General features: G+C 35.6%; 1 protein-coding gene across 1 annotated transcript; it reads right to left on the reverse strand.

The window, feature by feature from the left end:
• Positions 1 to 17,349: 17,349 nt before the first annotated feature.
• On the reverse strand, positions 17,350 to 68,975 carry LOC108680280 (chaoptin). The gene is made up of 13 exons (XM_018169078.2): positions 68,601 to 68,975; positions 35,357 to 35,451; positions 34,906 to 35,011; positions 34,522 to 34,687; positions 33,553 to 33,723; positions 33,048 to 33,232; positions 30,711 to 32,735; positions 30,250 to 30,428; positions 29,505 to 29,688; positions 24,377 to 24,487; positions 21,440 to 21,531; positions 20,940 to 21,086; positions 17,350 to 20,217 (listed from the first exon to the last, which is right to left on the reverse strand). Exons 2-13 carry the CDS (start codon positions 35,449 to 35,451, stop codon positions 19,932 to 19,934), a joined length of 3,747 nt encoding a protein of 1,248 aa, XP_018024567.1. The 5' UTR covers positions 68,601 to 68,975; the 3' UTR covers positions 17,350 to 19,931.
• Positions 68,976 to 144,179: the final 75,204 nt, after the last annotated feature.

Here is a 144,179-nt window from a genome sequence, read left to right on the forward strand (position 1 = left end):
TAACCGGAAAACTTGCAAAATGTAACAGGAAAAATTTAACTGCGAAATGATGTCACAACGTGTATTTATTTGAGGGTCCAACCTAAGCTTCAGCAAGGAAAACCCTAAGTATTCGTTGAAAGATTTTAAATTATCATCCATGTAAACTTCAAAAAAAAGCTTCAATGACTACATAAGAAACTGTATCTTGCATAGATATCTGGCTCTAACATTAATATATTGATTGAAATTGAGTGAAATAAAGAAAATAAATTACCATTGCATCCAGTTCGGCAAGCCACGATGCAAATTCCACCGCTGACAAGGAAAAACTGTATAAATTAATATTTTTGCCAGGGGTTCAAGTCTTTCAGTTCAAACTCCAAACTACTTACCTCCGTAAACAATGAGGCCAAGGCAGATAATGTCATGCTAATTTATCTGAGCAAATTCGGTTTGGCATCATTTTCCAATATTGGTTTCAAAGCTCCGGCGGCAAAATGTCGGTTGGGCGAGCTTGCCTGGTCACGCAAAGCGATCACAGCCGTCGATTTGAGTTATATAGCAGAGGTACTCCATTACCGAAACATCCGTTTCCAGTGCTAGTCTGAAGCTCTGAAGAATGGCGATCGTAAAGGAACCTGTAATAGGTGTCGTATAGTGGGCAATGTGCCACACCGCTGTTGCTGCCGGGCTTACGTGCACTGTTTCGTAAAGAGCCTTTGCTCGATGCTTGCTGCTTCATATTCCAGTAAGCCGACTTGCTTATGAACAAACACCTCTTGCGATTTTAATATTGTTGGAGCTTAAACATTTGAATCTTCTTTTTATGGCCCATAATATGGCACTTTGATAGGGAATCGCAAATAAGTCATAAGTGGCTTTCATGATAAGGCTTTCATGATAAATATTTTAGTGATGATCGAGGGAGAATATTTAGTAGGTATTGAATTGGATAAACTTCAAAAAACCCACAATAGTAAAGTTTAGTATCAATTGTAATAGTTATGATTCGTTATAAAAAAATTGTGGCATTATTAAAAAAAAATATTTGAGTTTTCACGTCATGAGTTACCTTTGTTCAGATATTGTAGTCTTAATTTTTTGATATATGTACAAGGAAGTTCAATGTAAAATCGATTATGAATTTGTTGTAAAGAAAAGCACTATTTTTCCAAGTTTATTAATTAGTCATCTTGTAAACTTTTATTAATTTTCAAAATTTCTTGATTTGCTTGGTTTCACGGTTGCAATTGCAGTTCGAAAGGGAAAGTTCCGCTTCTGTGCGGCAATTTTACTACTACCTAATTGACTGCTAAATCAGTTTACCAGGATAATTATTTCTATAATAGATAGTCATGACTATGATTTCACTTACCGTTGATAAAGTTTACTCCGCAGAGGTTACAATAGCAGAAGATTTTATTTTTAGTCCTTAATGTCTACGATGGCTACATAAGGCGGAAAATCAGTCACTAATTTATCAAAAAGGGCATTTTACACGATTGGCAAAAAAGGGCACTGCTTCCTAGTTCACCATTGTGGTTTGGAAACATTTTATTTCATACAAATAAGGGACTTTAAAGTAGACTCATTCATAAAAAGTAACATGAGGCGGCGAGAACTTTCAACCCAGTCATGGAGAAGGCACACTACGAACTAAAAGCTAAATATGGATCGGTTGTTGACAGCTGTCTTTGTGACGGTGTCCGCAATAACTGTGCCGATCAGCTCGCAGGACACAATTGAGTTAAAAGACTAACGAAAGCACTTACTACGCTTCGCTTTGAGATAAATATCGTGAAAAAAGGTCGGAGACAAATGTGAGGTAAACTGCTTCACTAGGAATTTCCTAATACCAACCAATGTAAAAAAACTGAAATAACAAATCAAAAGATCGTGAAGTATTTTCAATAGCTCAACACTGAGAACGGTTTTCAATCGTTCAGAGTGTTTTTATTCGTAACGCATACTTATATATTTGTTGATTAGTAAATCAACGATGTAGGCAGACTCTAAGCTGAGTCTGCTTATTTTAAAATTGGAAAGAAGTACCCAAAAGTTTGTCAGATACAGTGGACTACTTTTTCGCATGTGGCGTGCATGGTTCCTTTTGTTAGGACCGAACCAATTTTTCTTGTAAAGCGATGGAAGGCTCCCAAGATGCCTGCAGGAGAGAAGTGCTTGTGGTATCGTGCTGAGCTTCTCTTCAGCATGTCTGCAGCATCGTAGAGTGTTTTTCTTATGGCGCCTAAAAAGGCGGACATAACAAAGACTTGCTGCGGACGTCCTACTAGCTATATTGATCTGTGGCAGACTACAACAGATGACCAAGAGTTCCTGACGAACCTCGCAGTAACGTCCATGCCAACACCTGCCCAGTGACCTCTGACCTCAGCTCGTCGCGTTCACATTTGTCACTCATTATCCCATTATAATTCGCCCCAAGAAAATTCGTCCTATTATAATTCGTCGCTATTTAATTTTTCCCACTACAATTCAAACAAACGCGAACAGGTCTTTTTCATACAATCGAGGGACAGTTCTCTCCCTTTTTCAGATAAGAAGTGAATAGACTTTATTTTTCATGATTTCATTATTAGCATCTATAATCGTAAAGCTTGAGATATAGAACAAAACCCACTGATGCATTTTTTCTGTTGCAAATCTTATCTTTCAAAATTTGTCTTTTTTATTGTTTGTGTGTTGTTGTCTGAACAGTATGATTCCCTTCAGTTTTATGGTGCATTAGAATAGAATTGCTCTGAATATGAGTGCATTCGGTTATTCTTCCATGCTCATTAAACTAAATTGTGAAAAATTTTCGTAGTTTTTATTATTTGGGATTATTCGCCTTTGTACTTGCTCGTCTGGTGAGAGGCGCTGGTCTGCTGATTCGCGGCGTTGCTGCTTGGGGAAGCCGATCATTTCAGCATCCTTATTTTTGATTAAATTCTCATGAAATATAAATCTGGACGTAAATCTAACTTATACTACCCTTATTTATCGTTTTACAGTAGGATTCAAGTTGCTTTATAACTTTCGATTTATGTTTTGTTTATATAAGTGATTTTTCATTTAATAACTGAATAAAATATGCGTGTGAAATATAATGGAGTTATTTTTCTATTTCTGACGATTCTGCAAATAGAAAAATTTATTAATTTCATTCCAGATTTTATGAAAATGTTTCGAAACCATCATGCATAAAATTAGTTGCTTAGTTTCCGAAAATACGAGTATCCCGAAAAATTAGTATCCATGTTTAAATACGCGAGGCCCACTTTTTAGCGCATTTTCTTATTTATGAAAAAATGCACTATTGTGCTCGCCATGTCCGTCTGTCTATCTGTCTGTCCGTCCGTGACCTCAAGATTTCGTCGACGAGAAAATGCGCTATCTGTCACTCACTGCACTGAGTACTGAGTTATATTTTTTATATTTCCCTTTGAGCTCTGCACCGTGGTTCATGAAATTTTCTTGAACAAATAATTAGGTGCATTAGATACAGGAACAAAGCTGTCAGTTTATATTTATGATATTAATCCTACAGATCGCCCCTGAGATGCTAAACAATCATATTATATTAGACTCGTACGGCCTTTTAGGCCTACAGCGGTACAATTGACCATGAATCGGTTATAGCTGAGACGCTTCCTGCACCAGCATGTACGTGACTAGACTCGAACGAAATTTGGGGCGTTGCTAAATAACAAAAAATAAATTTCATCGCTAACCAAGCTATTATGGATTTTAATTTCTCTAAATGGCAAGAATAACTTGCGATACATACTAATACAATTTTATTAGATCAATTTTATAACACTAAACATTGATATATACTGAAAAAAGTATCTCTAACTTGTTAGAATGTCACTTTTATCTTAACATGGAACAGACGCTGATTGATTAAATAGGGGGGTTCTTCAAGCCTAGCAACTTCAAATTGCAATGAAATTCGTATAAGTACATTGAACTCAACACTTTAGAGTTTTTTCTTTATACGTATTCGCGGTTTTCCTCCATTCATAAAGTCACACAAATAAACCAGACAAATAAAATCTTGTCTAGGAGAAGAAAGACTTCAGGGTTAGCGGAGCAAGAAATTTCTTCGGTCATTTATAACAAGGCGATTAAAGTCTTGTTGAGCGCGAGCAGACAGAAAGCCTAATTCTTTTCGGAGCATCCATCACAGCTGCAGACACGGAAATTCCTTCACCTTTCACAGCTTCTGGCAAACGATAACGAGCTCCTAATGTTAGGTGCTCCAAACGCCCAGTCTTCAAATGCCCTCACTAACAAATTATTTAGGCTTTCTTGAGGGCTGAGGGCAAATCTCCCGCCCAGACCCATTTGGGAATTCAACAACACTCGTCGCCTCTTCAGCGGATGAGTGAAAAGTCTGTCGTTCTTGTAAGCAAATATAAAGGCTTCTTGAGCTCGATGGAATTGAGTTTATATTTCGCTTCAAATATTTTGAACTGGCTAGAAATAAATACCAGATTTTATGTGTAGGCATTTTTTAAAAGGCGTAGAAGATCAGTTGAGTTACTGAAGTTTGAATCAGATAAATTTCTAGAGGTGAACTTGATATTTCGTTAAAGGCATTTTATGAACCGGTAATGAATCTTTTCTTAAATATTGAGTTATTCTTTCATTCTGTTAACGATGTAATGTGCCAGTCTGTGATCTGGCAATAACCGTGTAACGTAATTCTGTACCAAAAATAATTGAGAAGCGGTTCATTCCTGCAAATTTTTTTCTGGCAAAGAAGCGTTAATTAGCTATTGCATCTTAAGATCGCATAAAAAAATTGTGCAACAAATGCCGTCAGGTATTGTGGCTATTAAACTTATCAAAGCTGGGATTACGTGACCGTTATTATGTTACATCGTTCCTTGACTGCCAACACTTAAAAAAAGCTGAAGTTAGCCGTTTGATATGGATTATGGGACGACTCTAAAATTGCCGACGGTGAGCACGGGAATATATTCATAAATAGAATATTTTCAAATTTCAATTTCATACTGCCCTTACTGCTCGTTTTCACGACCAAATTGAATGCACGATTTGTAAAGAATGCTCTTAATAAGTTTTTTTCTGCAGAATGAATATTATTTATTATCCAGCAAGAAAAATTTCGAGACTTTTTTCCTTGCAGTGATGTATTACGTGATTTTTTTATGGAAATTAAAGGCGGACAATTTTTTCCAAATATCAACTGAATAATAATTAATATTTTTTTCAGTACTGCCTACAAATTCGTTTCAAACGACACCTTTGCTAAGGAGGATAATAGCTCCTAGATTTCTCATGAACCCAACACATGATTATATAAACATGAACCCAAGTTCATTGTTGATTCAACTCAAGTTTACAAGAACCTCGTTTTTAAATTATGTTCCTAAAGTATATTCTATCATTTTCCATTGCACATCATCATTCGAACCGTTACTATTTTACTCAAAATATTCAACGCAAATGATGGCTCCCGATGTATCATTACCGGCTGTTACTTCGCATCTGGAGCCGTCAGCTAACATTTTGCTTTTTTTACTGGCAACAATATCTTGGGAGGGAACAATCCACTCATTGTGTACAAACTATAAGCTGTTCCATCGCACCGTAGCTATTGAAATGTACAGCTTGTGAAGCAACCTCATCAGCCTGATGTACTGACAACAGAGCCAGTGGCACATAGGAGTCGTGGCATATCTGGTCAGCTCTGTTGATATATATCGTTTATCAACAGTACGTATATCGTCGTTATCAACACGTATATCAACAGTCACTCGTATATCGTCGTAACTGGGTTTCAGAAATATGCCCAGTTTCTCATGCGGAGAGCCAATAGGCCCATTGTTTTTTTTATGAAAAACGGTTGTAATTGATGTTTCGAATTACGATACCTAAGCGTTAGTTATTAACAAAAGTGATGTCATAATTAATTAACAACGATGCGGTTCCCAACATGTTTTCAATCTCCATCGTTCCCATACAAACGATACCAAAACACAACTAGATTTACTCCATCCAAGTTTTTTGGTCAGTTAATTTGTTAACGATGAAGACTGACATGGCTTACAAAAATAACCTAGTCTTCATTCGCTGTGATCATAAGTTAGATAGTATTATAAAGTATGATAAGTCATCATATCATATAACTAACGTGGACAATTTTTTCACGACCTGTCAAGTAACAATGCATACTTTTCACGAATCCCAGAACACTCGTTTCTCACAATAAAAAAAATAGTAATTACGTTCGTTCATGTTGTAGGTATTTTTGTACAGTATAATTACGCAAGGTAACTACCTAATTAAATATACTTAACGTGAGCGATTGATTTCGTGATTTAATTACTTAATTAAACTCACTTATCGTAAACGATCGATTACGTAAGTTAATTACATAATTAAACGTATATAACGTGCACTTTTAATTGCGTAATGTGATTACGTAATTAAACGTACTTACCCTAAATGTTTAATTACAGAAGGCAATTAGAATGTTTAATTCCGTAAGGTAATTAAACATTGCGTTCGTAGATACACGGAGCTCGTAGATAAACTCCTTATTAAATTCAATGAACAATTAAACTTTATGCTATGTCGGTCTACTCTAAATAAATCACAATACAATTGAATGAATCCCACTCATATAAATGTCATGGTCTTCTGCCGGGTTATGGTCTCCTGTAAATCGAGTTAAGACTACTTTTTTAAATGTGATTTCCTTTAGATTCAATTATATGAGCAATGGAATGCACCTGCGATTTAAGTGGGAGCTGCATGATGCTGACTCAGGTAGAACTTTAGGCTCCTGTAAGTAAGAGCACTGAATAATTTTTATTTTAAATTAGATATGCAGAAATACATACAAGATCAACAAATAAAAAATGTATAAATTTAGCCCCGCTTCCACTTCCAAATTTCCTAATCTACTCATCTAAACCTAGTATAAACTTTATAAGATAAATTATAACCACTATTAAGGGTTACCCGAGTTCACCAGAACAAACAAAGATAATATTACATAAATATTTTAATATAATACTGCAAGATGATGTTCCTACTCGAATATTCACATGTATGATGTGTACCCACATCCATACATCTCCTCTGTTAGAGTCTATCATACCAGTATTACGTCATGAATTCTAACTGAACTGTTGTCGGGTCAACTACGTTAACGAGCAACACCGTTTATACATTTATCAATTTATTTTTTTTGAGGTGATCGAAAAAGAATTGGCCTTGAGGCTAACATTATTTTAGCCACCTACGCACTTCAATAATACGGTGCGAAGCTGTCCTCCAAATGTGCCAGCAGCTGCACGGTATAAAATCCCTAAAGTTCTACTATTTGCCCGTCAGTGTCTTGATTTTGTCAGTGTCTACTTGATTATTCCTTTCTTGTCGTAATTTCACCTAATTTTTTTCGTTGCTCAACAGTTCGAATTTGAATCCACATTTGTGTCGCACGTATACATTTTTAGTATCAATTCTAATTGAGCACAAACTACTATGCGTCCACCAAAGCATTGGGCTCAGACTCAACCCTCAGTCTCTCAATATAAGAAATACATTTGCTTAAAAATCAATTTGGAACTACACAGGCCGAAACACAATTGATACAACAACTAATATAATCGCCGTGAGGGTAAGAAACTTTAACCAATTTTTATCCTAAAAGATGTTCGCCTAACCTCCAAATCTGGCGCTGAGACCCCCAGACTTTTGCAAGCTGTGGTCAGGTTCCAATAACTTGCGTGTGCAGGGCCAGCCGCGCCGACCATCTGACTCAGCTCGAATAATTTGCAAATTTTTCACCTGAAATACTCCGTTGCCATTCAACAAAATTTTAATATTATGTTATTTATTGATTGAAAAAATTTTAAACGATTTATTTGGATGAATCGTAGGGTGAGAGTTTAATTGGTAAGAGAATGAACAAAATTATTTCCAACTATTAAGTGCTGATTACTAAATTTTTTCATACGATCAAATTTATCAGATGATATTCTACTGCACTTAACAGTCAGCAGCATCTTAAAATTAGTTCTTCTCTCTAGTCTGAGTAAAATGTACGAAAATGTGTAAACAAATTATAATTTTCCAAAGCATTCAGTATTCTAAATCTGGTCAAATCATGTTCTGTCCGACGGCGAGATTCATGTTCAAATTTGCTGAATCCCAAAAGTTTATTTAGAATCCTGAAAACAATTCATTTATAAAACCATTTGGATATGCAGTAATGTCCGAATGATTTCGCTCAAAATTTATCATGCTGTGAAAGCCGAAATTTTTTCCTAATGAATGAGTGAAGCAGTCAAATCCATGCTTGAATTGAATGAATTCCTTACTAAACCATCACATTTACTTATACGTTAGCGATGACAAATTTTCATTATTCAGCCTCACTCTCTAATATATTGCAAGGGGCAGCAGCAATTCGTATTCATGCAGCAGATTCCTCAGCACAGCTGAAGCTGACAAACGGCCCCAATTCCGGCAATCTCTTCAAGCCAGATTGGGCCATTGCGTCGTCAGCGCCCGTCTGATATCTCTGGCTGGCCTTTCCATCACTTTTTATCAATAATGAGGCCATCTTGAGAATTATGCTCGTTTGGCCACCTATCCCATCCTGGGAACCGCGCTTCGGTAAGGAGCAGACATCATAAGTGTGGAAATTGGAAGGAATGTTTACAAAAAATAGAAAGATGGCGTATTTTGAATGTGAACGAATTCAATTATATAAAAATGCAATAAATTAGTAGCTGGCTTTAGAAGTGAGGAAAATATTAGGAAATTTTGCGATCCATGATTAAATATTGATTTCATTAGAAAATTATCTCATTATCTCGGCAGCTGCTAAGACAAATCTTAAATTTTTGTTCCATCTTTGATTTACAAGCCATTAAGAACGTTATAATTCTGCAAAGTTTTAAAAAGTGAAAGTTATTGAATTTAAAATTATTAGACTGTTGATTATTATGGAGATATTGAATTATAAATATAGCAAATTATGTCCCGCATAAATGACTAGCAAAGACTGAATACTTGGAAGAGGAATATACTACAATTTACTAGTGCTTGGAAGTAGTGGCGTTACGTCATAAATTTTTATTAGTTCAGTACAAACATAGTTCAGTTATTTAATTATTTTTGGTATTTCCGGCTTCATAAACGACAGACATTTTTTTCATTTTCCATAGAGGTTAATTAATTTCCATGAATTTACAGAAATCTTATTCTAACTCATCAAGTTCGTCGGAAATTGAAACTGTATGAATCATTTCAATGAGAAGATTATGCTCCGCTAAGAGTAGATTAGACTATGCATTATAAAAGTACATACCTAATAATTTTACCATTGTTTTATCATAAACGTGAATAAACCGAGTAAATTCATCACTACAAATTTACAAGTCTATATGAGATTGGTAATATTGATATAATTTTAATTTTTACTTCAGAATAATTGTCAGAAATTTGATGTAGCTAAACGACTGTTAATAGATTGGGAATGCACTCCCTGATTTTTGCCAATAATAATCAATAATAAAATATTATTATTTGCCCACGGAGTTTTGCGTGCTTTGTCAAATATTTTACCTTTCCCTTCATTTAAAACGCTTTTCTATTCATTGTCCTTATCAACCCTAACAAGCACTTTAGTAATCTAGGGGTGGTGTACCTTTCAATACGAAAAAAACGGGTCATCACATTACTTAATAAATCATTGCGTTCAATGCTAAGGGCTAGGTATGATGATAATAATATTCCTTTGACAGGCAGTAGCGAATTATATCGGCAGTCGAAAATTCTAAAACTTGACGATATGTTCAGATTACAATTTTTAAAATTCATGAATAAGGCACTTTACCATGATGAAAGTCTTATTAAATCTGCTTTCGCCCCCTCTTGTTCCCCAACATTCCCATAACACCAGGCACGTTCGATTTAACTTACCACCGGTTCGTTTAACAATAGAAAAAAGCGGTACCCTTTTTAATTGTGTCAAATATTTTAACGAATTACCAGATGAGTTCAAACAAAATTGCTCCAAAATGTTTTTAAAAATGAAATACCCTGACTTTATTCTTAACCATTAATAATTTGATTTCGATATTACGCAAGTTTTAAGCATTTTGGTTAGATGTTTGTAGTTGTACTCTGTTTTACTCAGTGTAATATTGATATTGTCTTTTTAATGCTTTTTAGCGCATTTTCTCATTTATAGAAAAAATGCACTATTGTGCTCGCCATGTCGTCCGTCCGTCCGTCTGTCTGTCTGTCTGTCCGTCCGTCTGTCCGTGACCTCAAGTTTTCGTCGATGAGAAAATGCGCTCTCTGTCACTCACTGCAGTGAGTACTGAGTTATATTTTTTTATTATGGCATGCAGTTATCAGTTTTATTAAGGCTTTTATCCATGGGTTTGATTATTTTAGAAATTTATTACTTCTTTGTTTTCATCGTCGTCTTGTTATCATTGGAATTAAGTTTTGTACCTTTTGTGTTTCCGTGAAGCTTTTCTAGCTTATATGCGGCATTCACCTGGAAGCCTTGCTATTTTATTTCATATTTCTTATATATTTCATTGTAACGGATGCTCCTGTGTTAATGAATAAATAAATCAAAATTATTATCTTACTGCAATTAAATTGAGGACCAGCCAATAGTATCCTACTCTGTCCGACACCTCATATGAGCTTTCAAATTTAAATTGCGCCACCTAACTTAATTTTAACTTCGCAATAGCTGAGTTCTACAGAGAACGTTTGTCGGGGCAAGTAAGTCATCGAACTAACTTACTGCTGAATATTGAGCTCACTATTTCGAATATTGCGCCGAATATTGTGAATATTGTGCTGAACATTGCGAATATTGAGAGGACTTGAAAGTGGTACCTAACTTTGGCCGGCGTAGGGTGTCAGACATGCGAGACCAGGCGCGAATGTGACGCCTGGAGAGCGTGCAAATTGCCTGCTGAACTTGCGCATCTGAAAAAATCGTACCGACTAACGAATTCGGCACATTTTTTTCAGAATCATTCAAAAGTTGAAACTATTGTCATATAATATAGTGGGGATATTAGACGATTTCCCTGTTGCATTTCCAGGGTTAGTGCAGTCGACTGAAGCCTTCAAGCCTAAGATTAGTTCATAAATTGGGATGAATTACCGTAATTCGTCTATAATTACACAAACTGGTCGTTAATTACACATTAACGACCAGAATTCTTTGGTCGTTACTCGCACGCGTATAAATCAACAAATTCTGCCATCTAAAACTAATTACACAAGCATGAACAAATAGCCAGCTTGTCTGAGATTACAAAATATTAATTAATCCATTTTTTAAAATAAATTTGTTTACATTTATTGTAATGACCGAAACTAATTGCCGGTAATATTCAATTGACTAAAGAAATTTCAGAAAATTTTTCATATATCAAATTCATATATGTAATAGAAAATAAAATTCAACTTACAGATTTGCGAAAATTGGTTGAAGATTCAAAATGCAGCCCTGAAGAGGAAAATACTACAATTTCCTAAGAATCATGAAGTCATTATAAGTATCTTAATAAAAATCCGTAAAATAGCATGTAGGCGTTTCAATGTTCGACATAGTTGTTACATGATTCGGTAACAACCACTGATTCCATTTAATTTCTTTACAGTATGCAATCATCATTCAATCACCCAAAAAAATAAAATAAAATGCACATGCTTGTTCCTCAATTTCAAACGATAATAACACATTCCGAAATAATATATCCCGTAACACAACTTGATCCATCAAATGTTCGACGCTAGTTAGCGTACAACAAGTCTCATCGGGCTCCTCATCTCCATCAGCCTCATTACGACTCAAGTTCAAATGACCAAACTCAAACAATTATTGGTGTAATAGCGCTCCTGTTACATCGCTTTCGACTTCCACTCAGTCACAGCGATCGCGTTGCCTCGCATTGTTCGTCCTCAGGTGGTATTGTTTCACTGAGAACATTTCGTTTTGAAGCTCATTGTTGTAAGAGCAATACTGCGGTGCTCTTTGTCTGCCTCCGCATCGAGATTGCGACTGTGCCCAGCGGAGCATCATCGTGTTTCCTCCCTTGGAATTCTCATTGCCTCTGAGATGGACAGTTTAAGGAAGAGAATTTCCCACTGAAAATAACAGTTATAGCAGTTTAGCATTGACGACGAACAGGAATATACGCAACCAGTTATTGAAGAACTTTTAGTCCCTTAATTTCAGTAATAAGTGCATCAAACAATTATTCTAAACGGATTCTTATCTGGTTGCCCATTATATTTAACTCATAAAAAATCGAATCCTTAAAACAAAAATGTTATATGTGGTTTTGGCCTGCAAAAAAAAGAGGATTGCATATCCGAAAAAATCAATAACAGATCTAAAAAATAGATGCTAGAATCTATTACATTTTGAACTCACATTTCAATATGTTTAAATTGCTTTCCTCTCATTTTTTCTAGTCACCTGATGAATTTATGAATATATTCAAAGTTTGATCTTGAGAAACACTTTCACCACAGAAACCACAACTCAAAAATTACCTTGTCAAACATGAACCTGAAAAGCAACCGTCTAAGAAAGACCACTACCATAAAGTATAAAAAAACTAGCGTCACTATAAGAAACATTTTTTTATAATCACCATGAAATACGAAATGATACCAGTTTTAAGCAAATCTCATTTTCAGCATCGTGCAATGGAAGAAGTTCTGATCCTGGTTTTCTCCACAAAAAAAAAGTTTTTTCATTTCTTCTGCTGATTTTCCATTAGAATAAAGCCAAAATATAGCATAATAAATAAAATTGGATTATGAATAACTTGGTCAACTATTTGTGAACAAATATTATTATTAAACAATTAAACAATCCCAATGATCAATGTCATATAATAATGACGGATGCTGATTTGATCGTATTTATTTCCTTACTATAACGGGGCTCTTTCAGAATCCTAGAAGTCACACAGAGCATTTCAATTACTGTAAAATTCTCTCGATCTTCATGTTTATTTATACATATTTCCTAAATATTCACTTTTTCTTTCTATACATATTGAAAAAGAAGCAATCTCTCTTAATTTGATCAGGTTTCTTTTCTATATGTACCTGGAATAATCCTAGATTTTGTCTGTTGTCATGCAGTACACTGGAGGAAGGACCTTCTAGTAGGATAATTTTTACCTTTCAATGGTACCTCTGAATTTTGTATGAAATTTCTTTTAAACTCAACCGAATCATTTTAAGGTGAATAAATTGAGAAGATTACGGCGTAAAAGTGAAAAAATTAGGGAATGTGATACGTCTTACTTAGGGAGGACGTTCTCAATTCCAACCCTTCCGCTACTTTTGATCAGAACTGAGCCTCTTGACAGTCCAATCGGAGCGTCCTAAAGCTGTAACCACATTTAAGCTCCGACACTCAGTGATCGGCCGACCTCATATTTCAGAAGACAAACATCACGCTTGCCAAATGGCACGTCTTTTTTGTAGAGATCGCGAGGCTCGAAATCTCGCGCCACTTACTCGCTGCCCCCCTGCACGCGGCTCCGGGATTTATGTTCCACCTGATTTCTCATAAATTTCGTTGAGCAGGAATTCGTAATCGCTTGCGACGTTTTGATTTATGGCTCCTAATGGTCCAATGGAGAAGATGTTGTTGAGAAAATATATTGGTTGCTGGCTAAGAGGCAGGCCATGAACATATGTTACATTGGGTCCGTCTTCAGGGATTTTCGAATGTATCTTTTAAACATGTAAGTAAATGTATTTGGGGAATTTTTTGAACAGCAATAATGAAAACAATTTTTTTAGTTTGCAGGGAAATGTATTCAGGGAACTTTAGCCAACAGTTCGCAGTTTATACTTTTGGAATTTAGACTGACGTTGCACGAAACAAATTTATTGCATCGCTGCAGCGCTCCAAATTTTCTGAGGTAAGCCATCTTTTTGCGCAAATTTTACGATGCCAGTGAGAAAAATGAGGCACATGACTCCGGTTATCCATTTTCTTCTCGCTTTCTGGCATAACTTTGGACATGCGGGTCTCAACTTTTGGACGGTCCAACCAGCGGTTACGTACATGAGGCATCTATGAATTGTATGCTTCCTATGAACATACATAACATAATGCTTCATATCAATAAAATAATAATAAAAGATATCTAAGGACTTCAATAAGTTAAGCATCTCTGATGCGTTTTCTTACAAGTTTATGAACTCAGATGGAACGAGGTCGTAGGATAAGACTGTCTTAGTTTATTACTGGGAAAACATCGTATATATACGACGGCTCGACCAGTGACATACGGATACCAGGCTACCATATTTAACAGGCTGCTGCTTCGAAACCAAATAATAAGCAAAGATAATTTAGCATTTAAAAAAGTTTAACAGTTTGAAGCGCCCAACAAGTTTCTGAGCTCGGGTGAACCGAGGAAGGAGGAGAAGGTTATCTGTCGTGGTTCATTTCTTGGGAGAACATTGCACGACGACGCAATGTCATCGCATGGTCCATTCAAAATGCAGCTTCTGCTGCTTCAAGGACCATGAAACATTCGTGGGAAGAGATTCCTAAGAGGAAAAGCTCGGAGGAGAGACTTGAGAAACAAAGCGTTGGTCATTAGGTCAACTTTTTAGGAGAAGCGCTTCGATCGCTATTCCTGATTTTTTTTCGTTTAGCACAATGTGAAGAAGAGGTTGCCTAAATTGTTCATGTTGACATTTTATTGTAAAATTTGATTTAATTAGGAAAATAGTAAGATGTAATTCAAATTTAGGTTAAATAATTTAATATGGATAAATTCGAATAATTTCATAGAATATACTCATATGTACCGGGGAAAAAGCCTCAAACTCTTCGGGAATAATGCCGGTGATTTTAACTGAACATTTAACCGAATTCAGTATAATTCCCATCGTGAAGCAGTTTCACTTACAATTTGGCTAGTCTGAGGAGCTCCGAAAGCAATAAGCTTACAAAGCTACGCTCACATCATAGTGTATTTTACGAAATTTGTGACAGGAGTATTAATCTCCTGTTTATTGTGAAACAAAGATGCAATTTCTGATCTTAATTATTTCATCTTGCGGCGAGTCTGCTGTGCAGCAGCAGGCGGGTCCGAAATCCATTAGGTTTATGGCACATTTTACCGCCGCTTGCGAATGAGCGTGTATGCTTTAGCATGCGGCGTCTGCGGTTCAGTAATTAGAAGCTTCCTTAATGAGCGAGGTGTCATTCATCACCGCCTGAATGTTAACAAATTAAAGATAATGAGTGTGCTGAACCACAACTTTTAAACAGTTCCCGCAGTCACGTCCGAGCTCACACATATTTCCATGAGCGGCGGTTACGTGCTTGATTAAACTTAGCCAGTCATAATCTGCATAAATAAATAAAGATGTCTGGCTTAGAAAATTCTTTATAATTCTTCGTTTACAAACAGAAAAAAAATCTAAATTGATGCCTCTTTCACTGAAATTTTGTATCACAAATACGTGTAAATTACGCAAGACATTATTTATTGGTTTATAATAACCACTTTCGCGCAAACAAAGTTGAAAATCGTAATCTTTGGACCTCTTTGTCTTGGCTGACTCTATACGAGCGAGTCACTGCAGGCACTGAAGCTTCCGTTACATTAGTTTGATTGCAGGCGATTGATGGTTCATTCACTCTTATCCTTGAGTGACTTCCAAAGCAAACCTGAGATAAAAACTTGAACGGTCAAAGGGAGACATCGGTTTCGAGGTAACTGTAGCTTGGAAATAATGCGAACGATTGCTCTGCAGGAAATCATTGTATACTATCATGAAACTAAGTTATCCTTGTGCTCGAAAAATGAGTTAAAATTCATGAGTTTTATTGTAAGGTTTGCTTAGAAAAACATTTCCAGGAATCAAAACGTGGTGCCGGAACGATATGTATTTTGATGTCTTCCCCATTTCTTCTCAATATAATTATGGTGTTCTGAGTTATTGCGAATACATAAAGTAGCAATAATTTGAAAATTACAGTAATATTGCCTTCGAAGTTTTTCCTTACCAGAAAAAAATACTATCACAATCTCCTCCTGAGAGCTTCGTTGCCACTCCCGAAATTCACGTATATGCTCGAGATTTTCAGCTGTAAGCTATCCTTGACAGTCCGTTCAAAAGAGTTGCTGAGGAGACCCCATCTATAAAAAGCCAGCCGGAAACGCCCCTTGGATTTAAAACTCCACCAGCATCCGGAGACTTGAAGCTAACGCTGTTAACGACACCTCTCGGAGACAGAGTCTGGAACACGGAATTAGAGAAATTCTGACGAGATTTTCTGGAGTAAAAATGAAAATTATTGCAGCAAACTACGGAGCAATTGAGTGGAAAATTGCTCTGGTAATTGACCTCTGAAAAACAGCTCAAATGACTCGTTCCAGTGGCAATTGTCGCGGCAAATGGAGGAAAAGTGAAAGGGATTGCACATTAGAAACTTGTCCTATGCGTGAATGAAGTTTATTCATTCATAAAGCCAACCGCATTTGTTAGCATCATTTTTAACTATCTGTTGATTACAAATTAGCAGCCAAATTATTTTGGACATCGTATTGAGTCCTATTTTGAGCATCGTAATTTTTCAAAACGACATTATCACTGTTTATTGTATATACAGTTTTTTTTAATGATGACCCAATTTAACAAACTCATATTTATTCAAGTATACATTCAAAATGCATATATAACATACTAATGGAAAGGGAAACTTTCATTTTTTTAATTATTTATAAATGTTCAATATGTTTGTCCTCCTTGTGCTGTACGGCAAACATCCAAACGGTAAAATCTTTTTGAATCAGTCACTTCCTGAGAACTCTGTTTACGTCCCGCCTCTACCAGCAACTCTGTTTACGTCCTGCCTCTACCAGCAACTATGTTTACGTCCCGCCTCTACCAGCAACTCTGTTCACGTCCCGCCTCTACCAGCAACTCTGTTTACGTCCTGCCTCTACCAGCAACTCTGGTTGATCTGAAGAACCGTATCAATGCTACGGTGCACTCAGTAACAGAAGATATGCTTTCTCGTGTGTGTTTGTCTAACGTTTAGATGTTTGCCGTGTAACGCAAGGGAGATATATTAAACATATATAATATGAAAAAACTACGAATCGTTTTCTTTCCATTGGTTTGTAAATTATTCATTTGGAATTCATATTTGAATAAATACATATATATATTAAATTAGGTCCATCATTTAGATAGAACAACATTTTTATGCCCGTCATAACAGTTAAAATTACATATTTCTGCTCTTTACCACTTTAAGCTTAGTTTTGAAAAGGAAAGTCTGGGAAAAGCAAGTGTTTATTGAACGCAGAACCTGTAAATTCTCAAGTGGATGGCAAAAATGCATTTTTACTATTCCCATGCTCATGATAGTTCAGCTTTGTGATTTATAATAAATATAACATAAGGTGAACGTATTCTATGAATTACCTTCAGTTTATACTTACATATGATGTGGTTCTTGTAAAAGTTTGCAATTGGTTCCCTTGAGATTAAAATATTTGTTTTCTTTTGCAATTTATTTTATATCATGAGCAACATAGAAAAAAATTTGACAATGAACATAGAGCAAAATCAAGTTCATAGTCATTTTATCAGAAAATATTATTCAACCTCATTTTAAACCGTTAAACATTCTAAGCTTGATCAAATAGTATTTTTGATGTAAGTGATCCAACATGATAAAGAGTGTCTATTTATTTCATGCCACAGAAAATCAATTATAAGATATTAAATTAAATTAAAATCATCCACAATAATCCACATGAATTCATCCACAATAAAGGCATGTGGACGAATTTGTAAGGTCTTACATAATTGTCAATATCATTATTACCAAGGAATCATTGGCAGCGTCGTCTTGTAATTTTGCGACACCAAAAACATTGTCGTATAAATTTTTGGGATTGCGGTTAGTGACCTCGATAAGATAACGCGATCAAGTTATTATATTTTGTACAGGAACTCTTTAATTATACACTAGGATTTCATTCAGGGATTCTTATGAAATAAAAATAATTAACCCCCAATTAATTGTCCGAAGTAACTAAGGAATTCGTTATTAATAACTTTATAACCAAAAACGCAGCACAAATTCAGCCAATCATTATGTTAAGAAACAAAACTCCGGTTGCAAACTAATTTTTTTAGGACATTTATCTTTGGAATGATCCTTTAAATTTTTTTGTGAAGATATCCAAGCTTTAGATAACGTCATATACGTTCAGAAACTTATCAGATTCATTTACCACGTGCACCATCAAGATATGTTTTTCTACCAAATAATTTGGAACCGTTGGGACCTGGCCAGCATCTATGACGGTTTCATCATATTTACGTAGGCAGAAGTTTAACGCAGACCAGTAATTGCCCGCAGCACTACTATCCACTACTTCATATACTAACTGCCACTAGTTACCCTTCTATCGATCTCGTGTGTGTCGCGTCTACTGACCACTGAAGAAGCCAATGACCCTATACTCGAGGCCAGTTGAAAGCTAATCAGTGGCAGTTAGCATCAGGGAGTTGAACGTACTGGTTGCCACAACTGGCCCAGCATACAATCACCTCTTGCTAACATTGCAAGCGAGCAATTTTTCATCATTAACTCTCTGATTCATTTATTGACTCTAAGGCTATTTCAGTATAAAGCCTCCATAAGGCAACCATAAAGTAATATGTCTCGCTCAAAGAGCTTTTTGGTAGTTCATAGACATCGACTTTGCAATCACATGTACATGTAATATTGATCATCCATCACGTTTCTAAAGATGTGAAATATTACCGCTAACAAATCACAGCTGGCCAAGACACTCAATTCCCAGTAAGCAAATAACTGAAAAGATATTTTACCCCAACTACTTATTTAGTTATATTGAACGGTCATTGTATGATGTGAATTGAATATCTTGGCCCGTGAATGAGGGGAGCTCATACATTTCCGAGAAAAGTCTACTAGCTTTTGGGACTCAGTTGTCGTCGTATCGCTGTTTGAAATATTATTAATTAAGCAAAATAGATGCATGCATTATTTGCATTAATTACAAGCCATGGATATATATTCGTCGGGTTCCATAATAACTAGAGAATATTTTTCTTAAATATATTATTTTCATAATATATTTAATAACCCAGAAATATATTTTTCTTCATCTCGTAACGGCAGAGTCGAATCACCGATGGGTTTCAACGCGTCAAAGAAATGTCAACAAGCAGATGAACATGAATTGTGGTCATAAAAGCATTTTAATTTTTATTATTCCAGTAATTCATCTTAATATTTCACACGTTAACTTTATGTATAAATTCAAAGCCCTATTTTTTAATCTTAAGGAAGCTCGTTTTGTCAACATATTGTCCATGAACTTTTTGAAATCTTTAAATACAATATTTCTTAATGAATTCTTTTGCACGGAATGTAACAGAAACAGCCCACCGTCGTCTTCTGCAAAACAATAATTTTTTCAGTGTCACCTTTCAACTCTCCTTTGAAACTCCTAAACAAGGCAAATAAATTATACATTAACCGATTTGATATTTAGTGTTCTGTAGCATTTATATAACAAATTTATAGAGGGTGATAAAACTCTTCACTTAGAAATATTGCATGGATTAATAAAATTCACTAAAACTTCGAAACAATAACGCCATAAAATTTACTGAAGCATAAATATTGACATAAGTCTCCCATTTCGTGGGAAATATAATATATGGGCAATAGGGTTCAGCAAGCAATACCAGAATCTATACATATATATTCTATGAACATAGTACAATATCTTTTTCAAGTTATGCACTATGTTTCATTTATCAAAGTAATTTCAACTCCTTAAAGTATATTAGACAACATATGAGATAATTCAAAAGTGTCACCAACGCCCCCGTACTACAAGCACGACTTCTAATTTCCACAGGAGAAGCCAAGTCCAAACACACGCGAGTGTCGACACTCTGACACCCAAGGAGTTCAGCGTCGCGCCTGACACGCCACACTCCAGGTCCTGCTTGAGCGCCTCCATGAGGGATTTGTGTCTGTCAGCGCAGGGAGTGCGGCGCAGCTGGCGCACGGTCTGCTGACACTCCAGGTATGGCTGCAGGGCGCCTTCACTCACACACACGCTGCTGCGCCACACCTTTAGCCATGTCTCCAGCCACCTGGCCACAAGGAATTTAAATACATCCGTTATTGTGGCACCGCATTTTAAGGTAAGGGTAACACCGCATTTTAAGGTAAGTATTAATTAATTCACTTGGCGCTCCTCCGAATAGGTCGTTAGGCAACGAGTAGATGATATTGACCGCAATGAAATAATTCCTTAGTCTGTTCATTTTTCAAAAACAATACAGCATAATTTTGGAATAGTACTCAGACTGCCAGTAAAAACATGCGAACACTAGTTGATTTACTCGAGTAATTATTTTTTCTTTCATTCAGGATTTAATGACAAATAAAGATTTGTGACATTCTTAATACTGTAGTTCATTCTCTATGCATCTGAAATAAGTCAAATTGAAGATGAAAAGTACTTTTCAAAAATAAAATAAATGATTACTCTGCAAATTAACCGACTCCATGACACATCCTTTTTTGTAGATAAAATTCAGATCGATGCTCGATGAAAAAGCGTTCATTGATGGTGTGTGATGGAATAAATTGAAAAATTATTTGAAAACGGACCGTTAACGAAATCTTTTTGTAACACTTGAGCGGTGAGTAAATCAGTGAAATTCTATCAATAAAATTACGCGCTAAATAGCTGCATATTGTTATTAAACAAAACGCATTTATATTAAGAACTCAAAAATATAAACATATCAGATTAATATTATATTTATATTTATATCATATATTTTAAATAGAAAACACAGTATCTTACCCAATGCCGCAGTCACAGGTCCACTTGTTCTGACTCATGCTGAGGTCGGTGAGGAAAACAGAGCCCCGAACCCCGGGGTAATTAACGGTGGTGTAAGGTTCTCCCAGACCTGTGAGGCTGTTGTTGTGGGCGGCAACTGCCACAAACCTGTGTATTATCAAAGTTTGTGTTACATTTTTAATCAATTCACACAAATATTTTATGCCTGAATAGCAATGCAGTGAGCAAGTTGCCTCAAATATGAAGCATTATATTTGCGTTTTCAGTTGGAAAATTTGCCATGTGGTCATGGGTGTTTATATAATTAACGCAAGTACCTTTATGAGAGATACAAAACTATTTACGCGGTTTCATAACAGAAAATAATTCCTTCTAAATTTTGGGTTTAGGAAAACGAATTTTTCAACAAACGCATGACATGGAAATGCGCAATTAAAGTCTAATATATTGTCCCGGTAGTAATAATAGAAAGATTGACCTGCTCATGCACAATAACACACCTGACCCTGCCGAGGTTGGTGAAGAGTTCATGAGGGACGTACGTCAGTCCTGTTCTCAGGAACGTCAGCCGCAGCTGTCGCGACGTCAACATCTGCAAACGGGACGCAAAAAACGAGTTCAGTTAAAATTCGCAAAGAAAATTCGCACACAGGAATTCGTTTCAGTACGAGAATACGAAGATATTTACTGATGGCGAAAACTTTGTTGAAAATTCTTGAGAAGAAGTTTGAAATTTTTAAAGATTTCTTCTTAATAATTAAATATTCTTAAACTATTTAACACAGGAGTTCCTTTATAAAACCAATCCGAAACAAACCGAGAAAATGTGGTAGACCAGCCATATTGCTTGGTTCAATATTATTTTTAGCGCATTTTCTATTTATGGAAAAAATGCTCTATATTATGCTCGTCATGTCCGTCTGTCTGTCCGCGCTTTCCGTGACTTCACGTTTTCGCCGACAAGAAAATGCGCTCTCTCTCACTCACTGCAGTGAGTACTGAGTTATATTTTTAAGTCAACAGTCAAGATATATCTTGTTACGCATGCATTTGCTAATGGTGAACGTTGCGAGCGTTCATTCATATTGTCACGAAAAAAAAACAATATATAAGGAACAATTATTGCAAGAACAGGATGGTTTTCAGCTCTCGATTACGCCGACACTCTCGATTACCCCCGACAAGTCTCGATTACGCCGACACTCTCGATTACGCCGACACTCTCGATTACGCCGACACTCTCGATTACGAGTTCTCTCCGTGCAGCAAGTGGCTGATTGCTCCATGTAATGGGCAATCCACGTAATTAAACGAGTTCCCGAAACGAAAAGTGTCTCATCAAATTACGTTAATTATTGTCAGGCCTTAACGCAGAGTGAGTTTCTGTTAAGTAAATTAAGACGAGCGGATGGGTTACCCGGTAGCATGCGTCATCACGGGACGTTGCATTTTTATTTATTTATTTTTATCTTTTATCGATTAATGCCAACAACGAGGAAAAATTTCGAAATTCAGATGTGCCTGAATAATTACAAACCTTTCAAAATTCGGTCGGAATATTGCTGATAACAATTAAATATTATTAGAAAAACTTTTAACAAACTCTGTTAGAAAGCCGTAATTGAGTTTATTCAATACTAAATTGGACATTGATTACTGGTTGCTCTAATTTAGGACTGAAGATCTGAACGACTAATATTATTTCGAGTTATAAATTTAAAATCCAACTTCTATATATACTAAGATGAAATTTTATTATCAGGTCATGGTGAAGGCCGGACAGGTGCATTGATATAAAATACCAATTCTTCCCAAAAAACTCGCAAGCCCAATAAACATATTGAATGACGGAAGCATTGCAAAAATCTTTTCATCATAAATTGCTAGGAATAGGTATATCAAGTATCAGTCCTATATATATATGGAATAAACATGTGTATGGCACTGTATAGTCGCTTGCTTTCTGCATTGAACACAAAAGCCATTCGTATAATCTGAAATATTATTACCGGCACCTTCTTCAAATAAGCCTCCCATTATTATTATCCACATGCCATATTAATAAATATCAAATTTTGATATTTATATATCAATATATCAAAGATCACTATTCGCCAAACAAATTTAAGTCTATGCTATCATTCTACCCTGCTTACGCGTATGTATCACGTCTTGGTCACAGATTCCTAACTGTAATAAACTTTGACATTCAGTCAATAGCAACAAACTAATGTACGGACTGCATTTATCGATAAAAAGGAATATGAGACTGCTTTTAAATTGCTATCATTTGAATGGCTCCCATTTCCGTCAAGTGCCAATTCCGTATAATAAACCGACAATATTCTTTAATTTGCATACGCTTTTTTGGTTGGGTGATATTCTCATATCTGAAACGTTTTTATTGAACACAGCATTTTGGATCAAAGTTAGGCCGTGTGAAGTATCGAACTTCACTCCGAAGCTTTCAAGTTTATCAACCGAGAATTTTATATAAGAAACGCGAGCCTTGAAAGGCTATTTCAAGGCTCTTGATAGGCCAAAAATACCGCAAAAAGCTGCTGTAAAAAGACCCTGACGGTGGAATTCGATTCAAAAATATGATAAAAAGATCATATGAAAAACCGAAATACTGCGAAAAATTTTCTTGACGGCAGTAAAATTGTGCAGTAAATTCAGATTACGGGGTTTCAGTCATCATGAATAATTTTTTTTTTTTTCAATTTGAAAAAGTTGAATATTTCCTCACGGTTCGTACCATTGGCTGTGTAGTTAATACTTATAAAAAATTCTCAGATATGGCGATTCCTGTATTGTACGCTACTAGAATTGTTTTTATTTACCATACACTCCCAATAATTAAATTATTTAAATGTACATCAATCTGCTCATAGCAATTTATCGTTATGTATTTAGTAGTTAGTGTACCTCTTTATATAGGCTTGTATCTAAAAATTTGTTTTCGTCAGTGCACCACGTAGGAAAATAGCAAATTTTTGAGCCGTATAATTGAGCTTAAGTCACGACAAAATGAAGTCTAACAAAAAGATTTAAACTTCAAAAAGCGACTATAAAACAACCCACTTTATGTCCCTAAAATCGTTAAGCATTAGGAGGTAATGCTCGAAATTTTTCTTTTCGTAATGAACTCAGCAGTTTTTATGCTTGAAAATTTTTTTGAAGATGACGGTTAAAAAGCTGACGGTTTTAAAAATTCTGTATCACAGGAGACCGTAAATTCGCTATATATGAGCTTACATTACCGTCTGTTTTCACTCTCTAATGAGCTCCACAATTGCTATGAAATTCGCTGAAATATCATACAGTCAACGGCTTCTTTGATTGAAAAGAATAGACACTAGGCTTCACTGTGTGGAAACTTCAAAATTATTATGGTATTTAATATTCAACGTTAATCATTTCTGTTGAATACTCACATCCAGAGCTTTTGGGTCAATCTGCTTCATTTTGTGTCCGATGAGAGTGACGTTGGTGAGTCTGTACGGCAGAGCGCCTCCCCGCAGCTCAGAGCCAAGAGAATTATCCGCCTGTTAATTCAAGAACATATAATTGGTGATGGTTTGGAATACGGACGAGTAGGATAATACGGATTGTGGAGTCAATTTTATACTCTTTTATGATTAGTAATACCAAAGCGCGGGATTGTCCACCTGCAGAGGTGATGGTTTGTAATAAAGATGCGCACACTGGGATACATATTTGCTCACTGGGATATTTATTTTAAAGCTGCAGATGAGCATCTATTCTATGGATTAATTAATTGCATCACATTATTGGATGGAAATTAACTATTATCTGTCCGTGATCAGCCTATATAAAATAAGCATCTCTATAACGTTGTGTTAAATCTAAAGAATTCGTTGGAAACGCGAATGAGCTCAGCTGGTACGACAAAATGATGGACGAATTCGTTTCTTAGCGCAAATGAATTATTAAATTTATAAAAAATGCCCCTTGTAAAATATGATAACCAGCAATCTTGTTATTAAGATTTTTATTTTATCTGCAGATGAGCACACAGTTGGATAGATGCAAACGAGCGTCATTTTTTCTTCATTAAGATACTCATTAAATATTCGAATGTGCTTCGGATATATTGAATGATGCGTCACCATTGCTATTATCAACAAATGGCTGGAAAAATTTGTGGATGAATTACTATCGTGACATGACTAATCACAGGAATTGCGTCAATTTCAAAAGAATCATACATTGCCTGATTACAGTGATTAGCAATCTGCATCTGTAGGTCACATATCACACTTCACCTTTTATCGGTTACAGTAGTTAGACAACCCATTAAATATGAAAATTAACTTGATCTTCTCGATCACATATTATTAGCTGATATTTATCACCTATTATAGGAACTAACTTTAGATGCAGATTAGCAGCCGGTATCTAGGTATCACCCTCCCTATGAATCGCCTATTTTCTATTATGTATTATATATTACTAGTTAACGACTCATCATATATGCACATTAGTAGGAGGCGCATCTTTGTATCACCTAATATGAATCACCTACTGCCTATGATGTATCATTTATTGATGGTTAGGAACTCATTAAATATTCAAATGAGCAGGCGAGTTGCACCGAAGTCTCACCTGTAGCGTGAGGTCCTGAAGAACTCATTAAATATTCATCGACGAAAACTTGAGGTCACGGACGGACGGACAGACGGACATGGCGAGCACAATAGTGCATTTTTTCCATAAATGAGAAAATGCGCTAAAAAGTTACTTATAAGTTCATAACTCCACCAGCCAGTCACTGACGGATTTTCAAACTAAACTTACCAATTACAGACGAGAAATCGGCCGCCATTGGCACTTATGCCGCTTCATGTACATAATCAAGTTTCGATTATACGGTCTAAAGGCAAATTTAAAATTGATTGCACTAGTTAATGCCGTTAGTTTAATTAGTTACAATTTATATTTATTATAGTTAGTTAAAATTTATGGTATTATAATTACTCATACGTTCATAACTCGTTTTGACGAATCAACAAAAACCAAAGCGAACAATTCTTGTTGAAGGAATTATTTTCTTCAATGCCACTCAGCCAGTTTTCAAATGAGATTTTCTCCGATGTCCATTATACGTACAATTAATTGAGTTAATACTAAGGTGAAATACTTCTGCATACAGATAATTCCTACCTAATTTTGTTCTACTGATTTTCAGAATAATATCATGAGCTGATTAGTGCTAGTGGGGTTTTTCTAATCCACTAAATTGAATCAGACTGGGTAATTCTTGTGAACAATTTTCTCAATTAAATTGCTGCAATATGAGTTGTTCTCACTAATGTGAGCTTAATCCTAATGGGCCCCAACTACACTGATGCCAATATTTAAATCGTGACTATTACTGCATATGAAAAACTCGACCAACATAAAATGAACCAATGTTTGTTTTAACCTGCTTGTTGCGCTGTTTTCTCTCAACGCGATGCAAAATGAAATTTCCTGTCGACATAAAAAGACAAGAATTGAAATTGTTGCGCGTTTTGCAACAGATGAAATATGAGTAATTAAACTCATACGGATTCATGTTTATATTAATATATATATGAATACAAATATGAATCCGCAGTGATATAATATGAATTCGTTGATAGCCAGATTTTTTTTTTAATTTGCGTGGGCATGCTCAACGTTTTTTCTATCCAATAATCTAGAATTTAGAGAGCTTATTTTAGAACCACCCTAGCAGCAGAGTTCTACCTTATCTTCTGAAAAAGTACCGGTATCAAAGATATTTTTTTAGATTTTAGCGCACATAAAAGATAAATTGTTGATTTCGTTTCAAGGTCCGCATGTTTTATCTATTCTTTCAATCAGCGAGAATCTATGGAACCATTCCCCTTCGTTTGCCTGTGCTGCGATCATACGGGTCTTTCACAATAGGACACAAAAAATTAAAAAAGCAATACATATCTGGGGAAATTGCATTCGTTAAAATTGTGTGTAGCTATCTTACAAACCCGCGGCCGAGTGATGAAATCCCTTGACTTTCATCAGTTCATGCATAGCTGCAAAATATGTCAAGGCATTTTGGTCATTTTGGTTGCGGATTTTTTCGAAAACTTTATTGTGATTTTTGAAAAAAATTAAATTAGTTCAAATTCGAAAATCAAAATTATAATTAACAGATAAGATTCAGAAAATGAGAGTTAGAGAAGAAATACGTTTATTACGGGACGATTCAGATGGGGGATTTCTTCATATGAGTTTTTTCTTCACCATAACAACAACACGATTTAAAAAAAAAAACAAGTTTGTAAAAGTATCCGGCTTACTGAAATGTTTCGAACAACCATTCAGTCGAAATGTTATGTATATATATATATATATATATATGCGCCAATTCCATAAACTTCATTTAATATGAACTGTAACCGCTGATAGCCAGATATGTTAATATCTGAACTGTAACCTAATAATAATAATAATAATAAGCGGTTACAGTTAATGTCTGTAACTTTTAATATGAACTGTAACCGTTGATATCCAGCCTTACTTTGTTACGAACCATCATAACGATGGTCTTCAGGTGATACTGGCGTTAAGGTGTAATTAATACAAGTGACTAGTAAAGGAAAACCAGTAAAGTTTAATTCCAAGATAAAAAATTGAAACTCTAATTCTCCAATATCCGGCCAAGGGACTTAAATTACTATTCATTGGTCTGCAAAATGAACGTAAAATTACAATTACATATAAAGGCTCATTGTACAAATGTTCAGGTAGCTATATTACGACAAGCTTCGCGCCGTACCAAAATGCACAGCGTCTAGACTATTACAATGACACGCGATGGAAGTGTAAGGGAGTCTTAAACGAACAGAAGCTCCGCGAAATGCGGAAAAGCTGTGTCTACATGACTATCGTCATTCACATCATTTAAATTATTTATATGGTATCTTATTTTCTTTATTCGTATTCTGTTCTTTTATGTACTCATCATACTTTTTGACGTGTCTTAATTATTTTTTGTTGTTTGTTACATCATTCGCATGCTTTCGACGCATCAGAGAATATGTGACATATGTTACGAATACGATTACGTAGCATTTCAAATGACATTTTACCGATGTCAATTATACGTGAAATTAATTGAGTTAATACTGAAGTGAATTACATATGTTACGAATACAATTTAAACAACATAACTTATTGTAGTAGAAGATCACATTAACGATCATTATTGCTCGTATGAAAAGCTCGGCTGCTTCTCATTCTATTGCGCTCGCCCGGCGCTGCGTAAACGCTAATCGGAGGAAATGCCATGATTCTTCCGCATGAAGAATGCCTGTATAAAGATGCGGAAAATATAGAATTCCGTCTCTAACAAACGCAATTAATCGAGGGTGGCCGCGTTGATGATATTCTGTAACGTAACTTGCAGGTCTCTGTGGTTTCAATAGAAATACTTAATGTTCAAGATAGCGTTTTTAGTTGGCATATTGATAAAGTTTCAACTACACTTCATGTGCACGGAATGAATTTAGGATGTTAGACAGGCTTTCTTCAAGATAACAAAGTGATAATATACGGTATAGAGAAATTTATTTTGAATTTTTCACACGATCTCATAATCTTTATTACTCCATCGTTATAAGTGCTTCTGAATCTAGCTTAGTAATTACGCATCAAAAGATTCTCAGATAAAATCGTACAAGAATGAGGCGCGTCTTTCCCTACAATATTCAATCGAAAATTATCCGTGGCTCACACACAGTGTGTTATCTGCAAGCTACTAATGGTCAATTATTATTAATTGATATTAAATTTGAAATTGAATAATTATTTATTGATTGATGTGACATCGATCAATTGGTTGATGATCAATTGATGACTTTCCAGGTGCCAAGAAATTTTCTTTCATTTCCAGTGAATAAAAACTTCTCAAGTTTTTACCGATGATCAAAACTCAGAATTATTTTGGACTATTATATTATAATATGATATTAACATTATTTCATTGTTTTTATATCCGCAGGAAATATTTTTTCAGAAATTTAAACTTATCCATAACGGATTGAATGCTAGGTTCGAATGAAAGGTAAAGCTCATTAAAAGCTCATGACATTTTTTTCTACTCGTGTAATTACGAACAAATAGAAGCATTCCAAAAACAGTAGTTATATTAATTTTCTCTGGGTTGTACAGCAAATTTTTCAGCAAAATGTTGACAATTGACACTAACAACATTTTTTTATGATTCTACATGCATTCGTATAAAAACTAAGTACACAAAGAAGCGAATTAAGGCATTAAATGCCTGCCTCTGATTTTTTTCCAACGTGAAAATAGACGAAGCTGTTTTAACAGAAAAACAAGTTCCTTCAATAGAACAAATTTCATTTCTCAAATAAAATATGAAAAATGATGTCATTTTATATTGGCATTTCTAACGATGTTACATATCGGTATCTCTTTTCACCTGGAATACGTGCAGAGGGAAGTCTCTGATGTCGAGCACCTGTAGCCTGCTGAGGGAGGCGAAGGTGCTGTTGGTTATGCATGACTTGCCTGGAATACGTGCAGAGGGAAGTCTCTGATGTCGAGCACCTGTAGCCTGCTGAGGGAGGCGAAGGTGCTGTTGGTTATGGACCGAACAAAGTTGCCCTGCAGGCGGAGGTCGCGCAGGTAAGGCATCACCTGCCACGCGTTGCTGCCGGGGGCCGTTAATTCATTGTGGCTCACATCCAGCGTCCTGGGAAATCAATAGTTGTTTACATTATCATAAGGATATGAATACTTTGCATTGTTAAATCATTTTTAAATTAAAATATTCGATAGACCCACTTGTGAGGCTAAAAATACTTTCCCCGATGGTACAAGTCACTGCATTTCGATCAATCTTGTGTTCTACTTCAATTCCTTAATAATTGCTTCCATTTCCACATACTTAGGCTTTCCAGACTTTAAAACTGCGTATTTTTCATTCAATTCATTCGTTTTTCTTAGATTACATTAAAATTTCAATTCGAACACAATGTTGATGGTGCTTGAGTGTTGAAGCATCGCGAAACTTGTCGTTTACGCTAATTGAAGCAGAATGAAGAGGTTTTACTTTATTCATCATGTGAATTTTTTTTTTGCATAAATAAATACAGGTTTAATCTTCCCATATTACCAATGAAAATGTATTGTTCGTTGTAAAAGTGAGCTCGGAGTGTCATTGAAAGTTCCCGCAGTTACTTACGAGCTACAAGAATTACTATTGGAAACATAATCTTTCTTGGAAACCAGGTAGGAAAATACGACAACTGACCTGATGCCGGTCAAGTTGGCCATGGTGTTGGTAGGCAGGAAGGACAGAATGTTGTTGGACGCGTTCAGCACCGCGAGTTTTGGATGCTGTAGCTCAGGGAAGCTCTTGATGCTCGTGTTGGCCACGCTCAGATTCTGCAGCGAGTCTTGCAGCCCATCGAAGGTGTATAAGTCGATGTCCTTGAACAAAAAACAATGTTTTATAGATAATGCAACTGAGTTTGAAGGAAACGATAACATGCAAAACTAGAGAATAAAACAACGGGAGAACATAAGATCTCATTTTGTTTCATCGTTGAAATTGTCCATCAGAATCAAACGCAATGCAGCAGATCAATCGTAAATTAAGTAAAGGATTCCCTTACTTGATTATAAATCATTTCAGGGTCTTCGAAAAGGTCAGAAAATTAATTTATTTGAAAAAAAAACGAAAGGAAATGTTTTCTGTAGCTTAAAACTCACGTTTAAGGGGTTATTGGACACGTCCAGCGATGTGAGCCTCCACAAATCATGGAATGATCGGTAGCCAATGAGGTGGATTTTGTTGTGAGATATGTCGAGTGCTATCAAATTTTCCAGTCCACCGATCACAGCGTCAGAGATGTTGGTGAGCGAGTTCCAGGATAGATCCAAAACTCTAAGAGTTTCGGTGATGTGGTGAAGAGTGTTGTCAGGTACTCCGTGGAAATTATTCTTACTTAACTTGAGGATCTCGACAGGGCAAAGTCGGAAGAGATCGTCGGGCATTCGGTGCATAAGGTTGCCCGAAAGATCGACGTAACTTAGATATCGGTGGTTTTTGAAAAGAGTTAGCGGTAAATCCTTGATATTGTTGTAGCTAAGATCGATACTACGCAAAAGATCCGTTTCTCGGAAGGCTTCGGGGTCTACAACCGATATATGATTGTTCGAAAAATCGAGTAATTGAATTTGCAACATTTTTGAAAAAATATTGGCGCTCAGGTTATACATGTTGTTGTGACTAAATCTAAGATGCTGCAGGGATATTCTAACAGATTCAAAGTACTCAGTATCAATGGATGATATATTATTGTAGCTAAAGTCTATTGTTTTGATGCTGGAGATGGATGACCAGCGAGTTCCGTTCATTTTAAGGGCAGAAATTTTGTTATGACTTACGTCTATCTTCAGTGAGGATAAGGTGCCGACTTGTTCAAAAGCATCTAAGTTTAGATTAATCATTTCATTGTAAGATAAGTCAAGATGCCTAACTTTGGGGATATTTTGAAAAGCTTCAAATTCAAGATCCCGAATATTATTACCTACCAGACTTAAGTATTCTAGGTCGGCCAAATTTGCAAACGCAAATCTCTTCACACTTGTTATCATATTGTCGTCCAAATAAATATACTTCAAGTGATCCAAATCATGAAATGTCATGCTCTCTATGACTGGTATGGCATTGAAAGAAAGCTGAATCGTTGTCAATTCCGGTGTGAATTGTCCTCTGAATTGATGACTGGATAATTTGGAAATTTTATTATCTTCCAAATTGAGATGTCTGAGCTTCTTCATGTGGCTCAAACAATCATTTTGCAAAAAGGTCAGCTTATTGTTGCTCAGATCTAGGATCCTCAGGTTGATTAAATAATGGAATGGTTGGGGAGGCAGTCTCGTGAGCGTTAGACCAGAGCTTACTCTCAATTCCTCAAGACCGCCGACGTTAGCGAAAGCTCTGTTATCGAAGGAATTTATTACGTTGTGGGAAAGATCCAACACCTTAAGTCCTGGAACGTGTTCAAAGGCCAATGCTTTTACGGAAGAAATTTCGTTGTTCATGAGATAAAGTTTTTCAACTGCAGGCCCAAAACCGACGAAATCTTCATTCGATAAATAAAATCCTGGAAATGTGCTGAAGGCGAAAGTTCTCACGTTCCTCATGTTTTTCAAGGCATCCATTGGAATGATGCCCATGTATTCCCCTAGCATGTTTAAATACTGGAGCGTGTATGTAAATCCATTGAAACTCTTTTTAGGATCCAAAATCAGTTTATTGTGAGCCAATGAAAGCCATTTTAAAGAATCAATTCTGTCAAAAATATTTTCTGGTATATCGGTGAGATTATTATAGCTAAGGTCCAGAGTTTCTAAGGTTGCTTCGATGCCGCGAAACGATTTCTCGGACAAGTTCCAAATATCGCAATCTTGCAGGTACAATTCCCGTATTTTTGATCCTTTGAATGCGTCTGCTCCAATCTTTTGCAGAGGGTTTCCTCTGAAAGACGAAGTATTGACGCTATCGAAGTTCTGGAAAGAGTGTGGCGGCAGGTACTCGATGGCGTTAAAGTCGAGAATGAGAGTGTCGAGGGAGAGCGAGCCCATGAACATCACATCGTAGGGCTGACTGATCAAATTTCGTTCCAAATTTAGGTACTGCAGCCCTTTCAGGTACGAAAATGCCATGAAAGGGATGCTCGAGAGAAGATTATTTGCCAAATTCAGGTGTCTTAGCGTGGGAGAGGCACCCTGTTGGTCAAAATCAAATGAATTACCTAAGAACATGTTAAACTTTGCAGACTTGATCTAGAAGAGTCAGTTTTTTATAAAAAAGGTATAATTTAAGTATTTTAGACTCATATTAAAATACTTTTCATTACATACTCTGTTATGACTCTTATTAATATTTTTTTCAATACATACTTTGTTATGAAGATATTAGGCAGTATTTTATTGTAGAAAAGAAGATAAATAATTCGTTCACTTCTATTTCTTCACAAATTTGTCGCATATAATGAAACTTGGTATTATTGTTCGGCTAATCTTAAATTTTTGAATCACCTCAAAGGCTCTGTTGCGTATACTGCGAATATTGTTATCTTGAAGGTCCAGCTCAGTGAGGGAGGACAGCGGTCCGAAGGCTTCGTCGGGGATCTCCACAAGAGAGTTACTGGCCATCAACAGGCGAACGAGGTATCTGTTGAAGCCTTCGAAGTCTTCGGCTGCCACGCTCGTGATATGATTTCCTGGCATACGCGGCGGTCGATCAGAATCACAAAAATGACAATGACGGGTGGAATACAAATGTGTGCCTTAGAAAAAAACATATATTGCGCAAATGCAGTCGCAGAGAAAGAAAATTAATGAAAGCTTGCTTCACGTAACAATGTTAATGCCCGTTTCTGATTTCTTGAAGTAACGCGTACAAACTTTCAGCTAGCAATGTTAGATTTCTTATAGTCCAGATTAATTCGAAACTCTTAAATTATTTCCCATTTCCGATGTCCACTGTCATATCGAACCATTTCTCAGAAGCATACATTTGGGCGCTCTGTGAACCACTCACCTGTCAGGTCTAAAAGTTTCAATTTCCGGAGTCCTTGCATTGCTTCTCTCGGCATCTTGGAAAGCTCATTGTACCTCAGATCCAACTCGGACAAAGAACGACCAATGCCCAGAAAAGCTTTCTCCGGGATGCGGAAAAGGTCGTTGTGTCGTATCTCCAAACGCCACAAGCCTTTAGGGAATGGCACAGAAGAATCTCAGTCACAAGGGATAGATTTCTTTTGCTTGGAAATGGGATACGGACTCTTTTGATCGATCGCCACTTAAGCCTAGAATACTGATACAAAAAAATATATAATGTCGAAAAGATTTAATACTATTCTTTGTAAATAAAACTTGTTTGCAGAAATTGTTTTTGTACATAAATAATATTTTTTTTAATGTGCAACGGGCGATGCTAATGAAGTAGGACTTGCATGCGTCAAAGCTCAAAAATTGGTTAGGAATATATGAATGAGCACAGACAATATATTTTAAATCATTCTTTGTTAAAGTTAATAATAAAAAAAATGCATCGCGCTGAAATCAATGCTTGATCAATATGACATGTTCACATGATCCGATAACTGCAGTTCCTATTCGATTTGCAACTACGACCATGAGCTTAGTGTCTCCAATTATGCACTATAAGAGAATACAAAAAACTGGAATTCCAACGCAGTGAATGGCTTTCGAAAATAAGGTAATAACTTTAGATTTACTGTCAGAAGTCTAGACAAAGTCAAATCAATCACAATTGTAATTATTTGTCTCTTGAAATTTATTCTGCTTAAAGAATCTTTCTCATTTTTAAATTTCCTCCATAATACGATTCGCTCCTATTAAGGTTTTCTACGTGAAAATTTTTTCAACTGGCAGAACATTCATCCCAAATTTTGTGAAATCCTGAAGTTTTCACGTATATCCAACAGAAAAAATATTAATCTAAGACTACTTTTCGCTGTGTAAGCTAAAATGAAATTTGATTTACCACTTGATCCATAGAAAGATCTTTCATCGAGCTGCCGCAGTTTGTTGGAGCGCAGCGTGAGCGTATGGACTCTGGAGCTGTTGAGAACCGGCGGGACGCGGCCCAGCTCGACGTTCTCACAAAATACGATCCCGAGGTCATAATGTGAGTTCGAGGAACAGGAACACTGCCATGAACATAAAAGAAACAAGAAAATTCGATTAAATTTAAAGGTTTGAGGATCAGAGAACTTAATGCAAAGGACAAAATGTGTGTTCGAGAACAAAAACACTTTCATGTAGATAGAAAGAGAGAGAAAATTCAATGTAAGTGGAATCGATCGGTATTAGACGAGCATTTAATGTAACAATTAGAAAAGTCAACAAAATAATCACAAATTTTTACCTGGGAGTTGAAGGCGCATGGTGGATGGTTCTCTTGCAACGGGTGCGACTCTACCCTGCTGATGAATTTCGGTCTTGACTGACTGACTTTGCCGCTTGTTGGGTACCTTGAGTGATGAGATGTTGTGTCATTGCTTAACTTTAAAGATTTATTACCAACGGTAAAATTTAATTTAGGTCGGAAAATCTTGAAAAAAATTAAAGTCTAGTTAAAATTCTCTTTTAGGTTCCATTCTTTAGAGAGCCAGTCGCAATCACGTATTAAAGTAATTAATTGCCAGAATTATCTTATTGAAGTGAAGCAGATTAATGAGTTCAACTGAAGTATTTATACTTACTGAACAGTCTTTATATCTAGAAAAATAGAATAATGGAATGTTTAGATATAAGGCAGGAAGATGTCAATTGTATTCACATAAATGAATTTAAAGACGAAATCTGTAGGAACTCACCGAAATGTGTATAGTTCTGCGAGGACACACTTGCTCAGGCAAGGAGAGAAGAAGATGCCCAGCAAGAAGTGGATGGTAGAGGCAGATACCATCATCTATGAGCAAGAAAGGGAAATATAAGCTAGCGTTTCATTGTTAACTATATTTATTTAAATGAGCGCAATTGATTGCCATGGGTCTAATTAGCTAAAATATATTAATTATAGAGTTCTGATAAAGACCTTGTACCAGCTGTGTTCAAGCTACAAGTTTAAGTTTGTAATTGGCTAATGGCTGCACGGAAGGGAATGAGACGCGGCAGGTCACCGGCTTTTCTGTTGTATCTACACTTCATCGTATAAATCCGTTGGGTACATTCAATTTAGAAGAGGTAAAATTGAACGAATAAAACTAGTTATTCTAACATAAGTAAAAGCGGCTGAATGCATGGCGCGGCTGAAATAAGCGTCATCTGACAGGTAAGCCCTAGCTTGCACAAACCATTTAATAGAAATAGTCTTAAGATTTATGCGACTTGAAGTGACGACATATTTATTAGTGACAATCGATGTGCATACCATCCGTTTAGTTGTCTCAGCTAATTCGCAACACGAAACAATTAACGTGCTTTCAAAAAGTTTTAAATTCCTATTTAAATTTTACTCTTCAATATACATAATACAAATATATAAATGTAGACGCAATATGATATGGAATGTCCTTTACAATACGATTTGAAAGTTCTTTGTGCCATGCATACAGAAACTTTACTAAGGAACCTCGCGAAAAATGATATAATCTTGTGAAACTTGCGCGTTGCTTTACAACGCTATTTACTTGAAGCATCCATAGTTGATACATTTTCTTTCAGGTCTGTTTCCTTCCAGGCAAATTTTCGCGGGATGTTTACAGCATTTTAATCAGCACCCAAGCACACTATGCCAAAGCCTGCGTGCTCTACTTTGAATGACAAGGCCTGGTTTGGCCCTCCACATAACAAAATCAATGAACACTTCACGAGCAAACTTCAATCAAATATCACCTCGTTAAAACGAAATAAAGCATACGCTCTCTTAACATTACTTTGTAGGAAAGAATACAATGACACTAATCTTCTTGAATCAACTTCTACTTTGGCGATTAACCGACGGCGACAACCAACGTTCTGTGGCGGCATTCATCAGGACTGCGTCCTTAAATCTGAACAAAGAAGAACTGTGACAAGATTTGCAATTAATCTACAAAGTATTTTGTGCCGCAGCAATATCACATTCATTCATTCGCTCAATACCAATCACACACCTATATAGTGACACAGTAGTTCATTACTTAGTAATCAAACGACACTTGAACATTTAGGACAAGCAGGACACGAGCACCTACGGGAAGAACTGTCCAAGACTGGCCCTCGGCAGCACGGAGCTGTAGACAACGAGCCTGATAGCATAGCATTACATTGCAGCATCGGCGTTTAAGAATAGGTCAAGTTGGCCTATTGCCGATTCTTATAATGAGTTTGACTTGATCTGAGGACTGGCCTTTTGACCAGGCTCATCCAAAATTAATATTGAGGCTAAATGCTGAACATTCGCTATTTACGCTATGGAACTTTTCGGTTATGGAACTTTTCGGTCTTCGATTGATTTACTTTATATTTTTACACGTTTACGCAAACATAACTGGCCTAGGTTGCTTTTAGAAGTATTTTTAAATTTTTAAATAAAGTATAAACAATCAACATTTTTTGTTGCTCAAAATTTATAAGCTTGAAATATCGCCCGAATTAAGTACGAATGAGTTAGCAGTTGATGCACAATCTATTTCATTATAAAATTCATTCATATTATTTCTTGGAAAAGAGTTAAAAGTTATTCTAAGTTAAAAAAGCCTACTGGCAGTAGTTACTCAAATTGTTCCTGTCGGCAAGTTTAATATTGATCTCGTTCTAAACGTGATTCTGAGTTGTACATTTGAAGAGTATAAAAGATGGATCGTCTGTTATCAATATTTTAGATGAAAACATGAGCCGATAGAATAAAAAATCAAATAAATATTGAAGAAAACGTGTAAGCATCAAAACACTGAAAAAATTTTCATTTGCAAATCTGGGTCGTATTGAAGAGGTCGGCCCATGCACCTGAAAGAATATGAGGGAGAAGGGATTAAGCGACCGCAAATTTTAAGTCCACAAGCGATTCAGGGAGCTAAATATAAATCCCACCCAACGCAACTGTTAATTACGCTTTTGGTCATTATATTTTTCGGTACTCTCTCTATTTAAAAAAATTTTACTAAATGTCCTCAGTTATTTCATGTTAGGCATAGCTGTAGTTTAGCTGGATCATCAATATCAATATTATTATTTTTCAATATTTAGGTCGATTTTTAAGCATTTAGCCCATTTTGACGGACCTATGAATTTTTTCTGAGAATAACTTACTTTTTCCGCGCTTCTTAGGCCTTCCGACGGCAGGTGGCGTGTGGAAGGTACAACCGCTCATAATGCTACTTCACATTTGATCACAAAAAATTTTAATAGTGGTGTAATATATACATATATGTGTATATGAATATTGAGACTGCCGACGGAAATAAAGCCATCGTAAAAGCCTCATCATTGGGTAAACTAGCATAAAAAATTAAAGATCCCTCCTAGATTAATAGATCGTGATGCTAAACAAGCATTGTTGCGTGAGTAATGGCACTTCATTAATTCATTAATAATAAAGTACTGCATCTTCACTGTTATATTATACGTGCATTATAACCGTCACTAACCTGTAAAATTGAGGGTCACAAAAAAAACTAAACTTTCACAGCCTAAACTGACATGTAAGTTTATATATAAAAAGACTTCGTAGAATAAAAGAAACAAATAAGTAGTCTTAAAAATCTAGATTCCTTGGGCAAAACAACAGGCATTGGCTTGAATTCTTCGTCCTAAGTAAACAATTGGCGCATGAAATTTTCAAACTGCAGCACTACCATTATTAAATACAATTTTTTCGGGTCGTTATACTTCAATGAAGAGCAATATAGATATTTATGAGGAAAAATGCTATGATAAGCATTATATGGAAATCTGCGAAATAAACAAACTCTCAGTTTGCCACTCAACGGAGTCCGAGGGATGACGGATAGGGTACAGACGGCGTCGAAAAAAACGGAGCTGAACCCCACAACTTCGTGTTGAATTATGGCCTTTTTTCACATGGTCAGTGGGAAATTGACGCACTGGGGAAAAGTTTATTAATATATAATTTCGGTAACTCGATTGACCGCACCCTGCTCCAGTTCCTTTCACCCTTTCCTCAATCCATAGTCCCATTCCGAAAGAAATGAAGGAATGCCATATTTTAACTTTCTGATTGAGATCAAATATAAATTGAGGAAAATTGGCTTTCTTTTCATTCCTCTATTTTTGTGAATAGAATAATTTCCCTGATCATCCATAGTTCGCATGAACAAGAAACATGTATGTGAATGAAGTCAGTATTTAGGCAGATTCACAAATCCTGGAAATAAATATTCAAACTCAATAAGCTTTGGGTCATGCAGCAGGAAGTCAAATCTCCCATTGACGATTTCCTCCATAAATCATCACTTAAATCCTGGAAATAAATATTCAAACTCAATAAGCTTAGGGTCATGCAAACGGTACTTACTCCTCCCATGAACGTTTTTCTCCTTAAATCATCACTTAGAAACTAAAATCTGCTCGAATCAGGCATCTGCTCAAAACGATATTTACATAGCCAAAATAGTTGGAAATAAGAACAAATATTACGGCTGCTCATTGAGTTGATTAGACCGAAGTGAAGTTACCTTATAAGGTTCATCGAATATCAATTACATTACATAAAGTGCTAGGAACATGCCTACAAACCTTCAGACTCAGTTCAATTTCAGTAAATCTAAATTAGCCAACCATGCTTTAGTATGCGAACCTTGGTCTTTCATAACAGCGATCTACATTTTAATCAAATTAAATAATAAAATCATTCACGTTTTAAGCCGTTAAATTTTATTCCTTTCAATTGCTAACTGAATTAGATCTCATTCCCTACGCACTCCTAAGGGATCTCTCACGCTGCCCAGCACCAGCTTAACACCAACGCATTGCAGCCTCCACAGTCGTCCAATGCATTGCTTTGCTTGGTGCATTAATCTCACTAAAGATGGTTTTTAAATGTATAAATGAATTAACTATCTTCGTTTATATGCTTTTATATCTATTTAATCGGTGAGTATTTAATTTATTGGAAGCTGTTGCTACTCCACTCATAAGTCATATTATTCAAATTTTTTATCATCCCCTTGTTTTATCATCCCCTTGTTTTAAATGTTATTATCGTCATTTTATTTTATTTTTCGCGACACCTGCAGGAGAGCGAGCTCCTTCTTTTTGTCTCATTTTATCCAATGTTATTTCTGCCTTTTGTATCACCTCCACTCCATACAGCCTCACTTGGCACATACGTACAATTCTCGTACAATGGATGCCCAATTTTTCAATACGGGCTCTCCTGAATAAATATTATTCTTGCTTATTAGCTCGCAAAAGCGCAAATGGCTGAAGGTTATGAAAAACGAAGAAAAGCTTATGAAATGACGAGTGATCTTTTTCCTGCTGGCAAAAAGTAACATGCCTGATGCGCAATGCATAGCTCGCTAGAGTCTAACGAATACCAATTGTCGAAGTAACTTGTCCAGGAAAAGTTGAAAATTATTCTGTGATTTGGAAGCCAGAAAAGTTCGAAATAAGCGAAAACTGACGAAGTTACGTTAAGAATTTAATCATTTAAGTAAATAATTTTCGAAATTACGTCATACCTACTGCTCCTCTAAACTGCAATATAACGCTACCATGCAGTGCACATATTTCAAATTGAACGCTGCGCGCTCGCGGTATGTCGTATTGATAAAAGAAGCTTCTGTAAAATGCCAACTATCCTGCCTTTATTGTGTCTCTATTTTCTCAATGGAAAAATTTATTGTTAGCTGGGACTACGTATCTCAGTGTCTCAACTTGTGCTCTGTTGAGTAGGTGTTCAGTTCATTGATGCATGCCGAGTATTCATTAAAATTTTGTAAAAAGGTTACGAACTTTTGCGTTGTCATGTGGTAGTCTTCACCAGCACAATCTTTAGCATGAATGAATCAGTCGCGAAAATAATTAAAGCCCAAAGTGCGGAAAATGCTGAACGTAGAAATATAATAATTTAATTAATAAAAAAATGGAATTCAATGACTGCACTTAGTACCCTAACAAAATTTAGAGTCGCCAGAGCTTCTGGTAATCCAAATCAGAAGCTGCCGCATCGGTAAATTTTCACTGGGTAAGTACTATTTCCCAACTTAGCAGAAAGCACTTGTAATACACAATGATCAGCTTACATGAACTCCCTGTTTCATGGTCGTTCGATATTTGTTCATTCACTAATCATGACACAACATTCAAAAACATGAAGAGCATCCGGAGATCGGCAAAATTTTTTCTAAAAGGATTTGCACTTTCTAAGCCACTCAGACATGATTTATCACCATTTCTTGAACCTTTAACCCTACGGCCATCGCGAGGCTCGTGTCGATCCAAGGAAGCAAGTTCGTGTTTTTCTAGACATCGTCTTCATTAGGGGTTTTCGTCCTCAGACAATCCGGCTCGAATTCTATTATGTCGACTTGATTCCCTTTTAAGACAGCGAGTAATTCCATCAGCGAGGCTGGACTGCAATGAAGCACGCCTTTTTTGAAGCAAAAAAAACCGTAGCGCAAGGAAAGACAAGTTTTTGTTTCAACTAACAATCACGCCCACGTGTAATAACATTTAACAGATAAAATAACATAAACTAAGCAGTTACCAGAACTTCGAGTATCGATAGGATTTTAATGATTAAATTAAGCCATTTTAGTCAAATCTTCTTATCAAACCATTTGAGTAGAGTCGTCGAAATCCGATGAAATCACATTAATCGAAAAGCAGAAAAATTCATACCTAAATCTTTCTGGGATTTTAACCGAAGAAGGAAAACTCAGCTGTTCGAGTCCTAGAACGATCTTTGCTAAAGAAAAATTATAAGCAAACGGATACGTAAAAGTAGCATGCTTTATTAACGTTTAATTCGAAAGTGAAGTCATTTATTTTTTATATCAAATATCGAAGTCAGATATTTTCAGATATATATACTAAGTTGAAGAAATCCGATATTTTCGGTAATATTAGTACTTATATTATTAGTCTGCTTATATCGCAAGTCCACAAGGAATTTAAAAGCAAAGGAAACGCCAAGAAAATTCACCATATCGATATTGAAAACGTTTCGGAGTCCAGCTCCATCATCAGTTCGACTAAACTAAAAATGAATAAAATCACTTTAAAAGTCAAAATTCAAAGACAGACATAAAACCTAAACAAGACCTAACATTATATCGAAATAAACAGGACTAGTTTAGAACAAACTAGTCTAACTAACTAACTTTCTTGACGTTTTCTTTGCTTTTAAATTCCTCGTTAATATTAAAATGTTCGTAGGATATTATGTCAATATTGGTACGAATCTTATCATTGTACAAACGAGAGACGGCCATGCAATAGGTAACAATAACCGAAAACGTTTTCTTCTTCGTAACGCACTCAAAATGTGTACATAAATTTATAAATGAAACTTTACGTATACTATTCAATATATAAAATTACCAAATTTATATGGTTCAAAAATGATAAAGTTTTAATGTTGGAAGTGATACAATAAAGCAGGTTCTAAAAATCGATATTAATGTAAAACATATAATAGCTTTGTTTTGGCTGCTCTTCACGCAATGGAAAGTTCTGAATTAATTAAAGATAACCATTTGATAAAAATGACCACCACACCAGCCATGTATTGAGCTCTAGAGTTATACCATAAAATTAATCCGTTCTGGCAAGAAGATCCATGAATAAACTTACTCACATAAGCTCTGATGCCCCACGCAAAAATGAATGAATCATTTTGATACGTATAAATATTTTTCATATATAATCACATTATAAGATTTTTTTAACATCTCAAGTGATCACATCTACTTTGTATTCATTCTTCCTCAGTAAGAAATGCAGAAATCGCGTTTTCTTATTAATTTGATATCGAAATATTTGACTCCTTTTCCGTAGAGTTTTTCTACTCTATTGGTAACCACCTAATTCCAAATAAAAACTAAGTTGACACAGCATTTGAATTTTTTTTTTTTCAATCATCTAAACCAAAGACAATAATTGATTCAATTTTTCTACTGTATGCCTATGACGATTCTAGTATTGAAAACCATGGAAATAAGAGAAAAATAGTTTACGAGGCTAGATAGGATTGCATCAAGGATTTTCTTGCTTTCAAGGCTCATTCTAAATCTGACCATTATGACCAGCACGATTTCAATATTTGTTGATCGATAAAATATCACGATCAGTTCATATTTAGATGTTTCGGGTTGTTTAGTCTCGAATGATTGAATTTGCCTCTTTCCAACTTTCATTTGCGTACCAAAGTTATTCTAAGTAATGAAATAATTTTTATAATAATTTATTTGAAACAAAAATTCATCAAGAATTTAGAAGAAATGAAACGCCAAGTGAATTTACTATATTTTCGTTTAAAATTTTGATCTTATTCAATGAAAAAAACAGATATAAACACATTTTTAATGTCATATTTAATTTTAAAAAGTTTCAACGGAGAAATCGAGAATTTAAAATTAAGTTTTATTTACTGTTAAAGTAATGAATTTGCATTCACGTCACACATTTTGTAAATCAAAGAATTTAAAAATTGGCAATGTTATCCTGAGTAGTACAGAGACCGGATGCCTGGAAGGCCAAAAGAATAGAATCCTAGACGTTCCTCGGTGACCTGCTGTTTTTTTTAGAAATTTAGAGTATGGAACTCTTGAAAGGTCTGGATAGATAATACCGAGATGGACTTATTAAATACGAAAATTATCATCTCAGCTATGAATGTAAATTTAGATGCTACATACTTAAACTCATCATTTAGTACATTGCGACGGTGACCAACACTTAGCTCACATATGTAGATATGTAGATCATTGCATATAAATCGCTGTCGAAAAAAAACCATCAGTGAAAATATTTTCCAGGAAAGCTTGCACTATGCAAGCGGCGATCCTGGCCTGAAATTCTGGTCTCGTCACAATAAGAAAGACACAGAGCGGCATCAAGACGGCCGTCATTAGCCGTTTATTGGAGGTTTTACGGCCAAAAACGCTGATGTTCGGACGATGGCAGCAAAACACAGCATCTTGGCAGCACGTTCGTCTGAAGACCTGTTGAGAGCCGATCTGGCCACCGCCTGATGGACAGTAAACAGAACATGTTGTTCTCCATTGTGTTTTTTACAGAATTTTGCAATCACCTCTTGCAATCTAAAGAGAATATGCGTTTTTTTATCAGAGTCTCGGAAGTAAGGACATTTCAACCGTAGCACAATTTACCTGGTAAATATTTTCAACTGCACACGAGTTTGATTTTATTGTTTCATAATGCGGCCGTCTCGTTGATACAGGACCATTCCTGAATTGATGATCATGAAACTTCTGTTCTTTTTAGCTCTGTTTTTTTTCTGTGACAATTGCATTCGGAAACTCAAACATGAGCCGACTTTAAATATTTATGTTCACAAAATAAAACAGTCTATTTTTTTCTATTATCAAGTTTTAAAAACGTGTTCTTTCTATCTACTTCCTAAGGAAAAAAAATTCCTAAGAGCACTTCCTATGAAAAAAAGAGCAGCGTTTAGGCAACGAATTAACCTCTTTATTAATTATGAAAGGCAAGTTAGCTTGGGAGCACAGTGTTGGGCGCTTAAAGCTGCCGTATCCTCGGTGGCACAAACAGCTGTTGAGTCACCCCTAGCTGCAGGCAGTGCACAAAACTTGACTAATCGGCCTGGGATGACGATCATGAAAATCGCTACCTCGATGTAGTCAACTCTAATATTCGGGTACATTTATTAAAGCTTCATTCGCGCTTTATTATTTTTTTTAGATATGAGATCTTCTTTTTACTCTCATTTAAAAAGTAAGATAATTTATAAAGAAAACGGTAACACAAAAATCTAGTTGCTGGCACTGAAATAAAGTAAAATCTCCTCACAAGCCGCACCACTAAAATGTTCCCTTTTGGCAAGAATAATAAAAATTTTGTTCTCTTGTTAAATTTCTAAAGATGAAAATGTAAATTTGAGTTCGGATTTGAAAGTACGGTGCAATAAACTATTTACTTTCTCTAATAAAGAAGAAGAACCTACTGTTTGCAGTCAATATAGATTTTACTTGGAGATTGAAGTGCATTCCAATACCATCTCTATTCTGTCACAATTTACACATCTTTCCTATATTTGGTCTATATATTAACTCGTAAGTTGATGCAAATACTCTCTCTAAACTTGAAGTAAGTAGCAGAAGCAGGGATGAAAGTATTGCAGCTACAAAATTGCTACATCCTTGCAAATAAAAAAATCTAATTGACAAAATTTAATGTTTTTCATTCATAAAGTATAGTATTTTTCATGTGAAAGTCTTCCTATTAATACAAAGATATGTTTTCATGCAATATTTTCTAAAATGACTCAATCAACTATGTCAACAGAAAACAATTGAACTCCATTTGGCAGGAGTTTGGGAGAAGCGCGATGCACAGACGTCCAATGTCCAGGACGTTCGAAACCAGACCGACGTCCTGAGAGACAGAAAACGTTGTGTAGTGTAAATAAGAGGCCCCAATGGGCCACTAGCCATGAATGCTTTATACGGGGACGCCGCAACGAAAAAAAAACAACGTCCATGGCCGGTAGACGTGACTCGAGTTTCCAACCGCAGTGCCAACTGCGATGCGACGTAAATGATTCTGTTTGTCGAAACGTTATAGAAGTTAACTTCTTGCCGAATTCAGAACGTTTTAGGAGCTGAATGTTCTCTGTATGCATTCCGTTTTATGATCAATTTCTTGACCAAATGCACCCGTTTTTTTAAGCTTGCTTTTAACAGAATCCAACCCGTTGTACAAGCTAATATTCTCTGTTTTTGGATCAGATCACTTTGTGACAACTTACTATATAGAAACTGGACTTATCCAGCTACCCCATTGGAAAATCAGTAAAAGAGATGTATTTAAAATTTTCTAGAGGCTGATAAAGATAACCGCGACGCAAGAAACGTAAAACAAAACCTCATGCGTTGATCAGATTTCGTGTTTGACTTCAATCATTACGTCGCTTGAAATATGCGTATTATCGCTAAGTCCATAGCGCAACGTACCCTGTTGGAAATTAGTTATCTTAGTCGCAAAAAATAGATGCTCTGCAATGAAGATAAAAATAAATGACCTGCGATGACGATAAGAGATAATGCTGATCTTCTTGCAAATCTTTAACTGTACCCGACCATCTTTAACAATATTTTTAATCCAGATCCTTAGGCGGTGGATGTTCTTTGCAATTTCGACGATCAAAGGCGGCATCCTTAGGTACGTTGCTCAAGATTGAAGCTAAATTCTCTCAGTCTACAGAAAAACTGTTGTAAACGCGAGATGAAAATCGGTGACAAATTGAACTTGCATGTATTTCTATGGAACAAAATGTTATCGTCTAGAGGAACATTTGATAGGTTGTCTGAGGCTGTGCAGAGAGTCAGGATAATTTTCGGAATTAAGTTCGAATTCTGATTATTTTGCTAATAATTCATTATTAGTAACGAAGATAGTGCAGTTATTAAACGTTCTGATGACATTGTCTAAGCAAAGGTAAGAAAATGTCAGTGACTGAAGATCCTAAAAATTCGTATTTTCTGGAAAATCTGTAAAAATATACGCAATGCCTGAGTAGAAGCTGACTCAAGCCACCACCGGTATTGGCGTGATATCGCGATCAGAATTCACATTGCGATAATTCGAGTTGTATCGCACTGGGATACGGTAGAAACAAGTCATTACGCTCAAAACTATTTTTATTTGGGCAAACAATAGCTATAATTTATCTTCTTATTGATTTTAATTCACAAAACACTCGTAGATCATAAGCAATGCATGCATATATCAGTATTTTCTCATTTGTTCATTCATCTAATTTATTGTCGTAAGACGGCCAGATTATAACTTGTAAACCAAATAACTTCAAACTAAGCGCCTCGAATTTTAAAATATTTTAATGTATTTTCCCCGGATCGCAACGCTGCATCTCTATTTATAAGTTACGTCATGTACTATCTTTATAAATGACGGAGGTGCCATTTTAAAATCATAAAATTGAAGCAATTAAAAAAGCTCACTGTCTTCACTTAAAGTTCAAAACACCTAATCTATTAATAATCTTTCCTCAATTGCAGAGCCATATTGAATTCCATGCTCAGCTTCATAGATTTCAAAATCATTTTGCACCTAGAATTTCGCGTGACTGAAAGTTTAGCCAAATACATTTTGAATTAAGGAAAATTAAAAAGAGCAAATGGATCATGTTACTATTGTACGGCAATTCTTCATCTATCGCAGGTAATACGTTCGTGAGTATGGTGAAATTGTGGGGAACTGATCAACTGCCAGTATCTATTTAAATATTCTCATTGTAATTCTTTAGTAATTTTATATTGTTTTGAGTGTCTCCACACACTTCCCACACTCATACTGCCGATCGAGTTCACCGGGCTGTTAAATCTTCCGATCGACTGCCTCAGAAACCTGCAAAGATGCGCGAATGATTCTTTTTTTTATATTTATTATTTCTTGAATTGAAGCCCCGGTGGGTGAAGAGCGATGTAGCGAAAGATTACTGTAATGCACAGGATTTGTTGTATAATCAGAAACTCACTTCTTCCATTAATGTTTTTTATTGTTCTTAATAGTAAAAAAAATTTTAATTTAAATAACTATGTTTCTTTAGAAGTATTCGAATGTGAATTTGCAAAATCAATTTATCCGTTCTCTTTCCACAACATAAAATCATAATTGAAATAGTTCAACTTACAAATAAACAAATTAAAAATAAACTGAACTTAAAACTTAATTGAAACAGTTCAACATAGAAATTTTTTACCTAAAAATTATTCATTTAGTGCATTTAATGTAGAAATGAATAAATGAAGAAAATAAAAGCTGATTCATTTCCATAACTCCGGAAAATTCTTATCCCCTATTTGCCCAATTTCACACGTAAAGCTTTCATTTTCTGGGCTCGCACCTTGAGAGCTGGCTGGCGTCCAGGGGGCCGTAACGCCGCACCATGGAGGCAACGGTCCAGTAATGCTGGCAAAAAAAAGGCCAGCCTCGCGTGTATCATTTGCGTCGCGCTGCCTCGGCGGCTGTTTTAGGGCCGCGCATTCAAAAGGTGTCTCACATTTCTTGGCGCTGGCGGCGCCCCGCGTCCGCGCTTGAGGAGCTGTTGGCCGACAAGGAATGGGCTGCTTCATCTTGGATACCAGCGCTCGTGTGTCCCGGACTTTTTGTTTAAACACATCTTTGACCATTTTTTATTTCATGTTAGTTCGTGCACATCTATGCCCGTGTTTTTTTATTTTATTTAATATATTTGTTTATATTTTTATATATTTTGTCTTTATTATATATATATACACGTTTGTGCAACGTGTGCAATAAATTGTTGATTTAGATTATAACATGTAACTCGGCGAACATCTGTAGCTTACATATATGGGCTAACATTTTAAGAAGCGTTCTTCAATGGAGGTGGAGGTCCCGTTTATTCTGATAAGGCGGCGAAAGAAAATGGTGCTCGATTTCCTGAATATTTGAGAAGTGCTGTATCTTCACATAATTCTTCGTTCTAATTAAAATTTAAAATGATTCGTTCTCCGTCCTATGGTAAGTATCTGGACACATTTTTAAAAGAAAATTCATAGACAAAATTGTAAATCGCGAGTAACAGGCGTTAAAATAGATTCACACGCATTACTTTATCTTCAACAATTTCAACGGCTCACGATTTTTCAGAGTCATTATTGTTTATTTTTTTAGCCCAAAAGCCAAGTAAAAGAAATTTTAAAGTTCGTAAACAGATTACTATAATTCGGTGTTACAAGAATTTTGCTTCCATAAGTTCAGTAGATAACCGCAACTGCCGTATCATAATATAATGGGTATGTTGGTCCAAGTTGAAAATTAGTATTTGGGTCAAAAATTAACTCATATAATCCTCGAACTAAAAGCGCAGCACATTGAATGAGCCTTGACTGCGGAGACGTGAATATTTTTGAACAATTAAAAAAATGTGCTGCCTCTTCAAAGAAAATTATCGACACGCTATGATGTTTAAAATGTCAGGTTTTTCTCGTTTCAAAATCTTAGCTACCTCAGCTATCTGCCACTCAATTTTCCCTTATATAATCAAAGTTGAATATCAAAGGCATAAAGTTTTTATACACGAACATTATATGTTGTAAGCGCCATCGTGTATTCTAAAACATCCTTTGCTAAGAGATCGTCGCCTGCCAGACGTGCTCCGTTTGACAGCCTCGCTCTCAAGAACTCCGTTTATTTCAATAAGGCTTTCCTCGCGGGCCTGTGGAAGTTTTGGCTTGAATCTGTCCCGCGTCTCAGAAATAATCTGTCACGGAACAAAGCAGCGTTCGCAGCAGCTCCGCCAATCCTGCAGATATTGCATCATTCCTGCCTCCGACGTGGCCCCACAAGGGAATATTTCCCCATTAAAATGTAGCCTCCAGCTCGCTGCTCCAAAAAAATGCGAGGGAAAAATAGCAAGGGGATATCGAATGCTTAATTGTAGAGCTTCCCTTCAAATTAAGGTTCATTTATAGCCATCATCATTGGTGGTCATATGGAAAACTTTGCAATTTGGAACATTTGTCCTAGTTTGCCGTTGATATTGAACAAATCGCGCATTATGGTGAAGATTGGAAAAAAGATAAACGTAAATAATAGTTCCATGCGAAATTACGCGCAATTTCACAAATTTATATTATCAACAATAAGATAATTAGGTCAAATTAAGCAGCTACTTCAGCAAAATGTTCGTTGAGGAATAACGATTGAGTGACGTAGAGAGAGGGGACTGATTTTAGTACATAAACGTTTGCCATTGAATATAAAGACTTATGCTTCGTAAGAACGATATTGATACACAAAGACTTTTTAAAGAGGGGTTCCCGTCAAAAATCTAATAATTTGGCTTTTCCGTTTTTTGAGCTCATTTTATAGCTGTGGAAAAGGTGCGTCGAACGTAGCAAACCGTATATATTTTGCGGGCTTTAGTTTTTGTGTAAGGCAGTTCTAAATTTATTTTATATAACATTTTTTCCCATTTTTTACAAGGATCGATTCAAGAAAAATTATATTTATAGGATGTTATTCGGTATAAACCGGATAACATTACGTCATGCAGCGCATGATGGAACACGCAATGAGATAAATAGGCTATGGGGAAGCTGGGAATGCTTAATCAAGCAATTTTTTTGCCTTAACTTATTTCTTTGTTCCATTTCACTTATAGGGCTCTCATGAATAATTGAAATTATCATTAATTTGCCTCATTTTAAATCTATCTACTCACTAATTTTTCAAGTTACAACGTCTTGCGACATATCATTCGATTTGTAAAGAGAATTTCTAGGGGCTCTTAAAGTATTTATTCTGTATTTTCTATTTTTTCGGTTATATATTGTAAAAACCAGGAGGGGAAGGTGGAGAAAATTCCTCTAGGAAAAATAACACAAATTTATAAAAAATGTAACTCAGTACTCACTGCAGTGAGTGACAGAGAGCGCATTTTCTCATCGACGAAAACGTGAAGTTACGGACGGACAGACAGACGGACGGACAGACAGACGGACGGACGGACGGACGGACATGGCGAGCCCAATAGTGCATTTTTTTCTGTAAATGAGAAAATGCACTATAAAGGGCTTTAAAGGTCCATAGATATTTTTTTTACATTTCGAATGATATGTCTCTCGATGCCGTAGCTTATACTCCAAAAAAGAGATAATCCCACTTTTTTGCCGTTTTCTATGTATATCACGTTTTCTTACATTTGTTAAAAAAATCATGTGATCAAATTTTCTTATTTTAGTGATTTACATATGTATAGGAAGTTAAAGAAAGGTCGGTCCTTTAGTTTGTGAGATAATTTGTGCAAACCTTCCTCCCTTGATACTAAGGAAGGAAGAAATCATGGAAATTATTACTTGTACTAATTTTCATTTATAATTTAAACGGAAGAAAATTGTCCTTATTTTCATTGGTTCACTCTACGCGCGATTATAGAGATTAAAAATGAGGCAGGCTCTGATATTTCAGCAGGCAGCTTGCAAAGCGATAAACGCTAACGGCTGAAGTGCGGCAGCGTTAGCGTTGTTCTTTTAGTGTTGTCATAAAGCACCTCAGGGGCATCTCGCAGGAGTGCTGTGAAGAACTTCAGCGGTTCGCTCGACTCGGATGACCATATCTCTTTTGGCTACAGCTGTTGTTACTCCCATAAAACTTCCTAGACAGGAAATAATCCTGCTTAGAGTCACCGTAACTGCATTACGGAGGCTGTTACTAGCCTGACATGGCATTTTTCTAACGAAAACGGCAGATGAAATGCCACAACACTGGTTTTATCACTAACAAAAGTAGACGAGAAGTGCAGAGCCAAGTCTCGGACCAGTTGTCTAATGGTCTCATATTGCAAGCCTCGCTATAAATGATAATAGTTTTTGTTATCAACAAAACTAGCTCATTTTTACGATAATAAACCACCAAACTTTGTGAGTACATTATACATAAAATTTTCATCCCGTGACATTGATCTTGCCTCCACAAACTTCCACTATTGCAACTAATATCCAGGCCTGAAGGCTTGAAATTATTCAATTCTAAATTTATCTTCAATTCACTCGCACCATATGACAAAATTTCGTATTTTGTTTCGCTTTTTTTCTTGCATCCGCAGTACTGGCTTGTTGAAAATTATATTAACCTGGTTCATGTATTTTCTTTGCCGTTTTCATAATAAATATAATGATATACTCTATTACTTTTTCCCTCCAGTGAAGAGGCATTGTGATACTGCAGGAAATTTCAGGTATGTTCATTATTATTGTACATCAATTAATGTTCAATTTTACTTGAAATAATTCTCACTCGTTCTTTTCCAATTCTTGTAAATTCCATTATCTCTCTAGATCGGTGGTTCCCGCATTGCAGTGACCCAGATGACATGTCTACAAGTTCGGCTCATGAATGAATTTTAGACGAAAATATTTTAATTTGCTAAAAACATTCTTCATAACACTAAATAAAGTGGCAACGATTTGCAGCAATTGCCACACCACGCCACCCATCTCGCGTGAATTGTAAATTTTTAATTTTAACAAATATTTGCATTCAAAATAACTCAATTTTTTTGCAGCAGATCTAATTTGACATTCAAAACTGAGTCAAATATACTGTTCTGAATAGACGAGATTGAGGTCTGAGATGTAAGAGTTCATTTTCAGGCGACATTTTATAGACGTATTAAAAAGAGACTTCGTGCTCACCGGGCCTTAGAATTCTCATTTAAGAAAGAGGACCTACAGAAGACACCTCACACTTAGCATTCGTGTTAAGCATTCCTGCTGTGTTTGAGTCTAGCCTGAAAAAACAATGGGCAGAGTGCGTGCCGTAGACTTTTCTCTCATTGCAGCGAAGTCTCACCGACGCAATAATTTCCTGTCAGTCTCATTCTTTTCCCTCGGTTCTCTTTTTAGCTCAAACTGAAATCCCGGAGTTGTCCACATGGCAACTGAAAACCCGCCATGCCGTGCTGCCAGTAAGTAAAAACTTGACAAGGAATTAGTCGTTCTTTTTAAACAGCATGCAATGAGCAACATAATATGCTTAATAATATAAATTAATTCGTTTCAACATTAGTCAGTAAACGTAAATATTATATCTCAATTCACTCTAATACAAAGCTGATGAAATATCATTTAGAATTTTCAACAAACTACACTTTCTGGTTTGTAGAGCGGTTTAAAGATGTATGTCAAATATTGTCCTTATTCTTACAGTATACTCTGAGGGTATGGCGATTTTCCTTGTGAAAAAAACTTTTAGAAGACTAAAAATTTTAATCTGCAACTGGCATTTTGGCCATCTAAGAACACAGCATTTCGTTTGCCTTTAGGCTTTTTTGAGAACCTCTATTGTTTCTACCAATCCTACACAAATTATAATCACAAGGCATTTTCAGACGGCTTTTGTGCAGCATAATGTCGGCCGGTGAGAAAACCGTCTTAATTTTCATCAGGGTATGCTTGAAAGCCGAAGTTAATCTGTCAGGACGAGCTGAATTTTTTATCCTTCTTTACGAGACTAAGATGAGATAAGCGACGATTAGCATCCTGCTCAGGTGGTGCGCAAAAAAAGTGTTTTTCACTTTGAGATTACCAGCCGCTAGTCATGCGAATATTTTCTGAAGCATTTCTCCACATATATCATTGCATTATATTTTGGTTGTGCCATGGAATTTTACAAGCCTTTTTTAGCGCATTTTCTCATTTATGGAAAAAATGCACTATTGTGCTCGCCATGCCCGTCTGTCCGTCCGTCTGTCTGTCCGTCCATCTGTCCGTCCGTCTGTCCGTTCGTCTGTCTGTCCGTCCGTGACTTCACGTTTTCGTCGACGAGAAAATGCGCTTTCTGTCACTCACTGCAGTGAGTACTGAGTTACATTTTTTAAAGCTATGGTCGATAATTTCTGAATTTAGTAAACTATTTTATGCAAGATAATTAGAAAAAAAAAGTTCATTTTTAAGCAGAATGTTTATTGAGGAGCTCCCAGTTTCTTAGTTAATCTTGATCTTTCAGCGAACTTACGACTCGTGTTTTATACCGCTTACCTACCTGAACAAGAACATGATTTTTTATATTAATCAATGCGGTACTCGTCAGAGGCTCATTCCTATTGAATCAAGCGTAAATAGATCATAATTTTCACAATACTAGGTCCATCAAAGAATTCATTTTGCGACCTTGAATGCTTTATTGTAAGGTTTTCTGCCGTGGGTATGACAAACAAAGCAAAATCATAAATCAATTTCTTTCTAACAGTTATTAAATATTATTATCACACAATCATTTCATTTGTAACTAACATTTAAACTGATCATAAAACGGAGGTGCCTTTGGCAAATGTTGTCTCAAGACAAATCCCACCCACCAGCGATTAGCGAGAAATTGAAATTCCAAGGGCAGGTCTATATAGGTAATAGACTACACTTATTGTTCTGAAGGAGGTTATTTAGCTTGTAGGCAGGACTAACTGATGAGTGATATTCATGGGGCCAGCAGCCAGCCGTTATAGTGACTCATAGCTATTATGAAGTGTAGTCAATGGTGCTCACTCTTACGGTATCTTCAGCTTTAAGGCAAGACAAGAAACTGCCTCGACTGCCTGGCAAGAGAGGAAGGAAGCCTGTACGCGACAGTGCACTTGTTTGGCAATACTCAGTTTTTTGTGAATTCTGTGCACTTATTATTATATTATATGTAAGGCTGCTTTGATGTTCAAATACCCGTTTTTATTCTTCATTTGATTTTTTTAGCTGATTTCATATTTATTAAGCATTTTGGTAAAATATTTGAACTGATTCCGTTGTGGAGCAGGTCATGTTAATCTATTACTTCACTACCTAGACATTGCCTTCGGAATTTTTAGTCAGAAATCTATTATGTTTGTTATTTTCTAATCTAAATCATGATAAATACTAAGATGAACATGAATTCAACATACCGAGAAAACTTTTATTTAATAAAAATTTTATTATCAGACTATGCCAATTCAACAGCTAGTGTTTTTTGCCATTACCTTAAGAGATTAAGTTGCTAATATAATAAATTGGGCAAAATTTTATCGATGTGAAAAAATGTATTATAATCACCTATATATATTGCTTGCTGGTAAAACAAATGTTAAAAAATTTACCTGACAATGCCGGCTAAGGGATGGCAGGCTGAAAGACAATTCTGAGCCCGAAGTCCGCGCAAAACTCCTAAGCATTCGGGAGAAATTTTTTCGTTTCTCAATCAAAGCTCAGGAAAATAAGAATGAAAACATCAGCGTTGAAGAACGAACTTGACCACGTACGTGCAAAACCAATACATATTCGGAAAAAATTTTGTCGTTTCAAAAATATAAACATAAATGATTATCTTCAATTGGGAACTCTAGCATTCACGTCTGATCTGAAACTTTTGTTTCCCTTCACAGTTTTTCAACTACTAGCGGCAAAGCGTAATGGTTAGTAATTGAATCTTTGAGCTTCATTTAATTGATGCTATTACCTCCTCCATTAGTGGTGATGGAAGTAGTCATTACTCCAAATCAAATGAAAAGACCAACCCTCACTCTTAATAGCTTTAATGAACAATGAAATATTCGATGGCAATATGGAGTTAGACGCAAGTTGAAGGGAAATTCGGTAATGCAGACATTGCTGCACTATCTTATTATCACTGATTAATTGCAAATTCGAATTACAAACCTTTACGGATCGTTTGGCCTTTAAATACACAAGCAACCTTACTGTGAAAGGTGTATGAGTTGATGATTTTCACTGGAGGATGAGTCGGTACAGCTAATTGCAGGAGAAACTTTCGTAATCTTATTTGTGTCTGATTTACGTAGCTGTGGCTTTCAGGCTTCATAATTTCGAAAAAATTTGACGTGCTATCGGTTATTTCGCCTTGAAATACTCATCCCATAAACTCCTAAATAATCAAATGTTAGTGAAAATCACATCTTGCCTGTAAGCTAACCTGGGGTTGCTTCAGTTTACTGGATTAACACTTGATTGAAAAATAGAAGTTAGCAAGGCCTAAATGTTGAACTTTTTCCAACAACTCTGTATTGTTGAACAACTCTGTATCGCTCAATAGATTGTCTACGAAATGTTGCTTGCTATCCCGAATGTTAATGCTTGAGGTTGACATTGAGGTTGGCAGGGCAGGTTACGCCGGCAGGTTAAAGTTTCATATGATCAATGCCTCGCTTTCTATTTTAGTTTTTTTTTCAGTTTCATCCGACTCCTCTTTTGGCGGGGTTTCAGCCATACTGGATAACAGCTGGTACCCTATCGCAAATTGGATATTGTTTTCTTTTGCTGTCATTAGGTTGCGCTTAAACGTTTTTCAAAACTTTTTCTATTTGATGTGACGAAGAAAACATTTGAAAATTGCTATAAAGTACGAACTTTAACTTTATAAGCACAATGAGGCACTATCAATCGTGATGTAGCAGCAAAGATCCTTTCAAATCTGTCACTTCCAGAAGCCCCTGAAAGAGACGGAAAAAGTTTTTCCGATACGTAGGCTTTCTTTTTATCTACCAATTACTCTTTTCCTCGTCGAAAAACGTATTATAACTGATTTATTTGATGGTTTATTCATTGATTTCACCAATTTCTCCACTTCAGAAACAATCACCTGTTGTTTTACAAACGATAATAACTTAATAACCATGCAACCAAAAACGTATATCGAGAATTCTTTATTTATTTGTTCCACCCATTGCTCCACTGTCATGAAGCGGATGCCAAATGTGTCGGAAGGTTTCGCTCCACATATTGAGCCAAAAGTACTACATAGCTACGGCATTGCTACACAACGTACGGTGCATTAGAGGCCACCTCGCGCAGTGCGGCGATCTATCCTTTTGCTTAACGTTCGCAAAGTTTGGCCTTTGCCGCTAAATGATAGCCAACAAAGTTCTTGAAGGATACTTCTGAAAGCTTGCAACAACGCTTATGCAAATGAGGTCATTTCTATCCATTTCACGCCCAGAAGCGAAGACTTCTTGCTTGAAGATCTACGAGAGAATACACTCGCATATGCTGATATTACGAAATGGCCTAATAATTTAGAACAATATCGAACTTTGGTATTTGAAGAATATAAGTTTGGCAAAATTGAAGCAGTCATGTAGTTTATATAGAACATACTGGCAAACAATAAACTATTTTCAGAGAACTTTAGATTCGAGTGTGATGCCGCTTACGAAACTGAGCAGGAACAGAATTTTTTATTTAGAAATCAATGCGGAACCAGCATTAATTTTTTGATAATACAAGGCTTGTCTTGAGCCTTTTTCTGAATACCTACATTTTTGTTAATTTTCACATAAGCAAGGCATCTTTTTGCTAGAATGTGGATCATAGAAATGAATCCCTTTCAACATCTTCTTATTCTCTTTTTTTTAAAGAATTATTTAAATGAAGCGCCCATGCAATCAGTTTTTTCCGTCGAAATTGGGAACAAAAACAATTTTTTGAGTAACTACAGTGTTGAACAGAGAATTTTGAACAGCCTTTTTTTTTACAGAAACGTAATTCGAAATATTAACTTATTATTTGGTAGAATAACAGCGATATAACAATTATTTAATATGTAATACAAATTATTTTTATTGCTTCAAAAAATACTTTTCTTACCTCACTGCACGATGTCTATTTCTCCAATTCTATTTCTCCAATTCTCCAAAGATCAGGATATAATTTTATATAACTCCAAATTATTGTGCATAACTGTACTAATCTAATATTTCCCTCGTGCAGGAAGCATTTCTAACCTTGATTCTTCACAAATGCCTTAATTGCACCCCTCAAAATGGGTCGAAAAATTTCTTCTTTCTTCAGACGTTTCCGACTTCGAGTCATGCATTTCACTTCCGCAAACCGACCGAGTTATTCCTTCTTTCAGAAGAAATTTCTCACTCCAAGTCATGCCCTGCACCCCGCAAAACATATTGAATAATACCTTCTTTCAGAAGAAATTTCTCGCTCCGTCATGCCCTGCATGCACCCTCTCAAACAGATTGAATAATACCTTCTTTCAGAAGAAATTTCTCGCTCCAAGTTATGCCCTGCACCCCGCCAAACAGATCCAGTTTTTTTTTCTCTGTGAACGTATCTCACTCCGAGTCATGGGAGGCCGAACATCCCCCCAAAGAAGCGGCGACGAGCTGCATGTTCCAGCGGACTCGGCCCTGCAGCGCTCCATCACTGTAGCCCTGTTTCCGCTGGCTCATTTGTCCCGCAAATTGCCGTTCTTTTCTGTCAATCTGGCCGTCAGTCGAACGATGCGTTAAGCTGTCGCTGAGCCACCTAAACACATCGTTTACGCACAGCGACCTGGAAAATGTTCGTTATTCGCTTTAAACTCACCGATGAGCTACCAGTAGATGATAAACAGCTCAAAAATAAATACTTTGACAGTGCTTTCCGGGAAAATTTTGAAACTTGAAGGCAAATGAACAAATAGCCATAATAAATATGACTTAAAATTCGCTTTATTATCCATTGATGAGAGTGAATCATCACTTCACTAATTCAGGGACAACAAATGCGAATACGTTACGAATATTCGCCACACATTTCTCCAACGACCTTGACTTCTCTTTTTTTCGAATCGATATTATTCCAAATTCAACTGTAGATGTCAAAGAGACGAAGAGACCATTCCCTGAGGCCGCGAAAGATCGCTCCTAAAAACACTCTCAAGTTTTGACGATCAAAAAGTTGGCGGCTGCGGAAACACGAACAGTCGCTGTTTTTTCCGATCGTCCGAAACGCTGTGAACGTCAGGATGGTTGTGCGAGCGCCGTGCAGGCATCGAAGATCGCATCTGAATGCATGCGAACCGCAGGCTCACGCTGTGTTCACCGCGGTAGCCTGACACTTCATCATACGAGATATATCATCATTCTATCAAGTCATCATTCGAAATTTCCACTTAAGAGTATTTTATAACCATAAAATTTCATCGTTGCATATAGTGCATTTTTCAAACAGTAGCACCGCATGCCGTGCGCTTGGCGAGGCCAATATTTTCGATTTCCATTTTAAGAATTCAGTTCAGGTATACTTGTGTAATGATGAACACAAAAAAGATTAATGTTAATTGAAAGATATCCCTTGTATATTAAAATATCTTAGTAACACATGATGTAAATTTGAAATCCAATGTTTTTTATTTATGAATTTTATTTAGCGAGAATCGAGAGATTCACGCTACAATTAGGGAGCACACATATTCACATACTTAAATAATGACATGTTTATTCTATCAATAATGCCGCTTCAATTGTGTTTTCTAGCATACCAAAGTTCGAAACGTGCAATTTGTACAGGTCAGTAAATGAAAGTGCATTTACCAACCGTTCACTTTGCTAACAGAAGATCGGTGATGATTTGTAAAATGCTCTCAACTAATTAGTAAATTAATTATTTTTTCTCTTTAAATTTAATCTCAAATTTCCATTTTAATCGTGTCAAGTCTGACGCCTCTTGAGTTAATTCGCTCCAACAAAGGAAAATTTTGTCCGAAAAACATCCCGTATCAAGTGGGTTGAAGTCAGCCTGAGTGTCTGAGGTTGCATCGTTTTTATACAGTAAAATTTATTCAATGAATTAGCCTGAGAAAGTTATAAATAAAATGTTGCCTTATTATTGCGCACATAGGGTAAAACTACGATTTTTAAATACGAATTGGAAGAAATTGCGTGATTAATCATTTTAACGAGGAGAATACTGTAGGTCATCGTTTGGAAGAATACTGTGTTGAAGTATTTAAAGTATACCATTCGAAGTATTTCAAAAAGCAACCTAGTGAATTATTCTATCACAAAATAATTGTTCAACACGGTACATTGTGTATTTGATAACGTATTTGACTCTACGCGTACTCAAGCATATGATGTCAAGCCACGTTTAAGAGGTATACTCGTGTTCACAGCCAGCTAGCTCAATAAGCAAGACTAAGTTGATGTTCGATTAGATTATGTAAACACAGAGCACTGTGTAGACCTCAGTTTAGGCGGGTAGAAGTTTCATGCGCTCTGTCAAGACATGCACATCTGAGGATTTGTGAAGCTGCCACCGCAAAGTCAGAAATGTTATACACGATAAAACATTGAAGTCTGTCGACCCATCGCAGTGTTCAGTTCACACGACAGGAAGCCGCCCGCTCTAAATTCTCGGTGTGTTTTCAAGCGAAAGCCACTGCTTTTTGTCATGAAGAACTCCATTCACTCCCAACAATAAATTATGTAGAATAGGCTGGCAAGCTGACATCACTTCTGGAGGAGTTCGCTCGAGCCAAAGTTTCGGAAAGCCTCAGAATAAGAAACTTGAATACGGAGCTAAGGAATAAATTTCAATTTTTTATGTCTTTTTGACACATAAAATTTAAATAAAAAATTTAAGTGCGATTCTAAACGTAGAATTCCATTTAAATTTATTAGTTGATATTATTTATTATTTTTTTATAATTATTTGATACTTCAATGTTCTTTTCATTGCGGCATATCTGAGCGGACATAATTAGAATCCTGAAAAATTTTTTCATTCGCTCGTAATGATTTCCTTTATAAAGTCATTAGGGGAAATCCTCGCGAAATTTCTTTTTGCTGCAAATGAAGCGAACTGCTCATGTCGTTGACCCGATTCCAATAATTGAGGAAGCTGTCAGGTGCCCACTCAATATGAAGCTTTTTTGAATCCCCATATCAACAAAAAAGGAGAGAAAAAGTCATTAATACTGATGGGAAGAAAAAATTTGGACGTCGATAACTCTGCATGGAAAAGAAGTAACATTTTGCCTGATAAATTGGGAGACTCGATTGAATCATTGCCAGCAAATCAAGGGCACCAGGCTTCACAACTTAATTTATGAGATGTAGGAGAAAATTGAAGCCATTTATTACACTGGACTTCATCTAAGTGGCAAAGAAACAAGACACCTGGACTGGAAACGGCTTCCACTGAAATTTTGAAAGATTGTTCCAAAATTTTTTCGCATGGGAGGCATTCATCCCATATCCAGAAGCAGAATTTCGAAAAATAAGCAACAAATTTGTATTGCTCATATATTTTTACATAAGATAAAAATATCTATTATTCTTTCTAGATATTATAACATCATATTATTTAGCTGCTCTCGTCTGTTTCATTACAACCTTCATGTAAAGAAAGAAATTTTCATATTTTACGCGGCCAGTTTTCATGGTCATTTCAGTGCATGATTTTTTTTTGTTGCAGCACACGCAATTTATTCAATGAATTAGGATTATTGGTCAGCAGGAGAAAAGAAAACTCATCTATAATCTCGTGATCTTGCGGATAATTATAAGGAAACTGTGCAGGCGGAATAGTTCATAAAAACAATCTCATAAAAATCAAACAGTTTAGGTTCAGAAACAAATAAATATTCAGTCTGTGCATGCTTTGCATAACGCAATATTAATTTTGTAGAGGATCTCATTGATGCAATTATCATATTTAATTATTTGGTATTATTTGTTTGCAGGTTGAACATTAATGTGTGTGAGCGTCATTAAAATTCTTCGCTATTTTTTATGGTTCCGACATGTCTAGCGCTACCAAATACGTTCAAAAACATAGTGCACAGTCAAAATAAGATTTCATTAGGCACTTTCGCACAGCAATTCTAGATTCCGGTCAATGTTAAGTATTGAGAGATTTGCATATTTTCATGATAATTAAATTCTTCCTTTGGTGAAAATCCTAATTTAATTCCTCATATCAATTTTTACCAAGCTTTAGGCACATTCTTCACTGGGCCTAAACCCTCAACTAAACGATTCCTCAGTCAATAATGTTGGTGATGCAGAACCTCTTATAACTTGTTGACTTGGTTCATTGTATTGCATCAATAAATTATCATTAAAATTTCTCTTAATTGGTCAGCAAGTTGCTCCATAAGAACTAATATTGCAGATATCGTGGATAATTGGAACTTGTAGGAGGAATTTCTTAACTACATCAATTGACATGTTGTTCACTACGAAAATGTCTTTCATCGACTGACTTCAATGGCAATCTTAGCAGTTCTGTTAATAATAATCTTTAAAATTTCAGCAGCATAATCTTGCCGACAGCTGTTCTCCCTTTATAAGCAAAGATCTGCTAAAGTTTGGAGACCAAAAGATCGTCAAGTCTCTGCACCCTCCTTGATTTCTGCTCGACAGCGTTGGAAGGAATCCGGTGGGGCGTTTGTTTGTTATCGTCATATGGCAGGGAATCTCTGAGCTAGCTTTGTGCGTTCTTTATTGTCAACGGTGACGCATGTGCTGCAAGGGCTTGACTGAATTAGAGACAAACATGGGAATTATGAGCTTCCACGTCGTTTGGGAGCAGACCATTTGTTTAGTCCGAATGAAGGGACTTGTGTTTATTCATGCTTCAGCGAGTTCAGGAATTGCATTAATAATGTTCATCTATACATGATTAAGATTATAATATGAATTCTCACCTTTTTAGAATTAGACATCAAATCAAACTGACTTTATATGCGAGAATGTCGTTCTCATATCGCGGAATTTTTTTCTCATGCCAAAATCGAAAGAATTATTCAAAAATTGCAAATATTTCGAATGCTAATTTTGTTAGAATAGAAAATTTGCTAAGTTAATGTGTTTATGTAAAAGATGTTTCTGAGCAAATGCAAGAATTTCGTTCCTACCTCGAAGAATAATTTCGCTTGGTAATTCCAAAAGAATCAGTCGAAAAAAGCTAAAAAGTCACATTTTTATTTTACCAGGATCAAAAATTTACAAAGCTGTGCTGGAAAGTGAACTTATAATTTACAAATTTCAATGTTACTGTTACCGAAAAACTTGGAAAATTTCAATCCGATCCATTTGCACAGGCGTGTTCTTGACTTCCCTTTAGAGTAACTTGAGAGATCCCATTGAAGTCCGCGAGTTTTTGAAGTTTCTTCTTCTCCTGGCGTATCATGTTTCGGCTTACATTTCTGTGGGAACTATTGCATTGTACCCGCTGTTTTGAGCTTTCTTTTATAGACTGGAAACAGAAACCACCACAGGATTTTTCTCTGCTTCTGCCGCGTCGCATGAGCTTCGCTCAGTGTGAGGGCTTTTGAAGCGAATCGATGATGCAGATACTGAGAGTGGCGTCATCTGCATGCATCATATCAGCGGGAGTCACATGGCCGGACACGATAACATTAGGCTTGCTTGTCGCGACGCCGCATTGTTTGGAGAGCCATAACTCGTGCACTGAGTGTCAATTCACGCACGCTGCGTACAAGTTTTCTGGTCATATAGCACTGTAAGTGTCACCAGCAGCAGCGGCTCCCGCGAGAAAATCCAGCTTATTCTTGATCGCCGTTCGAGCATGAGACCAGAGATGCTCCAACATGCTGAGATGTTTCTTGATATTTTCTGCATATTGTGGTTAATAAACGGACATATATGCTTCCGATGCTGGGATGCAAGCTATTGTGAGAGCCTATGAATCCACCATCAATAGAATAGCATTTGTTTTTGCTTCGTTTACGCAAGAATCGAGTGTAAATTGACTGGACGAAGTTTGCTGATGGTCGAAAATCTTTAATGGAGAAAGTTTGGTTATCAGCGAACTTTGAGTCAGAAGATATGTGGCCCATCAACGAGATTCAACTTGATATTTTTTGTATTTAATGTGGAGGGTTTCGATTATGTAGAATTAAAATACGAACTGAGAATTTCTTGCATTTTAATCATCATCAGTTCGCTCGTTAATTACGCACCTTCAGTACATATAATCAAGATTCGTAATTAATTTGAAAACAGGAATGTTTATTCCTATAATAAGCAGATACGAAGTGTACCTCACCCACAGTCATTCAGTCCACAACAATGCATGAATTTTTGCTGTAAAAATGTCGTGCATATTTTTTAGACTTCATCGCCGTTTTTGGGAGGGATACACAATATTAAATTTCCATATCGAAAATATATGATCGTATTGGATTGTTAATTAAAATTGCACACTATGGCGGCAGAATCACTGATTTTCCCCAGTCCTTCGTGAAATTAAGATTTCATGAATAGACACTTGGAACCCTTCCGACATTCACCTCAGCTGGAATTTTTTTTCTCTATAGAGCTTCAAAAAAAATATTTCAACATTTAAATCTTCAATCCCCGAATGCACAAAGCTAAGGGCTCTGAAAAGCTTTTCGTTAGGATTCGAAAATAGAGTCGGTTAATCTAGAACAGAAAATGAAAAATACGGTGCCATTGTGAGCGGAATGTATTAAGGTTGAGAGTGCGGAGATCCATGTTCAACGCTTGCGTGTTCCTCACACTGAAATAAATTTTTAATCACAATACTTTAGCATATTATAGACCAACTTGTATGCCGAAATGATTGAGCTTTATTGACTTTACCAGCATTGCAGAAACAATTTTACTGCCGGTTGGATGATTACTCGGTTAGTGGACAAATTACAGTGACTTTTATAGACCGGCAAAACTAGATTGGAACTTACTTGAACCGTTCCTAATGATCATACTAAGATCAATAATAAATTATTCTGCTAATGGAGGCGTTTTTATAATATGTAAAGGTTGGCAATATTCGGATGGAAATTCATAAGGCAATCATTAGGCAATGACAAAATAAGGTGAATGAAACTACTTCAGTTTTTATTGAAGTCTTCACGATCCAAGCTATTTCAACTGCAAGCCCGCCACGTATCAGTAGCATTGTTATCATCATTCCAGTCCCACGCCAGAATCTGAACGGTCAATGAAAGTTGGTGAATGAGCATGGATGAGATGAATGATGCCATGGGAAACCCATATAAAGGCTGAGTCAAAAACCGCTATACAAATAATCTGAAAACTCATATCCGTGCTTAATATACATCAGAAAAATTGTCTATGAATAAAAATGATAGCAACCCAACCTAGAACCAAAACCATTTGTGCTTGTCGAAATTTTCAATTTAGTGCAGCAAATAAGTAATACGGAGATAAATATAATCGATCGTTACCAAGATAACGTGACACCAATTCTTGATTCCTTACTGAAATAATCAAGTAAAACCAAGAATGGCTACAACCAAAAAGTGATGAAATTGAAAAATAATATTCTACTTCACAACATTTTGAGATATTCATGGCTACAACCAAAAAGTGATGAAATTGAAAAATAATATTCTACGTCACAATTTTGAGATATTCAGAACACCGCTGACACCGGTTCAAGAATCGATGCCATCGCAGGGCATCATGATTAATTCAACTGACTAGTCTGGGGAGTGCGTGACCAGCCTGCCTACCGAGCGATGTTGTGAAATACAAAAATATTCACATCTTCATCTTAAACAAGAATATTATACGCATGAAACTGAATTTCAATAATTTTCTACAGAAATATAATTAATATATTATAGGGTTTTAAAAAATCATGATGCATGAAAACTAAATGTAAATATCTTTCGATTTAAATATAATTAATGTAGTGGAAGTTTAGGATTTTAATTTAGCAATCTCATTTATGGAAAAAAAGGCGCTATTGTGATCGTCATGTCCGTCCGTCTGTCTGTCCGCCTGTCCGTCTGTCCGTCCGTGACCACGTTTTCGTCGACGAGCAAATGCGCTCTCTGTCACTCACTGCAGTGAGTATTGAGTTATCTTTTTCTTAATTTGGGAACATCGTGTGAATTCGCTACTTGTCTCATGGTTTCAGTATAATACCAAATCTCTTGAGAAAAAGAAGCGAGATTACATTTTTTGAAGTAAATATATAAGAAAATGCGCTCAGACAGCTTCCATGCCTAAAGTATGTTTCGTTTCAATAATGAAATAATATAAGCTTGTACCCGACTTTTGTCTTCGTTATCCTTCGCTCGGTTCATCAAATTCTTATGGAATTCCAGCACTGCAGCCTCAGCAGAGCTGGCTTGATTTGCTGCAGTATATGGTATATATATATATGCATATATTTGCTGTAGCATATAGTATAGCGATGTCGGCGATAATAAAGGAGCCTGGTGTGGCCTGCTATATATGCGGACTGCAGCCACATATGTGCCATATATGTGGCCTGCACTCCTATTAGGCACTTATATGCTCTCTGCTCCAGTTAAGAGTTTCGAAAAACATCAATGCAGCTTTGAGATATTTCTCGTCACTAGCTCTCAACTTTAACATACACAAACTAGCGAAAAATTGATATTTATATAAAAAACAGTGGTTTGATACTAATATTTATAATAGGTTTTTTGAGCCTAGAAATTTGCTTAAATTGCCAGAGTGTAATTGAAAAATGAGCCCAAATGACTGTGACTGTAAGAAATGAATATTTTCTCATTTGATAACGTCTCTTAGTGGATGTGCATTATAACGCTTCCTCAAATGTTTCATTCTCAGGAGCAAAACTGAGCCTAAAAGAAATTTCATTTCATTTGTGTGAGGCACAAATCAATTCATCTAACACCACGAAACTATTTGAAATCAATTAATCAATTAATGCCAGTCACAATAGACGGAATTTCAACTTTTTCAGTTTTTACCCGCGTTGCACATCGTTTCTAAGGGAAAAGTGGATTATGAAAATTTCAACACTCCAGGAAAGCGATGCAGAAATTTGACATGTAAGGAAATTTTTAATGTAAAATGATAAGGTCAGTGGCAAATCATAATCATCAAAAAATTATTTGCATGGATTTCCAAATTACTCATTTTGCTTCAAAAATTGCAATAGGTATTAATCTTTGATGATCCAGCCACTAAATGTTTTGGAGTGCATTCGCAATTTAAACAATTGCATTAATTGCAATATTCGAGTTCAATTTGTTTAACTGTACCATGAATTTTGAGCGAATAATCTCATGAATAACTAATATAGTAGTGATCTAAAAAGTAATTGACTATTTTATAAATTTTCATGCCTAAATTTTGAGTTATTTATGCATTGAAAACCATGTAAATATTTTAAGAGAAATTATTTAGTGATATTTTTAGTTGGGTTTGAAGAATCACGCAAGGCTTAAACATGTCTACCAGAGCCAGCGAACAAATTGTAGGAGTCGGAAAGATCACTAAATGAAAGAAAGCTTTCTTTCCGTGAGACTACTGGATATGGAAATCCCAAGAAGAGATAACGAAGGGTAAGAAAAGGTAATTGAAACCATAGCGTATTGGAGCATTCCAAACACGATATAACTTTGTCATAATCAAAAATTCTCGATGACTGTTTCCGATTTCGTTCTTAGTTTATCGATTCTTACCTGAAAAATGTAATACTTTGAATCTGCATAACTATGTAGGAGAGTAACAATAAGAAGCGAAACATAGCACTTTAGAATTTGCAACAGTTATTGTTTCAAGCGCATAGCCTTTGATCGAAGTAATCTCTTCTGCCGTTATACGGACTATTAATTTTTTAAAAAGCTGCATTATTACATCGCGAAATATTACCTTTCTTGCTATTTTTATATTTATAAATATTACCTTTTTTACCCATCGCGAAATATCACCTTTATTGCTGGTTGAACACCAACAAGTAATAATTTGAGATCTAATTATAATTATGATAATATAACGGAATATAAACTTTTCCGAAGCGTTGTAATGTGTGTTTACAGTACATTCTTTTAGAGATGCGTTCAGGTTTTTTTTTGTATTTGCAAATAAATAATAAAATTTTACATGTAGTTCTACATGAAATCCTATTCCCCGAACACATCCTGCGTCAATTCACGATCAAATCGCATCACGTCCTTCATATCCTGATCAGCCGTTTTTCATAAATGAATCACACACCGGTTACAGCCCATCCTACACCGTTGCCACCCATTTAGCCGCACTCAACCGTTTCATCAAATAAATCCTAACCCGTTACCGCCCATTTAGCAGCGCTCAACCGTTCTATCAAATAAATCCTACCTCGTTACCACCCATTTAGCAGCGCTCAACCGTTTTATCAAATAAATCCTACCCTGTTACCATCCATTTAGCAGCGCTCAACCGTTTTATCAAATAAATCCTACCCTGTTACCACCCATTTAGCCGCACTCAACCGTTTCATCAAATAAATCCTACCCCGTTACCACCCATTTAGCAGCGCTTAACCGTTTTCTCAAATAAATCCTACCCCGTTACCACCCATTTAGCAGCGCCCAGCCGTTTTATCAAATAAATCTAACAAAACAGTCAGGTTCTTGTTTGCTCGACACTCATTGGCTGAAAGGAAGCTCAGCCCCGACAGATTGTGTCAATATTTTAATGTGGCTGCACATACAAGCGGTCCAGCATATTGATCAGATGCGAATAAGATAATTATTTAATGTGAAAAAATTATTTTTCTTTCTGTTTATTGTTTTTAATATTCCTATGATTTTTTCTGTGATTTATTATTTAAGATAATTAATGCAATGGTGACTAATAAAAAAATTGTAATATTCAGATGCGAATTATTATTCGTTGAGATTGGTCGCCATTCCCAAATATATTCATGAAATTGAATGGAGAATACTTTATAGTCAGTCTAAAGTGACCATTGCTTGGAATGTTGCTCGAAAACATTTTAATAAATGCATTGGTTTATCTGTATTTTCTTATTTAATAATTTCTTAAACTTTAATATTCCATAGAATGAATATTTAATTATTCCTTTTCGATCTTTACTTAAGTACGGTGACCGCACCGTACGACTGCATCATCATAAAAGTTACCTTCTCTTCAAGGTAGAAAAATACTCATACATAACTGTAAATACTCGATACGAGTACTCGATAATAATATGCAACCTGTCATTTGCTCAATAGTATAGCTTAAACCAATTAAACTTTTTTTCCGATTTTGATTAATTTTGTTTTCGAACTTTTCTCAATACAAATTTTGCTCTAGAATTTTCATATTTCCTAAAATATCCCATTAAACGCATAAATATTTCTGTTTACCTCAGAAGTTGATGAACGCTCGGAATAATTTCTAATACGACTTTTCACTTCATGTTCAGGACTTGTCAGTGCTGCATGAATGCCAGTAAATATTAAAAAATATATAATTCATTGCAAATGTTTTCTTTGTTATGCATTGAAAGAGCAAAGTCTTCATTGCACTAACGCCTGGACAGTAAACGTAAACTTATCTTAACTTTCGTAGACTTGTGATATTTAAGCATTCCTTATTAAAAACAGAGGCAACATTTACTTGCAAAGTTTCAGCTAAAAACGTAAACGTCCAATTACTTGATGCGCTTAAAATTGCATGCAGAATTTAGCTCTCCAATCTAACTCTCTATGTTTGGTTTTCATTTACGAATGTAGTTTATGGTATGAAATAATTTAGTTCTTATACACCAGATTTTTAGCAGCAAATTTTCAGATCTCTTAAGCCAAATCATTTACAAATATTTATTGAATGGTTGGAGACAGAAAAAAGTATTAGAACCAACCGGTACTTACCCTGCATGCGACGATGTGAAAGCTTTGCTGCAAATCAACTGTTCATATGTTTACAAAATCCTCAAATCTAACGCACGTTTTATAACACTAAAGAATCATTCATCGAAAACGCGTACGCAAAAATAGTCTGATCTCTGGGCAATAATTATTACATGAGTTACTACCACAGTCTTCCTTGCAACAATAATTTTATGTCGCAATACTTTTTAATATCAGTAATATCCTGAACGATTGATCTGATTCCAGGGGAAGCTTTAACAAAAGCTGCAGGGCTGAGTCAGCAAAAAGCAGTGAATAAATAGCCCTGACAGCGACACTCTTCGTATCCCGTCTATTGTCTGTAGTGACTGGAGCGAGCAAGACACGCACACACACTCAGACAACTTGAAAGCAACTGATGGGTGCTGGCTCGCTCCCCCCTATATATAGTCGATGGCGAACACCGACACCCTCTTGCCCTCAGGCTTTCATCTCGAGAGGGAAATGCTTGATGACCCGATGTGCGATGCACAAAATAGCAAATTCGTTTTCCATAGTTGTAAATTATTTTAACTCTAGGAAAACGATCTGATGAGCAAACTACCGATTAGTTTAATGGTTTTCAACGGATAGGGATGGTTAAAAAATTAAGATAAATGAACTTATGCAATAATTGCGCTATCACTTGCAATAAGCAACAGGTTTTCCTTTATGTTGGGTTGCTACAAGTTAACGTGTCTCTAAAGTTAGTTAAATACTGGTGTCAATGTCCGTAGACTAAAGTGCAGTCAGTAAACGCTAAGGGGAAGGTGCAAAATACATGCGTTCTTTGTTTCACTGTTTGACAATGAGTTCGGATTCAGAAAACGTTAAAGGTGCTAATTAATTTTTAGTCTTTCACCGCGACACTCTATGGTTGCTTTTAATTTATAAAGTTACCAACTATTCATGTTACCAAACAGCCAAGAATGTAAGAATAAGGAAAATTTTAAGTTAATTCAACTTAATTTTTTATTTAAACCGGTTAATAATATGAATAACTCAATGGAAATTTCTTTAACTCAACATTGTACGTCAAATGATGAACATACAAAATAACTAAATTCTTTAACATAACATTTTACGTCAAATGATCAATATACATGCAACTAAAATCTTTATACAGACATTGTAAGTCAATTTACCAATATACAAGAAACTAAAATATTTAAATCAACATTGTAAGTCAAATTACCAATATACAAGAAACTATAATCTTTAAATCAACATTGTAAGTCAAATGACCAATATACAAGAAACCAAACTCTTTCAATCAACATTGTAAGTCAAATGACCAATATACAAGAAACTAAAATTGTTAAATCAACATTGTAAGTCAAATGACCACTATACAAGAAACTAAAATTGTTAAATTAACATTGTAAGTCAAACGGCCAATATTAAAAAAAACTAGCCTCGTTTTTTTGGCATACGTCTTTTTTTCCAGTAAAATTGCATGCACTCGCGCAGCAGACTAATGGCGGCTGCTGGGCTTAAGCGGCGGTCGTTACCGCTACACTTGAATTGTCACGTTGCGATAGATGAGGTCATGCACACGTCGCCTTTTATTTACCCTAGAGACTACATTTTTAGAATTCGGTTCCAAGCACAAACATTATAATAATTATGTCGCACAATTTTCAGGTATATATTTTGTTAATAATAGTATTATGTAATTTAGATGAAGTTAATAGAAGTCCGATATCTGTCTGACAAGAAACGCAGGATCTTAGAATTTTCTTCCGAGCAGGAACGTACAAATATGTCTAATATTTCTTTATTGAACATATTTTGTTAATAATGGGATCATATTATTTATATTTACTTAATGGCAGCCAATCGTGCATTAGAATTTTGTTTTCACACGACATGATGCAACAATTGAGGAACGGAACGAAGTAACCATGAAGCGAAGCGTTTTAGTGCATGTCGTGCGCAAACAAAAATTATCTTTATAATTATTAATTAATTATAATTTTAGTAATTACGTGTTCGACTAAAACATTGGTTGATAATGTGGTTAATACGTTAGGGTTTTGCACAATAAAACGTTGATATTTGACTTCATACACCTTGCTCCTTATTCCTTAGATGCAACCTATTTTTATTGAGGTATCAAAGTGCTTATTAAATGATTGAAATACCTTCATATTACTGAATATTTAAACGTAGAGCTTAAGTTTAGAGCTATTATATTTCACTCAGAGAAATGAATAGAACATTTTCCAGATTCGAAGCGCTTTTGTTTTCTTGTGAGTCATTTTGACCCAGTTTGGCCCGACATAACAGCGTATTAGTTCTAAGTCCGCTCCATGCACGTGTTATGGGTAAAAAAGTGTGTCAAAAGACTCATTTATTTTTATAGGAGTTGAAACTTTGAATCTAATTTCGTGTCGAGAAAGAATTTCAACCCCGAATATTTTGGTTAAGTTAATTTCATCGAGGAATTTGATTAGAAAAATTCTTCAGGTGAAATGAGGGATGGAATTTGGTAAGAAAATAGTATAGTGATTTGTAGATTCAAATTACTTAAAGAGATTTTGTAATCCTGATTCTCAAGTTATCATCCATTCTTCAACATACATTTCACAACATGTTATGTAAATTGCAATTAGGAAGCCAAGGTCTCTGACGAATTTTTCATTTAAATACACGTTATTTTCACAGTATAGTATTCTTGTAGAGTTTCAGTGTAATGCAAAGGCTATAAAGTTAGACACCAAAATACATTTTAGCTTTTCTACTCGGCTACGCTTCCGAAAAACACTTACCATGGAGTGAAAAGACGCATACTAATCAAACCCTCTCTCAGGAAAATTACTGAGTCTCGTTGTCTAAACAGTGACACACTTTCTAGCCCACAACACGTGCAGAGAACGGACGTAGCACTGATACGTCCTTTTACCGGACCACACTCTGTCAGGATGACCCACACACAAGCAAGAAGTGCATCGTTATTTGGACAAAGCCTAAAGTTTCTATGAGTGTCGCCAACGCCATTACCATGCATGGACAACTGCGCTACAAAGCCACGTTAGGCGCAGTGAGCGCACCTGTTTGCTTGTGCAGTCTTCACGGTTGGCAGGCTGCAGTTTAGGAAGCTTCCATGCCATCAGTAAACTTTTTATTCAATACCATGCCAATCAAAAAATTAATTGTACAAAATAATTTTCTTTCATCATTTGTCTGTTAAAATTGCAAGTTCCCCAAGAATTTAAAATCCACGAAAACGACAAGTATATTTACCTTATCTTCACCAGCAATTTTTATAAACATTATATCTTTCATAACCATTATATATTATATCAGAGTTTTTATTGTCTGTCCTACCTTTCTTCATACCTCATCTTGTACATTATTTTCTCTTGATGCGTCATGTCATAAAATTGAAAACTATAATAGATACCATTGTGAAAAATTTTACATTAATTTTTATTCTTCATCGATTGATCATTTGCTATTTGCTAATGCAATTGAGTGAAACTTTAAAATTATAATTTGTTGGAACCACTCATTTATAGTTGGTTCAAGTAAAAAAGAAACGAATCACGGCCATATAAAAAATTGTATTGTCTGAGTCTTCAATTTTTAGCATTCGGGAGAGAATTAAAAAAAATGAAAGCCCTTCAAAATTATAATTTCCACAAGCCCAACCACAATGCGAGTTCTTTGTAAAGAGCACTGCAAACCACATTAAACTAAACTCAATCCATTTAACGCGTATCAGACCATAAGATTCCAGATAACGTCTGCTTCTAGCGTATTAGAAAAATTTCTACTCTTGCGTAGAAATAAAAATTGGCCTCAAAAATCCCTCAAACAATTTAAATGCATGCAAGCGTTTTATTAACGGTCATCAAATATTTACTTATAGCAAAGTCCTTTTCATGTATAATATTCATTCATTTCACGACTATATTCAATGGATGTACTGGAAAAACATATTAATTTAAAAATTCAATATAAATAAAAATAAAAACGTAATAAATCTTCCTTGATTTAAACACCAAAATTAAAGAGCATAGGAGTTATTTTCGATGGATTTTGGGTAAGAAAAAGTATATATTATTGAGCCTAATCTGTATAACAGCTATAAACGTACATGATTTTTATTGAAGTGTAAATACATTGGCGACTTTTTATAGAAATTGCAACTTCTGATGAAGAATGGATACATTTTTTAAACTTTTACTCCCAAATAATTCGCATTATGTCGCTTATGACACCTACATTACATGCTGAGACAGTTTATTTTGATTGTCATTGTTCTGGTGCTTTCCAATTCCTCTATTTTAAAATGAGCAAAAAGTAATTACTAGTGAACGACTAGTATTATTGTAATGTGAATTATTGAATTTTTATAAAAACATGGCGATGAGTTACATGAGTAACTAGATTGAAGATGACTCAAAAAATGAGTTGAATGTAATTAAATGCTGAGAGACTCGAATCAAGTTTCTTTAAATCAAGGTGAATCATCGGTTGCTCAGTGTGGAATTGAATTGTAGTCGTTGTGCCTTTAAGTTCTGTAGCAGCGTAAGCGTGTAGCAGCGCAGCTTTGTTTCGATGTAGCTGTGTTGCGGCGCAGCCTTGTAGCCGTGTTGCAGCGTGACTTTGTGTCGGGTCGATGTAATTGTGTTGCGATGTTGCTGTGTAGCCGTGTAGCCTTGTTTCCGTGTAGCAGTATAGCAGGGTTACCATGTAGCTGTATAGCAGGGTTACCATGTAGCAGTATAGCAGGGTTACCATGTAGCAGTATAGCAGGGTTACCATGTAGCAGTATAGCAGTATAACCAGGCTAGCCTAAGATAGTCTTGCCGTCGTCCTGCAGTGTTAAGGCAGTTTCGCGGTCGCGGGGCTCAGCGGTGATCTCATAAGGAAGGCGCAGTGCAAGGGCTTCTTCTCAACAGTCGCAGTCCAGTTAAAGTACTCCCTGAAGATGAATATAACCTAACTCAAACTGGAATATTTTCTAAACCTGCACCACCACTATAAATAATAATTTATGTTATTAAAGTCGTATTCAAGTTTATATTTTTATTGAAATAAAAATCGTCTATCAGGAAAAAAACATGCAGTTTCTTAAATTTGCTGGAGTACATTTGATATTCTCAGAAATTTATGCAAAAAAAAACATAACATTCATGTAAACACTCTAATAAATGACATATTTTAATTTGTCCTTTCAATATGACATTTAATATCTTGTCTATAGTGTGAGAAAACTATTAATTTATTCCCCTCAACCATAAAAAAGGGAATGAATTCAAGAAGTTAATCAAGGTTTCACTCAAATCTCACACACGATAACCGCTCTGCATTTTGTCGTATGGATTTTGTCTTTAGGTTTCATCAAAGGGGAGCTTGCGAAGAGCTACGTGAAGCCACTACAGTGCAGCAGTCTTTGAACACGTCACAGGATGACGTTGTCGGGCTTCTTAAGTAGACATCGTCTGCTCAGCGAGATGAGAGAGTCTCTTTCTGTGCCTCCGAATTATGTATCACAAACTCCATGTTTTAAGTATTACCATGATGTATAACGTCGTACGATAATACATGGTTGAAGTAATACAACATTGCATTCCAACAAAGGGAACTAAATGCTCGATTTGATATAATATTGTGCTGCAACTTAGCGAACTACACGTACTTGATTGATATGATGCAATATTGTATATCGACATATAGAGTGCATGTTAAAACACAAAATTCGAATAAGATTGATCGCATTTTCTTCATATAAATGGCTGGCCAAGACAAATTTATAAGATAATAAATAATATAATGTTAAATGATCATTCTTCAATGATAACTGGCGGACGAAGGTCAGTGATAACTTTCGCCGAGTCAACGACGAAAATTCGACCCCCGTGAAAATCCTAATGCCCATGACCAGCCAGTGACCCATCCACTTGCCTGTTGAATTATTGACTGTTGCAAGAATTAAACAGCTTTTTGTCGTTAAAACACCTTACGCCAGCCAGGGACCCATCCACTCGCCTGTTGAATTATTGACTGTTGCAAGAATTAAACAGTTTTTTTTGTCGTTAAAAAACCTTACGCCAGCCAGGGACCCTCAAATTCACCTGTTGAATTCTTGACCGTAACTAGCATTCAGAGTCGATGAAACGCTTTAAGCCAACGGCCCTTCCTCTCGGCTGTTCCATTCTTGGCCGTTACAAGCATTCATTGACGACAGTACTCTCTTGGCCGCCTTCTGACTTAAATTGGTAAAAAAATCTCGACTGTTTTCTTCGCCATTAAAGAACTGTACCAAATAGATTATTAAATACACTAATTAAAAATTAAACTTCCAGTGCTTAATAGATGTAGAGAAATCTCATTCACATTACCAGCCTCTAATATGAAGACAGATTTATTGAATTATATACTCACATATGTTCATAAATATCTAAATACTTGAAATCGATGTGTTATATATGTTCCACGATGTAAGATTCAGTGTCTGAATTTTCAAATTATAAATTTATATGAATTTTTCTAAATAGAACTATTAATAGAAAGATATTTTATTTGCACAACACGAATGATTTTGTTCAGACCAGCAGTTAATACATACAACTGTTGCTAAAAAAAATTAAATCATGATTGGTTCTGAATTATCCTCCCTGTCGCCAGACTTTCATTCGTAATCTTTTTTTATTTTAAATAATTTTATTGTGATTTATTTCTTTTTTTTTAGAGGTGACATATACTTTGAACTTGTTTATACAGGGTGTTTCAGAATTAAGTAACCCTTTTAATTTGTTCATAAATAAAAAACTAAGAACGTTATGAAGTTGAAACTTGTTTTATTTAAAAGAAGCAAGCTATACAGGATAATGACGTAACTATGATACAATATTACCATGAAAATGTTCTTCTTTTAAATAAAACAAGTTTCAACTTCATAACGTTCTTAGTTTTTTTATTTATTAACAAATTAAAAGGGTTACTTAATTCTGAAACACCCTGTAGTATTAGAAACCCAAATAAACAATCGTCATGTTTATTTCATTTTGATTTTTGTTAATGTAATGTTTCCAGTGGAGTGATAATAATATTTTACAAAATCAATCTCTTCGGGTCTTCTGTATAAATTTCACAAATAATAAATTTTCAGGAATAAATAAAATCGCATAACTAAGCAAAGATTCAGTCACGTGAGTAAAGAGTCATGTAATTAAGATGAAGGTGAATACAAGGAAACAAATTCGCTCCATTATATAAGTAAAATACATTTTTTTCATCTCTACGAATGTTTGGTCTGGGAAATATAATAAAACTTAGGCAATAAAGGAATTGGATGCTAGCCACCTACTTGCCTATTTCCTACCCGCCTCGAGAAACTGCAAAAATTTCGCGTCTCGGTGACAGGTGAAATCCTGCAAGAGCTTGTTTGACCAGGTCTCCAATTTTGGAGAGCAGAGAAAAAATATGGGCGAGATCTTCTGCTGGCAGCAGTTATGTGACGACGCCGTGGCCTAACCGACGTTCTTTGTGACAGCGATATTTTCTGCAAAAGATGAAGCTCCTTTTCTACGAATCCGGAAAATGACAATTTGTAGGGTCGATTGCTTATAATATGGCTTGTGTTGACTACGTGATAAGAGACTACGGTAGGCTATCAAGATAAGAACAACATCTGCCTTGGAAGAACATAAGCCAATAATATTATAATATTGCGGAATATAATAGTGAAGAGAAAAAGATAAGCGTTTTTGATACCATGCTACTGTTTTAACTGTTGCGTAGGACGCGTCAAAAACATTCTTGTTATGTATTTCATCGATGGCGTCATCGATGAAATTTTTTTTTCAAATTTAAATATATTCCAGCTGACAAAAATGCTAATACAATATTTATTTAGATCTAGGATCGTCTTCAGAGCTTAAAAAGGTGAATGCATGCAACAATTTGATGAATTAACATCGAACTTCAGTCCAGTAAACTCGATTTTTTTAGTGATACATGCTGGTATAATGAAATGATGAATTTGAAATCATTATTATCCATGTATTAAAAAATCCCCACTCAAATGAAACTGAAATTTCATAATATTTTGATATAGTTGGGGTGAGTTAATCTGAATATTCTGATCATTTTTTATTTTGAATTTTAAAAAAATATGATAGAATAGAAAAAATATAAGAAATAGAAAAAATAGAAGATAGAAAAAATAGAAGAAATTCAAAAATTGTAATTGGCCAAACTTGGAATTATTATTTTATAAGCCTAATAAGGGAGAGGCGATGAGGAACGACTCTGCTGATAAAACATAAGCGCTGGCATCAGTTCAATCAATTTGAACAAGTAAAAATTGCAAATTCGTGAAATTTCCCTAACGAACGGAGCTCTTGAAATCACAATCACCTCTGAAAATTTACATCTCAATTTTCCCCTGACAATTCAACGTCACAGTTCTGCCCTGACATTTTTGTGTAGAGCGAAATGTCCCATCATGCATTTGGATCATTTGGATAAAAAAAAAACAGAGATTCACTTATACTTGTGTCCGGGTGCTAGTCTGCTTTCATACAAGTTTTGGGAGAAATTTTCCATTTAGTAAGTGGTCCTATGACAATAAGCGGCAGTATCGTGGGATTGGAGTGTATCCTCTGGAAGTCACTGAAAGCTTCCTTTATGTCAACGCCTTCAATAAGTCACTTAAACAGCTCAGGTCAAGTCGTTATCATAGATCCTGGAGTGAAATATCAGCATAGAGAGAAAACTTAACAGCCTTCGAGGTGAATGCATGCCAAGGAACGTGGCTGTGGATATAAAAATAGTTTAGGAAGACACAGCATTACAGAATCATGGTACCGTTTCTCTCAGAAATCTTATCATCTCGTCAGTGAATGATGAAATATGACTCAAAAGCGTCCTCTCTGTCTCATCTTGGAAATGTTCCGTAAAGATACTTTGTTTTTGAATCACTATAGGGCATGGTATCGAATGATACTATGCTATATTTGTCTGTCAGCAGCAAATAGCGTCATAAATTATAAGATAAAACCTCTATAAATTGTTAGAAAACGCGTAGTAATAGTTATATTCCATAGCCAAGTTATTATGAACCATATATAGCAGAGAATGTAGTACAACAAAAAATTATCAATCGGAGTACATATCTAATAACAGCGATGGTGAAGTCTAGGATCTAATTATGAAACCCAAAAGACGCATTGACGAATTCACGGAAAAACCAATCCCTAGCAAATCAACCATCTGCCTCAGTAATGAGCGCTTTCAATCATTTCCTACCTCAATAGACCAACTGAATTAGCAGGTGCAGTGCTGGGGCCTACGTCTCTCTGTGACTCTGGCACTGACATGCAAGTTCAGTTCGTAGATACAGAAAAGAACAGTTTTCAAACTTTTTTATACTGTTTGAAATTGCGTTTTGCAGTGTCACCCTCACCCGCACGAAACTTAAACACGAACGAATAAAACCCGGATGTATACCAAACCTAAAGTGCAAAACGGAAACAGGAGTTGCTAAATGCAAGAGTAAAATGGAGTTGTTGCTAAAAATATATGAATATCCCTGATTTGTATAAATTGATGTTATTCCTTAACAGAAACCCAACAGTCGGGAAACCTTCTTGTTCTTCTCCAGCACCTTTTGACGCAATCATTGCTGAAACTTTTTCATAATTTCTCCGTCTATTAAACTTCCTCAACGTAGAAAGAAAGTTAAAATGGTCTGAATAGTAAGTTTTGCAATCTAGCTCTGTTCGTGTGGTAAGCATGAGTAATTCAGGCAGCAGCTGCATGCTTCGCCAGGTGAGCATTTCTTAAAGTTCATACAAGTGAAACGAGAAAATTTTTAATTTTAAACTTTTTCATAAGCCTGTTAGCTTTAAAGTTTAATAAACTTCTGAAAGTACGACATTGCAGAGACCATTAGAAAACAAAATTTGATGCTTGTGCGTAATCGGAACTATGACTCAAAATTTATAAACGCACATTCTCTACAAAAATTACACGAGCTTGTCATTTAAGAAAGATATAAAGTATTACTCAACTAAATTCACAATGATTAATTTTTAAGTTTAAAAAAATACTTTCTAACATACTATCAAGCATTTTACTGAAACCTTTCTTTTCACGAATAGTTTTACAACATAACTAAGAAAATAATAATAATGGTGTCACAGTTTCATAAACTCATTTGGTCACTTTATTTTTCACGAATAGTTTTACAGCATACCTAAGAAAATAAAAATAGTGTTACAGTTTCATAAACTCATTTGGTCACTTTATGCACGGGAAGCCCTCAGGTATTGTAAGGAAAGATGACCTCAAAGTCTAAGTGCCCATGACGTGTTATGGGCTCGACGTTGATCACTTCAGCCCCGCGGAGAAAATGTTTTCCGATATTGGAGATGCAAGGCCGACGATGATAACGCGGCTTGATGGCTAGCCACCACGGTATAATGGCGCTTTAATATTGTATCAAACTGATTAATGAACACAAACTCATTAGTCTCTGATGACTCGCTGATAAATTCACTAATATTCCTTATATACCTTGCTAGTACACTATAGCTTTGACTTGGACGGTCAATATACTGTTGATGTCAACTTCAAAGTTTCCCGTTCTTGTCGACGCTATACAACTGAATCACGGTTGCCCATTGTGATTCAATAGTATCGAGAGTAATTATGTTTATTTCCGATTAATATATATCTATGATACTGAAGTAAAAATTAAACCACTCAACGTTATAAACCCTTTTATAAATTATATTAATGAATTGATATTGCTTTTGTTTTACTTCCGTTAAAAAACTGGTAATGTATAGTAATATATCAACCACAGTTCCATTTCTATGAACATAAATTAGCAACAAAATTCTCATCCAACCCTGCGCTATTTCGTATTTCGTTCAAATGTAGGGAGTTCGAGCTCTTCCCTTGAGACAGTCGCGAATATTCAACGAATAGACCTGGCACTTAGGCCTTCCTCCTCCCGACTCCAGCGGATGTCGGCGCTCGTGTCGCGCGCACAGACTTGTCTGACACGCTGCTCGCTGATGTCGTACATCGCTCATCCTCTCTTGGCTGATCAAAATAATATAATGATGAATGTTAATTCTCTTTTTCATCGAGAATATGAGATCATGCGGCTGAAAATATAACAAGTCGAGTGAGATTCTTGCATTCTTTTGACTGAATGTTTTAGCGTGAGTTTGAAAGAGAGTGAAACAAACGGAGGTCAATTTCATACTGTAATTTAATGGTGGATAAGCTGATGAAATTTATTAATGTTTTTGGCAATAATAATTCGAATTGATCTCGTATTCGTATTGAAAACTGTTTCATGACACAAGACCTGAAGAAAAATTCTTCCAACACGCACTGTCCTTGCGGTACTGTGAATTGCATGCAGTTCCAATCATAATATCAATAAACCTTTGATATATTCCCATCACTACGAACCACACAGCAGAGATAATCTAGTCTAATGGAAAAATTTGTAAAGAGGTATTGAATTCATTCCTTTTTAACCAATTTATTTCAATTTCGCATGATCGAGACGTTATCTCATTTGTTGGTCATCCTGTATTTCATTAACTCCGTGTTATGTACATTAATGTGAAAGAATGAATAAAGAAAACAAAGCAAATGCCAGTCATCATAGTGTACTCTTATTCTACAGTTCATGTGTCTTCATGCAGCTATCATTGCATGGAGCCTCCGTCTCTTGCTAATTATGATCAATTTCAATTTTTTTAACTCAGTTTGAGCAGAAGAACCAGCGTTGAAGTTTTTGCATTCATGAATACATACATTAAGGCACGTCGATATCCTGTAGGTGAGGCAAGGGATTATTTGTTCAGGGCTTTTGATCTTTAAATCTTTGAAATTCAAATGATTGGATCCTGCCCAGCGAGTGGGATATTTTTTATTGTTTTTTTCTTGGATTGAGGGGTTCATCAATGAACCGATTTCAGTTTTTTGGTGTTCCAGTAAAATTGTAAGCTGTCATTTACAAGCAAGGACAGGCACGGGTCAGTCGTTATTGGAAAAATTAGTATAAGGCATTAAAAATAATCAAAAGTTTTTGAAAAATCATTATATTACTTAGATCGCTGTGAAACTGAGAATAAAAAAAGAATAGAAAATGCTTGGTCACTTCACCATACTTTAATTAAAAACGTTGTGGATACTTGGTCCATCATCAGTTTTCAAAATAAAAATGTAATCGATCGTTCATCTGAATTTAAACGAAAGGAGATCGAATATTCTGATTATTCCGACGCATCGGCGGAATAATTCGAAATCTCTGATCATTAGGTATTCAAGCTAGTAAATTTTGCAATTAAAGCTTCAATCTCTTCCGTGTTAGTTAAGTTGTTCCAGTGATAATACTTTAATTTTCAATATTTTGAACTGATGATGAAGCTGGTCTTTCCAATCCGCTTTCATATAAATTATATTTACAGTGAATTTTTAGGCATCTACTTTGCTTTTATATTCTTTGATCAAACAATTCGATGTTTTCAAAATAAATTTTTATAAAATACATTTAAGAATTATTTACATTTTCTATTGCATTATAATTTATCCCTGTTTTTAATTGAATTCACTGTACGGAATGCAGACGGATTCAATTTATAATTATACTTTTCATTTCTCGACTGCGAGTTAAAGAAGTGACTACGGGAGAGTCTTAAATTCCATAACGAACAAACTCCACCTAAAAATGACAGACCCTGCAGCATTTGCAAACCTGCCGCTCTAGAGGAGCATCATTGTATTATTGCACGAAAAAAAGCGTGGAACACAGCTCACCATCTTCACCTCTTCATTTGCATAATGTAATAAAAAGTTCTTCTTTGAAACTGCTGGGCTTCAGTAGCACAAGACGAGCTTAAAAAAGCGTCGGCCATTCGTCATGTTTGCTAACAAGCGTCGCTGCAGTTCAAATTAAGGGCAGCGAAATATACGAGCCTCTGCCTGCTTAGTCTCTTGAATAAAGCTGCCAGCCTCGCACAAGTCCAGCGGTGACAAATTGCGAGTATAACGATCAGCAGCACCTGCCTGCCTCAGCACCTCAGGCAACTGCTGCTAGTAATTACCACTGCTGAGCAACGAAGGTAATGGCTCTGTATGTTAGTGTCCTGCCTCATCACCTCACGCAACTGCTGCTAGTAATTACCACTGCTGAGCAACGAAGGTAATGGCTCTGTATGTTGGTGTCCTGCCTCAGCACCTCACGCAACTGCTTCGTTCAGAGCCAAAATTCCTTGACTTTTAGCAACGTTGAAGTTAACAAACAATCAAATTCGCATTTTTCATTTCAAATCGTGGTCGCTATTGCCAGTCGCTTAGCAAGGAAATGCCTTTTCCGTTAATAACAACTTGTGAGATCATAAATTTGTCATATTATTCACGAATCATGAAACAATCTGAGCAAGTCACATATTTCACAACGCCAAATTTATCGAGCTTATGAGTGAAGAAATTTTCATTCAAATTCAAATAACGATAATTTATAAACGCAGAGATTCTATTTGTAAATTTTACGATCAAATGGAGGAGATAAATATGGAAAGAATAATTAAATTGTAATTAGGTGCAGTCATGTGGTAATGCACAGGCAATCAATTTCGTGATTTTTGTAAGAAACTTGTAGTCATAAGTTTATTTTTTATCGAATAATTAAATTACATTGCAATTATTCATCAGTCATTCGAATACTAATTAAAAATACTAAACATTTGCTAGGTTAAATTTCTGCATTTACTTGGAAATTGCGTTAAAAAATGCAATCTCTCGTTATTTATCGTCATTTTAACTGAAATAGAACATTTTTTATTAAAAACATACTTGTAATAGGTTTAACTTTTCTATTTATTAAAACTTTAATTTTAGTAACGGATTTTTATCAGGAGTTATGTCGAGTAATTTACGATAAGTTTGGTCTCATACAAGCGAGTTTACTTGAGGGAATCTGGCCCCAGCATCGGCAGCTGCCATGCGTTATGTGCGACGGTGTAAGGTTTCTATATCGAGAGGCTTCATCAATTATTCCTGCCGGATGCCGCTGCAGGAACCGTGTTTTCTTTATTTTTTATCACACGTTCTACTGCATCGGCTGACCTCAACACACTATATCTACTGCAACGCGTCAACCTCTTGCATTCATCCTTCTTTACTACGTGCAAGGCGTCAACCTCTTGCATTCATCCTTCTTTACTACGTACAAGGCGTCAACCTCTTGCATTCATCCTTCTTAACTTCGTGCAAGGCGTCAACCTCTTGCATTCATCCTTCTTAACTTCGTGCAACGCGTCAACCTCTTGCATTCATTCTTCTTTACTACGTGCAAGGCGTCAACCTCTTGCATTCATCCTCCTTTACTTCTTGCAAGCCGTCAACCTCTTGCATTCATCCTTCTTTACTTCGGGCAAGGCGTCAACCTCTTGCATTAATTTTCTTTAATTCATGCAAGGCGTTATTTATTTGAACTAATTTCGGTTGCATTCACCATCAGCATCATACAATGATTAATTTTTCGTTAAATTTTCGTCTTCTATCAAAAATCAGCTCATGGATGTAGCTATAATTCACTGAAAACTTTTACCGCATCTATTGCTTTACTTTCGCTCTTCGATGTTCATTTCCTTTATTTCGAATTCATTTTCAAAAAAATTACGACGGGATGCAAAGTAAGGTAAGTAAATTTTGATAATTGCAGTCCACTTATTAAATTTATCTTTTTAGAAGAGATATGCTCTTGGTTGTAAACTTCAAACCATGCTATAAATTCATAGACTAATTCGAAGTAAAAGAACCATCCTCATCTTGAAATTCTCGTGCTTCATTTTGGCAATAAAGATTTGTGGGCAAAAATGAAAACCTCTTAATCAGCTTACTGCTAATTTTTCGAGTAACGCAGCATTGTCACAAGGTCGACCCATACCGATTTCGTCTAGTAAATTTAACATATATACATAGGTCACTAAAAATAGGTTTCTCTGATTTTCACTATGCTGTAGAACATGCAAATTGCCGCCTAGTTATGCAAATCTACAGAAAAATGCAAACATACGTACACGACATCTACGTTTGTCCTTCTCGTTGGACTGGAGTTTCAAAGGTAAATTCAGAAATTATTGGGTCGCATTGTCCAAATAGTGACACACTCTCTGCACGTAGCAATGATACGCCACTCTGCCGAGCCATACTAGTTCAGGATGACCTTCGAGTGAGACAAAATCTCCCTCATTTCTCTGAGTGTACGCTGGCACTTTTTGTTGCGCGTGTTCGAATCCTCGCAAGCTGTCGGTACAGATTCCGCTAGCTGGAGTTCCTGCCAGCTGTCAGACTAACTCGGGACCAAATAGAAAAATTTTCCTCAGAACAACTTTCCCAAAACTTTTTCGGGTCCCCACGACCTCAAAATGTAAAATATTTGAAAATTTATATTGGATTGTCTAATTCAACTATTTTTCAACCATGATTTTGCAAAGAATAGGCGAAACGTTTACTAGGGGTTGAACAAAATTGTATTTGCGGGCTGAATTTGATTAATTACTTGCGAAACGCTTTCCGGCTGAGCGAGTCTCCATGATGTTCGCGTTATGTTTTAGAATAACTGCGTTTCCGATTATAAAAATTCTTTTTTATTGTGTGAAAAGATTTTGTGACAACAGAAAAAAAGCACAAATAACTCGAAAGTTTCAACCAATGAACTAATTATCCAAAAATATCACACTAATATCAGAGCTTAGAACAAGGTAAAAAATACGTACCTTTTAACGGACCGAAATATTGTGGGCAGATACGACGCCGGCTAAGAACGATTGATCAAGCATAGAAAACATTGCCACGTATAGAAGCCTAGTATAGAAAATTCGGATTAGCAAGTGAATTTTACCAGGAATGTGCATAAATGAATTTGAAACATATGAATGTGCAAAATATGCCTACATTTTTACTAAAACTAAATTGACGCTTACACGACCACCACGATAGAGATCAGCCAGTGTGAAAATTAGCTACATTGAAATCATTTCATAGACAAGATCAAATATTGTTAAAGAAGCAAAGACATTAAGGTTTAACTCAAACAATCATTGGAGTTCCTGTTTTCCCCAGCTGAACTCCAACAGTAAACTTAGGTGGTCTCTAGTATAACAATGGGAATAATATCAATGACAATAATAATAATCTTGCAGATCTGGGTGGTCCATACACGCACGACATTTTCGACTGAAATGAGATTCTTTGATGATCCCTTACACCGAGAAACGACCTTTGTCTGCCCACATTCATCATAAAAGAAGCTTACGCGACAAAACCTTGTGTTAATATCTTTTTGTTAGCTCATTCTCATGTTGGTTTTTTCTTCTTTTATTAATTGTCAACATCACTCAACCGTTTAAAACCTGCGTAAGCGCAGCTGGCTAAAATCGCACCTTTCATGAAGTTAGTCATGCAGTATTTGGCATGCATTATTTAATTTTCCTAAACGTATATGCGATGCGTGAAAAGTGTTCCTACTCCCTCTCGCTAAATCAATGGCTATTCTCTGCGTTAAATTTCGACAATGTTTGTTTAAGAGGAAAATCTATGACTATTCAACGCACTAAATAAAGACTCTGACGCGATCGTTGGTCAAACGTCCGGCCCAACACTGGCGCAACGCTGGCCCAGTGACGCACAATAATGACATGGAGTTTGGCTTCGATCCAACTTCTCACGTGCAGGCCATGGCGACCTGAGGCAGTCACGCCAGGAAACACCAAATTATTTCCCCTTAATCCAAACGACCACTGAAGTAAAACAATTAGCCCTGTTGTCAGAGATGGAAACATCTCAAGAATTTTAACGAAGTTTCTTTGGGGCCCTCAAAAAGGAGCAAGAAAACTTGGAAGCTGTAGAGAGACTTGAAAACATTCTCTGAGTAGTTAAGACTTTGCTCTGAAAGTTTGGAATTGACAGGTTTTTGTGAGGTTGCCCAAAACAACTGTCTAATTTACATTTTAAGGAACAGAGACTGAATTCGATTACGACACTTCGTGCAAGATCATTTTCAGCTATTGTCCTATAGTCCTTACAACACTTCCAGTTCATTCAACCACTGAAAATGTGATGTTATTCATTGAATTTAAATTGTTATTCTTTTTTGTACGTATGAAATCATTTTTTTCGAATGAACTGTTTTTCCTCCATACCTACTTTAAAAGAGTTCTTATATTAGGCTGTAAAATCAATTGAACGAATATTTAATACAAATTTGTGCGGCATCTTAACAGTCTTCGCACATAATATTACTCACGATTCTTGAGATAGTGGGAAATCTTTTGAATATTATTTACATTTCCTACTAGTTTTTACTACTACTAATTTTACTGCTACATTTAAATTCACTAACCTTTTAAAAATTGATACGAGTATTATTCCGTTAAAAAACTGCAATGAGACGGCCGATAACCTGGGAAAATACGTTCTGAAACATCGTCTCCAGCTCTCACCTTGCAAAGGAATCCGATCAGTCATTGCATACTCGGTTCCTTCTGACCATTCATTGAGAAAAAGATCATTGATCGTAGAAACAAATGATCTTCTCGTAGCGTCGCGACCGCTTGTCTGTTCGAGACACGACTTGAGTCTCGCATGTGATCATTCGACCGAGACCTCCAATAATGTTGTGCTAAGCTTCCATTCAAATAGAGTAAGTCGCGAGGAAAGTAAAAATCTTGAAACGTCATCACTGGGGGATTAGCGTTTATGGCAAAAATAGACGGTCACTCTTAAACACAACTTATCGCGTCATACACAATGATATTTAAACAATTAATTATAAATAGAAAATATTTCCTTATTTTATATCGATTAAAACACGTAATTTTTTAATACTACATTATTACTTACGCCATTATAGTTAAATAAAAAATATAGCAATACCAATCATATATAGAATTTCAAATCAGGCGAACAATGAGAAAGATTTCATCTCCGAATTTTCTCATATGGAAGCGAAGACATGACCTCATCTAGAGGCAAAGAATAAGACAAGTTTTCGTCAAGCAGTTTCGTACGCAATACTCCTGACGCCTTTGTTTTTTCATAAAAAGAGTCCGAGCTTCAATATCAACGGAAAGTTTGCGAAAAAAATTTACTCATAGCTGAATTCTGATGGAACTTCGAGACTGAATTTGCATTGCCAGGAATATTATATCAAACTTGCCTCAAAAGAAAGGCTGTTTTTTGGAAGCTCAGAGCCTTCAATAAACTTTCTGAATTAGTTCTAAGGATTTCTTCATATAAGATCAAACCCCAGCTTTTGAGTCTTAGTTAACATTTTTGCGCCCATTGGATGCAACATTTTTTCCCCATATCATGAAGAAAATAGCTTATAATAATCATAAATAAAATTCGACCCTCAGTTCGAAGGGAAATTTATTTGAATAGCGATGTTCCTTAGTGATAATGCAACAAAACACGATAATCCAATGAACCTGTTTTTTTAATTCTTGAATTATATTGTTGATTCTCATCATACTAAAGAACTATGTTTCTCATAAATTATTATTTCTTAATCGAATCAGCGTGAAGAAAGAACTTGAAGTGTTGCTCCAAAACATATAGTTTTAAAATAACTCAAAAGATGTCATAGGCACTTCCCATTGCTTCTATAATGGGAATAAATCCTTAAAATTATGTTATATTCAAACGAATGCATTGCAAACGCTCGCACAAATATTTTTATGATGATTTGTTAAAAAAAATTAAATATGTGGAAGTTAAGTTTCTTCCTTAATGTATGCCGATTTAATCCACTATTGAAAGTAAACGTTAACAATTTACATGTAACAAATTCAGTAGTGTATGTATCTTCGTTTATCATTCTGAATAATCAAAAATCTAAACATTAAGCCTGGTAATTAAATTTTGGTACATTATTCAACAAAACTTTAACAATATCTTTTGGATAAATTATATCGGATATATAATATTAATGTTGGATATTTGCGTTTTATTTACGTTAGATAAATTATTCGTAAGTTTACTGAAGATTGCTGGCGGGTACATGGTTGCGCTGTTATATATTGTGTCAGGTCACAACCCAAGCTTACCATAACAAGATAAGCTTTTTTTTATCAGACCTAACTTTTATCATTTCTTTTATATTGCCGTGACACATTTCTAGATGATTTAAACCTTCTCACTAGAAATAATTTTCATTTATGTACCTACAAAAATTAATACGAAAACCGTCTCAGTCATTCCTCCAGCAAAAAGTTGAAAACTGACCCTAGAATTTCAAAAATTCATCCGTCCAATCTTGAATGCAAACGCAAAAGGCTGAGATTAAAATGCGCGCCTTTTATTCACCATAAAATTGGTCCAACGTCTGAAAACCAAGAACAAATATCATTGGCACTCGACTGAAGGATGGGAATCTTTTAGGAGATTCATTTCACGATATTTTATTTTCCTCTAAGACATCCCCAGGATTTTCCAAACAAAGCCTAGAACCCCGCAGGCCTGCCCAGAAGAAACAGACGCGATGGCGACCCTTATGAGAAATAAAAATTTGTACATGTCGCTAACCAAATCAAATTCTTAAGATATATGGAGTAACTTCACGAGACCCAAGAAAGCTGTCGCATGGATATGACTGCTGCGTTAGAAGCCCAAGTTTTTCGCTAAAATTTTTCGAACACAATATAAGTAGAACCGATCAGAATGTTTAATTTTTTACTGAATTTTAATGTTACGCAATTATCGAATTATGTTAATGTTGAGAGCCAAATTTTTTAATTGGCTTCAAATGATTTCACGTATTCAGCGCATATTGTCAATAAACTCATTTATAGGTCCTATCTATCAATAATAAATTTAAAAATCTAAATAGTTATCATCAGCCCATTGAGGAAGATTAAATGAATATTTTGGCACCGCAGAATCGAAAAAATATATATTTTTATTTGGAACGGTGCTTTTTTAACGCCGACTCTTAAGAGAACTGGCAAATGAAAACTATTTCATATCAAACGCGGCTTCATAAATTATCATAAATTAAATTATTTTAGCATATGATAATTTCAAAATTTCATTTATATTGCATTTTTACATTTGCAATAACATTTGTAAAGAATTATTCCTGTTTTCCATATATATATAACAACTCATGCAGCGACATGCAACTGCTACAATAATTTTCTTGCTCAGTATTGTTACAATCCTCCAAATAAAGTCAATTACAACGAGCTGATTATGTTTAATAAGTTATACTTGAAGCTGCTGAGCCAAAGCTCTGGCCCAACACTTCAGTGCGGAGGTAATCATGCCAAGCTTAAATCGGATCCTTTAGCGAGTCTCAAGGAGACTTGCCGCAACCGACTGCTGACATCAACTTCACCAAGTAAACTCAACACGGGGTAACTAAACTGAATTTTATTGAAAGACGAACTGAAGTTCTGGGTAGCGGCCGCTTTACACACGTGAAAGTTGCGGCTGAAATGACTTTTAAATTTGTTGTTGCTGTTTGGCTATAAATAAACTCATGCGCTGACGTTGTAAGGGATTCGCCCCAGGTTCTCAGTTGTATATCACCTTGGATAATAACGTGCCACTTGATTCTTAGTGCATATACAGATAATACAGTATATTTGAAAAACATGGTTCACGATCTAGACTACTGGTAAGAAATAACACAACTAAAATGAATAAAAGATAGCACGAAAGGGATCAGTAAAGCACATACAGAGTAATATACACTGATCAATATGTACAATGCCTTACTATAGAATATATGAACACTGAACAATATTAACAAATGCTAATTAACAGACACGACACACATACACACCTTGCCAGCGTGGGTTCTGGGACAATAATGGTCATTAGTAAAGCCTAATCCATTATGTAAAACCTATTATACTTATTATTCTATAGTATTATATTAACCCATTATTATAATTGCCAGTAATGGCCATTAGTAAAACCTAATCCATTATGTAAAACCTATTATACATATTATTCTATAGTATTATATTAACCTATTATTATAATTGCCAGTTATGACCATTAGTAAAACCTATGATATGTAGGCTACGGACATCTCTAAATTAAAATCATATGTAAAATGAATACGTAAATAAATGAACAAAATCCGTGAGAAAATTAATAACATACGAATGCTTACCGCTACAATTAACGTCAAGAACGCCAGTAATAGATAAATAGGTAACGCGGAAACAGCGAATATGTCTGTCAGCGTAGTTGAAAGATAATTAATGCGGCTTACGATAATCTTCAAAATGTTACCTAATCAATTGGAAATCATTTATCAATGTGTAGAGCTGAATCTTAATGGATCTGAAGGACTCAATGGATCTGAAGAATATTAGCTAAGCACTCTATTATAGTTCAATGAACAGTTATTCCGTGAACATTTGTTACGTGGGCAGCTATTATTTTTACGCGCACAGTTATTATCATTCCTGATGTATACTGTATACTTCAGTGTGCAAAAGTATGTTGATGATAATGGCTGAGCCCCGTTACGTGTTTCATATATCAGGAAAATGCATACGGGGTTCCACAATCAGGGAATTTAAACAGTTCTAGGGTTATTTTAAATGATGGACCCGAATTAATAAATTCTTATTTATTTAGGTATAAATTCAAAATAGTAGTTTATGATATATACAAATTTATTAAATTCAGTCCATCATTTAGAATAAATGTGTGTTATTCGTTAGATAGAAAATTGAGATATGTTAAGCCGTTAATAGTCTCAAAGACATTTCTTACCGCTAAAATTTTTTATAAAACTGAAGTTTTCATGTGCGTAAAATTATAACATTATTAAAATTCAATTAAATAAAGTAGTGGGCGCTTTCCACGATGTAACAATTTATATGAATCACCTATTAAAGGGAATGACCCACAAAACCTTGTTTCGGTGCAAAGTTTGTGTCATCAGCCTTGTACAGTAAATGGTAATGTAAAAGCAGCGGACGTCACACAGGTAGAGAACTGTTTAGAAATTGTAAATTCATAAGAAAAATTTTTTGGCGCTGATTTTTATTTTTACAACACTTCTCTTTAACTTCACTTCTTGTTTATCTGTCTGTCTATCTGTCTGTCTGTCTGTCTGTCTGCTACAAATCTTGTAATCGAAATTTAACACACTTCTACTTATCCTATTGATCTGAAATTTTGCACGCTTGTTTAAAGTTGGAGACAATGCATGAATCAAATGTCAAAATAAATGATTTTTAAAATTTACAATTTTTTTAATATTAAAAAAATTGAAAAATAATTTTGTCAGCTACAAATCTTATAACTGTTCTATAACTATTCTTAATATTTGACACACTTTTACCTGTCTAATTGATCTGAAATTTTGCACACTTGTGTGAAATCAGAGGCAATGCATGAATCAATTAACAGAATAAATAATTTTGAAAAAAATGTATATATTAAAAAAATTTATATATATTAAAAAAATTGAAAAATAATTTTTTTTTTCAAAAATTAGATGAGAAATTCATTGTACATCTGTAAGATTGGAGATACTGGATTCTTTGGAAGTGTTGTCTTTAAAAAGTAATTTTTAAACGTATATTATTAGCTTTAGCAAACATCACTTCCTTCACCTCTCATAGAAAAATAAATAGATTATATTATCCAAATAGTGCCGAATTTTTTACTTAGTGCACAAGCTTATGACCAACGGAGCACTGCTACGCAATTTTGTTTCACCAAACTGGGTCAGGATGACCCACAAAAGAGTGCGTCGCTACAGACAATGTCTCACTCATTTTCCTGAGTGCTGTTGATGTTTTATTTTGCTTCATTTCAGCGTTTTGATAAGTTTAAGCTCCTTATACGGACGTTTTCCGTCATCCGATGTAGGCTTTGGGAAAAATTACATAAAATTGTTAGAACCGCATATAAATTTATGCTATTTATCGTTTTTGATATGCTCGCATGCTTTAACTTGAGCAATCATCTATAATACCTTATCAGACTGCAAGGTTTTACAACTTCTTTATCGTACTCATGCAGCACGACAACGGATAAATAATACTTATTTAAGACACTGCGCGTACAAAATAAGTTCAACCGATGTTGGGCGCAGCTTCGTGTTGCAGCGCACGCTCATTTCCTTATCGGATGTATGACAACAATAATTATGTCTACTACGCAGCCATTAAATTTCGTCAATCTACAACAGCTGTAGCAGGCAAAAAGTCCTAAATACGCTTTTGTCTTAGAAAAAAATAGGAATTTAAATGCATTATTAACTTGTGATTGTAGATTAACATTCGTTCAATGTTACAGAGATCTGGCGTGAATTATGCAGGTTGTTCGTTTTGAAATCGCTACTCAAAATTTGCGCACTATTATGGTCGAGACTGAGTTAAAGAATATGTATAACGTATGCACGGTAATCTTGTACACAAGTGGTGGTATTACATGAAGCCTTACAAGAAGTGGTATTACATGAAACTGTAAAAGGTTTCTAAACAACTCAGTTTTTCAAATGTTTTACTTATAAACAAAGTGATCATTTCCTTAATCTATTTTTTGCATGTGCATAGAATCTTTTGAGGAAAAGCAGACCCCAGAATTGCCGTGATACAATGCCACACTCAAAGAAATGAGCGAGACTTTGACCAAATATCGGTATACATCTATATGTGGACATAGGCAAAAATATATATTATTTTCTTGTTTGGGTTAGCTTGACCAAATTTGGCTTTTCAGAATAGCGCTAGGGAAGTGCACCCTTTCACTATAGTGAAAGGGTGCACTCCCCTAAAGGGTGCACCCTATAGTGAAAGGGTGCACGCCCCCCCCCCTTCCACAATAGGGCAATATTAAATACAATATTGCCCACAATTTCACAATATTGTGCAAACAGTTTAATTATTTGCACAATATCACCCCTTCATTTTTCTCAATGGCGCGATACAAAATGCCAAGGACTAAGCGCATTTTCCAAGGCAGAAGCAACGCCTGAACGCCGCGTCATCGCATCAATGCCGGGGATTGCCCGGATTCCAAGTGGGCTTTGGTGTCATTCCAGGGCCTGTGATCAGTCATGTGTTCAAAAAAGCGCCTCTGCCTTCACTTGGCGGCAAATTCGGAGCTGCATGTGCGCCGCCACACCAAAGAGTTTGTTATTTATCGCTTGACTTTTAATATCCTGCAAACGGAAGCAATATTCTAAGTGCGCTTCTGAGGCTCAAGCAGAAAAACGGCTTCAACCATACGCTTTTTGACGATAGCTTTGACCTCGAACTCAAAACGCTTGAAATACTTTCCACTTACATACTTTTGATCATGAACATACAGATTTTACAGAACTATGCACAATCCAATACATGATTATATTATTTCATCACATAGATGCTGGAAGAAATCATTAACAAGAAGCATGGGGATGGAAGTTCAGATTTTTAAAGAAATATCATTCGTTATAGTGTGAGCTCATCATTCATATGAAAATTCGTATAAATAATGAAACCATAAAAAAGATGTGTCGTACGTGAGTACGTTTCTATTAGTAAATGTTGAAACATGTTTTCCACATACTTCATATATTTTCCTATCTGCAGCGTGGAATAAATATAGCAAGATGAATTTCATTTACCATTAAATTTGTATACCCTTATGTTGAAAATAAATTCTCAACAAAATCACATTTTATTTATTTCATCACTCACTCGTGTTTAATGTTTCTACATCACGGTTGGGAATTTTGGTTAGACCAAGTAGACTAGTAATTAAAATCGTGCAGTTCCTTAAATGTATAAAAAGCCAACACTTCAAGTGCGACAGCCAACTTTCTCTCGTACTTTCTATTTTGTTAAATATAAATGAAGCGTAATTTGATAATTAAATCACCAAGTCATGTCAGTTATATTATTATAGGAGAGACCACTAGCATTTTCAAAACCACAAAATTTCCAAGCACTCAACTCATATAAGCTATTGATGGTTTTTATTGTGAGGTTAAATTGGTATTTAAATATCGATCAGCTTGCTATTCCCCTCGATTTGATTGTTTGAGTAACGGGCGACCGCGTCGACGACGTTGAACTTTGATACGCACGTAAATTTCTGTGTTATTTCACCTGCCTAGCGCTCATACATTCACTACACTAACAAGCACAGCGCGTTCATGCATTCACATTACGGTGTAAAATAGCCGTGACACACATTTGATAGCACGTAAATCATTTCTATTAACCGTTCAGTTAGATCTTCTGAAAAAAAGCTCAAATCTGAACCGGCGATCATGCTTTTTCATACAATTCGATCATGCTTTTTCAAACCCTTTTAAAAGTTACACGGAGCAACATTTTTGCATATTTTTCCTCCAGGTGAACTGTATTTACTTTATAGCTGAAAGTTCGCATGGACGCTCACTTCCGCTGCCCCTGGTAATTTGTTCGAAAAGTTCTAACTTTGTAGACTCTGAGGAAAAACTGTTAGCCTCTAGAAAAATTTGGCTTGGACCGACTTTGAGAAAATGACATGAAATGTAAAAAAAAGTGATTTATTGTGCATCTTTGTAATTAACAAGATTTGAGCATGGAGATCAAAATAAAAAAATTATGTTTTTTTTAAATGCTTTAATAATAAAAATTTCAAAATTAAATCGGAATAAATATTTAAACAAGCGAGATTGATTGAATTCATATGGGTTTGCAAAATATTCAGGAAAGAAACATCCAGTAAATACATTCCTATTCGATCAGTATCGCCTGCCAACGATTATTACTCAGGGTGAATATTTCTTCAAATTTCAAAAAAAAATCCCTAATGTCATTGATAGCAACGAAACCTAATACTGATACAGAGACAGAAGACATTCAATATCAAACGTCGGGGATTGCGGCCAGTTTATTGTCGGCAGTCGGTAGAATACACGTTTGTATCCAGGATACGCTGCGCTGTTTGCGTCCTGCGCTGTGCGCATACAAGCGGCGCCACAATATCGCTGCTTCCTTGAGGCCGCGACTCGTGCCCAGACTTGGTAATTTTTTTCTGGTCCTCGAGACTCGTACGAGAAGAAACGCAAGAAACCATTTTAGTTCCTGCCAACGAATTTTATTGCCCGAGAATAAGTAAAATAAGTAGCTTGGCAAGGCAATGAAGGCAGTTGACTGCACAGAGCCTAGGGAGCACGGAATTTGAATAAGAAATAAAGAATAAATATCTGTAAAGTCTCCTTGCAACTCTTCAACTTCATGACAGAATACTGAATGACTCTTTTTGACCTCTAAGAAGATTATATCACTGAAGCTGCTGACTGATAGTGGGTTGTGGAATTTGGTAACAGCTTTGTACAGCCCAAGTTTCAGAAAAAAAATCGAATGATTTAGCTCGCTTTCGAATATAGTACATATGTATATCTGTAAAATTGTTTATATATTATCCATAAGTTATAAGGAATCGCCTTGGCTCATATTCGCAGGTTGTACATCTTCTATGATGTTTTACAATTAGTTATACATCATTAGTGATACATTTCATCTAAAATTCATACTACAGAACCCTCATTGTCTTTTTACTAATTTCAAGTTAATTATTTTAATTAATATGAGTGGTTAATTTTACAACTCAAGAAAATCGTGTGAGATTCACTGGCGTCTAAATTCTTGCTAAAATTCATTCTTCGTTAGAACAGAAAATTAATTCTTAACAAAAACAACGAAAGAAATATTCTTGTATGTTCTTCTCACACCCGTAATTTTTGAGTATTTTACGTGCACGGAAGCTAAATTAATTGGCTATTTTCAGTAATTATTCATATTTATTTATTTTTCCTACATCTTAGTAGAATCGAAACTTGCGACACGGAGTTCATTTGCGAGATCTCGTTTAAAAGTTTCCAAACTAATTTTCAAGTTCGTTCCAGCTGTCCACTGTTGAATCTCTTTAAGATTGCACCATTAAAAAAATTCAGCCTTCAAGTTTCGAATTAACTATTACTTTAGCCATAAAATTTCTATGGTTTTTCCATCTGTATCGTATGACTGCATCCATAGATTTTATTTGGTTAACGGCGTTACTTTGCACTGCGGATACCTTGTAATGAAATAACTGGTGGAAAAACTTTTGCACAATTGACCCAAATGCTTGTGCTGCTGCAACCAAATTAAACGTTTTGCCAGTGAATGCAGGCTGGGAAGTTGGCTGCCAAAAGATGCACTGGCACTTCATCAACTGCGAGGGAATAAACTTTCCCCTCAAAAAATTACAAAAACACCGTAAGTCCTGGAAGTTTTGAACGTCTGGGAATAAAATTAGCGCTAGACGATGGAAGTTAGCGCGCGTCCAGGAAAGATTCGCGGATTTTTTGAAGAACGTTGCTGAGGTCTAAATGCCCCCACCCAAGATTGGGTTCTTCATGCATTATTTTCGGAGGCCATAAGTCCAAGTTGATTAATCAAGAGTTTCTTCAGAAATTAAATTACGTGTTCAGTGAATATAATTTCAAGGCCAGCAAGGGCTTTAATTGAATTTCTTCTCCTAAATATGAACTAGGATTAGAAAAAAGTGCCCTACTTAAGTTAGAACATGATTCACAACTGGATATTGGTACCCGAAATAAAAGCTATTATTCGGCCGTAGATTTCAGAAAACGGCAAAGGTCAAGGAACATAAAAACCTTAGATATATTAGTTTTTAAATTCATTCGCTAACTTATCTGGTTTTTAACGTATTAATCTCTTCCAAGTTAATTGATCATACTATTGATTATTCATGCATTTTTTATCCTTCTGGAACAGATAATGAAGCTGGTCTCTGGAACGTTTTCAACAAATATTTGGCTAATTCTCTTGGCATATTCATGATTATTGCATAAGTGGTAAATGTGCTATTGTTTTGCAAGAATCGCTCTAACATTTTTTTCAATTTTAATTAATATATTCAATCATGTGTCGAATATTGTAAGGCTAGTTTGGACAAAGTTAACTGAAATTAACATCTCTCACTTGAATGATAACTTGGCTCGTGCGAATAGGATTTTTTAAAAATCTATTCAACGTTTAAATGAAATGAAAGACTTTGAATTCCCTCTGCCGAGAATCCTTACATGCAGTTTACACTGCTTACTAAATTTCAACTTTTTTAAATCAAACTCAGTAAGAATGTATATCGTTAAAAGCAGTAGTTGACCGCTCGTGTTGGAGTGAACGTGCTAGTCATCCCTCAATATTCCGTGTCAAGCTCGACTGCCAACTTCACCAGGGAGCGTTTGAACAATTCCTCAATTGCTTCCCCAAGTCCGAGTGTCTGGGGAACGATGCTCAACTTGTCTCATAAAATCAGGTATTGTTTTAGGGCTCTTTGGATATTTTCCTTTCGGGAACGAGTTATCGGATTGACTCTGTGTGCCAGCCGTAGAAGCCGCATGACTTTTATTGCATGAACTTTCTCAAGTATTAAAATAATCCGTTTAGAGGGTTGGATCAATCTAAACGCATTTCGGCATCCGAGCGAAACCTGAGAGTTCGGCGTGATCGTGTCTTGGGAAATTTTTAATCAAAAAACATTATGAAATTGAAGTACAGTAAGTAACTTTATTTGTAGTTAAAACTACTTATGAGTGACAAGAGACATGAGACTAAATAGACTTAGAGGTAATACGAATTACGAATTTTTACCTCCGTCACACTCATTCATCGAGGATATAAGCGATTTAAATTTCATGAATGGTTTTCTTACGATCGCGTTAGTAATATAATGATGCAAAGCGGACATTTAGTTGCAGGTGAACTTTAACTATTTCACTAAAATTTGCGAAATTATATTCTTATAATTTGTATTTGATTGGTGCGAATGAATTTTAAGGTTTTCTGACTTGTGTCCGAACTACAGGACACCCACACTAAGCTTGGGCCGGAGGTGTTGCCTTCACGAAGGTTGCAAGCTGAACTGGTGCCTGTATTAAACATATGCAGATCGTCATCGAATTATGAGGCATTGCAATTAAAAGTTTTCGAACTTCATTAGTGTTCATTTTTATTTCTTATTAAACATATATCTCCACTTTCTTTTATGAAAATTTTTCGTGATCCTGAGTTAGAGAGTAATTCATTCCTACCGTTAAATTTAACATTAATGATCTTTCCAAGTCTTTTAACTTATGGAACGTGTACAGTGCAACGAATTCTTGCCAATTCATCGTTAATTTAATTTTAAACTGTTCGACTCCAGTTCAATTATAAGATTCAACCGCTCTTCTAGAAGTGCAAATTTAAAATAATGATCAATAACATTTTATTAAAATAATTAGCTCCAACAAGATTTTTCATAGTAGTTTCATCTTAATCAAAGTATTTTTATTTCACCTACATAACGAATCTTTATTACCTCAATAAGTGTTTTTTACATTATTTGAGACATGCAGGAGGAGTTCTTTCAACTGCTGTTCCAACAATTCAAATCTCGTAGCCAAATTTTTTGATCCGATTTTCCACCTCCCAATCAAACCTCGATCGACATCCTGGTCTAAAAATGTCACTGTCATCTACACGTATCACAAGACAAATCATACGCGGTATGAAATTCAAAACACGCAAATGAAATCTGTCAAAGACTTGCTGGTTTTCGTCGCTCGTATTCGTATTTTAATTGATTTTCCAGCATCCATTTAGCCGCTGGAGGATGGTCTGCGAACGAGGTAGTGTTTTAAGCCACATTCATGATTTCATTCACAGCAAAATGACGAAACGAATTGAGCTGTGAAATCGCATCACGTCCTGACAAAAACTTAACGATAGCCGAATGAGGAACATTCCGTATATTCAAGCATCGTTTGGACACGTTTGAGTTCTTATACATGTCCTCGAGTTTCACTGCAGTTGGGACACCCTTTCGCCTTAATTATTAAAGCCAGCAAACGGCAGCGTTTGGTTCTTGCAAAATAATTGATTGATTATAGTAATTTTAGAATTTTTGGTAATTTTTGAACAACTATATGAAAGGGTACAAAGCGAGGCTGTAATCCTATAATGAAGTAAAAACGTATCAAATGCGATCAAAGACGAACAGGAAAACTGTTATTTATAAATTCAGCTTCAAACCTAAATTAAAGTGATTTCTAAGAACATTGCGAACTAAAAGCTTCAACCATTAATGTAATTCGTGATTTTACAATGCTCGACAACGCTCCCCCTGACGCGTGTATTCGCATCGCATCGTCCTCTGTATTTGTATCTCATCGTCCCTCTGCATTTGTATCTCATCGTCCCTCTGCATTTGTATCGCATCGTCCCTCTGTATTTGTATCGCATCGGTCACAACGATAACTTTATTTGCTACATGCGGTTCTGTTGTTTGTGTTGTATACGAGCTTTTATAAAACGTTTTCCAGTATTTAGGAAAATAAATTATAAATGTAAACGAACATCAACGATCCAAACTATACAGAAGAAATTGCACAGTTCACAGCAAAAATTTAGCAACTACTATTTGAGTTGGGATGAGGCAAAGTATATATGAGACGTATATAAGTTTTGAACGTTTTATTTCATTGAAGTTTTATTTTGTTGTATTTTTATTTTATTGAAGTTTTATTTAATTGAAATTGTATTTTATTGAAGTTTTATTTTGTTGAAGTTTTATTTCATTGAAGTTTATTTTATTGCAATTTTATTTTATTGAACTTTTATTTAATTGAAGTTTTATTTTATTGAAGTTTTATTTTATTGAAGTTTTATTTTATTGAAGTTTTATTTTATTGTAGTTTTATATTATTGAAGTTTTATTTTATTGAAAATTTATTTTATTGTAGTTTTATATTATCGAAGTTTTGTTTTATTGAAGTTTTTATTGAAGTTTTATTATATTGAAGTTTTACTTTATTTATATTTTATGTCGTATTTTGTTTCTTGATTATCCTTCGTCAGCATTAAGAATAAAGACAGCAAGTTGCACTACTAGCCGCGATCCCACTCAGAAAAATGCGCGTGATTTTATCCGATTTACGATGCCCTCTGTCCTTGCGTCGATCATCATTACCCAGATTGGCAACACTAAATGCATATCAATGCTACGTCCGCTCGCTGCAAGTGTTGTGGGTAAACAAGTGAGTCACTATTTCACTATTTAAACCCTATGACCCCTCAATTTTCTGCGACCGTTGGCTGGCGCCGCTGAAGGAGCTAAGGACCGCGCGTACATAACGCAGGATATCGCAGGATATCACATTGAAGGATATCGCAGGATATCACATTGAAGGATATCGCAGAATATCACATTAATGGATATCGCAGGTTATCGCAGGATATCACATTGAAGGATATCGCAGGCTATCACATTGAAGGATATCGCAGGATATCACATTGAAGGATATCGCAGGATATCACATTGAAGGACATCGCAGGATATCACTTTGAAGGATATCGAAGGAAATCACACTGAAGGATATCGCAGGATATCACATTGAAGGACATCGCAGGATATATCACATTGAAGGATATCGCAGGATATCGCTGGATATCACATTGAAGGATATCGCGTATAGGGCGCAGGATATCGCACTGCAGGAATGGAGAGGCGTTTCGTCGATCCTCAGCATAAGACGAAATTTTTTCATCGACAAATAATTATACGACATGATGATGTTCCCCTACCTTAAGTCAGGTGAACGTTTAGCAGCCAGATGAATATTAGTTATACTTAGAATAAAATTATATGGAAACTATATGGCCTAAAATTATATCCGTGTATTTCATGCTTCGATAAAATAAGCGGTATTTTGTGTTCATAAACTTTAATTAAAATCATGTTTTTTAAAATTGGTGGAGGAACTGAGAAAAAATTTGAATCCAATGCTAGGAAGTCATCATTCATCGAGCGCTGGTGAATAGAGCCATCTATAGCAACCTCTGTTTGGGGATGGTTCGATATGGGATAAATTTTCAAATTTTTAAATTTCATACTTGATTAAGCAAAAAAAACTCACCAAGAGCTGTTGGTATTCCCGTCAAATGTCAATCCACCTCGAGTTATAAGCTGTGTCTGCGGTAGTCGTTTGTATTACTCCCATGAGTTATGGAAGGACGAACGCTTCCATAAACTCGAACGTCGGTCGTCAATGCCGCGGAAAAAGTGCGAGCCTCGCAATGGGGCGGAGTAAAGAGCGGCTATTGGCTGTGTCACCTCGGCGATACCGCACGAATGTTTGACTCAAACGGCTTGTCATTATTTTGATGTTTGTTCCTCTTTTCATTGCTAAAGCGGAGGGAATTGCTCGAAAAACTGAGGGAGTTTCAGAAGAGTACCGCCGCTCTGCCTGGCTCTAAAAGTGAAGGTTATTCTTACAGCTCTTAGGATGCAGTCGTTACAGGACACGTTTTATTGCTAGCGTTTGATTGTTCTTGCAGGCAATTAACTTCTTATGTCAGTATATAAATACAATCTGACGGATCGTGTGTCTTTTAGATATCACAGAGCCCAAATGACCATTGCACTAATATGATATTTAAAAGACTATTCCTATTTTCTCGCTTTGTGCTAGATTGAATGTTCCGCTGTGCCGCAAATATTAATTAAAAACCATACTGCAGTTTTTTTTCCCCAGCGCTTCGAACAAAAAATTTCATTTTCATTTTTGGAACACTTCTTATCCGTTAAATTAAGTCACTGTCTTCCCGAACACTTTAAGATTAAGTTCCAGTTGGAAGTTCCTTAACAACAGGTATACCACCGAGTATTCTTTATTAATTGTTATTAGCGTAATCGTTATATTAATAATTAGCGTCTTAGGCAGGTGTATTGTTTGAATTTAACCGCAGGCAGCTGGTGGTGACGCGTGGAAACTGATGTTATTTACAGTCAGATAACGTTTTGTTATCTGTTAATCGTTAAGCAGTAAACGTTTTTGTGAAGTATAAGCTCTACTCAAGCTTTGTTTGATGGTAGAAATATTTCCTTGCAACCTCTTGTTTGCGTGCCTCACTTTGAGAGCTACTGAACGATCCTTATTCCTACAATCTCACTGAAATTGCAGGCGCTCCAAAATGGTAATTACTGATTAATCCTTAGTCCTAACACCTTAATAAAAGGGCAGGCGCTCCAAAATATTAATTACTGATTAATCCTTAGTCCTAACACCTTAATAAAAGGGCAGGCGCTCCAAAATATTAATTACTGAAAAATCCTTAGTCTTACCACCTTAATAAAATGGCAGGCACTCCATAGTGCCAATCTTCTGATGATCCTCAGCCTAAACGTGTTTCTGAAATGTTAGACACTCTAAAATGTTAATTAGTTAAATGTAACTAGTATATACCGTAGACTTGTGTTTGGTGATTTTAAGCTAAGAACCATTAATTGTTTCTATTCTAAATTATTCCATCTGTTTCTGCATGTTAACAGTTTTTGCATTTTATAACCTTGTCTGCATGTTAAAACTTTTGCCGCCTGTTAAAACGTTTTTGCACATTAAAATATTTTATGCATGTTTAAACGTGTTTTGCATGTTGAAACTCTTTCTGCGTGCTAAAAAGTTGTTTGCACGTTCAAACTTTTTTTTGCATGTTAAAACGCTTTTGCATGTTAAAACGTTTTATGCACGTTGAAAAATTTTCTGCCAGTTGAAATTATTTTTCATATTAAAACGTTTGGTGCGTGTTTAAACAATTTATGCATGTTAAAACGTTTTATGCATGTTGAAACGTTTCCTGCCAGTTGAAATTATTTTTCATAATAAAACGTTTGGTGCGTGTTTAAACGTTTTATGCATGTTAAAACGTTTTCTGCATGCTAAAACGTCTATATTATTGCACCTCTCTATAAAAAAATATACGCCTCAGAAATCCATGTGTGACTTTTGACATGAGATACAACATGTTTTTATTTTTTTTATATAGAAAATAAATGCCTTTAATGGATATAGCTAATTGCTGTAAATATAAAATAATTGTAACGATAATGTATTAGCAAAATCGTATATAATGCCCTACCGTAGAATCAGAACAAAATTATGTTCAATTGTACTGAACTTCGTATTGATTAAATTTAAATCAATTTGTACTCTAATTGACAAGGCGAATTAGGGATTATGATGGAAAATTAGAGATAGACTAATAATAGGTGTTCACAACGAAATGAGTCTAACGTGTTTGCGTGAAAATGATTTTTCAAGAAATACATTACTATAAACAGGCAAAATAGATCTTTGTAAAATACTTTCGAATCTCATTTCAATCGACAAACTCAGCCGTTTTACAAACAATTATCATAAATTAAATTATTTCCTGGTTTGTTTATTTGCATTTTAATTTTAAAAACTTGCTTATTATACCCAAGAACAATACTTCATAACAAAAAAGTAACTCAGAACTTTTATGTCGCTTGATAATTGTTTATTTTTGATTTTCGTTACTTCCTCACTGAGATTACTTTTAAATTTAAACATATATTTACAGCGACAGATATGTATATACAACTAATATCATTCTATTACTTATACGCACAGAAAACAATTTACCAATGACTTAAAAATCTCAACTTTTATACCAGGGACCATTTTTCTTCTCTATAAACGGCTTTTAAACTTGGGTTCAGCGGGAGAGACCGTCAGCTCGAACTTTTTAAGCTACCAAAGTTTGGAAGAGCCAGAAGCTTTAGCCGTAAATAACTAATCGTTACATTTCTCGACCGAAGAAAGGCAATTAAAATACTTTATAGAAGCCGCACGCTCGGTTAGTTTTCTTATCTTCTGAGAGGAAACACTATGATATATTATTATCTAAATGCTGATGATTAGAAATGGAGTAACTATGTCAGAAATATAACGAGGTTCCACTTTCAAATAAGAGGCATGATTCAATGAGAATTATAAGATACATTTAGTATACAAAGAGAATAAATATGTTATTACCTATAAGGCACTATCGCATGCATTGAAACTTGAATTAAATATTTCGGTAAATTACACTACATAGAAAAATATGCGAAAAACATATAATAGAATTTTGAAATATTTAAATCCCTTAGTTACGTGCTACAAATTAACCAAGAAGTTGTAGACAATAAAATTCTTCAAAAAGTCATCATATTTTATGAAAATTTTCCATAAAAGTTTTAAATTTTTATACTGACTCAGTGAAGTGTTTCAGTATTTTTATGATGACTCTGTGGTATGTGAGACTTTAAAAGTTACTAAGGAAGGTAAATAATTATTTACATGTATTCGGGTATAGAACTTGAACCAGCCCGTTGAAGTTCTAGTTGAAATCTGCTACAGTTGTTGGGGACTAATCAATAAATCAGCATTCTCTGACCCCGAACACTTGGCCAACGATCGCAAATAAAAAGGATGAATAAAAACTGATAAATTAAGAACTGTAATAATAAATGAACGATAAATACAAGAAAACAAATTACTAAACTATAAACCGTGTGTCTTTCCAGCCCTTGCCTTTCAACTCGTAAGAATGTCCTAAGTTTGGAGCCCCGCTGAAAAAAACACGAATAAATACAAATTGAAGACGTGAATTAACGCAACACTAACAAATGAATATTAATATAGCACACATAAATAATAAACTAATATAAATAGCTATGCTCAATGTCACCAAAAAGACCATCACTAAATCAACACGGAAGGTTAACACGATAAACAATGCAAGTACCAACCTCTGTGGTGGATCACATAACAATGACAAGATACAGGGCGGGTCACTCAAAAACAAAATGACAATACACGAACCTAACTATCGATGAAATTATTACACTGAAAGGCGTTCCCTAACACAGTAAACTCCGTAAAATTCAAAAATAACTTTTCAACATTCTGTTCATAGCTACCAAAAATTTTTCGTTTAAAATCTAATGTAATTCATGAAATATTTTAAATACACCTTCATCATAAATTAGTTTGATATGTACATTTTAGGATGTACCTATGTTATTCCAGGTTATTTTTTGCCAAGAAAATATATGTAATGCGGAATCATACGTAGCATGAAAGATGAGGTAATAGTGAAGAATATAATTGGTCCACAAGTCAAGCTCTGCCAGACGATGCTTAGATATTAAGCTTTTATAGAGCTTGAGAGATTTGGATATCTATATATTGATTTTGTACTTAGAAAGCATCACAAGAGAGGTTGGTTACTTGGACCCTAAATTAAACTGAGTTTGATTTTATATTTGGGTATTTTACTCACTTCCCTCAGCTACTTTACTTTTTCGCAAATTCAGAAATAATTAAAGAAATAGAAATGTGTTTTAGAAACATCGATTTCCGTTCAGATTGCAATCAAATTTTTCATAAGTTAGAGGTTGGATTCTCTCGTAGAATACTTTGAATTTTTCATTTAATAAATTCAGCTGATAAAAATCACCATCTCTTTGAAAGCATACGAATACCTCAACTCAAAATTGAAACCCTCAAGCGATTCCTTCCAATTTATACAATTATTTTTCAGTCGATTCGGTAGATTCTTCAAACCGTGCATGTCTGATCGCTTCGTCAAAATTCAGAAGAGTGCCCTGCGAAAACCCTGGGATAATAATTGGATCCTGAAGCGACACTAAAACGTTCGAGGATCCTTCCTCTAGACTTACTGGAATCCACAGGGGGCTTACGGTGGCAGATCTGAGCTTCCGGTGCTCCGAGCTCGAATAAGATCCTTTATAAGGGAAGGATCGAGCCGAAGGTGAGTGAATATACCGCGAATAATAGACCATTCGCTACGAACACCAATGTAGACAATAAAGAGGACGCAGGAATACATGGTGTATGTACAAACAATTTAAGCTGGATTCTTGACATTTTATGCATATGCATAGTAGGAGAACTTTCTGCCAGTATTTTCACACAACTTGGATGCTTGACATGGACTCAAGGCCTGAGAGCTTGGAAAAAAATGCGATCCGCTGTTCTTTACAATGCATGTTAATATTGAACGACCAACCTAAACTAGCTATGAGATGTATTTGAGAGAACTCAATGCGGGATCGGAATGAAGCTAAACTTGACGAAAAATATATACCTCCGAGACGTTTGTCTAGAATTGGAAGTCTTAGAATCCATAAGAATTACTGTTAGGCGGCATTTTATCTGCCAAGTTTTGAAATCGAAAAAATCTTCTCAGGTTTACACTACTGAAGTTACATAAAAAGTGCAGAATTGGAAAACTGATGAAGTGTTCAATCAGGCATCGGTTTCTGAATACTAGCACATAGCGACAACTGACGCGATGTTTCCACAGATTTCTATGCATGACTTTAGGACTAAAACAATGAACCCCATTAAAAACTTTCGCGTAATTACCCATGAATTTCTTTAACCTGTTTTCACCTCTTGCACTCTTATCAAAAGGTATCTTAATAATTGTTCGTCGAATTTCTCTGTTGGATTGCAGAATCTCCATCGAAACAAAAAAAAATCTTCCTCCACCCGAGCGCGGCTATAAATTTGAGCGCATCGTGCAATATATGGTCTGCAATGACAACGAATAAATGCACTCTCATTTTTCTTATATTTTTGGTTGGTGCCAATTCAAGCACCGCTTTTTCGCGTTTGTGGAGCCTCTGCACGAATACGCTTTAAATCGACTAGTGAAATCGGGATTTATATGCAATATATTTCGTCAGACGAGACGATATCAGAAATAGTTTCATTGAATAGAGGATAACGTCTGCTGAATTAGCATAGATGCTGTGCTCAAAGTTGTGATTAGTGAGAGGGAAATTTTTCTATGTTATCCTCTTCATTACTGCGCTTGTTCGTATATTTTTGTCACGTTCAACTGTTGGCAAATCATTATCAAATTTTCTTTTTCAGCTATAATGCGCGAACTTCCTAAAATTTAAAAGATATCTAGGATTCTTTTGTCCTCTAAATTTCTTCCAAACACATGCATTATAAAGCTTAACTGATGCACGAGTTCTTTCCATCCCCTGTCCGGTTTCACGTCGTTTGAAATCGCGTCAATAATTAACCAGATTTCAGTTCAAAAATCTCTCATTCCTAATTTTTGGGCTAAGCGAATGAACTATTTTCGAGCTCATAGTTCTTATAGGAAACATAACTGTGACTCGTCTTATTTAAGCAAACAAGTTTCTGTTGAAGAAATATAAGAAAATGTAACATTGGTTATGTTTCTTTGACAATTTATTGATTTTTTAATGTATATTTTTTTCGATTGTGTCTTGTGTGTTTGTAAGTTTTGTTCCTGCACGTTTTAATTTTACTTCATTCCTCGTAGTTTACTATACTGAATTCGCAGCGCAACTTTTCCATCTATAAAAAAACAAGCTTTCAAAGCTAAACCCAATACAGTCAATTAGCGTCACTTTGTATACACGAAAGGAAAATGAGCTTTTATTTCACGCGAGTTCAAAGGCAGCTAAATGACGAAGTCAATTTAAATGACCAAAGAATGAAAAAACAAATTTGTATAGCTTATTTGCCTTTGATATTCTTTATCGAATCCTAATTGCGGCAACAGAAAAGTTATCCAGCGAACTATTGAAAAGCGATCCTTTTCCACCAGCGTTAATTCGTCTAGCATCGAAAAACATGGGATCAACTAATTGTCAATCAGAGTCATTTTTAAGTGAGGCAATTCTAACTAAATTTGCTGATGTACAATGAAATTAAGGATTTAATGAATTCATATATTAATCTATTAAAAAAAAGCTATTATTCATGTCTGACGGTATTTTATCATTGTTGATTATAATCAATCATCATCGTTGAACTTTTTGCAGTCACGAAAACTGGGAGCTCACATTTATTTTGAAATATGCCCTGTTTTTATTCTGAAATATACCTTGTTTTTTTGTGTTGAAATACAGAAAAGCCTTCCGTATAAGTTTATTTTTATTTTTATTTATCAATACTTCTGTTTTGTTTACATTTTTGAAGTTTTTTGTAGTACGGGTAGAAAAATTGTGAAGATTTAAACCTAAGCAAGAGTGGTTTTCTGATTCTTCGTTGAAAATCATCGCTGCCCAAATTACAGCGAAATAGTCAATGAAGTCAATGCGGAATTTAAATATTTAGAACAGGACAGTTCAATTTTGTAATCCCAATTTATTTGCATTAATATTGCAAGATTTTCGATTACGGTGATGGCATATATTTCTTTGGATTCGGTGGTCTGATATTATTAGTAATAAATTAGTTTTTTGCTAATTTTGCGAAAGACGCCAAATATTCTGGAAGCTCTCGGACAGTGAGAGCTTCCTGCGCCAATAAGATCGATTGCGCTGCCAAAAACTTTTTTGATCTCATTTAGGAGCCCTGACGTGTCGCGTCGACGGCCTCTTATTAAATTTGCACGCGTGATAGACGAGGATAATATTTTATTGGCTGCGCCAGTTCAACTTGAATCATTTAGGCTTGTGAAGGGCAGTATCGTAAATATCCGCGACCCTCACGCGCTATAGCGCATATTGGCGCTAAGAATTCACCTCCGGCAAAACTAATAAGGCAAAGCAGAGTTATGCCTGCTTGCTGCTTGACGTTCGTGAGCCTTAACACGTGACAAATGCAATGAAAATTTGTTGTAGATTAAATAGGCTGATTTTACGGCTAGTGCTCAGACATTTGCAATATTGTGCTCTCATAAACTATCTAGAGGGAAGCTCAAATTAAATATCACAAACCCAATTCTCTGATATTTCGGGGTAACCGTAAAGATGATGAAGAAAATTCATTACAATGGTTGGGTTTAAATCAAAATTTCAAATCAGTCAAAGGAAACCGAAACTTTCTAGAATGATATCAATTAATAGAGAACATGAAAATCTTCACAAGCACACTCAAGACCCCATGAAATTTAAATATTGCTGTCGGGGTTTCCGTGCAAAAAATTTCGAATTTGGTTATAGCGGTTTCGGCGTTTATTAGACCGTAGGCCCATCGCCTATGCCTAACATCGCAGAGTATTCACAGCTTGTTGTGGTCTCGGACGCGCAACTCACTGCTCCAATGTTGCCTTGCTTAACCGCCCGGCCTCCTTTTCGGTTCTGACCAGAAAGCGAACAGAGCTGGGATCGAACCCGCACCTCTCTGCGCCAATCTTGGTACTCTGAACTGTAACCACTGGGCCACCCTGCGGGTTACACCGTTATTTTTGCTTGATGTAGTTAATATTCCTCCATGCATGTCCTACTTCTGTTCGCATTTTCTATTCGTGCAAAGTATTTTTCATACAATCTTCGAGCGGAGAGAATAGATATTTGGATGCACTCTAAATTATTTCTCAAAATCACTTTTTTCGCCTAAATGTATGCCCAAATAACTTATAGTTATTTTAAATTTAAATTCAAAAACTTCTTTTGAATTTAAAATCTCCTGGTGCCGTATTTTTCTTACAGTAGTAAAATCGATGAATTTTTAAATTTCTCCCTAGAACAGGCTGCTAAAAACTTGTGGCAAATTTTGTCTACTTTTTAATCAAAAGTGTCTCACTGAAGTGATCTGCATTTAATTATGCGATATTTAAATCATATGTTATACCAAAAATCGTTAACTTCTCAAAGCAAACACACACTGCATTGCGTCGAGGTAACGTACTGTAGCGGCCCGACTTTCTGACTGTCGGTCTCGCTCTTCTTTTCTTTCCGACGCCTTACTCAGAGCTGAAATTGGGCATGAGCCGGGTTCGGCTCACTCTTGGTTAAGCCGCCGACCACAGCGGGCGTGACTGCTTGCGGTCGCCGTGTGGCGGCCTGGAGATCAGGCGCGTTATTCTACTGCCGGTTCGACTGCTCATCGTTATCCCAGGGTTGGTTACTGAACCGTATCCACCTACGGGCATGGGCGGGTGTGGCTACCTGGAGGCTATACTCAAGAGAGCCAGCCTCAACGGTGACCCTTTGCCGACACCTTACTTCGCCTGGATGTTGGCTTCAAGAGTAATTATGACTACTTGATTTGTGACCGGAACGCCGTATTCATGGAATCCAGCTCCGTTGCGTTCGCTGCCGACGTCGGGTGAAGACCATGGAACGTGCCCAACTGGGTCTACCACCGACGCTATCATTCATCTTCTACCATGAAATTTCTGTGAAAGTGTTAGACATGTACCTGTGTTGTAAACTAGCCGACTGTATTATGTGAATGTGAACTGTGAATATTAGTCCTGCATTCACTTTAAACTATACCGTTATTGTCTTTGCCTGTAAAAAAACTGGTCCCGCAGCTAGACGGTTGGGCAAGACGTTTACTTTAGAAAACCGCGGTTTGCCTAATTGTGTGGAGTTTCCGAAGAATAAGTAAGCCCTTCAACCCACCAGAGGTGCCGCCGTTCGCTGATTAATTAGTTTGTACTGAAATTAAGCCAGGTTGTCCGAGCTAGTTCGGAACCTATGACGTATCTTGTGTAATTTTCCTATCATTGAGTTCATTTGTGTCCCATACTTTTGTTGAGGTTGACGTTCGCCACTGCGGCCAGCGTTTACACTTATTATTTGTCTTGCGGTTATGAACAAATATTGCACCAGTAAATGGTTTCGTATGGATTAGGTTTTTGTGCTAGCATGTCAGCGTTGCCAAGGGGTTAGTGTGAGAACTTACGTTAGATTCTAGGTTAGGGGTTTCGTGTACTAGTATAAATGTATATATTGTGCTATGGGATTTCTGAATGGTGGTCAAGACTAGTGTAGTTTAAGCTGTCTGGGTAGGGGTTTTGAAGCTCGCGGTTCAGAGCATTTTTCAAGCGTCTCGTAATAAATCCTAATAACTCTGATTTTTCCAATGTTTGCCGATTCTTTTCCCAATTGCATTAGTAATTCTACTATCCCGTTGGGGTAGCAAAAATATGTTGCACCTCTCCCGCAACAGTACTCACTATGAGCGTTGTTAGGGAATTGTATAAATTTATTCATATTTCTTAGCAACAATTTTTCCATTTTTATTTAGACTTTACAGTTCTGCAATTTAGGTTTGGCGTACCTTAAGGATTTTATTCATTCATATTATAGTTACGAGCTGGTAAGGACTACATGGGCACAACGTAATTGTACAGACATGTTTTACTGAATATATTGCGAACGCAGTGTTTTTATATCAACCGGAATCTTTTCACGACTGTTTCGAGATAAAGTGGTAGAGAAGTAGTCCTCCAGCAGCGTTCTACTATATTTCCCGTAGAGTAACAGTATTAAATTTATTACAAAAAATTTTGTTCCTCTATAAATGCTCGCAGTTAATAAGTGTAAAAGAATTTCATAACCGGTGCTCTTTCAAAGGAAAATATTTCGATATTTGTCTCTATTGTGAGAAACGGTTTCTGTTAAGAGACACATTTCATAAGATGTAAAAAGACATTTACATGTAAAAGAGGTATAAAAACATATTAAACAATATATTATAATCTAAAATCAAAGTCAAAATATCAAATATTTCAAGAGAAGTTGGAAGTTGTGACTAATTAACTGTGAATCGCCTGGATCATGACTGGATCATTATCCGATTACTCATGAAAAACTAAAATCGAACAAAGGGATGCTTATCAAATTTTCTTTCGGAGGCAAAATAAAACCTTGACAATAAGTAGGTATTACTATATACATGCTAAACAATACAGGAACAGTAACCACCAGTTCAGACTGCTGCCAGATGCTGATCGACGTCTGTCGGGGCTGAGGATTTCAGAAGAGTAATTAAATGCCTGGCAAAGTGACAAGAAAATCGTCCAGCCACCAGCGATAACGGACAATTATTGCCGAGCTAATTGTCTCGTCTCAGCTGAGCGGTGGATAATTACACGGAAGACGCCTCATCTGACGCTCTGTTATTTAATAATTAATTTCTAATTATTTTAATTGTTTAATTAACGAAGCCAAACATTATTAATCTGGTCACTTGTTTTACCGAAGTACATACTGAAATGAAATTGAAATGCATACGTAAGTTTGTTGGTTAGGTAATATTATTGTTTTAAACATTTTTACTATTTAAACCGGCTCAATACTTTTTTTTACATTTAAATCTTCGTAAGCTTTAGCTATTGTATTACTTTTCCAACTGTAATCCTCCCTGATACGACGATATAAAATTTCAAGAAGATCCCATATTAATGTCTACCGCCTCCGACACATTCGTGTCCAATTTACATCATATTCTTTGTAATATTCTCTTCGCAATCAGATTTACTCTTAACGTTATATCCAATTATATACTTCATATTCAGCTTGCGCTCTACATCATATTCAAATAAAGGTACACGTTCTATTTACGTATTTTGCAAAGTAGAACTTCAGTCATATTCAGCTCACGATTTACTCCATGCAAATTTTACAACGTCATTCATGCATATTGAATCAAACTATTTATGTCATATCATATCGTTTAATTATCGTCGTATTCGTTTAATTATCGTCTTAAACGTATCTTAATACGTACATATTTAAGGCATGTACCACATCTAAAATGGCTATTATTCGTTCTCTTCCGTAAACCTGTTGCAAGATAACATATCATCTCGTGTTTCATATCATTCATATCATCCAGCCACCTCTGAATGAACCTCAAAAAATAAAGGTGAAAAGATTATTTATCAGGAAATATTTTTAATCCTTAAGATTTTTCAATAATACTACGTTCTCGAGCATTAAATTCTTTGCAACCGCTCTCAGCGAAATTCACTTGTGAACTAGGCAGTTCAGTGAAACAGAATTTATTAATAAATAAAATTTACGCTATGATTTATATGGAATAGAAAATTTTATTCTCTTCCTTGAAAACTAAATTCCAATGTGGGACTCTCGAGCTGAAAATTCAAGTTCTTAAGTGTTTATAACTATAAGTTATCATAAACAACTGAGAATGACACTTCGCTCTTCAAAGTAAGGGACTTCATTTCTTATAGAGAACTAATTTTTTGATTGACTATTACAGTTATTAACAAAATCTAATTAAGCAAACTTTTTTGCATTACATGTATGAGCTACAAAATGTTTGAAACGCTAATTATAATTAATCATTGTACTACTGTGCCTGCGACATCCGCCCGAACCTTTTCAGAAGGAAATGTTAAAATACAATGCGCTGCAATGAAGTGAAATGGCACGCAACTTCTATAAGTCAAGCTCGCTCCGTTATTAATCTTTATTGGGTTTCGACTCTGCAACCCCTTTGCTCCGCTAAGCTGATTAACTTGTTCTTGTAGGGGTAACTGAAGGATTGTTCTTCAGAGAGGCTACGAGCAAGAACAGAATTCTGCCAAGCATTTTGCTAAGCCCTCCAAAGCTCGTCGGACTGCTGCGCTGTTGCGTGCGGAATCCCACACTCAGAGAAATATATGAGACTTTGTCCAAATAGCTATTCACTCCTTGTCCTGACGTGGGTCGCCCAGACCCCATTTTACCCTGCAGAAGTGCCACGTGTGTCACTAATTAGACAATATGAGCCATTAATTCTTCTGAGTGCAGCGTCTCTGCAATATTGCATGTTCGCTTGGCGTGCAGGATATTGCTATTCATGTACTGCAAAATATATACTGAACATGTTGCTATATTTCTCCTAGAAAATAAGCTTGTAGCTGACTCAAAAGTCTTTATTATAGATCAGGATGTTAAATGAATTACATCAACAAGCTTTGTCGGGATTTTAACAAGCTTTCTTTCTTCAAAAGGGAATAAAGAATCACACTGCTGCTGCCATCACATAACGTGTTTTGGATGCAAGCAAAAAATCGGCTTAGCGATAGCGAATCCCTCTCTCCTCGGAACATCAAAGAAGGACCTAGAAATACAGTCGGAAATACTAGAAATGAATGGCACCTGTGAGGCTCCATTCATTCATGCCTCTATATATAAGCATTCTACGAAGGATTCATCTCACTGAAAACTCTCTTGTCAATTTAACTTTTTTTCTATCAAGTTAGCCTATTAGAAAGATAAAATGATATTTTTGTCCGTGAAAACTGTTCAGTACTTTCGATTCAGCAAAGCCGAAAATAAATTTGTCACCAATTCACCAAGTGAATATAACGATCGGCAGACCTTTATATATGTTCGCACAGTATTCTTAAAAGTTTTAATTATAATTATATTAAACTGAGCATTCATGTCTTATACATACAAAATATGCTTTCATAGCATGACAAAAGAAAACCTTACTCTGCCTCTCAGACTTAATACGCAAGAGAACTTTTGACTTACTTATCTGAATGATTATATCACTATTTTATTAAGTTTCACCGATTAAATATTTTGTAGAGAAAATTATTAAATTTCAAACCGACATTTATTTTGTGAGACACTAAATTTAACACGATAAAATTTTCGAACTCGTTGATATAAAAATTGTAAGTGTAAGTTTTTGCACACCATGAATGCTGATTAAGTGCCTTAAATACACAATTATTTTTTGGCTCCCACACCAGTTGACTTTGTTCAAGCGAAACCTCATTTGGGCAAGTATAAGTTATTACTATTTATATAAATGTCGACATTAGTTATTCCTATAAATGTCGACTTCTTGTTATTGGCTTCTTGAACGTCAACAAACTGAAATGAAATTTTCCGCCTAACAACTCACAAAATGGCCGGGAAATTTCTTTGACTTTCATTGTGAAATTACAAAATAAAATATCGGTGTTTTTATTAGATCCCCATTCAAAAGACGTGACTAAATTTTGAAATGTTGTCATCCATTTAAGAAGCTGTTATGCTCGACTTTCCTTTTACCATTTAAGACGTTCAAAGAACTTTCGGAAATAGAAATAACAACATAAATCATTCAGAAACTGCAATGGCATTTTAATGCAAATCCAGCGGTAAGAGCGATTACTGGAGACCTGCGATCCTTTCGAAAAAACTTGTATTAACTTATCTCGCTCGACCGTTTGATGTCGCGGGAGTTTTAAGGAAAAGTTCTCCTTTTAAGAAATGTTTTGCTGCAGTTTCGTCAAGTTCACTGAAAGTTACCCGCAACCTTAAATTTTACTGAAAAATTTATATAAAGTTTGCTTCAAAGAGACTTAAGTGATGGCGCTCACATTTTTTTCACTCTTCTGCAGTCTTCGCTTGAAATAATGTTGAGCCGTGAGCACTTTTTTTAATTAGATATCTCACGCATTAACAATTCTTCGGTAAACTGCATGCCATTAATTAAGATCTCTCGCATTAATTCGGCAAACCTCATGCAATTAATTATGATCTCAAGCATTAACAATTCTTCGGTAAACTGCATGCCATTAATTAAGATCTCTCGCATTAATTCGGCAAACCTCATGCAATTAATTATGATCTCTAGCATTAATATTTATCTCGTAAACGGTATGCAATCATTAAAAATAAATCGCATTCTTTACAGCAGTTTCATATATTCTCTACTTTCATATATTCTCATTTATAATAGCCTCAAGAAATAAGCAGTAATGATAACCCTTCATATTAAATGCTTACTAACAATCACGAAACGGAAGAAAATTTGTTGATTGCAATGATTGTGGAATTCTTTCCAGCCTGATTTCATTTCACTTTATTCCTGTATTTTCTATTATGGATTCCAGTTTTCATCATAGATGTCTCTCTCGCAGCATGTCATTTGAGATTTGTCATGCGATTTAGTCTTCGAAATTGCTACATTCTTGGATAACTGTTGTCATCCATCAGTTCATTAATATTTCTTTTAACGGTTTGTGGCGTCGCGATTTTACGTACATATAATTAATAGTTAGTCATTTTTTCCTACATGAAAATTCATATATTCTGTATACATTTTCAGAAACTTGAATAGAATGAGGCTGCGTTCTTTGGGCTCGTATATTTTCTTTGATCGTTCATTTTTCACATTATTTCGACGTACGTTTTCCATGTTTTGAATATAAATATTTCTCATATTTATAGTACTAATACTTTCACATTTTCAGCGCATGAGTAAAGTTAGAACCGCTTGATTGGCAGCACAGATTTTGTACTTGCATTCCCTCTAATCTCCTTTAACAAAATATAAAAATATTCCCAGGAGAAGATTCGATCAGCTTTATTTTAATATAAGATAGGATTATCTAATAAATTTCCAATAGTTGGAAAACTAATTATGGGGCGTTTGAGATGAGGCGGATGAAAACAACACTCAAACCTACGAGGGTTACGCAAAAATAACAAAACTGATAATTAATTACAATCAGTTTACGAATGCCGTATAAAATCACGAGAATTTAATTGTAAAGTTCAATGAGCTTGAAAATCTATTGTTTAGTGTAAATGGCAATTTAAAGGAAATATCTTTAAATATCATCAATAATTTAATTATGGTCACTCGCCGTGAGCACATTTCGCATAATTTCAAAAATATATTCCAATCGCGATGACAAGTTTTATGTTAAATGCAAATAATTCAGGAATAAACATTTTTAGAATTTTTCAAATTTTAATATAGAGCCTGCATTCCCTCTTCATAATCTGGACACATTCATTGAATCATATTCAATCACTACAATCAGTCTGGACACATTTATTATCATTCAACCTTTAATTAAAACAGAGCTGCCGATAGTCAGTTTTACAACGACGCGTTGACGAGGTTGGGAAGCTCGCGTAAAATTTTCATTACGAAAACAAATTCCGGCGCACTCGCCCCCGCGGCAGTCGCGTGCACTGAGCGCCGAGGTTGAAAGTTTGGACTTTTGCGTAGATTTCATTTTAAATACTGATGTGTTTTCAATACCTGATTTTGTGACTTCCTAATGTTTTTGACTAGCTGATGTTTTTAATTATTTGATGTTTTTAAAAATCTAATGTCTTCATATATCTAATGTTTTTCAATACTTGATTTTTTTAAAATACCTGATTTTTAAATACCTGATTTTTTAAATTCCAGTTGTTTTACAAACCTGTATCTGTCGCGTCGAGCTGCGTAACTGGTGTAAGAGTTGAACAGGAGATGTGGTTGCAGCAATTAAATGTAATAACGCTTTTTACATTGCTTTGTTACACTACGGCCAGAATTTGTCGGATTTTATGTATAAAACTATTTTCCGTTACATTTTTAATAAAGTTAGTGGATATTTGTCACCTGGTAACCATTTTATTCCTCTAGTCTTTTAATATTTTTCTCTTGTCCTTTGGAAAATACTTCTTGATAACGCACGACAGAGCTTATTATTAAACCATTTCAACCGATATTATTCAGAAAAAATATTCCTAACAAACTGTTGATGAACATTAGTACAAAATACCTTGACGCAAACACAGATCACAGACACGAGCACATCGATCTAAATGCATTTCCAGGAATCCAAACAAGCTCTTGGTAAACCTTCAGGCCTATAATTGGTCCTTTAGATGCGCTGGCATGCGAGTAAACACTCCAAAGGAATTCAAAATACGACGGCTTGCCAGGCAAAACAAAATTCCAGACTTGCCCACCGCTGTCTGAAGTGAAGTGTTCTCGTAGTTCCAGCGACGCGAGATTGGATCCACGCGGTACATTACCCGTTAGACTCCAATTGTCGTTACGGGCTGGAAAGATTCGAGTGAAGCAACAGTTGAGTTAGTCTTGTTGCTGCAACCTCTTATCAACGCTGCTTTGTGCAACATTAACGTATACATCAGGAGCAAAGAATAATATTTTGCTTAGCCTCCCTTAGGCTTATGATGAAAATTATATTATTTTATACTTTCTCGAGTATTCACACAATTTCAGTAATACTTGGGCAAAACATTACAATTCATTCATCGGTGTTTTATATCTATATTAGGTAATGAATTTATAACATAATATTCGTGTTCATTTACTTTAAAATCTGAAAAATTCTTTATTCAAAATTGGGTTTGTCTTTTCATCCGATAAATATGAACAAAAAGCAAACAATTTTTTCATCTTATGAAAAAGCTATTTATTTTTGTAAATCATAATAATATAATAATGAATGGAGTTTAACTTAATGACAGATAATAATGAGGCGTCATATCGTCATTTTGATGATTTTTGCAGTGTCAACAGCAATAGGAAGATCAGGTATCGAATATAGTTCAAATCGTGAACACTAAAACTTGATGCTATTCATTGACGCTATTCATGGCGTCTACATCAAATAAGGACTTTTAACTAAGCAAGGAACCGAGAATTGACAATCATTCAAATTCAGTTAAGTTGATGTATAAATTTTGTTAAAAATTAATATTGCGATACAATATTTACAAAGCATAATTGCAGCTTCAAGTTATACATTCAGACAATACGGCATTTGAGTTTACCTCCAATGCGACGATAATCCCTTTATATTATTTCAAGTTAATACGTCACCTGAACAACTAAATTTTCAATATCATATTATTTGCATAGAAAAGCGGAAAAATTAAGCTCTTCAAATCTATAACTGATTAACACATACTATCATTCTTGATGTTCTTTCTTCTCAGTCATGCTTAGGTTTTAACATGGCCCCCGCTCTGCTCTGAATGATACTTGAGTTGAGTTTATGGAAACATTTCCCTCGCTAATAGTAAAGGGCTCGGGTCGAGGGCTTTTGATGCGTTTCTGTCAGTGAAAACAGTCGGCAAAACTCGTAAAACGATCCCCTTGCGTGCCAAGCACTCCTCAAAAAGAGCAGCTTGAACCTCTTTAAACTCCAAACATGAAGACGGTTGGACTCGGCTCAATTCCTGGCTATTCGTGGCATCGAAAACGGCAAGCAATCTTCCGAGTTTTTCAAGAATGAAGGGTTTTGTTCTTGACGGATGTTGAAGAATCAAATCTGAATATCATAGTGAAATTTGCAATGTTCAAACTTTGATTGAAAGTTCGAAGTTTATTAATGAATCGATAAACTATCGAATAGGTAAGAGTGTGATTGAATGTATTGATTTCCATTTTTGTTCAATACTCATATATTTAACTCAATGTTGCATTAAACGCATTTAAAAATGTTTTTTTTTTTTGCAGATTAAAATGTTGACTCGATTCTACCATAGTAGAATGTGATTGAAGACAGCCCGTATTCATTTATATTATCTCGTTAAGTATGCATGACGCGAGATATCCTAAAAGAAAGATACATCTTAATTTTGTTAAAATCATGATGTTGGTTGTGTTCCTTACTAGAGATAGCCGTTTGAGAATCGTAATAAGTTGACTATTATATATTAGAATTTAGAATATTATAATATTAAATTCTATAGCATTTCGTTTCACATAACTGCATACTTAAGGGTAAGGGTTTCTTGTGTTATACCGTAGTATATATGCATTAATATACTGCAATATCTACCATATATCACAAGATATTATTGGCAAATTATGCAAAGTCATTTCCTGCAATTGCGTTCACGAATGCATAGGCAAAAAAAAGGCTCGTCTTTAAATGTTGCTGACTGAGTTCCAGCGATCTTTGACCCTTCCTGTGGCAGTTTCCTGTTCCAACCTCACCTTTGACGAGTAAAGAACCGCAGACGAGTATTGTGCTACCTGGTGGAGGGTGATCTTCCTGAGCTACATTCCCCGAGACATCTGAGGAACGTCTGATCTTTGTAAGATAGTCAGATGTCTCCCCCCAGACATCTGAGAGGCACGTCAGGTACGAGGGTTTTTTGACAGTTCCGCTGTCGTTCTCTCTCAAGAATTCGTGCATTGGATGCGCAAGGTTTCTAGACTTGAAAAGGTTATCGTCTTATTTGATTTTGTTGATTTTATCCTACGCTACGTAGCAACTCATTGCATCAGAAATATATATATTTTTTGCTGCATGAAACAACGTAAAATATCCAAAGAAATTACGTTCGTGTCAAGGAATATAGTGCAAATAGAAGCTGTGTCTAAGTTATTACTTTCCATTCATAATCGTCCTCGTCAGCATTGTTCTACCAATTATTTCATATGTCTTCGTGTTCAATAATAATTCAGGCGGGAATAATTTCCTGAATGTCAAGTCTTTGATTTAGAGTTCATAACTTTGTGCTATTCGCTGAAGAAATCTCACCACATTGCAACAAAACAGAGAAAAACTGTCGAGGAGAGTATAACCCCTTACCGTACCGTGGCATGGAAAACTGAACAAAAAAGGACCGACATTGCCTGTGTTCCACCTACTCTTGAAGTCTTTTGTTTCTCGATGCAAGGTAGGCAATGATGTTTACCCAATCTGGTGCTAATGAAAAGTCTGGCGAGGCATTCACTCGTGGCAACAGAAGCCCTTGCCTCGTCCGTTGCTCCATGTTTCAGAGGAGGCTGTGGGACGGAAAAATTAGCTTTAGACAAGAACCATGTTGGGCTAGGTATGTTAGTTTTTAAAATAATTACGTTTTAAATGTAATGTTTTTCATTTGCTACGACTATTTTGTGTCAACTATTGAGCTTATATCTGGGAAAGACAATGTACTTCTGATTTAAACGATAACAAAGTTAATAATCACACTTCTATGGGAATTGAGTTTATTTGTATCCATTTTCATTTGCAATAGTTATTTTGGCTCCGATTAGTAACTCGGTAAAATATTGGCAGTACTTTTTTCCAATAATTTTAATTTTGTGGTTCTTAGGAACTCTATCTCATTTGCTCTTCTCAATGCGTTTCAAAACAACTTCATCCAATCACGGTTAACTAAATAGCATTGCGTATATATATTTCATGAAATGTTTTTTAAACCCAGTACTCATCCAGTTATAAATAAATGCGATAGCTTGATATTTATTTATATTCAACACAAGTAATCAATCCGCTACATGATTTACCACGTGATTCATTGTTCATTTTTAACATCATTAATAAAATACGAGTGCAGTGAAGGAATCTTGATGGCATTTAACAAACTTTATGCAAAACCCCATGCGTCGACCAGGAACGATATGCCTAAAAACGGAGGGTTTCATCCAGCTTGGAAACGTACGTATGACTACAATAGGAGTGTATGAATGAGAACAAATATTCCACACATGCCTAAGCATAAAATTGCATACGACCCACCCTCTAAACTAGAGGATTTTCCCGATATGCTTCGGCAACTTTCGGTATCGCATCATCGAGTGGAACTAGATCTGTGTGACACACAATATGGGGATATGCAATATTTTGATCACCTCGGACCTTCGATCACCACGCGTAACGCATATAACCAAATTGAATAAAAATTAATATAACCAGTGGGTTTAATTCATTTATTCTTCATTGTTGTAGGACGTTTCTGCACTAAAATTTCTGGTGCGAAATGACGGAAAAATTAGTCCGGATTTCATGTCCCCCGCCAGCGTCGTCTCTGGACGCATTATTTGTTTAGTTCAATGACGCAACGTCGGTGTCGTCCTGAAGGTGCATACGTGCATGGCAAGGTGCATGGCACGAGTGTTTCCCTGTAACAGGCCTTTACGGCTCCGGAATGTTCAGCAGGAAAACACCTAGCATGGAATATTATCACCTTTGGACAAATTCTTATAACGCTTATGGTCGAAATTCCGAGCAGACCGGACATCCTGCAGGACCAGCGTTCATGCAGCCGTCATTTAGCAGGCGCTTCAAGTGAAATATAATTTCTACGAGAGGCGCAATATTTCAACGCCAATTAAGCCTCGTGGATAGGAAGAAAAATGGAGCAATAACGTCAATGAAGGTGAGCTACGAGCCTGCCTTATCCGCTCGCTAGACACTAGGTCCGCTTCGTAGTGAAGACATTCACTGAAAACTTCACATTAGAAGATTTCATCTAATGTTTTAAAGATGGTTTGTTGATCCATGGATATAATGCAGTAAATACATTCCGTGTAATAATACATACTAATTTAATTTCCATATCAACATGTCTTGAAAATATTTTATGTTTTTGTAATCATTACAAGCAAAGTATATTATTAATTATGCAAATGAAGACTTTATACATAACCTTATCCTCCATTGTTTTGAGACAATATAATATAAGTAATACTTCATTAAGAACATTTATTTGCATTGATTGTTTAATCCATACAGATTAATCCACATAGTTTTTGTTGATTGAGAGATGCGCTGTTTGATGACCTTATGTTTGATGAGATGCGCTGTTTGATTTATTAAACTCTAATATCCTTTATTGATTTGTAGTTAATTTTGTCACGCATTATAGTGTCGTTGTAAAAATGTCCCAATCGTTTAAAAGGGAGGTTTGCCATAGATGGTTCACACTAAACATTGTTCTAAACAATAATTGGATGAATAAATCGTTTTTTTTTCAATTAGACATTTCATTCACGAATGAAATTATTCTTTTCCATCTTCTAAATCATTCTATTTTGTCCAGTTTTTTCGTCATATTCTTGCAATAGATATCGCTTTTTAAGAGCATTTTCACTTGGTTGATAACAAATTAGCTCGAGTCGAGTTAGATAACTGTAGAATATATTGTACAACAATAGCGGTTTCAGCGTATATTAGGCCGTAGGCCAGACGCCGATTTTTAACATTCACATGCTTGTTGCGATCTCAAACACGCAACTCGATCACTGCTCCAATTTTACCATGCTTAACCGCCCGGCCTCCTAGCCGATTTTAACCAGAAACTGGCGCACAGAGCTGGGATCGAATCCGCACCTCTCTGCTCCAATCCTGGTACTGCTCCAAGGTTACTATGCTCCAATCCTCTGAACTATAACCTCTGGGCCACCCTGTCCACTTTGGCTTAACTAAGGTTGTCTAGGCAAGCAAAGATCTGTCAAGTGTACTGCATTAACAACATATTAATGTTCGTTAAATTATAGTGAATAATATAAAAAACATACAAGAGTGGATTGGTTTTTGCATGGGATACTTTTATTATTCACATTTTGTATTTTATGTTTGTTCGTCAATTATAACTTCCCTTTGTCCGTAAATGTTCATTAATTTTGATGGAACAAAGTCATGCGATCACGGCAGCAAGACTAAGTTCCAATTTACAATGCAAAAGAGGTAAAAAAAAAGCGATGAATTCAGCCCAGCACTGCTAGGGACAGCACACGACATCAGTCACGGACACATTCATTCACTGAATATGAATTTCAGCATGGCCACTCGCAATGCGTTTCTCAAAGGTTTTTTGAATTAAACTTCATTGTTGTTGGACCAGTTTTCTGGAGAATTTTTTCTCCTATGAAATTAATTTTCTATGTACATTTGAAAAATTGTATTTTCTGCCAGCGAAATGGAATTCGAAACTTCTTGGCATTTAAATTTGTGTACATGTTTTATTAAAAGATTCCGTACACTGAAATCCTGAATATCTTTCCTTTGAGGATTGATATTTCAGAGACGGAATTTTAAATAAGGTTCCATTTGTTTGGCGGATTACTGAAAGGCCCCGAGACATTAAATAAAATCTCTGCACATTAGTCACTGTGGCCTTGCCCGTCGTGGCGAAGATGCTATTCATCACCACCAATTTATCAATCAAAAAAATAAATTTAAAAAGCATTGCAGATCTTTTACATTATAATTGCAGATAAAAATGTTAGCAGCGTCATTTAATACTGTTATACAGGGTGCCCCAAAATAAACGATACTCAACTTTGAATTGCTGTAACTCAAAAAGTGATAGAGTTAAAAATTTTTTGGAAGGTCAGGATTTGTTTCCTATGTTTTTCTGCATCTCTCCACCAAAAATCAGACAGATCGATGTAGCCATAAGCGTTTGATAGAACTTTCAGTAACATGCGCTGAAATCGTGCTTGCGCAAAGTTTTAGTAAGATCATTTTACTAATCATTACGTTGTCTTGTCACGTTTTCTTTTCGCTGTTTTATTTTTTGTATCTTTGGTGAGACACAATCATGGCAATCTTTGGTGAGAGGCAATCGTAAAAATTTTTCAATAAATGTCTTATAATTGATTGAAATTATTAAATCTTCGTTGCCATAGAATTTCGATGCCAGAGGCATCGAAATTTTTAATTGATTTAAAGTCGCTTTACATTAGCATGACATACATGAGATAGATTATAAACGATATTCAGAGATTCAATGTTGTAGAAGTTGTGGATGAAGGGAAAAGTCGGGCTAACCTGCTACGTGTTTACAAATTCTGACACAAACAAACTTGTGTCAGCAAATAGTCGAAATAATTTTCACGCTCAATATCCGGGATTTCATCACTACAGTTTATATGAAAATTGCACTGATCTGTTACAATGTCTTCAATAAATGGTATGCCCTTCCTGGCGTTGCTACCATAGAGCAACAATGAACCAGATAGTAACCACACTCAATACCTGAAATATCGCTTTACAATCTTTTTTATCCTCTTCGGGTCATCGGAGCTCGTGTCCAAAGCGTGGCTATTTTCCCCATAGAAGTTCGCAGATCATGGTCAGTTATTTGGAGCTTAGTGAGCATCGCGACCCAAGCTCCTTTTCTGGACGATAGAGACGTCAATACAGGAACATATTGTGATACTAGAGGCTTAGGTCCATCGATTGGCTCGGTCTTTACATGCTGCGTTGTTCGCTTTGTGAAGTCATTTTATGCAGGGCAACTCAAATATCTATGCGTGCTGCATATTTGGCTCGCGGCGAACTGGTCAATCCTAAAGATTTTTTAGTCAGAGAGAATTTGCATGTGAAATACTTCGGTTTAAATAGAATTCGTTCTTAGACATTTAGACATTCAGAGCTAAATTGTACGACTTTGTTCATCTCGAAATTATCGAAAGCTTATATATTGAAAATATAGGTTTGTAAATTATAGCAAAGTCCATAATACGATAACACATTGTTTCTACTACAAATTTCCGTTCAAATAAATCAATATAACGCCGCATCAACGTCCAAGTGCAACGTCACTCTCGTAATGCAATTTGCGATGTCTCATCGGTCCTTTTCATCTCAATTTCTCACTATAGATTGAGCATCAAAGTTGATAAGAAATTATTATAATTTTTGTTGATTCAGCGCCTATTTCAGAGGTTTTTGAGGACGCCGTCAGTCACAGCTATCAAATGAACATGAATTATTCGGCTAGGCGGTGAAATAATATGAAACTCGACTAATTTTAATACAAACAATAAAATATTTCTGACGCCAAACTAATAAATAATGTATCGCCATTTGAGAAATAGAACTTTTCTCTTCCAAATTCTATTGACAAAATGACATAATATGAATTATCTGTCAAATAACCAATTAAAGAGCTTTCAACCCTTTTTAAATATTTCAAAAATTTATTTATGCAAGAATCTTGGCATTTTACAGTCACCGAACAATTCAGAATTATAGGCGATTCTAAGCGCAGTTTTTTGAGCGTCAATCGCTTATGAACAGTCAGTTAAGATTCAGAGTCAGAGAGTTTTCACCGTTACAGCAAGAATTGGCTTACCAGATTAAATTGTCTCAGTCACTATGTTCATGAATGGCTCTTTCAAAATTCGATCTTGTACTAAGAGAAATTCACTGATGACAATATCCTATACTGACACGCATTCCCACAGCACACTGAGGGAGCGGGCGTTGCAATGAAATGCCATTTATTTGTCCAAACTGGGTCAGGATACACCACACAAGGGATAAAATTTCATCAACCATGGAAAAAGTCTTAATTATTACTATGAGTGGAATATTGGTTTTAATAAATCTTTAAGTTCAGACAAAAGAACAGAATTCAAGAATCTATCGAAAATAAGCGAGTTCCTGGTTAAATACTAATCTAACTTCTTCTCCCCGTACAAATCATTTTTAACATTAATGACGCCTGAATTTTCTGGTTAAACTACTAATCAAGCTTCTTTTTATTTCTCATGCGGATCATTTCTAGCATTAATGGCGACAGAATTTTTCTGGTTAGGCCACCGATTTGGTAGTTCTAAGGTCGACTCCTCTCATAACGAACGCGTTCATTTTTCGCCTGAATTGCCCGGCGAATATTAGTCTCAAGCCAGAGATAGAGAAGCTATAAATGGACTGGGTCCCATAGTAATAAGTGCAGTTCTAATTATGTTTTCCTAATCAGGTCAAATAAATTTTCATTTGGCTTAATGTAGCCGTTACATGTGCTGCATATATAGGGAAAGCGCTTAATATTGACAACACTAATAAATTTGCATCTCTTCTTCCCAAAGAGACGGAACATAGGTTTCAGTGATCGAGTTAGCTCTCGGCGCCAAAAAGTCTATTGAAGCACCACATGCAGAAGCATTGGAAAGCACTACTCGAAATAGCTTATATACGTTAAGTAAATTACCATATGAATGGCAGACCTTCAGCCCGAAACCTCATATGCTAGCGTTCAGAAGACATTCATTTTAAAGCCTGAGAAGGGGAAGCCAAAATAAAGTACATCAATGCTATACTTTCGACACTCCATGCGCCAGTCAATAAGAGAACTTTCTGGTGGTTTCCAAACGGATGCTTTTTAAAAGATTTATGGTAGCCTCCCGAGAAGAGTGCGAGGGGGAATATATTGTATGAGCAGCATCGTGATATCCTAGATTTTCTGCATTCATCGGGAATTGAATGGAAAATAACCTACGCGAAAAATAATTGCGACTTGGGCTCTACATATATTTCAGATTAAAAGAATTAAGATTAGTTATTTCATTTTTTGAAAACCCCCATCTTCATTGCTAACATATTTTCTTTGTTCAGTGACCTAAGAGGCTAAGCCTTGACGAACGACGTAGTTCATCTAACTTCTTGATTACAAAGACAAGTCTATTTCTATCTTGTTATGAAAAAGCTGAAAAAAGTCTCAGAAATTGATGGGTACTCCCATCGATATTTCTATCCTAATCTGAATCAGTGTCCTTTCCTAGTATATGTAACCTCTCGGTCCATGAGGCAGAACGCTTCAAGTTGTCACTTTAGGCGGCGATATGACGAGTTTTTGTTCGACCATAATTCACAATCAGATCGTGCGGCAACCGGTGTTTGTCTTACGTGTGGCAGGATGGCTGGGCCGAGGAGATTCTCGAGGGGCGATGGCATGTCGCTGTAAATTCAATTACGATCTGAGTTCCGTGATAGAAGAGAATCGAGCTGCCGCCTGGGACATATCTGCCAAGGATTCACACACAGTCTCAGGAATTCCTGCCCTCACTGTCTCTCAGCGAAGAAATTTCCAGTTTTTGTCAGAGGATGGAGGTCACCTGAGTTGGTTAACTCGAGTTCTAAATTGAATATCTCTAGTTAATTTTAATCCAACGGCATAAATTATCTCTTCATTATGTTGAGCAAATGAATTTAGATACTGAATTTCTCAAAATATCAAAATCTATTCAAAACTGAATGAAAATAAAAATTACGAGTCCAAAAGCAAAGGCGTAGTTATGATCAGGTTTGAGCTGTAATAAGCAACATTGACGTCAACTTTAGGTCCACATTTCACACCACGCCCAATTATAATCTTTATTTATTATTACTATCTTTATCTACACACAATACAATCTAGAAGACTAAAACTAGAGTGGCAGAGCATCAAGGAACAAAGACTGCACTCACCAGACTCTGCGACTGTTCAAGAGTTATTATTAAATCCGAGGGACAATCAACAACGCGGTCCAAGAAATTCCTAATCCTGTTTAAATTGAAACTGGACATATTTTTTGTGTCGTGGCCTCAGTCTCTAATTTTTTTTATAGCTTGCCACGCCTTTGCCATTAATTGCAGTAAACATTTTTATTGTATTTAAATAAAACTGAGAAGATAGTTCAAAACTTTGATACATTTGTCATAAGAGAACGGAATGTTCCTTGATTGAGGTTAATATTATAATATTAAGTAGCTCAATAGAAAATTGAGGCTACTCGTATCACCAAATTTTTTTAACAATATTTTCATTTGCACTTGGCTTGAAGATTCGCATGTTACTAGCCATCAAAAGTCATAGTAAGAGTTTGAAAAACTTGTTGGAAGTGTCAATACGAAGTCAAGTTTGCTTTTGATTTTTCAATGGCACTATAGGCATTAGTTTTTGATATATTTTATTTGGATCGTCAATACTGTTGAAAACACTTTAAAATAAACTATCCTATAGATAATAATCGACTCTGATTGTGATTATAAATTTTTCATGAACTTAATTTCTTTATTAATGCGTAAATATTGTTATCATTTATTGTAGCGCGAATTGTGATTATTCTGCAGCAAATAGCAGAATTATATTTAGCAACAAAGTAAGACTAACAATTTAACTGTACATTTTTGAAAATTCCAATTAATTTATCAAGCCACCAATTAACTTAAAATACGTTACCTTTCAAATAGAACCTTGAGAATGTAACTTCTCAATAATTAGATTCGCTAGCAATAAACAATATTATTGTATATCGTTTGCCTGCTGTTCCTAAGTTCCTGTGTCCATTATACTCGGTCAAACAAGGGCAGAATTTCGGGCTCTCGGCTACAAGGTGAGAGGATCGCGTTGTTTTGGGCAAAGTTATAGCATAATATCCGACCTAATTGGTTCCAACAAAGTGGAAAACGGCGATAAAAAGTCAACGTTAATTTAAAATACAACAAGATATTGGGTGAAGCGTTGCTACCGCTGCTCTGAGAGACCAGAAGTGAACCAGCTGCTCAAGAAGTGAACCAGCTGCTCAAGAAGTGAACCAGCTGCTCAAGAAGTGAACCAGCTGCTCACGAATTAAACCAGCTGCTCAAGAAGTGACCCAGCTGCTCACGAATTGAACCAGCTGCTCAGGAAGTGAACCAGCTGCTCAATAAGTGAACCAGCTGCTCAAGAAGTGAACCAGCTGCGATAAGAAAACCCCTGTTCTCTTATCGTACATGCGCCTGCGGATCACTGCCAGTTCGCCGTATATTTCAATTGTTTCGATGCAATTCTTTTCTATCACTCCAAATTCTTCAATTAACTGGCTGATGGAGAAAAATGTATAGGCATAAACTCGGCTTTAAACTTGTAAAAGAAAAATTTCAAAATTTTTATTCGCTTTTGTCATCGGGTTAATCCAAATTTTCCATTATCCATTAATTAAACGTAAATTTTACATTAAATTCGAATTTTCTTGTAAAGTGAACGTCCAGAAGATGAAGCGACCGGTTGAACGAAATTCTTCTTAAGGGCTTAAGGGTTTAGATTGGAATATATTGTGACATTTAATTAAATCAAATAATCAGGTATGTTATTAGTCTTAATTAAATCGTTATTTATTATATATAATATAATTGCAGTATTTATGCTGTAATATTTATATATTTTATAGGATATGGTATAATAATTCAGTAAAATAACACTAATCAATACCATATTATCCATTTTTTTAATTGCTGCTCAGCAATATACTATCAAGATCTTAATACAACCAATCTGCAAAGACGAACCGTAAAAAAAGTGTTAGAGGATTTCTTCCATGCGAATTTTTTAATTTCGAGGCGGTTTCGTTGCTTCGCATATGCTCCGCATAATAGCACTTGCGGAGCCGGCATCCATAAACCAAAAGTTATTTGAATTTTTATTTTTGAAGTTTGACTTTAGCATAATAAGTACATAGAGAAAATTCGCTGCACTTCGTGCAGATGTTGACTAGAAGACAACCGCCTCTGAAATTTATAGTAACGATGCCTAGAGATAATGTTTGTGTTTAGGTAAAATATGCAAAGTAATTTCCACAGTTAATTTCAAATGACATGATCTGTGGATGGTAATTGGATTAATGGATCAGTGATGCAATCTGTACGGTAAATTGTTGATTTGCAACTCAAATCATCATGTACCGGCACGGTCTATAGGATTAAGGAATGTACCCAACATTATGTCTAAACTGGGGGGCAATGTTCCAAAACTGGAAAATTTTCATGGATACATTCGTGGTATGACGAATTGAAAAGCCCTCATAGAGAATTTCTTAGTTATATATTTATGTTTATTTTAATCCAATAATGAAAATTATGCATTTACTAAGGAATATTTAATAATATTTATAAATTAGATGATACAATGAAAGACTAGTCGCAGGAAAAATACATATACAAGAAAGGCTTGATTTTCTTGTCAACCAGAAGCACAATTTATTTCTCTCGACTCCAATAGTTATTGATTCATAGACTATCGATAGTAACCTCTTGCCAGTCAGAACTGTTTTAAGAATTGATTATAAATAAATTGAGAACATAACCTCAATTTAATTTATTAAAAGCGTTCTTAAGTAAACCTCCATCTTGGCAAGACTTGCACAGCAAAGCGCTTAAACTTACACACTACTTCATCACAGCGGAAACTTCTCATCTCACAGCACAGCATTCGAGATAATTACTGAGACACGCAGAGAAACTTGCAAACTATGTTCATAGTTTCACGCATGGTTGCCGACGGCCCAGTGAGCCAAGGCACTTCAATAAAATTTTGGCAGCCTTCAAAACGCAGGCTCAACTGAATTAATATATCACACGACCCGACCCCTGCCCGCACCACGACTCGCTTTGTCGTTATAAATTTGCGGTAAAACTTCATTATATTTATTCTTCTCATTCATAGACATTGAACAAATCGTAAAATTATTCAGAAGTCCATGTCACGAGTCTGTGTGAAGAAAAGTAATGAATTCCCCTTAAAAAAGAAGTGATTGAAGGAGAAATGATATTCAAGACGTTTCTTGTACGGACCTCATCATTTACGGAGCTTTATATACAATGAAGAAAGTCTATACAAGCCTTAAGCTAAATGCGTTCCTCTTGCAGTGGCTTACTGCTCGTTGGTAGATAAATGTGAAGAAATAATCTGGACACACAGTGACGTTCACGTTAAATTCAATTCTAAATTTCTTCACTTGCAATTCAATTGCAATATAAATCCTCTTGATTTACTTCCCCCATTCATTTTACTTACTAAATCTGGATAAAAATTACTAGATGATCAGGGTTTAGAGAACAAACAGCGTACCTTGAAGCGGATCGGAGACCTGTGTCATCAATTCGCCAATCTGCTTTAGCCCGACAAGCGGGCTCACTTTGAATGGATTTTAGCAGCGTCGAGATTTTACTTCAAAGTCCAGTAAAAATGGGAAATCCTTAGAGGGGATTTAAAATCTAAAAGAAAACAAGAGGCAGCGCATTATCTGCTCATCAGGGAAGGGATTAGAAACGCCCGCGATAGACTCTATCCAAGGGCCGTAAATTGCCGACACTTGCAATGCAAAATTGTCTTCCACGTGACAAATAAAATTACATTCTACTTGACGTATAAAATTGCCTGCCACGGGACGTATAAAATTGCCTTCTACTTGATATATAAAATTGTTTTCCATTTGAAATGTAGAATTGCCTTCCGCCCCTATATTAAATTTACCTTATGCTTGCAATGAAAACTCGTCCACAACTTTCAACATAAAATTGTCTTTCACTTGGAACAGAAAATTGACTTCCACTTGCAATGCAAAGTTGCCTTGCACTTGCAATGTAAAATTGCCTTCCACTTGACATAAAAAATAACATACTAGCAATGTAAAATTGACATACACTCCCATTTCAAAATTGCGTTTCACTTAATTGCAATGCAAAATTACTTTCCAGTTGCAATTCAAAATTTCTTCTACTAGTTAATATTTTGCTCTGATAGTATGTTTATGTTAATTTATGATTGTTATGCAAATTGCTGACGTAAATATTACTCCCTTCATACTTCAATTTTATTGTAAACAATTAATATACAAAATTATTCATTGATATTGTCTTTCATTGTGCAAGGTTAAACCTTCTTCAGTTAACCGTGTACTTGTCCTTACTTTTGAAAACGTTTCACTTATGTAGTTGATTTTGCATAAGTTTGTTCCAAGTAACAACTTATCAGTAAATGCATTGAAATGATTTCGTTAACCACGGTAAGTTAATTACCAACATTTCTTTAACCAAAGTTTTGGTTAGGTTGTCCTAGGGTTAAGTTTTGTCAAGGTTTCCCTAACACATCAACCGTTGATGATGGTTAAGGGCGGACTTTTTAGAAACTGATATTGGATTCATCGTTTCGAATGAGATTATATGTAATTTGAGTATTGGAAGACTTCGCGGCCGTAAGCAATCTACACGAAAGCAATCGGAGAAGTGGTCAGAATCTTAGCCGAGAGTAACAATGGACATGAGACCAAAATATGGACATGTTATGCTTCTGCGCCGCTGGCCGCGGTCCTTCAAAACTGAGGTCTCATCAAGGTAATGGCGCTGGAGACGCTCGGACTTGCAACTTTCTGTGCCTGTCTGCTTGCCTTTCTGTGATCCAAAAGCCACCAAATGCCATACGAGATGTGCGCTGTGCAAATAACAAACAAAATTACAAATTAAGTTCTGACTTTCCGTCAAATAACTGAGGCCCAGTGACAATGTGATGCCCAGTATGTCAAAAATTCTAGCGAGGCTGTCTAGCAGCCTAAAGTTATTCAGATAAAAGTGGTAACATACTGTGTATACTCTTATATCCAGAGATTAGCGTTTAGACACGAAGTGTTCTGGCACGACTGAATGAGTTTCTTTTGATAAGCCGGAGCATGTAACCGATATTCTCAAAAAATATTTTATGAATGTATCAAAATTATTAAGTTATATTTATTAGCTAAAATCCTGAGAAATGTTTTCAACTCATTTGGCACTAAAAACGTTAAACAAACCACACCATCCGGTAAACTAAAATCAAAAACAGTTCCTATAGGACGGCAAAATCGTTCCTCGTGTAATTAAATTCCTCATGTTAGCGTTTAAGAAATTAATTCATTAGAAATTCAAATTACTCGGAGTAAACTGGTATTATAGAATAGTCTAAAACTATTTAACTGCATTCCGAAGTTTATCCCAGCTTCTTTGCTTTGCTTCTGGCAGCCATCTTCCTCTGAAACTTAATTAACGCCTGAAATTGTGTTGCTAGAGATGATAATGCATATTAATTATCCTTTGCATTACTCGTGAAGCCGCTGTTAATGCCTGAACATAAATAGTTGCGTTTTCTTACGCTAAGCTAAGAACATTGCTGCAATTCTAAGCGAATTTGTAAGATGTGAGGATGGGGTGAGTAAAAAGATTCATATTAATTGCCTCTTATGAAAACATTAATAGAATGGTTATTGGATGTGCTTGTGCAAGGTTATGCTACATTCTATTGTCCTAGATCGTTCTAATTATTTTTCTCCAATTTCTAATGTATTTTATAGCTGTATAGTGATGCCCATTTCAGCTTTAATTATCTGTTTTTTTTTTAGAAAAAATCAACTAATTGGGTGATGAACACATTATTTTTTATGCATATTATCCCTTTTTAAGGATTTATTCCACAAGAAAATCGATTTTAAATGTCGAAATCAAATATTGTGGATTTCAGCCTATTATGAAAGAAAATGTAAATCATTCAACAGAGATTTGATGCATTTTAAGCCATTTTACATTAATTAAAATAACCAAGTCTATAGGATAAGATATTTAATTTAATGGTGAATGTAATACAATGCCATATCAAACCTATCATGCCCATGAAACTCAAATTTTTTAAAAAAATCACGGTGATTAACATTCAAATTTAATGAAAATATTCTCATGCTTGATTTTCTACGACTTTCTGACAATCTCTTGAGGAAAATATCGATGAAAGTTTTCAAAACACTTTATTTCAAAACTTTTATTTATTTAGTTATTCAAAAAACTTATATTTCCAGTGCATTGAACAAAAATTCCTGCCTCAAGTTTCATCTAATTAACAAACCATATAAAATTTATGGACGTATTTTTGTTCATAAAAAGCCCATTTCTTGCATGAATATACAAATGAAAGACGGGAAAAAATGTTATTATCTAATTAAAAATTTCATGCAAAACTATGGGAAATCTCTGTGCTCTTATGCCAGCTACACGTTTGAAAACACGCGCTCATCATCTTTAACGAAAAATAATTTATATAGACTTCTATACCAAATGTATTATTGTGTGAACATAATTTCAATGTAAAAAGTTATTTAAATGTCCGTATTTGCGAATTTAATTCAAATTAATGGTATTCTATAAGCTTCCATTAATTGTCCATCTCATACCAAATAACATTCAAATATTTAAATCTGCTGATCACCGTAAACTAAAAATTTTTTAATATTTTGAATCTACAACACAAATCCTTTCTAAACATAAAATTTGTCCGAGGCAGGCATCGTGAAAATATTTTTAGACGGAGGAGTGTTGGGAGGCGCAGTAGCGGCATATCGGATCCATTTCCCGCGTCGGACAACCTCATTTCCGATATCAGTCGCCCTCCTTAACAGTTTCTTCGCTAAAGTCTGAAACTTGCGCTGCAAAAGCGTTGCCTCGCGAATAGCAGACAATTTCATGGTCTTTGAACACAAAATTGAATCTTGTGGAGGTGTCTTTGAACAAAAGTGACTCCGACACCTGGTAATTAGGATGGTTTAAGCGAGCGATGATGGCACTTAAAAATTTGTGTTATTTGAAGATTGATTTTCTGCGTTAGATTTATCATCGGCGTTAAATTTAAATCGGTTATTTTAAAATACCTGAAAGGGTTATTCAATTTTTTCTGAATTTAGGCATTCGAACATATAAGTATGTAACTATTTTTCCTGAGAGATAAATGTTTAATGCTATTCAGGTCAAATGTATATAATTTCAAAAATTATATAATAATGGAAAGTGATTTTGTAAAAAGAAAAATTCGGGAAAATAAATCAAATTTGCGCATTTATCTTGGTTCGCCCTAAGAAGAGTGACATCATAGCCCACAGTGAGATTATAAGAGGGTTATTAATATTTCCCTTGCAATTGAGGGGACTCTTAGTCATCAGCAATATTCACAAACATTAAATAAAATTTAAAGAGCGCCGCAACGATAAACCTCAAATATGTTTGTATCTACAAGCCTCAATTAAAATTTTCGATTTCAATGTGCTATAGTGTTTATGAGTGGTGGTGGGTTGCAAGATAATGCCTATATTGAAATTATTTGCAGTAGTCAACTTCTAATCAATCTCTTCCTTTAAGTTTTACTTAATGCACTTAAATTAAAGTAATGAACTAGTACTTTATTATTAACTTAGTTAATTACGCTTCCCAAATGCAACATTAGTTAACGGCTTTATCCTATCTACCATCAATAACTTGGCAGATGAACTAAGGAAAAAATAATAATAAGAAACGAGAAATTATTACTCCTGCAAATAAAACCTCCAGCGCTGTGAATGTGACTTGATCAGTTACCCATGCATACTCGTTGTTCAAGTGCTCAGCTTGTGCCGTCATGATGCATCGATGCCACTTCTTCTAGCGTTTTAAATCATTGCACAGTTAATATCCTCGAATCTTACATTGTCAGCGTATTTTATTACTGTACTTCCTTCATGATATTAGTTTATTCGTTTGGAACAGTTACGGATATATAATTGTAAACTTAAATTGTGCTCTCAAGTAGTAATGAGTAGTAATGCGCAGTGAATCTGACCCCAATTTGAGTATTAAAATAAAACCTCCCATATTCCCGAATTTGTTCGCATTATAGGCCATCTGAGATCTATAAGCGTAAACGAAGTTACTGTGGTCGTATTTAATCCAGTCTTTATAAAAACGAGTGCTCAACAACTCTCGACTATATATACCTTCAGCTCATTTCAAAGAATACTAATAATTGTCTAGACTTGAATTCAGAAATGATGAATTCTTTCATCTGACGAATATGTATTTAAAGAATACAATCTCCTACGTGTAATAGAATAAATAAGTTTTTAGCATCTTTTCTACCAAAACCTTGAGCAAAACTTAACGGCTTTATTGTTTTTTCCCGAAAAGTCACTGAACGTTTTTGAAGTTTTGGGTTAACGTAGCACGCAAAAAATATTTAACTTAGATTCATTATACAGGGTCCGCCAAAAAAACCTCCCTGATTTCAATAGGCTTTTGCAAAAATCATACGACACACACAAAACAATTAATTTTATTTGTGAATAGCTTATTTGATGTCATTTTACATCACTTAGTGCACTTTACTTGGTTTTGAAAATTATGTTCGATAAATGATGTCCCCCATTGTTAAGACTAAGTGCACTTAGTCTAATTTTACATCACTAAATGAGGGAGGTTTTTTTTTTGGCGGACCCTGTATAAGCAATTTAGAATAATATCTTTTGATTTAAAAATTATGTATAAACGAGTGGCACAAATTAGAAGACTAAGCTTCTACGGTTCAACTATCTAACCTAATGGATCTTGGATAGGCAAATCGCACATAGATCGCTTGTTCCACATGATCGTGATGAATCAATGGCAGGCGGGAGATGTGCAGCCTGATATCACATTCTGATACCAGCAGGGGAAGCTCATGGAATTAATTTGGCATGCTTCAAAGGCCCTGCTCTGTCTATAGACCCACGCGGCTCTCATCAAAGGCCGTAAGTGCTCAGTGAGAGCGGATATTAACTGTATTGCTGTGCATCTCGTCATTGCAAAGAGTCCTCTTGTTTAACTGCACAAACACATTACAGTTCTTCGTGTCTACGATTTCCAGTGATTCACAATAGTGATGCTTGCTCATTTTGTCCGCTTTATTGTGAGTTTTGCAAGGATCAATCTCAAATCTACTTTTATTTTGGAGAAGTGAGGATGAAAATGTTTTTACTTTGTAGCGCCTTTTCTCATTTATGGAAAAAATGCATTGTGCTCGCCATGTCCTTCTGTCTGCCTGTCCGTCCGTCTGTCCGTCCGTGACCTCAAGTTTTCGTCGACGAGAAAATGCGCTCTCTGTCACTCACTGTAGTGAGTACTGAGTTATATTTGTTAAGATCTTGCAGGTTCAAATATATTAAATAAGGTTCGAAATTAAAATGAAACATAAGCACTAGCAAGCGTAATCATCGATGTCGACGTTCGTCAAATTTAAATTTACATTTTCTCTTGAAGTTACCCTGTTTACCTTTGTATGTCTTGGCGCCTCATATACATCGAACGATCTTTTCAATGCAAGGGCTTGCCATCATTTGAATGCCAATTATTTTCAACGGAGCCTACTGCATACTTTAATATGTATTTTCTCATAGCAACAAACGAAATATAATCCTATAAAATCAAAAACTTCGGTCATTGTACATTGTTAGCTCAATCACTCATGCAGAATTGACACCTTGACAATTGACAGCATTGATAATATTCCAGTCAACTCAAAAAAACAATAATTATTCAGGTGCTCATTTGTGCAGTATGGTTCAGGGTATCGCTCGTTTGTCTCCCTAAATCGAGCGAGAGTTTGCATGCTTCTGCAGTGAAAATTTCGGTGCAATAATGGCAACTAAAAATAAAGAGAATCTCTGCTAGTTTTGGCTAGATAATTAAAATATATTGCTTCTCCTTCTAATTATTCAATTTACAATATTTTTATTATTAAAAAAACTATTAAATGAAAATCTTGACTTGTGTGATTCTTAGTAAGTTTTTTCTATTTCCTGAGTTAGTAATAACTACAAATAACTCATGCTGAATGAGTAATTATTATTATTTAATAATTTTGACCGACTCGTGGAAAAGAATTGCCTCACTACGAATAACAGGAACCAAGATTTACTCTCCATAATCATTTTCTGCGATAAAATCATCTTAAATGAAATAATTAGTCCCGAAGAATATCTCAATGCAGACCAGAGCCTTGAGATGGAACTTATTCACTGTCACGTGTGAAATTTTACACCCGACGGTCGGAAAAGAACGAGTGCGGCAAGATGGTGGCTGTTAGTCACGATAATTGAGCGCCCCAGGCCATACGCTCGCGTTTTCTGAGATGACTTACAGCGCCGACAAAATTATCATTCCGGGGGCTGCGTCAAGCGTAAAAAGTTTCTTCTGAGAGAAAAAGAACAAATACAGCGCAGGAAAACCCAACACTAAAGCAAGAGAAAAATTTTCCCCCTCAAACGCGGGACGCTAAAACATGTGGAGCCAAAGTCACAACGAAGGCTTCGCACAGGACTTTCTCATTGACTTTTTGGCGGCGTGCTCATTAACCAAGTCATTTCTCACGCACTCTTCGTGGCCAGAGACTTCTCCGAGAAACTGCAGCAACTTTAGTGCACGTTATTGTTGATAAACTCCAACACTAATAGGATGGGAATGATTGAAATAGTGACTTCTTGATTCCTTAAATTTCGTTGATATAATGAAGAACGATTGAAAATGTGACATCTCGACAGGACTAAATTCAAAAATACTGGTCGAATTTAGCTAAGATCATTTTTGAATGTAATTTGAATGTAACCACACGCGATGGCGCGCAGAATCTGTCAAGTCTTTTACAGTTTCCAGTTATGGTTGCCATTCGAGGCCATTGTGACAGCGACAGACATGGCTGAGCGTTTCATGTTTCAAAATATAAAACTTGTGTCGTTTTAAGTGTCAGACTCTCTGGCAGAGCTGTCGTGTGCAGGCTGCGAGTCTAAATCAAAGAAACTTGTCGAAATCTGAGTCAGTTCTTTATTCCATCAGCCAATACTTATATTACATTGAAGATATCTTCATATGGCGAGCAAACATTTCCAAGCATGGAGCTGACTATACAGAATTCCTACGAGCACTTCTTAAAAAGTGTCGAGCACAAATTTGATTGTGGTCTTAACTGTTTCAAATAAAATGTGGCACGTGGAAATCAATTTAAAAACTCAAATTATCTTGGTTTTAACTTATACATCATAAAATTTTAGCAATTTGTAAAAGTTATCGTTTCATTTCCACATCAAACTCGAAGGGATAAATCGTAGAAAGTTTTCGGCTTGGTCAGAAGCTTAAATTAACATATTAAACGAAAAAAAAAAAAAGAAAATAAAAAAAAAAAAAGAAAATATTGACATTCTCTATTGAAAATATTGACATACTATGGAATTGGAGAATGAATATAAAAAGTTCTCTCATTTGTTGAGAAGACCCAAACAATTCGGACTTTAGTTTCAACTAAGTTCAATATTTCAGCATTTCAGCGTAGAAAACTCCGAATGATCGCGGCTTGCTGATTGCAAAACTGCAGTCTTTTTTATATACTGAACAAGATTTCCGAATAATTATGAGGTGCAATTTGCTCTCCATTTTTTTATTTTTCATTTTTTTATCTCTCCAGTATGTTATCCGAATGCAAACCTCTTGGAGGGCATTGTAAATAATTTTTAGCAACAAAAAATTTACTTAATAAGGAGCTAATTACCTGAATTAACATGAATCCACACTTTGAAATTTAATGTTATTTGTTCCAGATTTCGAATGCTTGTCGCTTTTTCTACAAAGCAATTGCCGAATCAGCTTCGACTTAATCTATAGCTATCAAAATCAGCAGTCCATATATTTATTACTTGGTCAGTTGAATCCTTTCTATTCAAGAGGTACACTCTTTCACTATTGTAAGGCAGACCGAATTTGAATGATTTTAAATAACACACAGCGGATTGTGAGTGGGCGGTATATTTCAAGGCATTTATTAAAATGTTATAAGTAAGCATAGTTCAATTTACCAGAATAAATTAGTCATTTGAAGTTTTAATTAAAGTTTTAGACGACACAGGAGAACAAAACACCAGGATTAAATTATATTCAAATATTCAATACATTCAGTATTAAAATATATTTTCTTTTATTTCAAATGCTTAACAGAAGTTTCATAAGTTTCTTTAAGAACACAAAAGACACGGCTGCACAAGATACTTCATAAAATAACGAACACACTTCACACACCAACAAAATCCGCTACATAAGACGAGTGTTTTGTGAATAGGTTTTAATAGAACGCTGGCTTGTATGGCGGCTGCGTAGCCATGCAGCTTGCATTGCTCGTAAGCTCGTCGTTATGGAGCCTCCAGGTCGGACCTCTACAAAAGAGTCAACGCATTCATCGCCGTGCGTAGGTTTTTGTTACGTTGTTGTCACCGAAAAGCATTGTTGGCGCAGGCTGCCGCAAGGCGTGATGTCGTGTCGTGAATTCTGCTTTAGATCTTTGTGACGAAAAAGTAAATTCATGATTTTTAAAAGCCGAGGTTTTAGGCTAGACTTGAGTTATGCAACTTCGCTGGCAAGTTTGTGAGTTTCATTCGTATTGAAAGCCCGACCGTGTCAACCGTATTATATTATTTTTTCTAGATGTGAATGAATCTTTGGTCATGTTATATTTTCTTCAATGCACTGCACAAGTTCGAAAATTCAAAAAGGAATGACAGAAAAAAGTTGTGTTTATTTTTGCGTAAATGAATAATATTTGATTTTTTATGATTTAATTGAGTTTGAGAATTCATCGTGGAATTCGTGGCTTTAGATTTTTCACAAAAAGTACAACAATCTCATGAAAATTTTATCAGATTGAGTTGATAAGAGGCATTACCAATTCTGTTCATTCTTCCACTAAACCCATTGAGAAAAAGTGAATAGGCTTTTTGATCATTTAAATTCTTGTTCACAAGGAAACAAATAAAATTAATTTTTTTACTATTTTGTTTTCTAACCTCGTTGCGAGTAATTTCTTTTCAGTGGCTTTTCTGCTCTTTCGCTTCTCAGACACTTGGAAGCACCTACACGGCAGTGAAAAAATTAAAGTTCTTTATTTTCACGTTTTCCTTATTAATAAATAGGTATGTCCAAAAACGGATAATGAATATGAGAGAAAAACAACTATTTAATCCATATTTCAGTACAGTCTGACGGAATGATTTTTTCTAAATTTCAAGGATTTAGAAACCGCTTATTAATTGTGAGTGCCCATAGAGCTGAATCTTGGCGAGGCCATTTTGAAAAATGTGGATAAAAATAAATGTGATAATCTCGCCGTAATTTCACAAAAGAATAACTTTTCCCTTCTTTACACAAATGTTCCAAGAATTTAACAATTCCGGGAAATGTCCTCTTTCTCTCCAGTTTCTTGCCGTTTCAAATACGTTTTATGGCGCCCTGAGGAATGTTTACAACTGTGCCCCTCTAACGAAGGGTCTACGACCATCGTATTCTTGAGACCGCTACATAAATGTCCGGCAGGTGCCTTATGTCTCGACCTGCTGCAGGCACAACACTTGTATACGCGCCAGCACTGCATGACTTACCGACCACCATCCTGTATGCGCACCAGCACTTGTATACGCGCCAGCACTGCATGACTTACCGACCATCATCCTGTATGCGCACCAGCACTTGTATACGCGCCAGCACTGCATGACTTACCGACCACCATCCTGTACGCGCACCAGCACTTGTATACGCGCCAGCACTGCATGACTTACCGACCACCATCCTGTACGCGCACCAGCGATTGTATACGCGCCAGCACTGCATGACTTACCGACCACCATCCTGTACGCGCACCAGCACTTGTATACGCGCCAGCACTGCATGGCTTACCGACCACCATCCTGTATACGCACCAGCACTTGTTTGCGCACAAGCACTTGTATACGCGCCAGCACTGCATGGCTTACCGACCACCATCCTGTATACGCATCAGCACTTGTATACGCGCTAGCACTGCATGGCTTACCGACCACCACCCTGTATACGCACCAGCACTTGTATACGCACCAGCACTTGTATACGCGCCAACATTGCATGACTTACCGACCACCATTTGTATACGCACCAGCTAGCACTTAGATGCGCGCTATATGTTACGAATTAACTGGTATTTTTATTTCTATAGTGGTTGTTTAGATAGTAGAGCAAAAGTGTTTGAGCTTACAATTGATAATATATTTACCCTCAAACTTATTAACAATTTCAGAATTTAGCTTAGACGCTAATTTTATTATTTAAATAAACACAAGTTTTCAGGGAAACCAATTATGAGAAAAATTGAAACGTATAAATCCGTATTAAGGAAGCATGGAGTGTGAGACAAAAAATATTGTATATCCTCAGTGAATATTCGCTTGTGTTCCATTCAATTTGGAAACATAAGCTAAAAAAGCTGGAACCCAAGCCAGTAAAATTTTATTTTCAGAAAACAGAAATCTGAACGCGACCAATAAATTTATTCATTTAAAAATTTATGCTTATGTTCATTGGCTTCTCATTCTGTAGTATTTATAATAAAATTATTTTTCAAGTTAAAATAATCACATAAAAGGCTGAGAAGGATGAATAATGAGAAGGATTTTTAAAATGAAGAAAAAGAGGAGACTTCAATGCACCCAGTGTGAAATATGAGCTTGAAACTAAGAAGACGATTGCCCAACCAAAAAACCTTGTGAAAACATTTGAAATTGTCCTATACTATTCAGTTGAGCTAAGCTTCTAGTATAAATAATGTTTTTGCAAAAATCTAAAGCCTTGTCTTTGGTCCTCAAAAACATTTCCTGCATTGTTTTTTACTTTTATTTAAAAATATTTTCGGCGAAAAATATTAGAGCTTTAACTGGTTGACGCCGATTTTATACGATCGATATAACACTCGCATTTCGATCGAAATGCGAGTATTAAAGTTGCTGAAAATATTTGCTGAGATTACTGTGAAGTTCTCACTTGTATGTTCAATGGACATTATCTGTGTGATAATAAAACATTAGTGGTTCTAAAGTATTTCAAGATCTATGTATACACTCTATAGGTTTTTTAAAATTACCATTAACATCTCAGTTGCAGAAACTGAAATCGGTTCCAGTATTCATTTTTAATACATCATTAATTGCTTTCATTGATTCCCACGTCCGAGCGATAATCCTACAAATCCATTTCCAGATGAAAATTCTATCGAGTTTCTACTTTCGAAATGGACGGACATCGCTGATTCTGATTATGACGGCCCTCTTTATCCGCATACCTGAACGTATATTCCCAGTTTTAATATAAATAAATTTGAATTTAACATTTGGAGTCCAGTTAAATATTGCTGTCAAGTTCATTTTAGCTAAGGATTATAATATATATTAAATAATTCATCATTGCTCCCTAATTTTGATTTAGGTTATATTCTACATCGAATTATTAAGGACGGAATCATAATGAATTTAAAAAAGCCGATATGTTAAATGCTCGGAATTTGAAAACGAACATTAGTGAAAATAATGACATGAAGAAATAATCCCATAAACGTTTGTTTATTCTGTTAAAAATGTTGCTTACTTTAGAGTAAAAATGCTCAAAAATTGATCGCTTTTCGTTGTATGTTCATCACATTTTTTAACTTGACGTGAGGATATTATTGTAAATGATTAAAATAAAGTTTTTTAAATGATGTTGTAATGTAGAATCTATATAAGCAGCAATGTGCACTGACTGTTTAAATTGATTGACTTTTTCGTGCCTGATATTCCAAGGAAACTTTTCTTTCTAGATGCACATTTTATTACATTTTTTTATAATATTTCGATAGTTAAGAATCAAATTTTAGATAATTGAAGTAAAATAATTTGTACTCACATCAATCATGAGCAGAATTAAACATTTATAATACACAATCCGCTCAGAAAAAAATATAATGTGCGCCCGCCAAACGAATATTGCAAGCTGAAATACCTACCAACCTTCCGACATGTTTGTCAACGACTCAGTATTCAATATTCTTCCATGCCTTATTGATACTAACCAAAGAAGGCTCTTAGAAAGGTAATGAAACTTTCAGTTCCTAATAAAAATTCAAATCAAATTTCGCCCTATTTGCCTGCCTTGGAATGCCAGGCCACTGCGAAAATTGTATTTGTGTTCCGAAATGCGTTTCATCATCTTGCCGCTGACTTTTAGGTTGCCTCAATTAAAAAATTAATTTTCCCAGTTCTCTAACCTTAAACTACATATGGCTCAATCATATATTCTTCGCAAGGCTGTACCTCAGTAACTTAATAAATTTTAAAAAATAACATCCCTCCATAGTCGCTAGCATCTGAAGAAATAGTGAAACAGTGTATGGTAGTTTGAAGACGAGTTCAAGGTTTGCGATCATCATTCCTGGGAAATAAATTTAACGTGCGTGACGTTCTTGCTAGGCTGAAGCTTTTGTCACGATTGAAATCAACTGAAAAGAACTAGAATCAATTTTAACAAACTATTTCGCTATGACACCGCAGTACTAAAATTTAATAAACTAATTCTTTATCTTTATCTTGCACAGCTTTGCCCTTGTGAGCATTGTGAAAAGGAGTGCCTGAACTCCGACGCATTCACAAAATGAGTGACGTGGTTTTCCAAGGGTTTATGATATGATAAAAGGATTATGATAAATAAACGGAGATGAACTCTGGAAGATTAATTGCTCAACGTTTTATGGTCAACAAAGTAGCTAAATTATTGAATTAATTCTTTTACTAAGACTCGGTACGTTACACTCACAAAAATGCGCTTGCTGATTTCAAACTTGATTTGTCTATTTTCAAATACAATTAAAGAGCTGTAGGAAATTTTGATACATTGATGTTTTTCGAGTTTAGACGTGCCATTCTAGAATAATTCTTCTCTACTTAACTACTACAAATGAAATCTGATTATTTTCAGATTACCAACATTACACAAACAGAATAAAATCTAGATTACAAGCTAGATTTTATTTACGTTCAGTTGCATGTTGATAGAAAATAAAACAGAAAAATTCAGCTTATTAGTGGAAAATTTATTGCTACGTCACAGTGTGATCTGATTACAAAGATTCTGAACTAAACAATGTTCAGAACACATTTACTACTTCATTCAAAATTGTGAAATATTTCAATTATAATTTCTCTCACAACATTTTTCAGATTCTGGTTCTCCTTCAGCACGAGTTCTTGTGATGTCTTTTCTAGAA

The sequence above is a fragment of the Hyalella azteca genome, unplaced genomic scaffold, assembly GCF_000764305.2.
Source record: "Hyalella azteca isolate HAZT.00-mixed unplaced genomic scaffold, Hazt_2.0.2 contig13367, whole genome shotgun sequence".
In the NCBI taxonomy this organism is placed as follows: domain Eukaryota; kingdom Metazoa; phylum Arthropoda; class Malacostraca; order Amphipoda; family Hyalellidae; genus Hyalella; species Hyalella azteca.

Coding starts and splice junctions, on each gene's coding strand:
- LOC108680280 (XM_018169078.2), bottom strand. CDS start 35,451: ATGATGGTATCTGCCTCTACCATCCACTTCTTGCTGGGCATCTTCTTC. Junction 34,688..34,905: donor CATGCGCCTTCAACTCCCAG/GTAAAAATTTGT, acceptor TGTTCATGGCAG/TGTTCCTGTTCCTCGAACTC. Junction 29,689..30,249: donor GCCAACTTGACCGGCATCAG/GTCAGTTGTCGT, acceptor TTGATTTCCCAG/GACGCTGGATGTGAGCCACA.